The sequence below is a fragment of the Tenrec ecaudatus genome, chromosome 8 (assembly GCF_050624435.1).
Source record: "Tenrec ecaudatus isolate mTenEca1 chromosome 8, mTenEca1.hap1, whole genome shotgun sequence".
In the NCBI taxonomy this organism is placed as follows: Eukaryota; Metazoa; Chordata; class Mammalia; order Afrosoricida; family Tenrecidae; genus Tenrec; species Tenrec ecaudatus.
Genome location: NC_134537.1, coordinates 21,481,037 through 21,625,215, shown reverse-complemented (window position 1 = coordinate 21,625,215; position 144,179 = coordinate 21,481,037). Strand labels below are relative to the sequence as shown.

At 40.3% G+C, this 144,179-nt stretch overlaps 1 pseudogene; it reads right to left on the bottom strand.

Moving 5' to 3' along the window:
- Nucleotides 1-46,343: 46,343 nt before the first annotated feature.
- On the bottom strand, nucleotides 46,344-124,516 carry LOC142454661 (bifunctional phosphoribosylaminoimidazole carboxylase/phosphoribosylaminoimidazole succinocarboxamide synthetase pseudogene; annotated as a pseudogene).
- Nucleotides 124,517-144,179: the final 19,663 nt, after the last annotated feature.

Sequence of the window (144,179 nt, the reverse complement as noted above, 5' to 3'; positions counted from 1 at the left end):
GTGCAGTGGTTTCTGAAAGAACATGAGTGGGAGTTTATCCAAGTATAAAGGAGGGCATTAAATTAGAATTTTAAAAACCTGATTGGACCGAGTGAGTAGAAAGAGGGAGACACTGTATTATGGTTTCTACAGAGTCAGCTTTTCATTTACTGTGTACTGGTAACAATATTTGTTTTAAAGCCAGTACCTTAAGACTTCAGCTTTTACCTCAGAGCCTCCTGGGTTGCCAGCCAAAGAATGCAGGAAATGAAGTATTGTATTGTCTGACCAAAGCTTGGCACAGGGAGACTTTGACGACTGAACTTGCTTCCCCACACCATGAGATCAAAAATCTTCCATGCGTGAGAGAGATGTGGAGTATTCATGGGGATGGTGGCCCAGCAAATCCAGTGTCCTGGAGGCCTGGGGAAGGAAGGGGAGGGGAGGGCACACCACATTCACTCTTCCCCTCGCTTGCAGCTGATCTACCTGCGCTGGTCAGGGATTAGCCCCCAGAAGACATACAGCACGTGCCATTACATTCTGCCCTTCTACAGTGTGCGAACAAACCCTTTAAATAAGTATGCAAGTCTCCTAAGCAATATCATCCAAAGTTTGTCCATTCTATCCTCAAATCCTGGAACCGGGATCACTCAACAACACTCGGAGGTACCATTTTCAATGAGGTGCCTTTCTTTCTTCCTTTCTTATTTTAAAGATCTATTTATTGGGGGTGGAGGCTCTTATAACAACTCAAACATCAATTGTATCAAGAATATTGTACATATGTTTCCATACATATTTTCTAAACATTTACTTTCTATTTGAGCTCTTGGTATCAGCTCTTCTTTTTTCCCTCCCACCCTCATGAACCCTTTGATAAGTTATAAATTATTATTTATATCTCCATTCATATGAATCGCAGCCTGTCAAGCTCAGTGACTTTCTACAAGTACTGCTTAGAAATCACCCGTGAAGGCACCGTTGAGGTTTATGTTTCCCTGACATACGCTATCATGCCAGTTACGCAATATTCACTTTGTCGACTCGATCTCAAAATCTCTAGTGATATGAAAAAAACTTAATTCTAAATAGGATGAAATTTATTGGCATAATCTTTCATGGTTTATTTCAAGCATTGCTTGGTGGTTTGAGTGAATGTTTACAGAGCACATTATTTCCCAGTCGATAATCTCTACACACGTTGCTTGGCGACGTGAGATGCAGGCCCTTCCACATGACGGCACTCATCTGTTCCTGTCTCCTCTCTGGGTGCCTCATTTCTATCCCTCCTTCTCTTCTGCCCACTTTCTGCCTTCTGAACTTTGTTTGAGAGCAAATGCCGCCGTTAGGCTCTGTTAGGGTTGATTTTTCAGAGGAGTTTCTATCAGACCAGCAGGTCTGGTGATTTTGGATTTTGTCCTGCTGTGTCCTCCTATTTTGCGCAGGACCTTCTAATGTCATCCCAGTGAAACCATTGGTCGTGGTCACCAGGCGCCCTCAGATTCTTCTGACGTCAGACTGGAAAGGCTTTGGCTTGTGTGGCCCATTAGTCTTTACTGTGCATAGACTTTAGGCATGCCTTTTGTTTCCACTTTAGCTGTATATTTTATGACTATATTAAAATGATGCAAGGCTGCTCCTTTAAAAGCATTCATTCAATATTCATGTAACAAACAGAGTGTTTATTGTTTTCTGGGATGTACCATGTGCTGGGACACAATGGCGAGCAAAAAAAGCTTACTAAACGCTCCATCCTTGTGTCTAATTTACATAACTTCAGAAGTCCTGATAATCTCAGTTAGGAAGGAACACATTATTTCAGAAAATTTAAATGCTGCTATCATGTGAGACATAGGAATAAATAACTAGATTCCTTAATTTCCAGCAAGTGCTCAGTCTACTTAGAAACCACTGACCATCAGGACACTGAAACTAATAATGTTCAAGGGCATCCCACGATCGTAATGGAATCTGGGGTGTGGACGGAGAAGCCAAGTACCTGCAGCCTCTATTCCGATTCTGAAAGGGACCAAGAAACACACCTTCTTAGTAAGAAAAACAAAATATTCCCAAATTCCATTTTTTTCTTTAAATAAGTCTCACTGCCATTGAGTCAATGCTGACTTGGTAGCCCCTTGTGGTTTTCTAAGACTGTCACAAGAGTGAAAACCCAGCCTTTCTCCTGAGGAGCTGCTGGTGGTATTGAACTGCCAACCATACAGATTGCAGCACGACTTATAACCACTGCACATCCAGGGCTCCTATTTCAGCGTATGTTTTTCATCAGAAGAGAGATTTGATCCTGATTCAGGAAAGACAACTCGATGCTATTACATATTTTTCTGTCTTTGATCTGCATTGTAAATGATGCTTAAAATAAGAAAAATTAGATCAGAGCCCCACTATATACTCATACATGTTAACCTCACATTATATCTCCAGAGTAAAAAGGGGAACACCTCAGGTAAGGGGTACCCCACATATTCGCCATCCGGTGGCTCAGAATTTGTCTTATTGTCACTTTCCCTTTTGTCCAAAAACTATTTTTGTGACAAGAACATGCTGTGTCTTCCCTAGTCAAAGGCCGTGTTGCACCTCGCACCATAAAAACACTGCGCAGTAGCTGCCCGCTGGTCACAAGAAGCACAGTCTAAATCACTTTCATCCTCTCCTCCAATTTCACAGTGTTCCCTTTTGAAAGGTGGCATGGTGATGAGAATAGAGTCAGAGCATGTTTGTAGAAAGACATCATTTGGCACATCATGCCAGGACAATAATCAGACGGTAGTATAACCAGGAAGGCCCATCACACATCTCTAGTCACAGAGCTATTGCGGAGAAAGTGAAGGGGTTATTATCCAAGTTTCGCTAAGGCCAAGGGGCAGACTTCTCAACATGTGAGGTGGTTATTGTACCAACCTGGCTGATAAACACATGTGGGATTAATTGAAGGGCAGAGAGATAAATGGCTCAGTGAGCCTCACCTTTCTAGTTCTCAGGTCTCTTGTTTTCTGATGGTCGGACCAAGGTGCAGCTGCCTTAGCCAGTTCCCTGCTTCAGCTGTCAAGACTCACTTCCTGTAAGACATCCCTGAGGAGAAGCCACATGGGCCTACCCCAATGCAGCCCTGGATGCTGGAGCAGCTGTGTGGAGACCCCTGACAGCACTGGGATGCTTACACGCTCACTGATTTGGCAGTGAGCAATCAGCATCATTGTGTGTGTTTTGTGAGATGGAGGAGGACTCTGTGGATTGGTGTCAGACATATGGGTTAATGTTGGACTTGTGGACTTGGGCAGCACTGGGTTGGGATGTTTCTTTGATGCTCACATAACCCTTATATAAAACTCTCTTATACATGAGTTTCTGTGGATTTATTTCTCTAAAGTACCCAGACTAGCACACACCTGGTAATGAACATCCACCTGACACCTGTTACAGCTATAATGGACTCCTGACCCAGGACTTAATGTGAATCTTGCTGTGCTCTTTTTTTTTTCAGTTATGCAAGTGAGACTCCCTTCCTCCCCCAACCCCTTTGGGACATTTCTGACTTCTATAGCGATGAACAGCTCTGGCAAAGTTCACCCTCTTCTTTGTATCCTGTGTCTGGCTTGCCAGTGCCTACACTTTGGTTCTTGGTTCTTGGCTGGCAACGCATGACCCCTGACCTAGTTGACTAGTTTCTGCAGTCTTCTGAGTCATGAGCTCAATTTGATGCAAATGAGGGGAATCGTGTAGGCAAACCTCAGATCTGGGACTATTAGCTTTCACAACGACTCGTTTCCTGGAAGGTGTGTGAGTTGTTTTGTGACATTAACCCTAGGATGTGATGGGGAATTCTGGGGAATGGGAGAACATCTTGGAAAAGTCAGACGTCTGGCACATCTTTATCCACCAACTAACTGGATACATCATTACTAGCCTTGTAATGATATTTTTTAATAGGCTTCTTTTGGCAGACCTTCAATAAGGCCTCTCCAGCAGTCAGGATGAATCTGAGTGTGGTGACAATGGTAACTCAGGAACCTAGTTTGCAGAAGTCTATGAGCAACAGAAGCCCAAAATCCATTTGTAAGGTCCACACACTCCTTAAGCCTCCAGTAAATCCCCCTGACCATAGTCAAGGGATGTGAAGAGTCTCGTTACAGGACAGGGAGCATTGTAAAGTTGATTGTGGTCGATATAGTTAGGTTAAAATGTAATAGCTTATTTGATTTCCCTTTTGAATTATTTAAACATTGTTTCCATTTTCAAAAATGTGAAGGGGTAATACAGTGGACTAAGCCTCGTGTGAATCCCCTCTGACCACCGACCAGCGGTGAGAATAGCGTTGCTCTCATGTAGTGGGTTATTTATGGCTGAGGCAGTCAGGATAAAATTGAACCCCTTAGGGATTCAGTCAGAGACAGCCTTGATGGTTTTCCCTTTGAGGAATATGCCGAATAAAACATTGTTTTCTCCTTAACCAAGGAGAAAAAAATAACACCTTATCATTTGATGTCCCTTTTGACTCATTTTAAATCTATTCTAGTTTTTAACATTTTTTACTTTCTTTTTAATTGACACTTCCCTCTGTTTTACTTTGTTACTAATAATTTTGCTTGTGAGCATGTGTGTGCTTGTATTAAGTAGATTAATTGGATTAATTGTAGTAAGTGGCTTCAGGTTTTCTGGGAGAACAGCAGGGGAGGATGGTGGGAAATGGGAAGTTAACAACAATAAGTAAGTCAGAAGGAAATGTTATAAAAGTGATTAGGGTAATGATCATACAAATCTTCTTGATACAATTAAACTATTGAATAGATGATACATAGATTATGTGCCAATAAAACGGTTAAAAGACCAACAAGGAAGGGTAGCTGTGATCCATATATAACGTAGGAGAAAAAAGTAAGTGCTATTGTAGTGTTGAGAACTGGGTCATTTCATGGCTGCAAAACTGAGTTTAAATTTAGGGAATAAAATAATGAGTTTTGCACCATTTTCCCTTTTGTACTCTGTGGTAGCTACATAATCTGGTGTCAGTTTGAGAGGATTAAGAGTGAATGAGTGGAGTCTAGTCTGTCAATTGGATCATAGGCAATGAATCCTCTGTGTGGGCATGGGTTTCTCCTTAGAATTCCGGGGAATCAGTATTCCTTCTTGGAGGCAGGAGACACGATCTCTCTCACTCCCTGAGACTATTCTTTACTGACGAGACACATGATACTATGCCTGGGAGCTGGAGAAACCACATGGACCTACCCGGATGCAACCAGACTTCGGGGAATTGGAGGAGCCTTGTGGAGACCCCTGCCAGCGCTGAGATGCTTACACCACTGGATCCAAAGACTTTCTATCCACTGGCCTGTGATCGTCCTGCATTCAGCATCATGGCATGTATTTTGTGAGTCTGAACAGCACTTTATAGATTGGTATCAGACATATGGGCTAATATCGGATTTATGGGCTTGAACTGGACTGGGTTGGGATGCTTTCTTAATGTACAATTATCCTTTATATCAAGCTCTCTCTTATACACATATGAGTGTCTATGAATTTGTTTCTCTAGTCTACCTGGACTAACGCATACTCCGTCTCCTGATTTTTATTCGTTCTAATTCTGTCCATTCTCTTGACGCTTCTCTTCCTTAGGTTATATGTACTGACCTCTGAGATCCTTCTTTCCTTTTTAAGATAGTTATTACTAGCTTTAGACTTTACCCTTCCAAATGCTTACTTGAAAGGGTTTCAAAAAGTTTGTGATGAAGTAGATTTAGAAGATAATACAGTTTTCCATGATTTTTGAAGATGCCCCCATATTTGTTCCTTATCATTTCTTCTTTTTTCCAAAACCACTTTATTGTGAGTTAATATAGTTATAATATCATTCCCTAGTTCAATCACATCAACAAGCTTTGCACAATTGCTGCCACAATCAGTTTCAAAACATTCTTTTCCTTCTTGAACTCCTTGACATCAGCTCCTTTGATGTCGCGCGTACACACACACACACACACACACACACACACACACACACACACACACACACACACTGTACCTGCCAGAAACTCTTATTCTACTCATTGACCCTATAGGTTAACCAATCCTGGGTTTCATATATTGAAAAACCTATAAAAAATTCAAGAGGTGACATAACACATCTGAGATAAACCGTAATAGGAACAAAGTTCAGAAAATGTTGAAAATCCAATCAGGCCTAACTTGTATCAGCAAGGGGCAGGGGAAATCCACCGACAAGGTTTCAACTGTTCAAGCCAGATCCCTCTATTGTGGATAGAGGGCAATCACTGGAGGCTTATTTCCTATGTTCCTATCACTTACATGTTTGTGGTATTCCCAGCCAGAGGCACCTGTGAGTAATTGGGGAGCAGATAAAATTCCTCTGCTGCTCGTCTACTTCCTCTGTGCTTCCTCCACATTGGTGTCCAGCTAAAAGCAGGTTACTGCTAATATTCAGAAACCTGTTTGATGGAAAAAGACACGTCTCCAAGGGAAGTTAGAGCTGCTTCTAAAGACTTAAGGAGCTTCTTTTAAGCATTTAAGTTTCATATGTTTCTTCTCCTCTTTTAACATCAGTTACTGCCCTGAATCCACTTCACGGTTGCCAGCTGGAAATGCCAGGCCCAAAGTAAGCCTGGCACAATTCTGCAATTCATGTTAGCTCCTCCAAACTGCATGTGCACCAGGACTCACGTAGGCATCCAAAATGACTTAAAACATTGATTTCTGTGGTGGATATATAATCGTTTTTTCAATTTGAGGATTAAGAGTGTAGGGGTGGAGTCTAGCTTGTCAATCAGATCATAGCCAATGAGGTTTCTGTGTGGGCACGGCCTTCTCCTGAGAATTATGGGAAATCTGGTACTTCCTCCTTGGAGGTGGGAGACTTTCTGCTCCCACCCTGGGAGACATAGCAGCTGACAAGACACACGGACCCATCCTGATGCAGAGACCCCTGCCAGCGCTGAGATGTTTCCAACGCCACTGGATCCAAAGACTATCTACCCACTGGCCTGTGATCTTTCTGCATTTGGCATCATTGCATGTGTTTTGTGAGCCTGAAGAGGACTTTTTAGATTGGTATTGGACATATGGGCTAATATCGGACTTACGGACTTGGTCTGGACTGGGCTGGGATGTTTTCTCAGTCTTCAATTGCTCTTGTATATGAATCTCTTTCTTATACGCATATGTGTGTCCATGGATTTGTTTCTCTACTGGATCCGGACTAGCACAATTTCATAATTCTGATGTATCTGCATCTGATAAATGAAGCACAGGGCGAGTGAACAGGATGGACTTTTGAAGGTGCATCCATTTTGTCTTACATGCGTGTGACTTTTATAGAACAGTCAGAATCCTAGATGTGTCAAGGCATCCCAAATTCGAAGTACCCAAGCACCCTTCTTTTAAGGAAGCAAACAATCAGCACAAAATCAGAAGCATCTCAGAGGGGTAGCGTTGTTAGACAATGACAAACGAGCCAGCAACCAGAAAGCAGGCACAGTTCCTATCAGCTTGAGATTAATTTCCTTCTAATAGAGCATGACCATGGCCCACTGCCGTGTGGTCATCACACACAATTTTTTTGGCCCTGGCCAAAAAAAAAAAATAAATAAGGGAGTTAGGGGGAGGGGTAGATTTTATATTCTTTCTCAATGTCAGTCTTAAAATCTTATTGCCATGAACGCCCTGTAAGGAGCTCATCCATTACTCTCATCTGAAGACACAGATGCCCAGGCAGCTGCTCTGGGCATCTGGAAGCACAGTCTGAGGAGAAAGCCAGGCTGCAAGACAGTTGGTTGTTCAGAGTAGCCTGTCTCGATCCACGAGAGGTCCTGTTGGCCCCGCTGTCCTGGTGGTTGAGGGGACTCTGTCGTGCAAAATGGGGTTTGATGGCGTCTTGGGAGGTTGGGGGTGGCATTATAGAAGTCAAGGGAAGTGAAAGAGAAAGGAAAGTTTTACAGAAAAAGACCTGTGCAGGCATCTTTTTTTTTTCTAGCACAAAACTTAGCTTTACAGTCCAGAAAGAAGAAGAATTGTCCAAGTTACTTTGCCACAATTGTACCATGAGACACATTTTGGATAAACCTCTTATAGTTAGGTTTCTACTGCGTCTGAAAAGCAGATTTGGCAATTTTCACACATTGTTTAAGAATCCACGCACATCGCTTGCAACTGTTTCTTCCTAGCCCAAGAGAATGAGGGCAAAGAAGGGGTTCAGGTAATGTATGGGACAATCTACCTGAAAAGTATTCAGTTGTCTGACCAATTTTGTTTAATCCATATATTGATATTTACTTTTTTTTCCTGGGTTCACCATGTCAACCCATCAAATTTAACTATCAAATGTCCGCTTTTCCTATTCCTTGCTTACATTTTAAAAATTATTATTTTGCTTCCCATTTTGTTTTAAATACTACTTTGGAAGTTTGTTTATAAGAGCAAGAGCCAGTTTGCTGAAGATGTCATTTTTATAAATCCACAATATTATTATTATCTTCACATTTCAATCGCATCAAACAATATTGTACACTTACTCCCACAATCAATGTTAAAACAATTTTCCTTCCTGAACTCCTTGACATCAGCTCCCTTTTGCTGCCACGGCCCAACCCCCCCCCAGCCCCAGACACCACTGCCCGCCCCCCAATCACTCAGAAACTTTTATTCTATTTGCTGCCCTTGTAGGTTCATCAGTCCTGAGTTTCATATACTGGAAAACAGAAAATTATATAACACAAATTCAACAGGGTGACCACCAATGACATGACCCATCTGAGATAAACCTCAATAGGAACAAACCGAAAACCACAGACAATGTTGAAAACCAGATCAGGTCTAACAAGCGTCAGATGTGGTGATCAACTACAAGGTTTTAAACGTTCAAATCAGATTTATCCTTTTGATCTACAGTCATCTCTCCAATGCACTCTGTTTAGTAACCACTTTCCTCCCGTTCCCCTATTTCCTCTCCAGATCCCACAAAGGTATCTTGGGCTTCCACTGTGATCCAGAGCCTTCTGTGAGCCAGATTCTCACAACTTAGGCTCTGATACTATCAAACGGGTGATAGAATTCACAATCCTTTGGTGACTGATGTCACTGAGCTTCTTCCATGTGGACTGAATTGACCTCTCACTCACATGGCTGAGCACCACGTACGCGATCACCTTGAAGGCAAAGCAGGAAAGTCACGAATTAAATATTCTGATCACTACCTAGAATTGCTAGGAAGAATAAATCAATTGAAACAATTAAAAATGTGTCAAGCAAAAGCAAAAGAACAATTGCCCATCAAACAGATGGTTATCATCTTGACAGTGTGAGTTGGAGGTTAAGCCCAGAAAATAAAGCATGTGAATTTATGCGAGAAAGGACTATGTTCTTAAAATATTAAAAGGAAGATCTCAACACGTTGGGGATATTTTGTTTCATACCTTGTTAGGACTTGATATAAGGCACACAAGGGTCTAAAGCAAGAACAGTAAATTGTTAGTATGGTGTGTAATATGAACATGCCATATGTAGAAAAACATTTTTAACTGAAATACCCAAATAATATAGTAGCCCTGTGGGTTACTCTTGGGCTGCTAACCAGTAGGTGAGAGGTTCAAACCCATCAGCTACTCTGTGGGTGAAAGACGAAGCTGTCTGCACCCGCGAAGATTTACAGTCTATCTAGCATCACTATGAGTGAAAATTAACCTGCTGACAATGATGTTAGCTTTTGATTCATGTCCAAATATTAGAATATTGTTTACAACTTGGTGAGTGGATAGAATCCTAAGCACCAAGGTGAGTTGTTTGGAATAAAATTCCCTGACCTGGTTTTTGGTCCAAAATATGTGAATAAACAAAATGTATATACATCCCAAACCAAACTAAACCCACTGCCATCAAGTCTGACTCACAGCAAGAGTAGAACTGCCCCTTTGGCAGTGAGCTACAGCTATTTGAATTCAAGTTTCGTAATACTACTACCAGTCACTGTGTGGACAATTCTAGGCTTTTACATACTATTGGTGTCTTTATTCTTTTTTTTTTAATCACACTGGTGTTTTTGTTTCTTTGCCCTTAATTTGCGTAGCAGGGTCAGAGTTTCCTTATCTCCTACCCACCTTATTTTATCTTGCCTGCTGGTCTCTAAGCATTCAACACAAGATAAATTAGTCCAGTGATATCGTCCTATCTGGGAACATGTCACATCCAGGAACTATTCTTATATGATTTCATTAACACTCAGTCTTTTTAACAAAGGAAGTGAGTATTTGTACCCAAAAACCTCTGGTTTTTGAAAATTGATATTATCTTTTTTAAAGTTTAAGATAGAGTCATCGATTGTGTTTAATATCAGCTTCAGTATGACTTCCACTTCCCATACAATTTTATACTTGTGAATTGTTAACTGAGATGGTGACTTTAGTTTCATAGGGATCATTCATGGTGAATTTCTGGTTCTGATATTAATATCACCAAATAAGAAACCCCATATTAGCAAAATATTAAATGTAATGGAGTTTTTTTAAAAAAACATATTGTAGTGAAAAGAATTGAATTTCCTCTTTGAAAGACAAATGGTTTTGAAGAAGAAAACTCCTCTGGTGATAAAGGGCAGGACTAAGGAGTATGAAGACATTTCAAAAAGAATTGTTGAAAAATCAAATTAATACAGGCTTTTCTTTTTTGTCATTGGTTTTTTGTTGCTGTTTTTTTTTCTTTTGTTGCTTTGTTTTGTTCTGTCTTGTTTTGTGCATATTATTATCTCTGCATGTTTATCTAAATAAGATAGGCAAGATAAAAGGTTGGGGGGGGGCATGGGAGAGGAGGAAGCAGGAGAAAGGAATTGGTGTTAATAAACCCAGGGACAAGGAAACAACATGTGATCAAAAATTGGTGGTGAGGAGGGTGTAGGAAGGCTGGTAGGGCTTGATCAAGGGCAATGTAACCAAGAGGAATTATTGAGACCAAAATGAAGGTTGAGTATGATAGTGGGATAAGAGGAAAGTAAAAGAAAATAGAGAAAAAAAAACCTATGAGATAAAGGGCATTTTTAGAGGTCTAAATATATTTATATATGACGGTAGAGAAATAGATCTATGTACATATAATTATAGGTTTTGTATTAAGGTAGCAGATGGATATTGGGCCTCCAGTGAAGTACTCCCTCAATGCAAGAACACTTTGTTCTCTTAAACGGACATCCCATGATGCTCACATTCCCGACACAATCGCTGAAGACAAAGCGGATGCATAAGCAAATGTGGTGAAGAAAGTTGGTGGTGCCCAGTTATCAAAAGATATAGCATCTGGGGTCTTAAAAGCTTGAAGAAAAATAAGCAGCCATCTAGCTGAGAAGAAACAATGGCCACTTGGAAGAATCACACCAGCCTGTGTGATCACAAAGTGTTGATGGGGTCAGGTAACAGGTATCAAAGAACAAAAAATCCTATCTTTGTGAATGAGGAGGGGTACAGAGCTGGGACCCAAAGCCCATCTGTAGGCAACTGGACATCCCCATTCAGGAGGGTTGCAGGGAGGATACAAACCAGTCAGAGTTCGGTGTAGAAATGAGGAAACATACAACTTTCCTCTAGTTCTTTAATGCTCCCCCGCCCCACTCAATTCTACCTTAGAAATCTGGATAGACCAGCAGATGTACACTGGTAGAGGTAAGAAATGGAAACACACAGAATCCAGAGAAGATAACCCCCTCAGGACCAATAATGAGAGTAGTGATACCAGAAAGGTAAGGGTAAGGTGAGGGGAGAGAGGGGGAACTGATCACAATAATCTACATGTAACCCCCTCCCTGGGGGATGGACAGCAGAAAAGTGGATTAAAGGAGACATTGGACAATATAAGACATGAAAAAAATAATTTATAAATTATCAAAGGTTTGTGAGGGTTGTGAGGAAGGGTGGGTGAGGGAGGGAGGGGAAATATGAGGAGCTGATACCAAGGGCTCAAATAGAAAGAAAATGTTTTGAGAATGATGATGGCAACAAATGTACAAATGTGCTTGACACAATGAATCTATGTGTGGATTGTGATAAGAGTTGTAGGAGCCCCCATTAAAATTATTAAACAACACCACCAACAAAAGCTCAATGAGCATCGGGCAAGCAAGAAATAAGGAGGTTGACAGTCCAGTCTAGTAAGGTTTTCTTCCCCCTAGGAACTTCTAAATAAAAACCTTTGCTATACTCTAAAAAAAAAAAAAAAAAGGCAGGAGGGTGGGGAAGGAATCAAATGGAGATTAGAATTTTTCCATAAATTTTTGATGCTCCCTCATATCATCTGGATGGAGACATAAAAATGTACTAGCCAACCTTTCAACACAGAAAGCTATCACAAAATCAAGAATCTCAGTGAAGATGAGAGAAATTATACAGGAGTTGATCAGATCGGAGAAGTGGTCAAATTAAAGGACAGAAGCCTGGGGAATGAAGAGAGAAATCTGACGATTACTTTCTGATGGAAGAAGTTCTAAGAAAACGAGTGATCTAATATTACATTTTAAGAAATTTTCTATGCGGCTTAGTTCTTTCACTTCATTGCCTTAAACATTCAAAGAAATCATCTACACAAATTATTGGAATTGGTTGGGCACATAGGGATATGAGTAAACACAAAGACAAAAGTAAAACAGGAAGTGGAAAGTAAGAACTCCCGGAACCCATGAAATGACTTCAGTGGCAGTCCCTGGGGAACATAGAGGTGGTGGTAAGGGTGAAAGGGAATGAGTGTTATGTTTTGAATGTCCTGAAAGAATAGAGGTACTGAGTCAACTTCATGTTAACCTTAAAAAGCATTGTCAGTTTGACTGATATTTGGGATGTGCCTATACATTTTAAATGTTGTTGTTTGGTGCCAACAGGTCTTCATCAAACCAGAACTACCCTGTGCTCAACAGAACAAAACACTGCCCGGTCCTTCTCCAGCCTCCAGCCTCCAGCCTTCAAATCATTCCTATGCTGCACCCTTTGTTTCAATCCTGGTGGCAAGCCATCTCGTTGAGGGCCTTCCTCTTTTTCATTGCTCCTCTACCTTACTGGAGAGTGGTTTCTCCTGACATGTCCAAAGTATGTGAGACAAAGCTCCCCGCCCCCATACTTGCCTCTAAGAAGCACTCTGGCCTTACTTCTTACGACACAAATCAGTTTGTCCTTTATTATTAGCAGTTCATGGTACTTTCAATATTCTTCTCCAGCACCCCAATTCACATGTATCATCTCTTCTTCAGTCTTCCTTATGCAATGTCCAACTTTTACATGCTTGTGATACAATACCATAGCTTGGGTCAGGCGTGCCTCAGTCCTTTCTCTTCAATACTCTAAAGAGGTCTTGTACAGCAGATTTGCCTAATACATTGTTTGCTCTCTTAACGGCTGCTTCTATGAGCACTGATTGTGGATTCAAGCAAGACAAAATCCTTGACAACCTCAACATTTTCTCCATTTATCATCAGGTTATCTATTGGTACAGTTATGAGGATATACTGAAGGCTATAACTTTGATCTTCAGCAAATGCTTCAAATCCACCGCACTTCACTTTGTGTTTCTGCAGATTGCAGGTTGTTAATAAGCTTTCGTCCAATCCCAATGACACATTCGTTTTCATATATCACAGCTTATCTGATGATTTTCTCAGCATAGAGATTTAAAATATGGTGATAGGATACAGCCCTGACACACACCTTTCCTGAGGTACAAGTGTCACAGGAGCAAAATGAAGTAGTCTGGAATTCCCATTTTTATGGAATATATCCATCGTCTGTTATGAGCCACACAGTTGAATGTCTTGGAATGGTTACTAAATCACAAATGAACAAAAAAAATAATATCACTCTGGTATTCTCTGCTTTCAAGAAATATATATTTAACATAAGCAATGACATCTCTTATTCCATGTCCTCTTCTGGCCTGAACCACTGGCAGCTCCCTCCTGCATCATTGCTGGATGATCTTCAGCAACATTTTACTTCCATGTAGTATTCATGATATTGTTCTGTAATTTGAGCATTCTGTTGGAATCGGTACAGATATGGATGTCTTCCAGCTAGTTGTCAATTTTCTGGGCTTTGGCAAGTGAGTGTTTCCAGTACTTCATCAGCTGAAACATTTTCATTTATATTCCATCAATTCCTGGGGCCTTGATTTTGGTTAGTGCATCCAATGCCGTGTGAACGTCTTCCTTCGGTACTATTGGGCTCTGGCTCATATGCTACCTTAGTTCTTCTGTGTGCTATGGCTGTGTATTAGTCCCATCTTTTGATGTTTCCTGCATCACCGAACATTTTCCCCATAGAATCTTTCAATATTGTACGTTAAGGGTTGATAAGGGTTGATTTTTTTTTTTTTTCTTGAGCTCATTCAGTTCCGGACATGCTGAGAGTGTTCTTCGTATTAGGTTTTCTAAATTAGGTCTTTGTATATTTCATTATATTTGACTGTGTCATCTTGAACTGCCCTTGGAAATGTTCTGTTAATCACTTTGACATCCCGAGGGCTGACTGACCTCAGATCTCTGTTCATCGTTTCTTCCATTTGCCTTATCTACTACAAAGGGCAAGTTTCAGAGTGTCTTCTGACATCCACTTTGATGACAAGGATTGTGGCGAAAATAACTGATGCCTAGTTCTTTACTCACTAGTTGTGCAACACTGAGCACTCATCTTAGTAGTGGCATGCCTCAGTTATTTTATCTGCTAAAAAGCAAATGTAAGCACTTGGCTGTTTTTGAAATAGAATGATAAACAATGCAAAGCTTTAAACACAACGCATGGAACCAAGGAAGTACCCCGTGAGTGCTAGCATTCTTAATGTATTTGATTGCTTTAATATTTTTGGAGAATAAAGATTAATATTGGTAAAACAATTCACACTCCTTTCCATTTCTACCATTTCAGAAAGTTTTATCTTTAAACATTTGGGAAGGATTTCTAGAATAAAATGTAAACTCTCCTGGGTTTTCAGTCCATGTCAATTTAAACTTAATGAACATTACAAATGCATACTAATTGTTTAAGGTGTAACAAGGCTCAGATCCTTCACAGCCTCCTTCCAATAGCTTATCATCCTGGGACTGAGTCGGCTTGGGGTCAGGCATAATCTCCTTTAACAGATGCCACACACACTGAGAAATCAATCAAAGAACCCATAACAGGGCAGGCACAGAAACTGTTTGTCACCTGATAGTGCTGCCACCTCACCATCTCCCAGAAAAGTTCTGATATTTGTTTGATCATCAAGAATTAATGGCAGATCATAGGAATCCTTCTGTCTTCCTGAGGATACCTTATAAATCATAGAACACAGATGATGAAAGGGCCCTTTCATCACAGTCTGAAACAGCCCCGTTTTACAATCGAGAAAATTGACTGCTCAGGACATTAGTGATTTTCTCAGGCTCCACAGCAAGTTGCAGGCCTCTTAGTGAGCCTCCCAATGAAGGAGAAGTGGGGTCACCAGGGAATGGGATCACCAATGGCATAATTGATTTTGGGCAATATTATATAGAGAGAATTGAGGTACAGTAAACTGCATATGCACAGAGAACATAATTTGTTGAATGCTTACCTATAGGTTATTGTTCTGAGGTGCCATTGAGTCAGGTCCAACTCATACCTACTCTGTGGACAACAGAATAAATCACTACCTAGTCCTAACCCCTTGTTGCAGCCACTGTGCCATTCCATCTTGTTGAGGTTCTTCCTCTTTTAGACCGTCCTCTGTTTTACCAAACATGATGTCCTGCTCCAGGGACCGGCATCTCCTGATAACAGGTCTGAAGTACACGAGGCGAAGTCTTGTCATCCTTGACTCTAAGGTGTATTCGGGCTGCGTTTCTTCTCAGAAAGATTTGTTGGTTCTTTGAAAATCTACGGTACTTTCAGTATTCTTCACCAGCATCATCACTTAAATGCACCAATTCTCTTTCATTCTTTCTTATTCAGTGTCCACTTTCAGACACATAGGAGGTGACTGAAAATACCATGGCTTGGATCAGGCCCATCTTAGTCCTCAAAGAAAGATACTTGCACTTAACCCTTTAAAGAGGTTTGTGTAGCAGATTTATGCAATGCAATCCTTTTGATTTGATCTCTTGACTGTGTTTCCATGAGCATTGATAATGGATCAAGACAAGTCCTTAACAACTTCAATCTTTTCTCCATTTATCATGGTGGACCCAATTGCTCCAGTTGTGGGAATTTTTATTTTGTTTGCATTGTATAGCCCATACTGAAGACTGCAATCCTTGATCTTCATCAGCAAATGCTTCAAATCCTCCTCCCTTCAGCAAGTTGTGTTGGGTCACATGCATCTTGCAGCTTGTTAACAAGCCTTCTTCCAATCCTGTCAATGTATTGACAGGGAGCTGCCAGAGGTTCAGGCCAGATTCAGAAGAGGACATGGAACAAGGGATATCATTAGTGAAGAAGGGATCTTAGCTGAAAGCAAGGAATATCAGAGATATGTTTACTTCTCTTTTAGTGACTGCATAAAACCCTCTCACTTGGTGGATCATAACAATTATGGATGACACTGCGAAGCATGGAATTCCAGAACATTTATTTGTGTTAATTCAGAATATATTCACAGACAAATATAACACTGACATATGAGGGGGGTACCCCCCAAAACGGAAAACAGCTATGATGGACAGGGCTTTCGTAGTATGCATTTTCTCCACTAGGGGAGCATCAAGCAACTTGCTGTGAGTTAGTGCACCCACTGGTAACTCCTTGTAAGGTTCTGTCTGGTCACAGTGAATTTTTTCATAAAAGCAGTATCATTCGAACCTTGTTTTTTTATGATAGCTGATTTAAGAGAATAACATGTGGTTATGATATTTTGTTTCCTGCTCAGGAAAAATTTCACAGAATCTATTGTGATGTTGAACACAGCTGACAAGGACAGCGCTATGGAAAAAACTCAAGTGCAAAAGTGGTTTTCTTGTTTCAAAAAAGGTGCAATGTCTATGTATGACACACCTCGTTGGGGACATCCGTCGACTTCCCGAATAGACAAAAATATCGATACATAGTGCCTCTAAGTTCATTCCACCAGGTCAGACTTTCTATTTGGAAGTTCTGAAAATATTGCAAATGAGTGTGTGACCAGAAAGGCCTGATTTGTGGCAGACAGGGCATTGGTTTTGCCACCACGACAATGCACCAGCTCTCTGCAGCCATCTCAGTGCGTGTTTTTGGCACACACAAAAAACCCCAGCATGCCTCTCTTGCCCCATGCACCTTACTACCTGACCTCACTCTCTGTGATTTCTTTTTGTTTCCACGAATGAAGAGGGACATGAAAGGTCAGCAATTTGATGACATAGAAGAACTGAAGATAAAAATTAGGGAAGTGCTGCTGTCAGCCATCCAAACAGATGAGTCTGAAAAAAAAATGTTCCAAGAATGGATTCACAGATTTGACCAATATATTAATTGTAATAGAGTATACTATGAAGGTCATGTTTTTTTTTGTAAAAAAAATTTACATACATAGTTTTGAAGAAATTCCTGTTTTTTTGGTACCATCTCACATAATAAGGAGATAATGAATGATTTAAAATCAGGAAAGGTATACAGCAGAGTTGTATCCCCCACAATACTTATCCAAAGCTATATGCATACTGACAAAACAATCTGAGAAGTTGTACAATATGAAGAAGAATGTGGAATCAAGATTGGAGGCAGGCTCATCAACATACATAGATGGTACAACCTTTCTTGCTGAAAATGAAGAGGAGTTGAGGCAATTTCTAACAAAGATGAATGATAGCCTTCAAAATTGTTTCAACTTAATGTAAAAAACACGCAAATCCTCCAAACTGTACCAATATACAACATTATTCTACATAGAAAACACTCACAGTTTCAAGGATCCAATTTCACTTGGATCCACAATTAATGCTCATGGGAGCATCAGTCAAGAAATCAAGCAACTTCTTGTATTGAGAACGTTCATTCAATAGATCCCTTTAAAGTGTTAAAAAAGTAAAGATAACACTTCGAATATTAAAATTGTACCTGACCCATGCGTGTTGTTTTTAATCGTCTCATGTGTATGTAAAATCTGGGTATTAGATAAGAAAGATTACAGAGAAAATGAAGGGCATGGATTGTGTTGTGGTCAAAGAATATTGAAACTATCATTATCCACCAGAAGAACGAGTAAAATCTGTCTTAGAAGAAGTACAGCCCTAATACTCCTTAGAATTAAGGATGACTGAATTTTGTCTAACATACATTGGCATTGTTAACAGGAGAGGCCCTTCCCTGGGAAAGGTATCATGTTTGGTCAAGAAAAGTGTCCCCTAAAGAGGAACATAGTCCATGTGAAGGACTGGCATAATTGTTACAATAATGAACTCAAGTATAACAACAATTCTGAGAATGGTGCAGGAATGGGCAGGGTTTTATTTATTGTGCGTGGGGGGTAATATGAGTCAGAGCTAACTATCTATCTAATTAGATAACCTACCTAACTAGATAGCTAGTAGATAACTAGGTAGCAAACCAGCTAGTCCCTACCAACACAGATTAATTACAATGGTTAATGGGATTCCTGAGAGGTACAGATTATTAAAGGTGTGGGCTTTGAACCAAAGACTGGAGATTCAAATTCACCCAGAGTTGTCCCGGATGAAAGATTTGGCATCATTTACTAAGATGTACTTGCACCCTGGGTGGTACAAGTGATTAAGCTCTCAACTACTAGTCAAAAGGTTGGAAATAGGAGCTCACCGGAATCTGGTTCTATAGTTCTACTCTGCATACATAGAATCAACATAAATGAGAATCAACTATCTATCTATCCATGCATGTCTATATCTATCTATAGCAATCAATCTGTCATCCATCTACCTGGCTTTCTGTCTATCTAGCTAGCTATATCATTTCAGTGTTTTTTTACTTACGCAATTCATGTTCACCATGTTGTACAGCGCTCCCCACTATTTGTTTCTAAGTTTTCTCATCACCTTTAAAAGAAGTCAGTGCCTCTAAAAAATCACTTTCACTTTCACAGGTGAAGCCTTCACCCGAAATATAAGAAGTTCAAGCCCACTAGTCACTCCATAGAAGGATGTGATGCTCTGCCTGGAGAACCCCATGGGGTACTCTTCCCTGCCCTACAGGATTGTTGGGAGTTGGAAGCAAATCAGCAGAATGGGTTTAAGTATTTCATGTAAGTGAGCCCTTATAATATTGTCCCTTTGCAATTGATTTATCTCACTTAAAATATTTCAAGTTTATGCATGTTATACCATGTGATGACCCTTTATTTCTCTTTATGACTGAGTAATTGTAAGTATATTCCACATTTTATTTATTCATTCATCTGTCAACAGACATTTAGGTTATTTCTACCTGTTCTTCCTGTTGCCGTGAGGTGCTGTTATGTGAGCTCCAACTCGTAGCAACATTATGTAAACTAGAGCATAACTTTGCCTGGTCCCACGTTGTCCTCAAAGTGTTGCTGTATTTGAGTCCACTGTTTCAGCCACAAAAGCCCTGGTGGCGTAGTGGTTACAAGTTTAGCTGTTAACTTCGAGGTCAGCAATTTGAAACCACTAGCTGTTCTTTGAGAGAAAACTAAGGTTTTCTACTTTTGTAAACACAGTCTCAAAACCCCACAGGGACAGCTACCTTGTCCTTTGGGGTCACTGTGAGTCAGAATCAACTAGATGACCGAGAATTGCAGTACTATTTTTTTTATTAACCCTCAACTTTACCAAGCATGACCTCATTCTCCATGGACTGATCTCTCCAGGTAGCCTGTCCATAGCACATAAGATGAGATCTCCCATCCTAATTTCTAATGAGTGTCCGGGCTATACTTCTCCTAAGACAGATTTGCTTGTTCTTCTGGCAGTCCAAGATACTTCAATATTCTTCACCAACATTAATTCTTTAGTCTTCCTTATTCTATATATATGTTCACATGAACACGAGGCAGCCACATCTCAGTCCTCAAATTGTCATTTGTCAGGTGAAAACATGAAAGACATACTAATGAGAAGCACCAAACAAAAGCACCATAAAACCGTCCTTGTACTTACTCATGCAATTATTTTTAATGGAAAACTTTCGTTCTTTAAGTGACTTCAAGTTCATTTCTAGGTCCCTTTCTTTTCTCATTGATTTAGCATTACTTTTAGGAGCAATATTTAGTTTTTCCAGGACAGAATTCCCTGGGTGCCCCAAAAGAGAATTCAACTGTGACAGGTAGCCTTCCCCAGAGGCATAGTAAAGTAAAGGGGCAGCGAAAAAAAGAGGACGACCCTTAGGACGTGTTGGCACAATGGCGGCAACAATGAGCTCAAAGATAACAATTGCAAGCGTGGCATAGGACAGGGTGGTGTTTTGTCCTTTGGGAAAAAGGCTCTCTCGGTATGGGAATTGACTCAAAGGCACCTAAACATAGCGCAAACATAGACTCCTGTGTACAAAAGCAGAAGTTAGAGACATGTATTAGAGGCAAGTTCTACTGGCATCCTGGAAGCAAGTTTTTATTTTGAAAAAGAATGACAATTATTACTATGTGAACCTTTATTCTCCTTTCTATGATTATGGAAGGAATTAATGGTTGATCACAATATTCTTTTCCAGTAAACCCAAACACAGACTTAGACACGTGATGAAGACAGCAGTCTACAGAGCCACCAGACCTAGCATGTGTGATGAATGTTTTAGATGACTTGGTGTTATGGCTGGGTATCAACTTGGCTAGGCCACGTTTCTCTGATTTGGCAGTTAGGTAATGATACAATCATACCTTATGACATGATCTGCTGTCATCGTAACAAATAAGATGTAAAGGGATTCAGTTGGGATGCAACAAATTTAACCCAATCACTATGCTAATTCTATATAAAGGGAGTCTTCTCTGGGGTATGGCTTGCATTAAATATATATGGGCATCCTGGAAAAGTTATTTATTCACTTTTGATCCTGCAACTAGCTCTCCTCATCTAGCCCCTAATCCTTGAGTCGTGAGCCAGTGGCTTGCCATGTTGCCTGCCAATCTTGGAATTTGCTTGCTTCTTCAGCAACCTACCATCTCACCTGCTAGTTTGGGATTTGTCTTGCTCCACAGCCCATTAACCACTCAGCCAGTGTCTGATTTGCTGATGAGTTGGGCGTCAATTAGGAGAAGCCTCCAGCCTGACATCTGACCCAGAGACATTGAAGCTGCCAACCTCTACAACCATGTTAGCCACTTCCTTGAGATAAATCTATATATATACAAGTATGTTTGGTGAGACTTCAAAATTATTGGAAAAAATAGAATTAAACTACAATGGTGTTTTTTCATGAGCCTTTTTAAGCCTTCTAATATTAAGCTTCTCTGATTTTGTTTCTTTAGATAAACCAGCCTAGGACACTGGGTATCTGGATGCAGCATGCAAACCAACATAAGAGAATTCGGCTACCATTTTAGGAACCTTTCCATAACTATCCTTTCAAACAATTGTGCGAAGACGGCAGAGATTTATAGCCATTAGATCATGTACCTCCCTGTCGGAGGGTCGGATGCCCCAGAATGAGGATTCCTCAGAGATCATCTAATTCGGAAGGAGTCAGGCTTTACTTTGTTAGCTAATTTTTTTTCAAAAATCGTGTAAAAAGTTCCAATGTATAACTTGGCTAAAAATAGAGCACATGTGATCCTCCCCACACCCATCTCTTCATCGCTTGGATGCCTCTGAGATCTCTTGACAAAATGCTAGGCTTCAGTTGAGCAGCTTCAAAGCCCTTGGTGTTATCTGGCTTTCACTTTACAAATGCTGAAGGGGAACAAGTGATTTTAAGTGCCTGAATGGGGAACTGTACTTTACAGAATTTTTGACGGTTGAATTTTGGAAAATAGATCACCAGCCCTCTGTTCAGAGGGACCACCCCCCAACCCCCTGAGGACTCAAACTTCTGCTATTTGGCTTAGCAACACCAAGGCACTCTTAGTATGGCTCATAAAAATATCCACCCGTGAACGCCCTGCTCAAGCAGTGTCCCCTACATGAAAATGCCCCTAACTTCTACAGATATCATCAGGGCTCATGCCTTTGGCTCCCTTTTACCATGTAGATTATTCTATTGTTGCATTTTTAGTAATCACTGACTCCTGGGAGTGTCTCCCTTACTGTTTGTTTGTTTAATTGATTCATTTTTTCTCCCTCACTGTTGACAGAGCTGTAGATCATCCACCATTTTACATAATAGTGATGGAGTTTATCTACCACCACTTCGCATTTTACCACCTTTGACAAATTGCAAGCTTTCCTGATTTCAGAGGACCATTGTTTAACTCCTAATACAAAAGATCCATGAAAATCAATCATGGGAAATTTCTGGCATCTTGTCTGTAACAGAATTGCAAAGCTAGGCAGTAAGAGCTAATAAAAGTCAGAAATCCAGAGATCATTCCCGTGACTCAAGTCACTGTTAGTCGAGCAGTCAAGCGCTTCATATTTAATGTGTATTTGTTGTGTGCTTGGCATCATACATCCCAGGATAATGGCAACAGGGACGCTCTACCTGAAGTTACTAACCCGCTAGTTTGCCACCTTATGCCACCATGTGAAGGACGTGAGGTATAGTAGAAGTATTAAAACATCCAATCAAAATCAAACCCACAGACATCAAGTCAATTGACTTACAATGCCCCTGCAGGATAGAGTAAAACTATCCCATAGTTTCTACAGCTATACATCTTAGTGGAAGCAGAATGCTTTCTCCCTTGGACTGATGATTTTAAACTGCCAATTTTTGGACTGCCAGACCTATGCTTAACCACTGTGCCACCAGGACTCTGTGTTTGCAACTTAACGATGAGTAAATTAAGACTAAAGGAAAGAAACCATGAGACAAACAGTTGATATGGAGCTGATACTGACGTATGACAAACTCATGTCTGTCACAGTAGAATAGTGGTCCAATGGATTTCCAAAGACTGCTTCACTGGGAGTAAATCACCAGGATTTTTTCCCAGGGGGGCTTGGACCTCCCCCTTTCACTTAACAACTAAGAGTTTTAACGACTTGCACCTACCAGGAGTTAAAAGAAAGAAGAGTTGGCATTTACCCTCACCAAATCTTAAAGAATACCAAAACCAAACACACTGTCATCAAGTCAGTGCTGACTCATAGTGACCCACTGTGGGTTTCTGAGACTGGAGCGGTTTATGGTGTAGAAAGCGGAGTCTTTTTCCCAAGGTGCTGCTGGTGGTTTCAAACTGCCAACCATATGGGCTCAGAGCCCAACATGTAACCATTACACCACCAGCGTTCCTATCATGTGACATGCTTATAGGGTCTTCACCAACCTACTGACTGATGTCTACAGTTTCACTGTCAGAGCTTCAGCTTACTCAGACAAAATTTTGATCCTTGTAAAAGTGCAGATAAGCTCGAGAAGCAAGATCTTAAGCTGCTATTGAATTAATTATGCCTTAAAGCCCAAATAGCCATACTTCAAGTGCTCAAAGCCACGTGTGGCTAGCAGCTACTGGGTTGGGCACTGCAGATGTAGGACACTTCCTTCAACACAGAATGTTCTATTATGCAGCCCTGTTTTGAGAGTATGGCTTTGCTTGCTGAGGGTGTGCATTTTGGATATAAGTTAAATATATACCTGAGTTTATATTCTTAATTTTCTATTTTTAATATTCTTAATTTTCAAACAGCAGCAGATTACTCAATCGGTCAGCCTGAAGTCCACATAAAATAAGTATACATTAACAGATGCAGGTACACCACTACAGTTGTAGATATGGATGAGTATTTATTCTACACAGGTGCCCACCTCTTCACACTCATTCCCCGGGAGGTAAGGGATCACTCAGTCAATATTAGCTAACTCAGCTGTCTGAACTTTACATCTCAGTAGGTGGTAGTTTTCAGTAAATTTTCCCCTGTGATTGAAATTTTCTTGGCAGCTAGATTCCAATGGTGATTTCGTTGGAAATTGTAAAATCTATAATTACCGCGTTAGCTCATGGAAGAATTAGACAGAGTCTGTGCTTTGTAAATGTCATTGGATGCTCTCATGTGGCATTTAAATTCTTCCTACTGTTAATGCACCACCACGGAGATCTTTGTATTGTTTTTGAGTTGTTTCTTCTGTTCCTTGTCATGCTGCTGGCACCAACCATGTTAGGAGTCCGGGGGAATCCGAAACTTCTTATGCTTTACCATGCCAGTGGCACTCAGTAAGCTTAATAAGGAAATGAGTGCCTAAGAGCTATGTGAGAACATTTTAATACCGGATCTAATGCTTCCTTGAATTATTTCTGAGAAGAGGGGAATACTCACTGCCATTGAGCAGATTCTGACTCAGAGTGATCCTTTATGGACAGAGTAGAAATCGTCCTTAAGGCCTCTGAAATGGTACGTCTTTACAGGAGCGGACAGTCTCCCCTGACCCCCGTGAAGAGGCTGCTGGGTCTATACTGTCAATCGTTATGGTTGGTTATCAGCTCCATTCTTAGCCCACAGCACTACTCGACAACTGGCAAAAGGAGAACAGGGTCTGAAAAATTGACCCACAGGCTTCAAGGAGAGAGAAGAATTAAAACACAAACTAATAGACATAGATAATCAGATTACACACCTACGCAGTCATCCTTGGATTTGTGGTTCAGCTTTTTGCTTTCTGTTGTTGTCCTTGTGTGTTGCTGAGTCCATTTCCACCTACAGTGACCTTAAAGGATGATCAGAAATGGTTAAAAAGGTTTGACTGGCTGTCCTATTTACAGGAAGAGAGGAGCAAGCCCCCCGGCAGAGTTTCTGGTAGGTTCCAATTGCTGACATCCTCAGTTAACACCCTAGGGTTTCACCATTGGGCCTCGAGGGTTCCTTATCATTTTTGTTAGTGGTGTACAAATAGCTTATATGCTCCACCATGATGCTAAAGGGTGGGGGGAGGCTTGGGTCCATTCAGAGGTGCCTTGGAAAAAATGCCTGGCAATCTACTTCTGAGAAACCAGCCATTGCAAACCTTATGGAGCACCGTTCTATTATGACACATGTGGAATCAGCATGGGTCAAAACTGATTCAATTATGGTTGGGGTTTGTTGTCGTCATTCTTAATTAGCGGTGTGACTAGGATGGCTAATTTTCATAGTCTGAGAAGTGAAAACATGCAGGGCACGTGTACCTTCATTCATAGGTGAGATAGATCTTCCCAGGATCTGTATACTATACACTTTGGCTCTTGTAATAATTTCTTGCTAGTCCCTTATGATGGTCCACAGAGTCAAATGTCTTTGCATAGTTAATAAGCCACAGATAAACAGAACAAAGGGATGCCAAATGACTTAAAATTAGGAAATATGTGGATCAGGATTATACTTTCACCATAGTATTCTATTTGTATGCTGAATATAAATCAAAAAGCTGGATTCTCTGAAGAAGAGCTTGGCATCAGGATTGGAGGAAGATTTATTTAAAACTCATGACATGCATTGTGGTAGCAATTGTACAATTCTGCTTAACTTGCTTGAACTATGGGATGTTATGATATATGTATTAATTCCCAATTAATAATATTTTTTAAAACATGTGATATGCAGATAACATAAACCTGCTTGCTGATTGTAAATAGGATTGGATGTCAGCCTTCAATACAGATTATACCTCAACATAAAGAAGTAAAAAAGTCTTCACAACTGGACCAATAAAAAACATCATGAAAAACAGACTGGAATCCACAATCGATGCCCAGTCAAGCATCAATGGAAGCATCAGTCAAGAAATCAAACAATTCATTGTCCTGAGTAAATTGGTTGCAAAAAGAGCTTTTTGATGTGTGAAAATTTGAAGATGTAACTTTGAGGACTAAAGCGAGCTGGACAAAACCATGGCATGTTTAATTACCTCATGTTCACAGGACAGCTGGACAATAAATGTGGAAGACTGAAGAATAATTTCTGCCGTTGAATTATGGTATCGTCAAAGAATATTGAATAAACCTTGGATTTCCAGAAAAGAAACAAATCTATCTTGGAAGAAGTATAGCTATAATATTCTTGGGGAGCAAAAATTGTGAGACTTTAGCTCACATTCTTTGGGTATATAATCCAAAAGGACCAGTCACTGTCGAAGCGCATCTTGCTTATTAGATAACCAGTAAAGAAAGTTAAGACTAAGAAGTACATACAATGGATCGACACGGTGACTTCACAATAAGCTCAACTATAATAATGATTGTGAAGATAAAGCAAGCCTAATAACAGCAACAACAATCACCCGTATTCCACTTGTGTCAAACTTTAGAATAAATTTTGGCTAGGTGTGCATCCCTTTTAATATTAATATATTGAAAACTAGACATTTAAAACATATGACCTAGCAAGAACTTGTTGAGTATTTGTGACGAGCCCATGGTCTAAAGGCAAGGCGACCAATGGTACCCTGGGGTGACCAATGGGCATCCTAGGGAGGCTAAGTGAGGCAGCTCACATTGAGTTGACCAGAACCCGACCAGATGAAGAGAAGTTATTTGGGCCTGTGAACTAGTGTATACATCTGCAGACTTTATAGATGGCCTGTCTGACTTTGACTTTGCTCATGTATGTGGACTCACTAGGTTTCAACTACAATGAAGATTCTTCACGTCAAAGAATATGATTGTCTTCTCAGAGCACTGGGTTTTTTTAAGTGGGCAGTATAGAAATTGAATACCCAAAATTGGGGAGATAAAGGCAGGACGTGGTTGGCTTACAAACTTTCATTGGTGAGGGACTATATTCATAGTATTATAGGATTAAGGTGTAAGTGTTACTTAACTGCAATTGTTAGGCATAGGGTATCTTTGTTTTGTTCACTTATAAAATGTTATGTCTAAATGAGGGTGACACATTTTTAATTGTATGCATTTTAGTTTTTTCCTATTAGGTACAAATATGATTTTATTATTGCTTGTTTGAAAATTATATAAATATGACTAAAGACTGTGTACAGGTGCCAAGTTGACAACAACAATTAACTATGTTCTACTTATGTCCAACTTTAGACTAAATTTTGGCTAGGTATGCATCCCTTTTAATATTAACATATTGAAAACCAGACATTTAAAACACATAGACTATCCTGATAATAATATCTTCAAATATTTAATTTAATTTTTATTTTCCACTTCCACCCAAAAAGACATTATGAAAAAAAACTACCATTGTGTGTAAATTCTCAGGACCCATTACCTGTCATCTTCTATATGATCTCTGTAAGATTCAAGTACCAACTTTCCTTTACAATTTATGGATTGAAAAAATTAAGTTTATCTCTGTTAAATGTCATGCTCAATTTTTGAGGAAAATGATATATTTATGATGAAACCTGTGTAATGGTTGGTCTTAGAAAGTGTTTTGAGAATAATTATGGCAACAAATGTACAAATGTGCTTGACACAATGGATGGATGGATATACTGTGATAAGAGTTGTATGAGCCCCCAATAAAATGATTAAAAAACAAAACAAAAATTAATAAGGGTTCCTGGGGTTTTGGTAGGGGATGAAAATGACAAAGGGAGTTGATATCAAGGAGTTCAAGAAGAAAATGTTTTCAAACTGATTGTGGTAGTAATTGTACAATACTGCTTGATGTGCTTGAACTGTGGAATATTATATCTCCCAAAAATGCTCCCAAAAATGATTAAAATATACTGGAAGCTCTGAGGATGAAAATAAAATGTTACTCCTAATTGTTAGGAGATAATTTGATTTTTCTGCATGTCTTGCAGGATATTTCTGCATGTCTTGTAAACAAGGCATTTTTGTTGTTATTGCTCCAGATGGTTTTAGAGAAATAGTCTTGGGAAATGGAGACAGTGCCTCTTTCCAGAGCAAATTAAAAGCATTAAAAAATTAGAATCCAAATATTTCTTATCATCTCAGAATTAAGAGAAAGACAGAACAATGTGTGGCTGCAATGGTCTGCAGATTGTAAAGGATACCGCAACACGGAGGTAAGCCAGGAGACTGGAGGATGACGGAGGGGTGAGGCTAGAGTGAAAGTCAATGAAATCAGAGGCATCATATGAAAGCCTTATCACATTGTTGCTAACCTAGAGTCAGGATTGGGTCCAGGGAACATTTTCAATCTGATGAATCAGAAGACGGACCCTGGTCATAAGAGCCATCCACCCAGATTGGAAACCAGACGTTCAGGATGGGGTTAGTCATGGTAGCAAAACCCAAAGCAGGGAAGAATAGAATTCATTCACATCCTAAGCAAATTGTGAAAGTGTGGTAGTGCTCTGGAATTATAAGGCTGAGTATCAAAGCTAATTCCCAAAAGCCTCTAGTGTCCGCTCACCTCATCTAACCCATAGTGGACTTAAATAAGATATTCGGGCATATTCATTTATGCAAAAATCATAGTGTGGAATTTAGTGAGATACAACTTGAAAGTGTTATAATTACTTGCAGGACAATAGAGATTAAAAAATAATGTAATTACTCTTCTTTTTATTTATTTTGCAATGATGTTAACTCCCGATATGATACATAAATTCATTTCCCCTGTAAAAAACAAAACATTTTAGGAAATGTCTCAGGTATCTACACCAATATCCATACCCCTTTCTGCCTTGAAAATAAAGCCTTCAACTCTAACTGGAGACACAGCTGTATAAAATAGATATTTCCAAGCCTTGTTTGCACCGAGAATTTACCACATGAGTAAATTCAAGCAAATAAGATGTAGATGAAAATGTTTATGCATTTGTTTCTTCTCAAGCTAGATGGCCGTTTGTTTAACTTCAAGACTTTAAAACCCCAGACGCTGTACCTTTTTATACCTGGCACCATCAACTTTCCTCACCACATTTGCTTATGCACCTATTTTGTCTTCAGCGATCATGCCTGGAAGGTGAGCATCACAGAATGCCAGGTTGTTAGAACAAAATGTTCTTGCATTGAGGCAGGGCTTGAGCTGAGGTCCAAAGTTGATCCACTACCTCAGTGTATTGCCATATAAAAAATATACATATGCCAATACCTCTGTTTATACCTCTATCCATAGCTTTGATTCCTTTCCTCCTGCCCCACCATCACCCTCACCCTTCTTCTGCCGCTTAGTAGTTTCTCTCAGTCAGATGGCTGTTGCTCCAACACCTTCAGGATCTCTACATCCTTCTCGTTGATTTTAATCTGTGGCGATGTTTGATCACTGCTCCTTTCCCCCCCACATCCTCCTCCCCTCAATTCCCTGCTGAACTATCCATGCTGTTGCTTTCCCCTCCTTGAGCTTGCTTCCCATGCCTACCTTATAGAGATAGGCAAACCAACAATAGCCGAGACAAAACAAAAGATTGAGAAAAAAGATAATAATTACTAGCAGAAAATGAAACAAAAAAGCATACACAATTCCAGGTCTGTCTGCTAACTTTTATGACTATCTCCCCAATGGTCCTGGGGGAATTCCGGGAACTTCGCCTGTAGCCTGCAGTCTATTTTATGGGTTCTTCAGGGGGTTGTGGCTTTGCTTCCATTGCTGATCTGTTATGTACCCTTCTTAGTTTGCCCCACTGTGTGGGGTTGAGACAGGACTAACTCCCCAGGGGGGTTCAGACTGGGCTAACTCCCAGCCATGTGTCCCCAGTATTGTTCTCTGTTGCATTGTGCTCCGGTGAGGGGACATCTGATCTCCGGCTGTTGTCAGCCCCAGAGTCCTCTCTGAGCCTCAGCAGCTCTGTGCAGGATGTTCTCCCCTGGGCTGGGTGTGCCCATATGGGGTCTAGAGAAGCCCACATGGAAGAAGCACACCAGTCTGTGCGATCATGAGTTGTCGATGGGATCGGGTAACAGGCATCAGAAGACCCCAAACAGACCACAACAAACACCATATTATTAAGAATGAGGGCGGTTGGGCCAGAGACCCACATAACCATCTTTAGGCAATAGGACTGCCCCTCACACAAGGGTCACAAACAGGGGAAGTGTCAACAAGAGTGCAGTCTAGCACCAATGAAATACCCTGTTTCTCTGGTTCCTTGAGACTTCCTCACCCACCACTATCATGATCCCAGGCCTGCCTTTCACTGCAGGCTAGACCTGAGCATGTATATAAGCCCAGATAAGAGATAAGACCTTGCAACACATCGAATCTGAGAAGAGGAATGGGAGTAGCAATACCAGGAGGGTGGGGGTAAATTGGAGCGAGGAGGGAAGGGGAACCAATTGCAGTGATCTCAACATACAATTACCCCCCAAAGACCCCCCAAGAGGATGAACAATAGAAACCGTGGATGAAGGGACACAGCGGTTGGTATAGATATGAAAATAATAATAATTTATAATTTATCAGTGGGTCATGAGGGTGAGAGGGGGAGGGGGAGGAAAAAAGAGGAGCTGCTACCAAGGGCTTAAATAGAAAGTAAATGTTTAGAAAATATTGATGGCAGCATATGTACAAATGTGCTTGATGCAATTGATGAATGGATTGTTATAAGAGCTGTAAGAGCTCCCAATGAAATGATCTTTTAATAAAATAAATAAAAATAAAATGTTTATGGAATAGGCCCGGAAACCAGGTCTCACCTCCTCTGCCTTCACATCTGCTCAGCTCCCCATACACTCCTGGATAATTCCTATGAGGCAGAAGTAGACATGACTCCACTATCCAGCCTTCTTTATCTTACTCTCACACCAACCAGCTCCATGAGAGGGACTCTACTTCTCTGCTGGGTTTAAACATTTGTTTTGAGGATCTCACAGAATGCACAGATAATTCTTACAATTATGGCATTTATTCGGGTAGTTAATAGTTTACAAATCAAGATCAGAAACCTTAAGGATACCTTTCTTTTGTCTGTTGCACCTGTTCTGAGCCATACTTGCTGGCAAGCCTCTCTGGCCTGTGGCTTCTCATCCAAGCGGCCCCTTGGCCCCTGCCTTGCTCAGACAGTGTTGCAAAGACTCTAAATGCGGGGCATGCTATTCTTCAAGCCAGCCTCTTCCCCAAAGCACTAAGTTTCATTCATTCCAAGGGTTAAAGAACCTGTACTCGATCTCATGGTCTGTGGCCACGTTTCTCCAGGGATCTCAGAAGCACTCTACTTTTTCTCTTCTTTCAATGGTTGTGAGACTCTCTCTTTCTGATTCGGAGCTTATCTGTGCCTTTTCATTCCTTCCTCCAACTGCCTGGAGCACAGACGTGCTGGCTTGAGCTCTGGCAATGATATTGGGACAAGAGAATGAAGGCTACCCTAAGAATGCCAGAGGAGTGTTAGAAGTAGCCTGTCTTCATATCTCCATGAAAGCTTCATACTTATACTGACTACCAGTGGACTTTTCTCGTAGAAAGACTTAGTCACTATGAATTTGAATGTTCAGTCACATACCACTGAAACTAACACCAACTGCCAGACTGTCATCACTCTTCAGACCCCTTCTTTGAGCTTTCTCACTCTTTCCTCAAGATAAAGTTGTCATCAGTTTGGTGTGTAACCTTCCATACTTTTTCTATGGATTGATATGTCTATCTGTACACCCTCAGAAAATTGCCTTTTGAGGTTTAGTGATTTTCTTTTCCTCTTTTCAAAAATCTCAACCTAGCTTTTATGTCATCAATACTGCTCGACTATTCCCAATTTACACGATTTCTGTTTTAGTACACCCCAAAGCAGAAGCATCCTGATATGCCTCCTCAAACTCAGAATGTTCCTTCAGGGGTAGCTCGCTTACACACTTTACACGGGACATGTGGCAGCTAATATTAACAGTAATCTTCTAAGTAAATTTCTGAGGAACCACGACTCAGCTGCTAAAACGAACTTTACAAGAGTGGCCCTGTCACTTCTCTATCCTATATTTGCTGAAAGGTGTGATTGATGTTTGCCTTCCAAAGAACGTGAGGTGGGAAGTATGATTTTCCTTAACTAGTTTGAAAGATGCTAGTTTGAAAGAAGAGAGTCTGATTCCACCTATATAAATGGAAATCAGACTGGCACTGAGGAAAATCTCCATAGGGACAAGTGCTCTACTTTCAAGCTTTTAGTCGGAGACCTCTGCTCCTTCAATGTAAGTGTTCAAATATTAAAAGCTTAGCCTGGTGCTAAGTGCTTCATAAGAGACCTGAACAACAAATATTGTATGAGTCCTGAGAGCAGGCGTGTCCTCCTAGTGGTGTGAAAATGAGGACATTTCATTCAACAAAGTCATGCATTCCAATTGACTTGTAAGTTTCCTGACCATGACTCTCAAATAGTTCAAGAAACCTGTGTTTCTTGTTTTCTACAATGCTTCTCATTGGACTTTCTGTAGAATTCCATAATAATAGAACTTAGTACTAGGATACTATAGTGCCTAGCATGATTAAGGTATTCCATCAGAGCATGTGCAATGAATTAAAAATAAATGAATTATTAAATAATGCGGCAAATATTTCACTAAAGCAAATTAACTTAGTCCAGTAAAACAAAAGCAAGTTATATTCCTCTGTCTTGTTTTGAAATGGAAACTGTATGACTCTAAAGCAGGATGAAAACACTTTCCTCACAAGGCATAGATCAAGCTCATTGACTTCAGCTTTCTCCTCTTGGAGATTTCGTTCATGTTCAAAGAATATCAGCAATTCCAATTCTGAGAATTACTCAGGCGCGTTGTTAGTAGAAAATGACTTTTCATGTTAATAGAGCCTTACTGACACCATGTGTTCTGTGTTGTAAGAAAGCATGGGCCTTCTTTAATTAATGAAATTATTTAACATTTATTTGCATTACAATCAGAAGTCGATGCAAGTGGGTTACGCAATGTACCTCTGACAAGCACAACCCTACTTTTTTCATCAAGGTTTGGGACATTTTTCTTAACTGGCTCCAACTACACCGGTTTCTCCTCTATTGTCCCTGGGCAGAGCCAAGGGACTGTAGAATATAATGTGTATCCCTGTGATGCATTAAGAAGCCCTTTAAATGAATTTAGCACTTAATTGCTTAACAGGTACACTCCTAACTTCATCTTCCTACTTATAACTAATATAAGGTGACCAGAATTTTAACATTGATAAAGCGGGACGCCATTGATAAAGCGGGATGCCACCAAAGGGGGTTTGGTGGTGGTGGTGGTGGTTTCTTGATTAAAAATTTGGTTTATATAGAGCAACAAAAATTTCCATAGAATGCAAAAATAGTATTGTAATATATTTTTTTAATTTCAACATAAATACAATTTACAAATATAATACATTAAAATTTTATAGCATTATTTTACTCTTTGGCATATTTCTCATTTGAGTGAACTTTTTTTAGTAGATTGCTGTCGTTGTTTAAAAGGTTATGAAAACTTTCACAAGAATTTGTTAAATTATATTTCACACATAAAATGGCTTTCAAAGTCTCAACACGTAATTGTGATTTTTCTGATGTCCACACTTTATTTACTGTAGAAAAAACACGTTCAGTCACAGTATTAGTTCCTGGGAAGGACAGCGCATATTCCACAATTTTTGGTGCATTATTGTATGGAAAATGATTTGTTTCAAAATGATTAAATATTTCTAACCATTTGTTCTCTATTGTGATTTTTGCTGATGCCCAAGATTTAACCTTTTCTTTATCAATATATTTTTAATAATGATACCTCATTAAAAAGATCATTTTTGGAAATATTACTATATGGAAAATCTTGAGTAATATGATCGAATTATTTTTGCACATCATTCCTATTAAGTTCTTGTTTTAATGTAACCCAATGTTCAATATCATTGTAATGTACCGTCCACTCTTCTAAATACTCTATGCCGTTACTATAGAACTTTTAAACGTGATTCATGATATCTACACCTTGTTTTTCTAGCTGGCTTATACTATTAAGGATAGTTAACGGAAGAAAATTATTTTCTAACCACTCTTGACACTGAAATTTTAAATTATTAACTTCATTTGCTACTTAGATTACCGAAATTTGTCACCTTCAATAAGTTTTATAGCATTTTGAAAAAGAGCAGCTTGATTGTGTACAAATTCTAGCCAATTTTTTGAAGATTCTTCTTCAAAAACTCTTCTAAAATTCTAGGACATTTATCCTGTGATAGAAAGTAGGATTTAAAAGGATCATATATTTTCAAAATTCTTTCGACAGCTGGCAAAAGAGCTAACCAGAGCGTTTTACTGTATCCAAGGATTTTCTGATATTCGACTTCTGCATTCTCACAAAATTTTTTAAGCATTTCAACGCGCACAGTGTATATATAGAAATAAGAATATATCTTAATAACAATATTTTCCACATCCACGGGCAACAAATCAGCAGCTGTTTGAATGGCGTTATGTGTTACGTACATTCCCTTCCTGTTCTCCCTCCATTCCCTAGCTGTCGTGCATTCTTTCCAAAAATTGGGACTTTTTAAAAACGCCGCGGGATGCAGGAAAAATTGTTAAAAATTGGGCCTTTCCCACCAAAAGCGGACATCTGGTCACCTTATTACAGAGTCATTCAGTGACAGAACCCAAACTCAAATGCATGCCTACCTATAACCAGAAGCTAGAGCAATCTAGTGCCAGATTGTACTCCTTTGAGCTACAGTGACATGCCATCATTGCCTGGCCTGGCCCAGGTCTTTGCTGCTTCCTAACCGAATACAATGAGCTATCAACAGCCAAGAGGTCACCCAACCTTTGTTCAGAGTTCTTGGAAACCAGTTGGATAGGAGCATGTTCATTTTTGCTCTGTGAACGGAGAGATTTTGTAGAGGGTCTTCTGATACTTGGTTTCTAGAGGACTACAGAAGATGGTGAGTCAATAAATGGACTTACCAATTACAATACCTCAAACCTATACCAACCCCCTTTCTCTCTCCACTAAGAAGAAATCTTTCTGCCTCTGGCCCCTCCTGTCCTGGTATGTTGGAAAACTCAGACGGTGCTATCGCTTCCAGAAATACGGCACCGAGAAGAATGATGTGGAATTCTCTCTAAGCCCTGAGATTCTGGAAATCCCTCCATACGTTCTGTGTCAGACTAAAATTTAAGCAGGCTTTTTCCTGACTCTAGGTCCTTGCCCTCTCCTTCTTGTCTCTCCAGCCTCAGTCAAGTCTATCTCCCCTTAGTAGCAAATTTGGGAGATAATTCTAGGTAATCCAAACAGTCCATTGCCCGACCGCTTCCTGTCTTCCCATTGTTATGATCTCACTCTCACTGAAATGCTCCTTCTTTGGCCTCCCTTCCATCCTTCCTTTCTCTTCTCTTGTTTAAAGAAAGTCATCCTTACCCTGTCCAAATTGTCTAGTGAAACACTTACTGACAGCGAAGAGGATTTGAAGCACTTGCTGATGAAGATCAAGGAGAGCATCCTTTAATATGGATTACAACTCAATGTAAAGAAGACCAATATCCTCACAACTGGACTGATAAGTAGTGTCATAAAAAGTGAAGAAAAGATTGAAGTTGTCAAACATTTTGCCTTCCTTGAATCTACAATCAAAGCAATTAAGAGATGAACTGACATACTGCATATACCTTTCCTCTAGTTCCTAAAAGCTTCCTCCCGCCAACTACCATGATCCCAATTCTGCCTTAAAAATTCTGGCTGAACCAGAGGATGTACACCAGTACAGATAGGAACTGGAAACATAGGGAATCCAGAACAGATGAACCCTTCAGGACCAACGGTGAGAGTGGCAATACCGAGAGGGTGGAGGGAGGGTAGGGTGGGAAGGGGGAACCAATTACAAGGATCTACATATAACCTCCTCCCTGGGGGATGGACAACAGAAAACTGAGTGAAGGGAGACATCGGACAGTATAAGATATGACAAAATAATAATTTATAAATTATCAAGGGCTCATGAGGGAGGGGAGAACGGGAAGGGAGGTGGGAAAATGAGGAGCTGATGCCAAGGACTTAAATGGAGAGCAAATGTTTTGAGAATGATGAGGGCAACGAATGTACAAATGTGCTTTGCACAATTGATGTATGTATGGATTCTGATAAGAGTTGTATGAGCCCCCAATAAAATGATTTTTTTTAAAAAAGACTTCTTTAGAATGTTGTCAAGCAAGGATGTTACTTTGAGGAGTAAAGTGTGCCTGCCCCAAGCCATGTAGTTTCAATTGCCTCCTGTGCATGTGAACTTTGGGTATAGAGTAGGGAAGACTGAAGAGGAATCGATGATACTGAATTGTGATGCTGGTGAAGGTCCTTGAACTGTGATGCTGGTGAAGATTATTGAAAGCACCACAGGCTGCCAGAAGGACAAAGAAATCCATCTTGGAAGAAGTACAGCCAAAGTGCTCCTTAGAGGCAAGGATGATGAGACTTCCTTTCACTTACCTTGAACATGTTGTCAAGAGAGACCAGCCCTGGAGAAGAACATTATTCTTGGGAACATAGAGGGGCAGCGACAAAGAGGAAGGCCCTCCATGAGATGGGATTGGCACAGCGGCTGGAACAATGGGCTCACAAGGATGGTGCAGGACCAAGAAGTGCTCCCTTCTGCTGTGCATAGGGTGCTAATGGGTCAGAACTGACTCAATGGCACCTAACAACAACAATTGAAGTGAAATCATTTTCTTTGATAGGAGAATTAGCTCTCTCTCTAGCATCTAACTGGTACCTCCCAAGTTGATTTATCTATCATGTGTCTAACATTTACATTACTCAAACTCACATCTGGCCCCAGTATCCGCAGTCTTATCTACTCCACTTGACTGTTTCTATGAGGACAACGGAGCAAAAGGGACAGCAGGTTTTTAATCACAAATCAGTTACACAGCACTTGAATTTATGGCCACCATCTGATGCCTGAGGGGGCCAAGACAAACATTTGGAGGACCTTCCCATTCAGAAGGCTCAACTCAGTGGAAGCTGTATTTCTTTTATATTCTGCTTTCTTGGAGTTGCTTTTGGGTACTGATGAAAAACTAGAAAACTTCTATCATGATGGTTTGGGAAATGTTGTTCTAACTTGAAAATCTTTGCTTTCTCTGTTTCTTTCTTCATGAATGTCCTCAAAGCTAGGCAGATTCTTCGGGGGTGGCTTTAGATTTTGAAACTTCTCCCCAAATTCGGGGAACTCTTCTTAACGCTAACAGGAAATTAAGCCTAGGAACATTTAAGTGTATAAGCATAGTAAAAACTGGGGTTCGGCTTATACACGGGTCAGTGGTACCCCAGCAAGGTGTAACATCTCGCGGGTGATTGCCGTTCCTCTGCTGTTCATTCAAAGACCCGCTGACACTGCAGGGCTTTGAATGTTTGTTTACTCACATCTAACCAACCAGAACCGTCCTATGACGTGGACGGCTCCAATTCACAGAACACCTGAAGTGATTCACTTATGCCGGCAGACGAACTGGTAAGGATGTGTCTGTGGCTGTGCTCTGTCTCTCCCCTCTGCTCTCTGTGTTAATTTACATCCTGCATTTCCCACCCTAGGCTTATACTTGAATCAATCAGTTTTTCTGATTTCCCAGGTAATTAGGTACCTCAGCTTATACTCAGGTCGTCTTATATTCGAGTATATACGGTAGGTTCCCAGGGCCACACAGTATAAAAGAGCCCACATTAGAACCCAGGTCAGTTTTTCTCAAAACATTTTTTTTTCATTATTCTGCTACTAATTGTCACCAGATTTTCATTCCCTGTCCGTACCTTACTTGAACATTTCCCACCGCTACTGATATTTCTGAAGAATCTGAATCCTCTTGGTTCACGAACCTGTCTAGGAGTAAAGTAGGTACCCTTTCTCTTCGTGCGACTTGGTGTAGGATGATCAGCCTCTCCTTGCTCACGGCTCCTCTTCCTGAGAGCTACTCTCCTCTGAAAGCTCTTCCTCCTTCAAACCAGATTTCTGTGCGACTGCGTTTTTCCTGAGAATTATGCCGGGCCCTGTTCGGAGCACAAACTGATGTAGGAGAGTCAGACTCACCCAGGCCTTTGTATCTTAAGCACAGAGAACAGCCTCATGGCCAGGGATCTGCAAAGAGAAGTCCGCTCAAGATGATCCACTGAGTTTTGGTAAGAAATTATGAGAATGTGTAGCAATTTGAAGTTGTTATTGCAGTTTTATGTTTTAAGCCTCATAAAACCGAGAAGGCTACAGTAGTGCATATGCAAGGGGACATCCACTTTTACGGAGAAATAAAATAAAAAGCTCATGGAATTTTCCCCACAAAATTCTCAAAGGTCCTTAGTGTCGTTTATAATTATTTATACACACATGCAAGAGTGTTACTATTTCTTTTTCTTAGTGGAGAGGGATGAATAATTTTTAATGGTTTGGAAATGACTGTTCTATACTCATGCTTCATAAATATTAATGTATAGCCAACCACTGAGGTTCTTGTTAAAGTGCAAGTTCGGCATCAGTGGTTCTGGTGGGTCTGTCTTTTCTGACAAGTCCTCAAGTGATGTCACCCTTTGGACTGTGGACCATACTTTGAGTAGCAATAGTCTCTACATCACATGGCTGTCCTGGTTCAGTACTAATGGACTACTGTAAGCGTCTGATATATAGACACTGAAACAGTGAGAACAAACAGAAAAGGCATATATATGCTAAGCAACTGTTTTCAAATGCTTCTCTTCTCTGAATAAAACTAGTTGATGCACTTTTTAAATGACTGGGGTGAAATCAGGTTAGGTATTGTGTATATGAATCCATCTGTGAGACAAATGATGTTTGGCGTTCCCCTCATTTCTAAATAAAATTATAGATGGAAGAAAACATCAGTAAAATGACCCAATGATAGGTTTGATTTCTCAGCTCTCCAAATAACCACTTCTCCCCCTCCCTTCATCTCTAGGAACTCTCAGGCGCCCCTTTCTCATGGCATCGCCCCAGTGCTCAGTCCAAAGTCAGCCTCTCCCCTCTTGGCCTGAACCCCAACAGTGGAAACAGTCATGCTTATTGATTGGTAGCACCTCTCCTCCAGCTCATTCTTGAGAGTAAACAGGCTACAGGAATTAAACTTTATTAACACCTCGTCTGCAGATAGCAGCTTGTCCATAGGGCATGCCAATTACCACCCAGTCACTGCCCTAGACTGGCAGCTGCAGAGAGACCAGGGCTCTGCACAGGGAGGCAGGCTGGGATTGTTTATGCTCAGGCTCTTGGGGGCGCAAAGCCAGTGTACAATGTAAAAGAAGAGGGGTGGGGCGTGGAAATTGCATGTGGCCGCTTGCAAAGGATTTCTCATTTGGCTCTTTTTAATTATTTTTGAAAGCTTCATCGTGCTTTATTTTGTAAGGAAGCAATGTGTTGTTTATGCATGACTATCTCATTTGGGGGCAGAAAAGGAATTTATTTCCGTGGCTCAGAATAACATATTTGTGAAAGGTCCTCTTAGTAGCTAAAGGTATTTTAGGAATCCGGAAATGGGTGGCTTAGGGAACAACAATGATAATAATTTTTTAAAGATGTTGTTACTCAGAAGGCCCAGTTTGCATGTGTTTTCTACTGATTATGTGGGGAAATTAAAAACAAGAAAATATCTTAGGTAGTGGCAAATTCATGGCAGATAGGTGAGAATAGCTATTTTCACCCTGTTTTAAACTTTCTTTTCCCATTTCTTATTTTAGGTTTATGTGTTAATAGTCTGTTTAGTTACAGACTATTAAAGAATTCAACCAGTGGACATTTCCAACATCTCTGAAGACATTTGTTGACGTTTTCTTATGCTCTGATAAAGTTCATTACTTTTATTTCCCAAGCTTGTAGTTCTTATATTATTAGCTGGCCAAATACATTTTATAATGTATTTCATTAGAAGGATTTTCATTTTGGTCTGACTCCTAATATTAAGCATCTATCTTTGATCTCAACTAATTAATTTCTTATAGCTACATTCTTGCAGAGTTTGGGCAAGTCGTTTTAGATTTCTTTAGTATGTATCAAATTCTTACGAGGTGCAAAGAGGATGACATCAGTAGTTCAGTGGGAAAATTCTTGCCTTCTATATGGGAGACTTGGTTAGATTCTGGATCAATGCAATTCATGTAAGCTAACACCCAATTTCCATGTAGACTTGAGTGTTGCTAGGATGTTGATATGATTTCAGTAAAGCTTCCAAATTAAAGACTATGAAGAAAGGTCTGGGGATGAATGCTGAAAGCAGTGAGTGATAATCCTGGTGTTTCAGTGTTCTAAACCCCAATGGATCACTTGAACCTGGCAGCATTTTGTTATGCATGAGATCACCATGAGTTCAGTCTAACAACAACAACATGAACAAATAAACTACCTCCTAGATTGAGAGATTAGCGAAGTGAACAGGCGACCTCGCAAATTCACTTCCATTGTGCCAAGTCCACCTCACAGTCACCCTCTAGGACACGGTGGCACTGCCCCTACGGGTTTCTGAGGCTCTTTACCGGTGGAGAACCTTGTCCTTCTCCCTGGGAGCAGCTTGAGGTTTCCAGTGGCTGACCTTGAAGTGAGCCCAACATGTAATCACTGAGCAACCCGGGCTCTCGATTTGCCCCTTCTTTTTAAGAATTCAAATATACATCAAATTTTGATATATATTTAAAAATATATTTTAAAATATATCAAATTTTGATATATTTTGATATTTAAAAGTAATTCCCCTTAATTATGGCTTTTCCTCTTCCTAGGCTTTGTTTTATTCACTGTGAGAGTTATTTAATTTTTGTAATCTGCTCTTTGATGAAAAACACAGTAAGGTTGTACACAGACTCATCATTACAGCTATTTCTTATAATGGCTCCAAAGTTAAGCATTGCTCAAGTAGCGTTGGTACTGGACTCATAGACTGGACTTCTCAGAGCTTAAGACTTTATGTTAGGGGTTGGGAACACATTTCTAATAAAGGCCAAACCCTGAGTCCAATCCCCTTGGAAGACAAATACATCCATTTGACTTGTGAAACCCTTTTGACTCGATCTGCTCTGCTTGTGAATGGATGCTTTTGGTGCAACGGCAGCAAGAGAAACAAATGGAAGCCTTGGCCCAAATCCATCACTACTAATGGAGAAGCAAGCCAAGTTCAAGTTCTACTATCAGTGAGAGCGGTTGAGGGGTGGGGGATATTGTTATTTAACGATGAGACATTTCTGCCCATGTTTTATGTTGCAATCACTGTTTTCTGGCTGAATTAAATCTGTTGGCCTAGAACCTGAACCCAAGGGCGATCAGAGGGAGAGAGGCCACCAGCGGTAGAAAGGGCACAGACGCTTGGCCCCAGCATGTAGGTTGGGGAGCAAAGGGAGTTGCTGGGATTGGAAAACTTGACCTTCCACAGAGCACCGCTCAGGGAAGTTGCAAAACATGGCTCCAGAAAGCCTTTACCCGCCCCCAGATTCTTTATCTCGTTGGTCAGGATCTGTCATTTCTTTGTCATTCACTGTCTCTCTGGAAGTTGAAGAACTGGACTACTTGAAGGGGCCATTCTGCAGGGGGCCCTTCCCTGATCTGTGTTCTCATACAGCCTGGGCTTCCCTCCTTCTTCACACGTCCCATACTGCATTGTGAGGGTTGGTTTGTCTGTCTGTTTCACCTTCGGACTTCTGAGCTCCTGGAAAGCAACATCTTCACAACTCCAGGGTCTGGCCTAGCGCTTAAGAGGCTCTCAGTCAACGTTTGTGGCTGAGCGAATGCTGGGACTCTGGGAAGTGCGATCACAGCTTGCGAGACAGAAAGAACTGTGAGGCAGTGATGACAGCTGGAGAGAGTCTCACAGAAGTCCTAAGGAAAAGTGAGATCGCCTTTGGGGGTCTAGCGGGGAGCCAGTGGCAGCAGCAATGTACTGGAAAGCTCTGGCCCAGTGCACAGCAAGATGCAAGGCTCCTGAAGTGGCTTGGTTGCTGAACTTGGAATTGAGTGGCCTAAGTACTGCAGGAAGCCACAGTGATGCGAACTCTGGGAATACATCCAGGATGGTTATCCAGGCTGGAGATCACTAAGAGCCCATGGAATTTTCCTCACAGGAATGGAGGGAACTCAACTTGTTCAAACAGTATGTATGAGAATTGATGTATCAGGGATTTTCATTTCCCTTAATTTCCCCAAAAAGCAATCCAATGTGACAGTGTTATGAGGATGGCAACCATCATCTGTGGGAACACAAGGAAGCCCCAGAACTTCCCAAGCACATGACTAGTACACGGCGGTGATGGGGATTTATTTAAATCCAGATCATTTAATTCCCAGCTCCTGGCTGCTTTCACTACACCCCTGCCTGAGCTGCCCCATTTAGAACGAAGGTAGATGTCTTCATCTTGGGGAACAGACACCCTGTTTCTTTGCTTTGGAGAACCCCAAGTGATGTCTTCTGTGTAACAGAGACTATGTTCTCTGCGGTGACCAGAGCCCAGTGGGATTTAGGACAGGATTACATGCAAATGAAAAAGATAATGGTGTGTTACATATCTGTTGTTTTAGACAATGGGGCTTCAAAAAGTTCTCAGAAATAATTTAATTAAGATTTAATGGCGTTTTCCACTCCCTTCTATTTGGTCTCTTATGCTAATATCATCTGCTACTAGCCTTTTCACACATGTTAGGTTTCTCCTTTACAGGGAACAAAGGAGACAATGCTTTTTTTTTTAATTGCTCATTTGCTTATTTTCAAATTTCTTAAATATGCCCTTTACAAAGTTTGGTTGCTTAGAGATATAAATAAGATATTAGTCTCATTCTTCAAATAAACTATATGTAAACAGCTTAATTAGAATTAAATATTTGCTAAGAAGAACTACAAGTATTATGGCCATAGGACCCCAGGGAAACGATTTACCCTAGCAGCATTCTCATAGGGTGAAATAATGATTCTCACTGTAGTGGAGCCTTGAACCCTGAAAGATTTCAAGAGGTAGATAGACTGGAAGAATGAGTGTCATTTCCTAGCTGTCTGGACTCTTGGCACTCTTAGCTTAGTAGCTGGAGGGTGCAAACTGCATCCAAATTCTGCCTCCATCACTTATCCTAAAGAAGTCATTCATTTCACTTGCTTCCGCTTTTTCGCCTGCAAAATGGGAATAGTAATGACACCTACTGTTTTCATGTTAGATAGGTGTCTTCCAGTTGTCTCTGATCTATCATAATCTTATATTCAACAGAAATAAAGAGTTGCCTGCACCTCTGTCATTCACACTATCACTGATGTATTTTAATCTATCCTCTGGGCTGTTGTGCCAATCCATCTCACACAAGGGTCTTCCTTGCTCTACATGGTCCTCCTCTAGTGGTTGGTAGGATACACAACTGAGATAGTTGATGTTTATTGTGCCAACCTGGCTGAAAAACACATGTGGGTTAATTGAAGAGCAGAGAGATAAATGGCTTGGTTAGCTTCGCCTTTCTAGGCCTCGGGTTTCTTGCTTGCTGATGGTCAGAGCAGGGTGCAGCTGCCTTAGCCAGTTCCCTGCTTCAGCCAGCAAGGTTCACTTCCTGCAAGACATCCCCAAGGAGAAGCACATGCACCTACCCTGCTGCTGGAGCACCCGTGTGAAGACCCCTGGCAGCGCTGAGATGCTTACACATTCACTGACTCAACTTTCCTTCTGCAGTCAGCATCATTGCATGTGTTTTGTGAGATGGAGGAGGACTTTGTGTATTGACGTCAGACATATGGGCTAATGTTGGACTTGTGGGCTTGGGCAGCACTGGGTTGGGATGTTTTCTTGATGTGCACTCCATCTTTATATAATACTCTCTCTTATACGTATGAGTTTCTTTGGATTTGTTTATCTAATGTACCCATACTAACACAACAACCAAAGCAAGTGAGTTAGACAATGTTATGTTGTGACCCATATGATTATCATGGGCTAAGTTTTAGAAGTAAATCACCAGGCATTTCTTCCATATCTTAGTCTGGAAGTTCCTCTAAAAGTTGTCTGCTTTGGGTGACCCTTTGGATATTTGAAATAAGGGTGGCATCATTTCCAGCATATGAGTCACCACAGTATCACAAACTGACATAGAGGTGGTAGTTAAGGTTGCTGAAGGGATCAAATGTGTCAATCCATATAAAAAGTATCCCAAGTAGTATCTGACACATAGTAAATAATATCTATACAAATCCATACAAAAAGTATTCCAAGCAGTATCTGACACATAGTAAACTTTATGTGTGCTTTAGCTGTTATTTTTCTTTATGTCTCAGTTTCTTTACATTGAAAATAGAGTTAATAATACTGACCTCATTTACTTATTGTCAAGATAAATGAGGTAATTTAACTATCTGGCACAAAATAAACACTAAACATCAATTTTCATCCTATTTCTTAAGAGAAAATTCCTGTTTCTCAGTATAAAGTAGACAATCATATTCATGCGAAAATGCCAACTTACAGGCTGACTTTTCAGAAATTGCCAGGGTGAGCTTTAAAATTTTGTGAGCATGCCAGTAAAAGTTTTGGCTCCACTTTTGCAGGCAATAACTTATTTACACCCCCAGTTCCTAAGGTTATCAAGTTCCCAAAAGTGACGTGGAAATTTCCATGATACACTCAGCAAGTCCTTTGAAGAGGCTTATTTGTGTCATCCTTTCAGAATCAAGCAATCTTATCGAAGTCTATAAAGCTTCGCAACACTCATTTCTTCCACCCACACTCACGGCTTTAAAGTCTGCAAGCTTGTCAAGAGACTGTTGTTTTTCATTTCGCTTTGGAACTCTCCGAGCTAATGAATGAGAAGGCCCGCATTAAAGGGCATTTATAATAACAGTAATAAAACACTCATACATTTGGAGATAAACCAGCTTTAAAAAATGAGTCTTGGCTGTATTCTTTCACATTAGCATCTAATTTGAACAGCCCCCCTCACAATAGCATGCAAATGTTTGCGCGTGGGCAGTAGGATTTAAAATTCCAAGTCGATTCCATCTATTTTATCTCACCACATATTTCAGGGTTTTTAAAGATCGGCATTTTTACCCTTTGAAACTAGGGCAAATGTCCTTTCTTGGGGAGCACTTACTGGGTCAGCTCCTTCCCAGCTATTGAACACCATCTCTACATACACTACAATCATCGCACATCCATTTGTGTGCTTTTCAGTCTCTCTGTCAATTTTTTTCTTAGGAAAGAAGATGCTAACATGGTTAAGTAGCACAGAACCATAAACCACTAGAGCTTGAACCACTTTAAAGGATGCTTGTTGAAATCACACTTCAAATACTCAATATTCTTCGATAATATCCGTGGTCAAAACTCAACCATGTCAAGAGTTGGCATATGATCAAGAACCTATGATTTTGAAGGAAGAAGTCCAAACTACATTGAGGGTATTCTTGAAAACCAAGGCATCAGGAGTTAACAATATACCAATTGAAATATTTCCCTAATCTGATGGAGCACTGGACGCACTCACTTCTCTCTGCCAACAGATTTGGAAGACAGCGGACTGGAAGAGCTCCATACCTGTGTCCACTGCAAAGAACTAACCCACAGTACAAAGAAATGAGTATTATTAATAGCACATGCAAGTAAGAGCTTGCTGAAGCTAAGTCAACAGCAGTCACGGCATTACATTGACGGGAGCTGCCAGAATTCAAGCTGGATTCAGAAGAGGATGCGGTACCAGAGCTGACCTTGCTGACATCAGCTGGCTCTTGGTAAAAAGCAGAGAAATCCAGAAAGATGTTTACTTGTGTGTTAATAACTACACAGAAGCATTCAACTGTGGCGACTATTAAAAAATATGGAGCACTTTGAGAAGAATGGAAATTTCAGAACTCGTACATGGATTAGAAGGTAGTCATGTAAACAGAACAAGAAAACCGTACATGGTTTAAAACCAGGAAAGGTATGGGTCAGGGTTGTATCCTTTTACCATATTGACTCAGTTTGTATGACAAGTGAATCATCCAGGCAGCTGCACTATAGGAAGAAAGAGAAGCATCAGTATTGGAGGGAAACTAATTAACCTCAAACCTGCAGACAAACCAACCTGACTTGCAGAAACAAGGGGGACATGAAGCACTTTCTGATGAAAATCAAAGAGTGGAGCCTTCAGCATGGATTAAAAGCAAAGAAAACCAAACTCCTCACAGCTGGACCAACAGACACCATTCTAAGAGAGGGAATATCTAAGTTGTTAAGGATTTCGTTTTGTTGGATCCACAATCAACACTCAAGGACAGAGCTGTCCAGAAAACATCGATGTACTTCTTTAGACAAATCTGCTGCACAAAAATCAAACTCCAAACTCATTTCCAGTGAGTCCAGGCCAACTCATACCCCATAAGACAGGATAGACCCGCCCCTGTGAGTTTCCAACACTGTAACTCTATTTTTTTCTTTCATTTTTTTGAGAATCAAGTATTCAATATATTTTATTTTTCTCTAACATAGAATTTTTCATCTTACATTATTTTTTCCTGCAGCTAAATTAGGAATTTGTAGAATTTTTTCTCATAATAAACACTATGAAGTTTTCATAAAATGCATTCTCCTTTCTTGTTAGCCTGCTCCAAGGAAATCCATGTATTTAAGATGCTTCCTCAAAGTTTGGCCCATCCAAATGATTGTTTGAGTCAAAGATCTGAGTGGCAAACTGGCTGATCCTACTGGAGAAAGTATAGTTGACCAGCCGAGACCACATATCCTGATCCCCTCATTCTGGTCTGAGGGAAGGACAACTGATCATTGGATATGCAATGTTACCAGGAATCACTGGTCCCAAACCATTGCTCATGCAGCAAAGAGAGTAAAATGGCCATCCGTGCATACACTGCTGTAATCCTCCGTTTCTTCTGAGCCTTGATGGGCAGATGCTACTTGAAGTTCACATGGGATGCCAACATTTCCACAAGCCTCCTTGATTCTCTTACAAAGATGGAGATCCGAGGTTGAGCCCATCCATACTACAATCCTGTACTGACTTTGTGGTTTCAGAAGCAGATCTCCTCTTTCTGCAACCCACTCAAAATGTTTCCTGACCATCTGCAGTTCTTTAGGTCATGCTATGACTGTCTGTCCTTCTGTTGGCCTCGATTCCCTGATGGCCAGAGTCTCCAAGGCATCATAATCAATAACATCAGCAAGGACAATTTCTACGACGGCTCCATCAACACCAAATCCAGCCTCCATGTTAACCAATGTATAGTCCTAGGGCAACCAAGATTTTTCCAGTATTTACCAAATGACTTGTGTGGCATGATTCATGATATCCATTTCGGTCTGGCAGCAATAAGCTGTTCCCAGACCACTGTGCAACGTTACTGTCACGATCCTTGAAAAACATCTCCACTTAGGGTGGGTAAAACCTGTAGCCTTCCTTGATGCCAGGGTTCCTTTTGGGAAAAGAACCAGTTGCTATTCTTCTACATGTCCACTCAATGGGAGTCATTTCATATGGTGGGGGAATGAAAGCTGTCTCCCCCCGCCAATGTTTTGGTAAAAGCAGTTTTGATACATGCTTCCTATAACAACTGAAAAATACAACTGGCAATTTTATTTGATATCACAGGTTTGCCTACAGCATTCCCTACTGTAATCTGGCCCTCGGGCTGCAGGAGAACCTTCCTTGGATTATTTTCCAACCCACAGGATTCTTTTGTGTCCCCCTCATAGAGTCTTGGACCAATGAGCAGCACCTCAGAGGTCACTATCACCTTGAGCAGGCTGGCTGGGAGCCCTCACCGTGAGAAGTAAAGAAGGTAGCATCTCAAGATTTTAGCTCTTTACAGGAGTAGAAAGCCCTGTCTTTCTCCAGCACAGCAGCTGGTAGTTTGGAACTAATAACCTTGTGGTGAGCAGCCCAGCATGTAACCACGATGTCACCACAGCTTCTCAAACCATTCATACATTTCATTGGGCCAATCTACAGCACAGGACCTCCTTAAAATGTGCAAGACCAAGGATGCCACTTGAAAGACTCAAGCATGCCTGAGCCAAGCCATGGTATTGTTAATCAGCTCATATGCCTGTGAAAATGGTTGCACAATTAACAGGGCAGACCATATTGATGCACTTGATTTACAAGGCTGAAGAAGAATAACAAAAGCATCACAGACTGTCAGAAGGAAACACAAACCTGCCTTGGAAGAAGCACAGCCAGAATTCTCGTTAGAAGTGAGGATGGTAAGACTTTGGCTCAGGTACTTGGTCATGCTATCAGGACATGTGCCAGTCCCTGAAAAAGAACAGTATTCCAGGTGGACAGTCATTGAAAAAGATGACCACTGAATTAAAGTTTATTGTGCCAACCTGGCTGATAAGGAGTTAATTGAAGGGCAGAAGGAGAACAAAATGGTCCAGATGCTCTAATGGTCGGACCAGGGTACAGCTGCCTTAGCCAGTTCCATGCTTCAGCTGGCAAAGCTCACTTCCTGCCAGACATACCCAAGGAGAAGCTACATAGACCTACCCTGATGCAACCCTGGGTGCTGGAGCAGCCATGTGGAGACCCCTGCCAGCGCTGAGATGATTACATGCTCACTGATTTGGCTTTCCTCCTGCAGACGGCATCATTGTGTGTGTTGTGTGAGATGGAGGAGGACTTTGTGTATTGGTGTCAGGCATATGGGTTAATGTTGGACTGTGGGCTTGGGCAGTACTGGGTTGGGATGTTTTCTTGAGGTGCATTTACCCTTTATGTAAAACTCTCTCTTATACATGAGTTTCTGTGGATTTGCTTCTCTAAAGTACCCAGACTAACACAACCACTGAGGAGATGGACTGGCATAGTGGCTGCAACAATGGGCTCAAAAATTATTCATCGGGTTACCATAGTTGGAAATTACTCAACAGCATCTAACAACAAAAACAACAGCAATAAAAACCACATCCTTGACAGGTTGTCAGCAGTTATATTTGCATGTTAATGGTGAAGAATTCACTACTACCTGTAACCAGAGTGTTTAACATAAGAACTCATGGTACATAATAAAAGTAGAACTTCATTTCTTTACTTCCTATTGTCACTTTAAAATGTTTTCAGGGGAGGAAGCTTTCTCTGGCCTCTGAATAGAAACTGCCAGAAAGTATGATGTTTCTGGTCACTCATAGGTAATGTACAGTGCTACAGTCCTTGAAGTTACAAGAGCACATTGTCAGTTCTGTAATTAAATATCCAATTCAGTATTTTCTTTCACACTTTGGTGTTCAAACAAAGGCAAGAATCTCTTCCTATGCAATCATTACTACAGTAAAGTCCTTAAGTGGGGTGAGGGGCTGGTTTGAGGGAAGGGAGGAGGAGGAGCTTTCTTTACCATTGCCCCTTTCTTCCTGGCATCTAGCTAATCTTTGATTCAGGCCCTCAGTCAGTGGTTTGCAGGGAAGGAAAGGGAAATGAGAACCAATAACTCTTAATTCATTGACTTATTCTGAAGCTATTGAATTTGCACTTGCTGGGTGCTGTCCAGTTGGCTCTGATGCATAGCAACCCCATGTCAACAGGACGAAACTCAAACATATTGACCATTATGCCATCTCCACAATATGTATTATGCTTGATCCACTGTGCCAATTCATCTCCTGGAAGGCCTGCCTCTTTTTCTCGGATCCTCCTAATCAGAGTTTGTATTGCCCTTGAAAATCCATAGACAAATGTAGCCATATAGGATCAAACCCATAGTGGTTCTGTAGGATAAAAAAATCTGGTTTCCGCTATCATAAGGAATTGTGAATTTTGGAAACTTACGACAGCGGTTCTACTTTTTCCTATGGGGTCACTAGGAGTTGAAATTGACTCAGTGACACTGAGTTTGGTTGATTTTAGTGTTTTCTTTTTAAATTCTAAAGTGGTTGCTTAAATAGGAGTTGTCCATAAGTCTGATCTTAGTAACCTGGAGGCGGCCTGTGCATGGAGAAAATAGAATTTAAAAATTCCCTATAAAAATGGTTTCTTAATCCTAGCAAGTATTGTTTTAAAATCAAGCCAAAAACCATGAGTCAATTCTAACTTATAGCAACACCCCATGGGTTTCTGACACTGTAACCATTTACAGGAGTAGAAAGCCCAGTCTTTCTCCCTCAGAGCTGCTGGTGGTTTTGAACTGCCAACCATGCAGATCGCAGCCCAACAAATAACCACTACAGCACTAAAGCACCTCAAGTATTGTTTTGGGGTCACCTCAAAGCTGTTCTGATGCACAGCAATGGTACGTACAACAGAATGAAACAGCCTACAGCAGTGTGATCTTCACAATTGTCCATCTGTTTGAACCCATTTTTGCAGCCACTGTGTCAACCCATGTTGTCAAGGGCCTTCCTTTTTTACACTGTCCTTCCACAGTAGGAAGCATGATATCCTAGTCTCTCCTGGTAACACATCCAAAGATTGTGAGACAAGGTCTCGCCATCATTGCCTCTAAGGAGCATTCTGGCTGTACTTCTTCCAAGACAGATGTGCTTGTTCTTTCAGCAGTCCAGAGTACATTTAATATTTTTGACCAACACCAGAATTCAAATGCATCCATTTTTCTTGGATCTTCCTTATCCAATGCCCAACTTCACATGTGTATGAAGTCATTGAAAACACCATCACACACTATGAGACATGACACTCCTGACTGACCCATACCTTTACAGGGGACAACACCGGAGACACAGTGTGGGAATTGCACCCTATCTGATCCCTCCACACCGAGGCAGAACACTAAGGGGGTGCAACAGAACAGCAAGGGAATGGAGCAGCAAAGTCCCCAAGGAATGCTGAAGGTGAACTTCGGGGCCAGAGCGTGGTGCCGCAACAGACTGGACTGGAAAACACTCCTAAAGGCCAACAAACAATCCTTAAACTAACTACAAGCTTTTCTTCCTTCTTTGCTTGTGAGTTTTTTGTCATTGGTTTGTTGTTGTTGCTTTGTTGTATATTGGTGCTTGTTTTTCTCTGTCTTGTTTTTGTGCACATTATTATCTCCGCAGGTCTGTCTAAATAAGATAGGCTGGATGAACAATCTGGAGGAGAAAACAATGGGCCAACAGTTCTGGGGGGACATGGGAGAGGGGGATGGAAGGGGAAAGGAAGAGGTGTTAACAAATCCAGGGACAAGGGAACAACAAATGGTCCAAATTGGTGGTGAGGAGGGTGTGGGAGGCCTGGTAGGGCATGATCAAGGGTAATGTAATTAAGAAGTATTGCTGAAACCCTGGTGGGGACTGAACATGATAGTCGGACAGGAGGAAAGTCAAGGGAAATAGAGGAAAGAGCTGGGAGGCAAAGGGCTTTTATAGAGGTCTAGATAAAGACATATATATATGCAAATATATTTTTATATGAGGATGGGGAAATAGATCTATGTGCATATATTTATAGGTCTAGTACTAAGGTAGCAGAAGGACATTGGGCCTCCACTCAAGCACTCCCTCAATGCAAAAATACCTTCTATTAAATTGGCATGACAAAGGGGGTGAATAAGCAAATGTGGTGAAGAAAGCTCATGGTGCCCAGCAATCAAAAGAAAAAATCTTACCATAGTGAATGAAGGGGGAAGTGCAGAGTGGAGACCCAAAGCTCATTTGTAGGCCACTGGAGAGGGGTCTAGGGGAGGAGATGAGTCAGTCAGGGTGCGATGTAGCAATGATGAAGAATACCGCTTTCCCCCAGATCCTGGATGCTTCCTCCCCACCAATTACCATGATCCAAATTCTGCCTTGCAAGTCTGGATAGAACAGAGGTTGTACACTGGTGCATATAGGAGCTGGAGTCACAGGGAATCCAGGGTGGATGATACCTTCAGGACCAGAGGTGTGAGTGGCGATACTGGGAGAGTAGAGGGTGAGTGGGTTGGAAAGGGGGAACCAATTACAAGGATCTACATGTGACCTCCTCCCTGGGGGATGGATAACAGAGAAGGGGGTGAAGGGAGACACCGGATAGGGCAAGATATGACAAAATAATAATCTATAAATTATCAAGGGCTCATGAGGGAGGGGGAGCGGGGAGGGAGGGGGAAAAGGGGACCTGATGCAAAGAGCTTAAGTGGAGAGCAAATGCTTCGAAAATGATTAGGGCAAAGAATATACAGATGTGCTTTATACAATTGATGCATGTATATGTATGGATTGTGATAAGAGTTGTATGAGCCCCTAATAAAATGTTAAAAAAAAAAAAGATATAGCATCTGGGGTCTTGATGGCTTAAAGATAAACAAGCGGCCAACTAGTTCAGAAGCAACAAAGCCCACATGGAAGAAGCACACCAGCCTGTGTGATCACGAGGTGCCAAAGGGATCAGTTATCAGGCATCCTCAGAACAAAAAATCTTACCATAGTAAATGAAGGGGGGAGTGCAGAGTGGAGACCCAAAGCCCATTTGTAGGCCACTGGAGATCCCTTGCAGAGGGGTCTCGGGGAGGAGATGAGCCAGACAGGGTGTGGTGTAGCAATGATAAAAAATACAACTTTCCACTAGTTCCTAAATGCTTTCTACCCCCCAACGCCCCCGCCCACTATCATGATCCCAATTCTACCTTGCAAGTCTGGCTAGTCCAGAGGATGGACACTGGTACAGATAAGAACCAGAAACACAGGGAATCCAGGGTGGATGATCCCTTCAGGACTAATGGTGTGAGTAGCAATACTGGGAACGTAGAGGGAGGGTGGATTGGAAAGGGGGATCTGATTACAAGGATCTATATGTGACCTCCTCCCTGGAGGACAGACAACAGAAAAGTGGGTAAAGGGAGACGTCAAACAGGGAAAAATATGACAAAATAATAATTTATAAATTATCACGAGTTCATGAGGGAGATGGGAGCAGGGAAGGAAGGGGAAAAAATGAGAACCTGATGCCAGGGGCTTAAGTGGAGAGCAAATGTTTTGAGAATGATGAGGGAAATGAATGTACAAATGTGCTTGACACAATTGATGTATGTATGGATTGTGATAAGAGTTGTATAAGCCCCTAATAAAATGATTTGAAAAAAAGAAGAACACGCCATCACATGGGCCAGGCATACCTCAGTCCTCAAAGTAACATCGTTTGCTTTTCAGCATTTTAAATAGGTCTGTGAACCAGATGTGCCCAACACAGTGCATCATTTGATGCCTTGACTGCTACTTTCACGCAAGATAAAATCCCATTGGTCTTCTTGTGAGGATTTTTGTTTTATTTCGAGTTGTGCTTCATAATGAAGACTGAAATCCTTCATCTTCATCAGCAAACGCTTCAAGTCCACTGCACTTCCAGCAAACAGGGTTATCTTTTCTTCTTTTTAAAATCATTCTATTGGAGGCTCATACAACTCATCACAATCCAAACATGTATTGTGTCAAGCACATTTGAACATTTGTTGTCATCATCATTCTCAATACACTTCAAACAGGTTTTCTCATCTGCGTATCTAAGAGTGTTAATAAAAAAGACTTCTTCCCATCATGATGCCACATTCCTCTTCATATCATCCCGTTTCTCTGATTATTTGCTCAACACACAGATTTACTCAGTATGGTGAGGGGATACAACCCTGACACATGCCTTTCGTGATTTTAAATCATATGTTAGTCTCTTGCTGTGTTTGTATAACTGACTCAATCCACGTACACTTTCCTCGGGAACACAATGAAGTGCTCAGGAATTTCTGTTCTTCTCAAACCTATCCATGTTTGTTATGATCTACACATTCAAATGCCTTGGCATAGTTAATTAAACAAAAGTAAACATCTTCATGATGTTATCCGCTTTCAGCCATGATCTGTGTATGTTAGCCACGATCACCGTTTTTTCCACATCCTCTTCTGGATCACGCCTGGACCTTTGGCAGTTCTGCTCTCTGCTGCAACCATTGTTAAATGACCTTCAGCAAAATTTTACTTGCATGTGATATTAATGACATTGTTAGATCATTTTAGCATTCTGTTGGATCACCTTTCTTTGGAACGGGTACAAATATGAATCTCTTGTAGTCATTTGGCCAAGTAGTTGTCTTTCAAATTTATTGGATTAGATGAGTGACTACTTCTTGTATTTCGTCAGCTTTTTTGAAATATTTCAATTAGTATTCTAACAATTCCTTAAACTTTGTTTATGACAAATGCTTTCTGTGCAGCTTGGACTTCTCCCTTCAATACCACTGGTTCTTGTGCAAATGCTCCCCCTGATATGATTGAATGCCAACTAGTTCTCTGGCACAGTGACTCTGTCTTCCTTCCATATTTTTTTTGGTGCTTTCTGCCTCATTCAATGTGTTTCCCATAGAATCTTTCAATATTGCAACTTAAGCCTGAAAATTTTTCATTAGTCTAATGTATGTTATGTGTTTCCTGCATATTTCATTATAGTATTTTATTTTGTCTTATCTCGCTGCCCTTTGAATGTTTCTATTCTGTTCTTTTACTTCATTTCTCCCGTTCCCTTTAACTATTGTGCACTTAAATGCATGTTTCAGAGCCTCTTCTGACATCCACTTTGATCTTTTCTTTTCTATGTTTTAATGTTTTGCTTTCCCCATGTATGATGTTCTTTTTCAATCGTTTTTATTGGGGGCACATACAACTCTTATCACAATCCATACATTCATCAATTGTGTCAAGCGCATTTGTACATATGTTGTCATCATCATTCTCAAAACACGTGCTTTCTACTTGAGCCTTTGGTATCAGTTCCTCATATTTTCCCCTCCCTCCCCACTCCTCCCTACCCCATGAGCCCTTGGTAACTTATAAATTATTATTACTTTGTCATGTTCTTGATGGTATCCAACAGCTCATCAAATCTGTTCTTGAGATTCAGGCAGAACATCCTCCTGATCATATTTTGGTACCAATGGACTTGTTTTCCTTTTTTTCAACTTCAGCTTTAACTTACATATGAGCAATTGGTAATCTGTTTCAGAGTTGGCTACTGAACTGGTTTCAGCTGCTGATGTTAAGCCTCTCTATCATCTCTTCTCACAGATGGAGTCAGTTACATCTCTTTGTATTCCATCTGGTGAAGTCCATACATATAATCACTTTCTGTGCTGTTGGAAAGAAGTAGTTGTGATGAAGAAGTGGGTAGTCTTGTCAAATTCTATCATCCAATCTCCAACTTCATTCCTATCTCCAAGACTATATATTCCAAGTACTGCACCTTCCCTTTGTTTCCAACCTTTGCATTCCAATTGACAATAATTATGAATGCATCTTGATTCATGTTTGATCAGTTTCAGACTGAATACATTCGTAAAAATTCTTCAATTTCCTGCTCACTGGTGTTAATGATTGGTGTATGAATTGGAATGATGATTGTATTGAGTGAATTTCTTAGTATGGGAATAGACATTATCCTATCAGAGACAGCATTGTCCTTCAAGATAGATCTGGAAATATCCTTTTCTTAAGAATGCAATGCCATTCTTTTGATTGAGTCATTCTTGGCCTGGTAAATCGGGAGATTTTCTGACTCCAAATGGCCAATATCTGTCCATTTCAGCTCACGAACACTGAGAATATTAATTTTTAAGTTTTCCATTTCATTTTTGATGACTTTCAATTTTCCTAGATCTATCCTTTGAACATTCCAAGTTCCAGGTATTTGATGTTTGCAGCTGTTCTTCTCCTTCGGAGTCTTGTCCCACCAGCCATGACGGGGGTCTTGGACACTGGTCCTCTAGCAGGCTCTCCTCCATGCGCATCATTACGTAGACCCTGCAAAGAGAGGGCAGACCTTCCTCGGCCATATTTTGCGTGCTTTGCAACCCAAGGGACTCATCTTCGGGCACTGTCTCTGAGAACTTTCTGCTTTCGGTCATTAGGTTTTCAGTAATTGACAGGGTGTCTGCTATCCACAGGCATTTCAGTGGCCAATTCCTCTGAAGTGGACAACCTTCTCCTTCTGCAGACTCTGTTCTTAGTCTGGAAGCACTGATGAATCCTGTTCACCTTGGGTGAGCCTGCTGGTATTTGAAATACCAATCACACACGCACACGCACACGCACACAAGGAAATACCAGTGACACAGCTTTCAGCGTCACAAACCTAAGCCACCACACTACGGTAAACTGAAAGACAAGCGGTAGAGCCTACCATGTACTTTTTTAAGTAAGTCAAATGTCTGCTCTGTCTATTCTTTGGGCCTGGTTTGGCTTGAGAAGAACGTTGTAATTGAGGTCATGTGGTTTGAATGAGGTAAATATTGGGGCTGCCAGTACATAACTATTGTAGACAGCTCCAAATTGCTTAACTGAAACGTATTTCTTTACTTTTAGGAAGTTTGGCGGGCCACGTTACCGCCTTCTGCTGAAGAGCTTTAAATATTCCCTGCCCAACACTCTTTTTAGTATCCAGGACAATAGATTATAGAAAAAGGAAAAAAAATCAGGGCAGTACTCTAAAAATAGGCTGTGTCATTTTGATATAAATTATTTCATACTTGGTCCCAGGGAATCTTGCAGGGACAAAAACATTCCCTGGGGAAGCAAAACTGAGGAACTTGATGGCATTTTAGGGCAGGAAGTTTCGGTTGATTCGAGTTTGTTCATTCTTTTGTTCCATCAGTCGCCTGTTTCAATTTGCATAACTGTACATCTTACCAAGTTCTCTAACAACTAGGTGCTCTGGCAATTTTATTTTTACACTCTTAATATAACCCTCATTTTCTTAGCAAAACCCAGGATGCTTAAAAAAAAACTTAAGTACTAGCCTCTGTTTTTGCTTTGCTACAGTTATTGCATTATTTATGTTTTATAGATTGTATATATTATATATATTTTTATAGCACCATTTCAAACCCAGTGAGATAGTTAAGGTTTATTGTGCCAACCAGGCCGATAAACATATGTGGGATTAATTGAAGGGCTGAGAGATAAATGATTCTGTGCGCCTCGCCTTTGTAGTTTTCAGGTCTCTTGCTCTCTGATGGTCGGACCAGGGTGCAGCTGCCTTAGCCAGTTCCCTGCTTCAGCTGGCAAGGCTCACTTCCTGTAAGACATCCCTGAGGAGATACCACATGGACCTTCCCTGATGCAGCCCTGGGTGCTGAAGAAGCCATGTGGAGACCACTGTCAGCCCTGAAATGCTTACATGTTCACTGATTCAGCTTTCCTCCTGCATTCGGCATCATTGTGTGCGTTCCATGAGATTGAGGAGGACTTTGTAGATCAGTGTCAGACATATGGGATAATGTGGAACTTATAGACTTGGGAAACACAGTGGGTTGGGATGCTTTCTTAATGTATGCTTATCCTTTATATAAAACTCTCTCATATACCTATGAGTTTCTGGGGATTTGTTTCCCTAGTTTATCCAGACTGACACACCAAGTAATGATCCAATAACTGCAGCAACCACTGTTAGGCTAAATACTTTTTTGTTGTTTTGTTTTTTCAAGACAAAATTTCATTTATTTGTCATTAGAAATAAATATTTCAAATATATAATGACATATTGTTTTGTGATGAATCACTATGCTTTCATTATGTTCAATTTGTAACAATAAAAATATATTCTGCATATCAGATATATATTTGTAGCTGTTTTATTAGGGATTCATGCAAGTCTTATCATAATCCATACGTACATCAATTGTGTAAAGCACAATTGTACATTCATTGCCCTCATCATTCTTAAAAGATCTGCTCTCCACCCAAGCCCCTTGCATCACCTCCCTCCTTGCTCTCCCTTCCCTCATGAACCCTTGATAATTGACAAATTATTATTTTCTCATACCTTGCACTGTCTGATGTCTCCCTTCACCCACTTTTCTGTTATCCTTCCCCCAGGGAGGAGGCTATATGTAGATCCTTGTAATTGGTTCCCCTTTCAACCCACTCGCTACTCACACCACTGATCCTGTCCTGAAGGGATCATCTGCCCTGGATTCCCTGTGTTTCCAGTTCCTATCTGTACCAGTGTACATCCTCTGGTCTAGTCAGATTTGTAAGGTAGAATTGGGATCATTATACTGGGGGGAGGAAGCATTTAGGAACTAGAGGAAAGTTGTATGTTTCATCGTTGCTACATCGCACCCTGACTGGTTCGTCTCCTCCCCAAGACCCTTCTGTAAGGGGACTGGGAAAACATCTTTGGCAAGGACACATCAGACAAAGACCTTATTACTAGAATCTACAATACTCTGCTAGCTTCCAAAAAAAAAGCTAATTGCCCACTGAGGAGGTGGGCAAAGGACCTGAACAGAAATTTCACAGGGGCAGAAATCCAAATGGCCAACAAACATATGAGAAAATGTTCCCAATATTTAGCCTTAAGAGAAATGCAAATTAAAATAACAATGAGGTACCACCTAACACCCTCAAAGGTAGCCCAATTCAAAAAATCAGAAAGCAACAAGTGTTGGAGGGGCTGTGGGGAGACAGGAATTCTCATCCACTGCTGGTGGACCTGTAAGTATGTACAGCCACTATGGGAATCAATCTGGCGATACCTAAAACAGATGGAAATAGAGTTACCATATGACCCAGCAATCCCCCTACTGGGCATATACCCAGAAGAGGCAAGGAACAAACCAAGACCAGACATCTGTGCTCCATTGTTCATTGCGGCACAGTTCACAATTGCAAGGAGTTGAAAACAACCCAAATTCCCATCAACTGATGAGTGGATTAAAAGGCTGTGGTACATACATATGATGAAGTACTATGCATCGCGAAAAAGCAGTGATGAACTTATGAAGCACATCGCCACATGGGAAGAACTGGAGGAAATCTTGCTAATAAAAGTAAGCCAACACAAATGGACAAGTTCAATATGAGTCCACTGAGGTAAACTTGAGAAAAAAATGTAAAAGGGGCATAGGGAAAAAGCTACTCTTTACAAACATTCCTGGGGTTAGCACCAGGCAATATGGCAAGAACCAGATCAAATACAGGGATACACATGGTAGACAACTAAAAAGGAGGTGGGAAAAGGGAAAAATAATAATAATAAAAAAGAAATGGGTAGCAGGGGCACAGGGCACTTACCCACCCAAGGGGAGCGCATTGTTTATAGCTTCACAGGGAAAGAGGGACCAGATTAATACTTTTATTGGTGTCTCAAATTATTCTATATATACATAAGTTTCATTTCTTTCACTATTTACCTTTTCTCAGAAGAGCAAGTTCAATCGAATTCAGGCCAGACTATGTGTGTGGAGCGCCCACAATATCAGATAACAAGCTGGACCCTGGTTGTTTTATGCACATGCTCTTCCGAAGGAGCTCACAGTCAGAAAAGTAACACAGACTTGCAAAAAGGAAGCTAAAAAGCATCCTAAAAAGGGGAGAATAATGCACGTACAAATTGGAAGAGGACGTGGGTCAGGGAGCAATTTTGTTCCGTTTGAACAGGATCAAGAAAAGCTACAGAGACGTGATCTTAGAGCCAGGCTTTGGGATTTGGTTTTGGAGATTGGTATTGTTTTGTTCTGTGTGTTTTTCTTTGCAGGCCAAGGATACAAGAAGGAAGGATAGTACAGAAGAAACCAACAGAAGGAACAATAGCAGCACACAGTGCAAAGACCTGGGGTATTTGTGGAGACCGATGAATCAACAGAGAGACAGGCACTGTGTTCACTTTAAGGCACTTGGGAAGAAGTAAGCTAGGGCAAGAGTGGGAGGGGCCCTCTACGCTTCTTTCAACCACTTCATTGACTCAAGTATACTGGTATCTATGTATACAAGTGAGCGGGCAGAAAGATCAGACTTTCATCTCCCAGCCAATTCATCTTCAGGCTGGTTCCCTGCTACCTTGTGAGGGAAATAAGGGAGGAGACACCGTAGGAGAAACACTGCAGAAAAGCTAGAAGAAAGAAAAGCAAGCCAGAAATCCAAAGACCTAAACTCAAATCGGAGTCAACTGTCCACTAGCTTTAGCTTGCCCATTTTCCCTGCCTCGAAGTTCCATAGCAAGGTCTGTAATTGTAAGTCCTGCCTACCACAGCAGGTAGGTGATGATGAAGATCAATTACAACCATAATGACGAGCAGTTTTGAAATCCCACTAAAAATCAGTTTCTTTACATTACATCTAATTCATGAAACAATCCTGTGATGTAGGAACTCTCCATCTCAATTTTCAAATGCTAAAATAGAAATAACAGATGAGCTCGATCTCAAGGCCCAGATCTAGAGAAGGCTAAGTTTGGATCAGGATTTACTTTGACTGATTCACCTTTCATCAAGTCCCCTCCATCCACCTATTTGTGAGTGAGCTTCGGCGCTTTCCGGTTTCATGTGAAAGGAAGCAGACATCAAAGCAAACTTTTGTGATCACTCTTGTCTCCTTAATTACCAGGTTTGTCCAGAGATGCTGCATGCATATTTAGAGGTTCTTAACATTGTCACAGAAGAATATCTATAGAAAATAAAAATCGGATGTAGCTATAATTATTTTGTCATCATATATACTGGACCCTTTCTATGATGAACACTGGAGTAGAACCGGGCCCTGACTTTTCACTGATACATGGACTGTTCTGCCATTTGTTAAGAGTGATTAAACACAAGGAAATGGAGCTAGATGGTCCAGTGGGAATTCAGACTCCTGCTGAGACCCCAGGTGAGTCTAATAGTGTTGGGGAATGACAATAACTAACAATGGATAACTGAATCGGGGAGTCCTTTCATTTTCTGCTTATTTTCCATGGGGTAGGGAATCTTGCTGCTATTTTTCTTTAATGTCTCTTTAAAATTTGATAGTCTCTCTTTTTTTCAGACAAGGGACAGATTCAGGATCCAATCTTGCACTAAGAAATATTATCCAGCTAAGATATTTTTATAAGATAGCTCTGTTTTTATTTAATTTCACAGTTCTCTTCTATTTCTGGCAACTGGTTCTGGTCTACTCATGTTAGAGATATGTTGTTTCCTTCTAGAACAAATATATTCCAGCAAAACAAAAATGACTCAAGTTAAAGAAAATATTAACTATAAGGATTGTACTCATAAATGATAAAAATCATCAAAATGATTTACAGAGGACTTAAACTGAGAAACTGTGATTTATTTCAGCCTCCTTAATTTACATGTACAAGAGCACAAAATAAAGTGCTATATATGGGCAAAAATATTGAACTAAATCCCAAGTGTGTCTTGTGTTTGTTCTTTCCCCTATACCAAATTTCCTGTCCAAGTACTAAAATTCCCTTTTTTATTCTTCTCTCTCAAAGATGTTTTTGTCTATTTTTTGTCTTTTACTAAAATCTTGGTGACACTTGTTCCTATTGTATGCAAGTGTGTTAGTCTGGGTAGACTAGAGAAACAAATCCATGGAAACACTCATGTGTCTATAAGAGAGAGGTTTATATACAAGAGCAGCAGTTCAATATTGAGGAAACATCCCAGCCAAGTTCAAATCCTGTCCATATGTCCGATATTAGCCCATATGTCTGATCCCAATCTATAAAGTCCTCTTCTGACTCACAAAACACATGCAATGATGCCAAATGCAGGATGATCGCAGGCCAGTGGGTGCAAAGTCTTTTGGATCCAGTGGCAGTAGAAGCATCTTGGTGCTGGAAGGGGGTCTCCATGTGGCTTCTCCAGTTCCCAGGGAACAGGGTCTATCAGCATAGTGCCATGTGTTTGTCAGTAGAGTGTCTCATAGGGAGTGAGACTTGTCAGTAGTTAATCTCCAAAGTGAGCAGAGTAAATGTGTCTTCCCTGCCAAGGAGGAAATCTCAGTTTCCCCAGAATCTTCAGAGGAAGACCATGTCCACACAGAGGCCTCATTGGTTATATCTTGATTGGCAAGCCAGACTCCACCCTTTCACTCATAATCCTCTCAAATTGATACCAGATTATGTAACTACCACACCAAGTCACAGGAATGGCAGGTACATCTTCAATGAATTGTCCAGAAGCTTGTCCATCATGTCACAGAACAAAAATCACTGGTAAAGGGAAAACCTACATATTCACAATCCAATATTCTTATAGTAATGAATGATGAAAATTTTCTAACTTTTAATACTTGTAGAAATATTTATAAGTTCTAAACAGCATTTGTCCTTGAGTTTAATGAACTCAACCAAGTTAGAGAGATTAATTATCAAACATCAGTAGTGACTGTGTCCTGAGATTAATGTTGAAGACATAAATACTGTTTAATTCAATTAATATTTATTAAATGTCAACTCTTTGCCCATCTCTGTGTTTAGCAATAAAGATTTAAGATAAATTTAACATCCTAATAGCTCTAGTGTATTGGTAACTGTTATAGTTAATATTATATGTCAACTTGACTGGGTTATGATTCTCAGTAGACTGAGCAACATTGGACTGGTTGCTCTTTTTTAACATAATATAATGTAATCATAATCCATTTTGTGATCTGAAGGAAGCAGTCAATCAGTTGCAAGTCAACTCGTTGAAAGCCAATCACTTGGAAGCCAATTGATTTCCCAGTTTCTTTTGGGTTTTTTTGAAGCTATGCATCCAATATAAGTGGCTGTTCTGGCAAGCATTCACTCTGTCCCCCTTTCCTTCCCATCTTCTTCCTTTCCTCCCTCTCTCCTTCTGATCTGACTTGTCATTCTATGACTTCCAGTAAGTGAAACTTGAGCCTTCAATCTGTTCTCTGAGCTGCAGATTGGGGATTTGTTAACTTCTAGAATGCTAAGGAGACACCTGCTTGATGCCTGACCCATAGATTAGGACTTGCCAGCTTCCACAACTGTGGAAGCTGCCTTAGTAGTACCTAACTAACCACAACAAGGTTTAACAAAAGAAAAGTGAAAAGATGATTTTGAAATGCGTTGAAGACGGAGAAACAGAAGTGTTCAAAGGAATGAAAAATGGGAAGAGAGAGACCTGGGAGTGGTGAATATCTGTTACAATTTGGGAAGCGAGAACCACTGCTAAACAGAAGGATATGAATAGAATGGTTGACAAGGGTCAGATCATGAAGAGTTTGAATGCCAGGACTTAAACTTCATTTGAAAGGCTAGAGATCTATTGAGGTTTTGGAGCCGAGGAAATGCTTGAAGAAGTGTTTTAAGAAGATCCATCTAAAAGCGTATGTGGGCTCGATTAGGAGGAAAGAGAAAAGAGACTTGCCTGGAACTGCAGTCGCTTTGTGATGATGAAGGCTTAGCCTGAGTGGCAGCCTTGGACCCAAAAAGAAAGGACACCTCCAGCTGCTTGACAGCCACAGGTTTGGTGTCTCCCTCTCTCCTCTGCAGTAAAAGGCCTTAACAAGGTGACTGGGGAGGGGAGGAAGGGAATTGGACTTCACTAAGGTAGGGAAACCCAGAAGAAAGCAACTGTCCACCTCATATGATGAAACGTTGCAGGGCTAGGACAAAAATGCAGGTGACACTAAAGGCGCACTCAAGGAACGATCGGGAAGCGCTGGTGAAAACCTTGGGAACAGAAAGATCCATGTACTTATGAACTACATATCGAAAGAGGAATGCTTACATGAGGTAATTCATGAATTGTTCCTTAACTTTTTGAAAGCCTTTTGGAAACCAAGGTTCAGAGGGAGGGGATTCATTTCAGCCCTTTGGAAGTCTACTTCAAGAAGGTATTGTATCAGGAGTGTTTGCCATCGCTCGACTGACACGAAAGCATTGTGTGGTTTGAAAATGGCTGCCTGTTCTGACATGCAACTGCCGTGTAGTAATTCGCAGTCATGTATATTTTGTGTTCGCCTTATTATTTGTCTGTCCATTTATGAAGCATAATTAGGACCTAGTAAGCTATAAATACGGTAGAGTTATACTTTCTGGCAAATTCTCTAATGTGACTGATTACCTTGGCACAAAGCTACAGTTGCTGGAGCTTCTTAAATAAAAACTGCATAATGATCTTTCCATCTGTCAAAGTTGCATAATTAAAGCCCTCAGCCGCGCATAGAATTAGCACTTCAGGTTTTGTTCACAGGTTTGGACAGCATCCATCATCGTTTGACAGATGGAATTGTTTTTTCTTCATCTCTTCATTTTGGAGCTCCATAAGTCCCTGCGGAGGCCCCCTTGAAGCCTGGGAGAATCGACTGCAGACAAGGATGACCTGTTAGCCCACTTCATTATTCATTACCAGACATAAGTTGAGAGTCTAAAGATGTGCCCTTGGGGAGAGGATCAACCCACCCATTATCTCCTGGACGCTGAAGAAAGCTATAATAAAATATATTTGGACACCCAGCATTCTTAAGATAGAAAAGATAACTTCTTTTCTTCTACGTGGCATTTCCTGAGCACCTGAGATGTGCTCAGCAGTTGAAAATGTTACAAGATAAGTCTTCATGTTCATCTGTATAGTCTAGCTCCAGTTCTCATGTTGCTGTTGTTGTTGGGTGCCTGAGAGTGAGTCTCCACTCATAGCAACACTCTGCACAGGAAACTGCGCAGACTTGTGTCATCCTCACAATTGTTACTGTGTTTGAGCCCATTGTGACAGGCACCCTGTCGATCCATCTTGGCAAGGGCCTTCCTCTTTTGTGAAATTCACTTTACCAAGTGCAATGTTTTCCAGGGACTGATATCTCCTGACAACATATCCAAAGTACATGAGACAAAGTCCCTACATGTTTGCCTCTGACTGTATTTCTTCCAAGACAGATCTGCTTGTGTTTTGGCAGTCCATTGTACTGTAAATATTCTTCAAAAACACCATAGTTCAAAAGCATTGCTTTTTCTTCAGTCTTCCTTATTCAATGTCCAAGTTTCACTTGCATATGAAACTATTGAAAATACAATGGGTTGAGTCAGGAGCACCTTAGTCCTTGAAGTAACTTTTTGTTCTCTACAACCCCTTAAAGAGGACTTGTGAACAGATTTACCCAATGCAATGTGTCATTGGAGCTCTTGATTGTTGCTTCCATGAACACTGTTTGTGGGTGCAACCAAGATGAAATGCCTGGACAACTTCAAATATGTACCTAAGTAGTGGGCAGGGTAGTTGATTTAGAAGTGCATGCATAAAGAAAGGAGAGCCGAAAATTAATTAATCCATTCTTCATTTTAAGATAGAAATATAAACAACTTTCTAATCATTACAGGTTGTGTTGTAAAGATCTATTTGTAAGTGAACTATTTGGCACATATTCATAAAACAATAAGAGGTCTGGAATTTGTTTAAAAAGAATGGAGAATGAAGATGAAATAACATTGATCATGACACGATAATTGCTGAAGCAGAATGATGAGTAAGTAGCATTTTATAATTTTCCATAATAAAAACCAAAAGAAAAATGTGATTAAAACCTAATAGCCTCATGACAGAGAAACTTACAGATGCCTCTATGGAACTTAATATATGGGAAAGTCTCTCTCTCTCTTTCTCTCTCTCTCTCTCTCTCTCTCTCTCTCTCTCTCTGTGTGTGTGTGTGTGTGTGTGTGTGTGTGTGTGTGTGCGCGCGCGCGCATTGGCAAGCACCCATTTTTACAATGGCAAACACCCATTGTCTTACAGTGAATCTACTTTTAATAACTCATTAAGATCACCAGTCATATTGTAAAGATTAGGTTAAGAGATAAAATTGCCTCTCAGATTTCTAGTCATCTCTACGAGTCCATGAATCCGACATCTATTATTTCCTAACAAATGGTATGCCCACAGGTGAAAAATGCAGGAAGGACCAGGAAAATCAATTACCTACAAACTTCCAAATCCTTTGAATAACCCAAGATCATAAGGAAATACATAAACCAAAATGACGCAGAGACACTGAGTGAAACCAATTGAAAATGTATCTACTGATCTCACAGCTACATCAGAGAAATCCCCATGCCAAGGAATTAATTTTCTTTGCAGACTCAACTACCTCCATTTCCTTCTTGCCTTACCTCTCTTCTTCATTGTATCCATGTTTCCTATCTTCCAGAAATACTTATTGACTAAGAACTATGGACTCGACTTAATTCTAGGTAATCGGGATTCAGCAAGAAACCACAGACATGATCCCAATGACAATTCCTTTATAATTTCTGTATAAAAGATGCTTAAAAATAAAAAGTAGTTAAAATGGGGACAGGAAACGTGCCATGAATATTGTTTTACATAATGCTCGATACAGCACTTATAAACTGCCCGTTGTCGCTATCAAATAAACATGGGGAAAATACTAGCGGGAACTAAACCCCACCCCATGCCTAAGTGCTGCCACTGGCCCTGCCTCCCATGTCAAATCTTAAAAATGTCGTGGAGAAGACAGACATTAAACAAATGAATCTATCATTGTCAATTGTGATAAGTGTTATGAAGACCAAATACAGCATATTCTAAATATAATAATGATGCATAGTCAAATGAGAGTAGGAGAGTATCCCAGAAAAATGAGATAGGAGTAGGGTGGGGAAGTCGACTGTAGACTTGTGACAGGATATGAAGACGCTCCTAGCTGATTAATTTCTATTTTTTTCTAACATGTCTGATGCCATCGATGCCTCCAGCAGAAACAGGCGATGGTGAAGCAGGACCAGAGAATGGCTTAAATTAGTGGAGACTTTGGATGGAAGGAGTCCTGGTGCACACTGGCTAAGCAATGGGCTATGAATCAAAAGATCAGTGGTTCAAACCTACCAGTGGCTTTGTGGGGGAGAGATGAGACAGGCTGCCTCTGTAAAGATTGCTGCCTAGGAATCCTTTGGGGACAGTTCTACCCTGTCCTATGGGGTGGAGTTGTGCTGAGAGTCACAACAACCCCACTGCCTTGGGAGTCACTGTGTCCAAAGGCAGAAAAACAGTCCCATTATTTCTTCAAATAGTGTCTGCATAGGAAAACTCAAATCATATGATTGTTTTAGTGAGTATACGGGTAACCCCTATGTTCAATTGTCCACTCTACCTGAGTCTACTTCTTTTCTGTAAAAACAACATCCAAAATAGGTCAGAACGACTGCCTTCTGTTATCATAGATTTGGAAGAGAGGAATATTGGTGCTGAGAAAGCTTGCTTGTGCTATGTAGGACTGCAGATCTAAATGTCAACTGCTAGCAGCAATGCATCAAAGGATCTTCATAGCAAATGATGGAATTCATTATTTTCAAAAATTCAGATATTTATTACTTAACATTTATGGCTTTTTTCTTCATCGTGCATATGTGCAAAATTGAGTTTGCACAAATATATCCAGTACTTTATGACCAATCAGACTTGATTTAATAATTATAGGGATGAGTGCAGTCCCAATTCCATTAATTGTTGAAATATTTATGATCCACAGTATCATAATGTACATGCAAATATAAGGGATATCTCAATTGAGAGTACCTTAAAAAATTAAGCTCTAGACTCCATTTTTTTTTCCTTTCCTATTTGATCCAGAGGACAGCTGGCCCAAAACTCCAGAGAAAGGGCATGAAAGAAAAAGCTGGGAGAAAACCTTCAAGGCTGTGTGCCAAACATCATCATTGCCTGGCATCTCACCTTCCCACAGAACATCTCAATTGTTGACTTTCCTATCCAGGCTCATTGACATTCACCATTCTATTACTCTTAAGAGTACAGCTGCACATTGAACATTTCCTGATTGGAAAACTGAAATTCCCTAAGGATAAATGACAAGCCCAAAGTCATTCACCTGCTAAGTGTCAAAGCCAAGGTTTCAAACTAAGATGTGTCTGGCTTTAAACTGTCCTCTCACTAGCAGCTTCCCCTAACCTATGCATCCTCAAGAACAACTCTTTTCTTCCATTCAGCCTTACTCTTCTGTTTGACCAACGATGATGTATATCCCCTTCAAGGATCCCCGATCTATTCCATGTTACTTTGTTACTTTATTTCCATCTAGAAGAAAGCATTAGAAAGAGAAAGATACAGCCCCTATTCAAAATGTATTGTTCACTTCATCCCCATTGTCTTCCTTGAGAATATGGCTCTTTGGAGCGAAATACTCAATCCATTTACTCTTTTAATGATGCCTCCATCTGTTTAATTGTTAGAAAGAGAAAACAGGGAACTGAAAGATTAGTCAATAACCCTGAATATTAATCTTTTAGTAGCATTTGTTTCATTGTAACAACCAAAAAATGGGATGCTTTAAAACCTTCATTAAAAAGTACTTAAGAAGAAGTAAGATGATTGACCTTAAAATTATGGCTACTCAAAATGTGGCAGTCTCAGCTTCATTCAATGTAGGCTCTCAAGTTGCACCTGTGACCTCCCAAATCAGAATCTGCAGTTTAACATTATCCCTAGTTGATTTGTACGTACGTTAAAATTTGAGAAACCATTCTTAGGGATTCATTTCCGTGCCAGGTGATTATGCTTGCTGCAGCAGGAGATTTTTGTGTGTGTCAGGTAGACTTGCTTCAACATTTGCTATATCCATTCTTACTTGATCAATATGATCACCTATAGAATGGAGTTATTGTAAAAAATTAAAGGAAGCATGTGGTGTGCAAACAGAACAAGGGAACACTGCATGGTTTAAAATCAGGAAAGGGTGCGACAAAGTTGTACCCTCTCACCATCCTTATTCAATCGGCATGGTGAGCAAGTCATCAGAGAGCTGGATTCTATGAAGAAGACTGTGGCCTCAGGATTGGAGGAAGGCTAATTAACAACCTGTGACTTGCAGGTAATACAATCTTGCTTGCTGAAAGTGAAGAAGACCTGAATCTCTTGCTGATGAAGGTCAAGGATTGCAGCCTTCTGCTTGGATTACAACTCAAAGCAAAGAAGACCAAAATCCTCACCACTGCAGCAACAATAAATGGAGAAAAGGTTGAAGTCAAGATTTTCTCTTGCTTGGATCCAAAATCAATGATCTTGGAAGCAGCAGTCAGAGATCAAAAGATACATTGCATTAGGTAAACCTGATTGTAAATTTAGACCTCATTAGAGTATTGAAGAACACAGACGTCACTCAGAGGACTAAGGTTCCCTGACCCAGTTCGTGGTATTTTCCATTGCACCAAACGCATGTGAAGTTGGTCAGAAAATAAGGAAGACCCAAGTAGAAACGAGGCATTTGAATTGTGCTCCTGGAGAAGAACATTGAAAACACCACGGACTGCGAAAAGGATAAACCAATATTGGAAAAAGTACCACCAGAGTGATCCCTAGAGGCAAAGATGGCAGGTTTTTTCTTACATATTTTGAACGTGTTGTCCAGAGAGATCAGACCCTAGAGAAGGACACCGTGCTTAGTGTACTGAAGGGGCAGTGGGGAAAAAACTCAACAGGATGGATTGACCCAGTGTCTGGAATGATGGGCTCAGGCATAAGCACAATTGTTTTGCTGGCCACGGAGTCTCTCTGGGCCAGAGTCACCTCAATGACACCTAACAACAGCAATATGTAAATGCTCACAGTATGCTACAAAATGTCTTAGTAACAATGCTATTATAATAAGAAATACCATAAGTGAGTGACTTTTAAGAATAGGAAGTCATTTTCTCACCATTTTCGAGGCTAAGAGTTCAAATTCAGCAAATGGTTCTTCTTTGTTAGTAGTCTCGGGCATTCTTGGGTGTGGTTTGTAGATCCTTGCCATTCGTTGTTGTTCTGGGAATCTGCCTTCCTTCTGTGTGCTTATATACTTCTCTGCTCTTTTTATAATTCAGAGAGAGTAGAACACAAACCTACTCTATAGTCTTAATAATTTCATTAACGTAACAAAATATGGCCCTATTGCTAATCACAGTACAGGGTTTAATCTCAACAATTCTTTTGGGGGACCGGGTTATAACAAAGTGAACCTTAGCAGTAGGGTCAGACTCATGCTTGGCTTGCTAATTCCCGATATAAAGAAAGTTGAGTGAGAGAAAAGATCAAGGTGGGGCAGAGAGAACATCAAGACAGAAACACAAAATGAGCGGAACTGGATCTTGACCTAGGGTCTGACAGAATGAGCTGGTGGTATGAGACTTTGTGGATGAGGTTCTCCACATGATGTCAACATTTTCCTTGTAGAACTCACCTGTAGCAGATTGGAACCAACACGCTCCCTTGGACTGAGGGCTGAAAAGCCCAGTGTAAGAAGCAGATGGCTGCTATGCCAAGGTATGGAGTCGGTGGTCCATAACATTGGTTTGATGCCTTGCTTTGAGGGTGGCAGGAGAATGGCAACATGGGACTGCTATTTTAATGCTCTCCTTGCTTTCTTATAACACATAATGTTTTTAGTCATGAATCTGCCTTTGTGGATGAGTATTATCGAAAGGTTGGTCCTGTAACCAACCCCTATTGCTTGTGTGACCGTGTCCAGTCACTTGAGTTGAGTCTGGCGAAGTCAACAATTTACATGTTGCAGCCTACACTTGACCCATGCTTATACAAGTTCCTGACCTCAACACTGACTTAAACTCTATACCATTGGCTAAATTAAAGACACTGACAATATCATTATCATTGCCCCAGGGGACGACTATAATTAAATGATAATAATGTCTCTAAAATGAACCCGAGACATATATAAGCCAGGCGTATATGAATAATTTTGGGGATCACATATGAGTGCTTTAGCAAAATGTGGTGTCTGGAAAGTGCCTATCAGACAGAATCACAGCGAGGGTATAAAAATTTGTCTTACAAGAAGCAGCTATGTGACACATCATCTAAGTTCCCGTGGAAGATGCACACCAACCTTTGTGATTCAAAGATTGTAAATAATAGAAGCCCAATCAGAAGGACAGAATGGTACCATAGCCTATGTTGTGAAATCTAGTGAGGCGAAGGCAATGGATGACTGTGGAGACCCAAACTCCACACTGAGGCTCTCCATAGACATGAAGTCTCCGGTGAATCCCCTCAGACCACAGTCAAAGAACATCAATAGCCCTGCTTTTAGACAGAGAGCATCGTGGAATTGATTATCATAGATATAAATATTTTACCCATTTTAAAGTTGTCTCCGTTTTTAATTAAAAACAGAAATATTTATACTTATAGCATTTGATCAATATAGAGGTATATGAGATAAATCAAAGTGACTGGTGGCATAGTAGGTTATGCCTTTAATGGCTAAGTGTAAGACCATCAGTTTGTACCCACCAATCCTTCCATTACTCCCATATTAATCAATTTCAAGTGCCACTCTTCCTTTACCTGGCATTGTCTTCCTCACCACCTCCTTTCTTATTGGCATACTTGGTACTAATTCACTACTCAGAGGCCAGGCATAGGTAAACAGAAGACTTCACCATAACATGGGAAAGAAAATCTTAACACTCTATGAAGGTTTGGAGCCAAGAATGCAGTAGTTTGTTACATTTCCAGTGATTAGGTTTCTGGGGTCTGTCTGGAGATTGGCACAAAGAATGGTCTGGCCAAATAAGTCCAATAAAATGAAATGCTACAAAGACAACAATGCTGCACAAAATCATAAAAGATGTCATTATGCAATATTTGCACCTACATACCTAAAGACAAATGACAAAACAACTTTGTGTGACTGAAGGCAGTTTGAGATTTAAAAAGGCTTTATTCTAACTTTAGAAAATCATCACACTTTGGTAAAAGCTAGAACAGAAAAAGGATTCAAATTAAAAGGGTACATAAAAAAATAAACAAGTCATGGCAAGATTTATAGCACATATTTCAAAGAAAGTAAGAAGGCTATTAAACAAAAACAAAAAACTTTGTCTTCAAGTTGATGTTGCCTCAGAGTGACCTTGTGGGACAGACTAAAACTGCCCAAAGGGCTTGTAAGACGATACATATTTACAGAAGGAAACGATCTCATTCTTCTCTAAGGGAGCAGTTTAAGAGTTCAAATCAACCTACCGATTGCTCAGTAGCCCAGCACGGAAGCACTATGCCTCCATGTCTCCTAGGGAGATGATACACATCTAAAATCATGCACAATTCAGGTCAAATCATGGCATAGTCTAATAACTTTGAATATGAATTATGTAGACAGAGAGATGGTTCTATAAATTCGTCTCTATAATGACGCTTTATTGAACAAACTACAGTTGTTTTAGAGTTACCTAGTCATCCAGAAATGCCTTTGTAGAGAGTAAGCAAGCAGTTAGGAACTCAATTCTCCCTTACAAAATGGATTAGACCAGAGTATGCATACTGCTACCGATAAGAGCCGGCAACACAGGGAACCCAGGACAGATAAACCCCTCAGGGCCAACACAGAGAGTAGAGATACAAGGAGGATTAAGGGAGGGTGGGGGGAGAAAGGAGGAATCAATCACAAAGATCAACCTAGAACCCCCTTCCAGGGGGCAAATAACAGAAAAGTGGGTGAGGGGCGATGGAGGATGATGTAATAATCTATAACTTATCAAGTGTTCATAAGGGAGGGTGCGTAGGGGAGGGAGGAGGAAGAAATGGGGCATTGATATCAGGGACTCAAGTGGGAAAAGAATGCTTTGAAAATGATGATGGTGGCATATGCTCACATGTGTTTGACACACTGGATGAATTGGATGGACATACGGATGGTGATAAAAGATGTAAGAGCCCCCAATAAAAGCATTTTTTTTAAAAGATGCACATTCCTATTAAAGACTGAATTGAAAAGCTGGGAGTACTCAGAAGCATAACTTTCTAATCTTTTTTATTCTTGAGTAGATCTTTTATTCTTGCGTAAAGATGAAAAGGTGGTGTCTCAATGCTGGTGGAAAATTGATATGGGGCTTACCGCTGTCATAACACTCATGCTATCATCATGATGCAGTGATGTGCTAGCATGGGTGCCTTAGTCACATTGCCCTAAAAGCCTGTGGACCCAAAGGGATGCTAACCTAGAGGATCACTTGCCCTGCAAATCTCTGTGCTCAGTAAGTGTTTGGAAATTCAGTTGCACCCTATTCCATTTGCATATCAAAGTTTAATCTTTTCAGGCAAACAGTATTAACTATCCAACTTATGCAGATGACAGACTGTAGTTGAAAAATTGCATATGGTAAATAAGAATATTTATTTTTAGAAAGACCAGACATATGAAAAATGTGACTTGTGCATAGGCTATAAATCTTTGGGGAATTATGTAAGTTGTAGGCCTATTAACATCTAGCAGCATATCTTGAGAACTAATTTAAACGAAAGTGATTGTTGTTCAGATTGAAGGTGTACATAGTGCCGGGAAGACAATGAAACCATGGATCTGTCTGCATTCTACTCCATGGTTTGTTGCTATTGTTTTTAATCTTCTAGAATTGTTTCTTGTACTTCTTCTTATGAGAAAGGCTTCTGCAGACATATGTTTATTAGCCCCTACCAAATAATCGTGGCCAGTGACAAAACCAACATCATAAATAAGAAATAAAGATCATTCAAAACTGAAACCAATTAGGTGGAAAAAGGGGATCTGGGGTAGTTAGTTTATCGTGCCAACCTGGCTGATAAACACATGGAGGGATGAATGGCTCTGTGAGCCTCGCCTTTTTAGTTCCCAGGTCTCTTGCTTTCTGATAGTCAGACCAGGGTGCTGCTACCTTAGCCAGTTCCCTGCTTTAGCTGGCAAGGCTCACTTCCTGCAAGACAGCCCAAAGGAGAAGCCATGTGGACCTACTCTGATGCAGCCCTGGGTGCTGGAGCACCCGTGTGGAGACCCCTGCCAGTGCTGAGATGTTTATATCTTCACTGATTCAGCTTTCCTCCTGCATTTGGCATCATTGCGTCTGTTTGTGAGATGTAGGAGGACTTTGTGGATTGGTGTCAGACATATGGGCTAATGTTGGACTTGTGGGCTTGGGCAGCACTGGGTTGGGATGTTTTCTTGATGAGCAGTCAATCTTTATATAAAACTCTCTCTTATACATGAGTTTCTGTGGATCTGTTTCTCTAATGTACCCAGACTAATACAGGATCCAAAAATCAGTCATATGAGGCAACTGAGAAATGAGAACAAGCCAATGCCTTATATAAAAAATGTCACACTCAAAGTCCAAAAGACAAACAAATCAGTTCTGACTCATGGTGACTATGTGTGTACTTAAGTTGCTTCTAGGTACATTTGAATGGCCAATCTTTCATCAGTAGTAGGGTGAGCAACCATCTACACCTCTGATGTATGCCAATAATAATCAATAATAGCCTTGATCTTGCCAATGAGATTATGTACACAGGATGGTCTTCACCTCTCAGAGTCTTTTTTCTTACTGGGAAGTTCATCATTCACCCTCTGACATTAGAAGTGTTATCAATAATGACCAGGACAGGAACATGGAAGATGCAACTCTTGGAAGGTAAGCTAGTGCTGCTGGGTAAGCACGGCATATTCTAATAGTCCACTGACAGTGATGGTTCCAGTCCTCTGCACACACAGTAAGAGCATGTCTTCTTATTCTTTCAAGACCAAAAGGTCTTCTTGCTTTGGAAGTATGAAACAGTTCCTTACAATATGTTTTTTCTCTCTCATTTTTCTAAAAACATCCAAAGCAGCATTTTCCTATAATAACTCATTTTCTAGTGCAGTCTCTCAGGTTTTTTTGGTGTGTTTTTTTTTTGTCACACATACAAGGTGCCTGCCATTCCCCACACTGCAGCTTTGTGTCATTTGCTACACTCTCATTTTTCACTCTTGCTAAATGCTTTTTTAAAAGTTCATGGCTCTTTTAGCTGACATCTATTGTGTTAGACTGGGTCGTTTAGAGAGGCAAAACCAGTGACACATGAATGTGTTTGTATCTAGAAAGGGATATAAATTATGTCAAGGATTTATGTCAAGGAATAGTTTACACAGTTGTAGAAACAGTTAAGTCATATCTGGTTCAAGTCAGGCTTCTGCTGACTGATGGAAGCTGATGAAAAGGAAGCAGGATGACAATGCAGAGCCAGTGGAGGGCACAGGCTGGTGGATTCAGAGGTTTAAAGTCAGTTAAATGAATCCACCATCTGTAGTTCAATGATAGCACCTGGAATCAGCAGGCAACAAATCAGGAGAAGAAGGAACGAGACACCAGATCGAGTTCTGGCAGAAAAGGAAAGGTCAGAGAGAGACAGGAGGTGTCCTTAGTATCTCTCTTATAAAAAGGCCACACCTTCCAGGAGGTATCATCAGACTGTGACTGGATGGACAGACTAGACCTCTCTCCACAAATACAAGTGACATAAACTCGAAACATCAGATTTATGAATACCTTTGCATAACTATTGTGTTGCTTTTTTTCTTTCCTGCCCAAAACATGTTCCTGTCTTTCTGGTAGCTGTCTTGAGCATACCCTTGAACTCCGTAACCCATACCCGTTCTCAGGAGGAGACTATCGAAGACAATCAGCTCCCTAAGAATTACCACCACCCACTGTGGTTGAGCTGATTCTGACTCATAGTGGTCCTATATCTGATGACCCAAGCTTTGTAAATCTTTACAGGAGCAGACGCCCTCATCTTAATCCCATGTAGCAGCTGATGGTGGATTTGAACTTTCTTCCTTGTGGTTTGCAGTCCAACAATTACCAGACATCACTGCCAGGGTTCTTGCCCTTGGAATTAATCATGGATCAACCCCTCAATCCTTGGTAGTGATTGATTTTTCAGGAGTGAGTTCATGACTGAAGTCAAGCCAAAATGAATTGACTCTTGCCAGAACTTTGGGGAAAATGTTCCTTTTTAGTGGGGTTTATAACTTAGTAGACTATTAGCTTGTGTCTGTTTGTCAGTTTTCATACTTAAAAATTAATCCTAGGTAGAGAAAGAAGACTAAGAGATGGAAAGACACATACAAGTATTTCCTTTTTCCCCTCTTGAAAACATTTATTATTATTATAAATCATGTTATTGGGGGGCTCTTATAGCTCTTATAGCAATCAATACATTAATTGTAGTAAGCATCTTTGTATATATGTTGCCTTCATTTTTTTCAAAATATTTTCTTTCTGTTTGAGCCCTTGATATCAGGTCCTCTTTTTGTTCCCCTTCCTCCCCTACCCTCCCACCATCATGGATCCCTGATAAATTATATATTGATTTCATATCTTACACCAGCCTCTGTCTCCCTTCATCCACATCATTGTTATTTATCCCCCTGGGGAGGGGTGGAGATTGTGCATCATTGTAGTCAGTTCCCAATTTCCCCCATTCTCCCCACACCTCCCCCCACCCTCATGGTATCACTATTCCCATTGCTGTTCCTAAGGGGATTGTTTGTGCTGCATTCCAGGTGTTGAGAGCCCTTATCTATACCAGTGTACCTGCTCCAGTCCAGCCGGATTTGTAAGGTAAAATTGGGGTCATGAAAGTGGGGAGGAGGAAGCATTAAAGAACTAGAGGAATGTTGTGTGTTCCCTCAGTTCTGTGTCTGTCTCCTTTCCTTGTGATCCTTCTGTGAGGGAATGTCCAATCATCAAAGGATGGGCTTTGGGTCTCCACTCTGACCCCATCATTTACATCTATATATTTGTTTGGGGTCTTTGATGCCTGTTACCTGATCCCATCAACACCTGTGATCACCCAGACTGGTGTGCTTCTTCCATGTGGGCTTAGGTGCTTCCCTGCTAGATGGCCATTTGCTTAACTTCAAGCCTTTAAGACGCCAGATGCTATATTTTTTAATAGCTTGGCACCATGATCTTACTTCACCACATTTGCTTATGCACCCATTGTGTCATCAGTGATCATGTTGGGAAGGTGAGCATCCCAGAATGGCAGGTTGTTAGAAGAAAGTGTTCTTACATTGAGAGAGTACTTAGGTAGAGACCCAATGCTCATCTGCTACCTTAATGCTTAACATTTAAATATATGTACATAGACCCATCATTATATATTAATGTATTAGATATGTGCATACCTAAATTTATGTCACTATAAATATCTTATGCCTCCTAGTTCTTTCCTCCCATCCCAACTCTCAGTGCTTTCTCTCGGCTACATTGCACTTGATCAAACCCCATCAGGCATTCTACACACACGAGTATTTCTGATGTCAGCATTTAAGCATCTGGATTCAGTTGTGTCTGAAAAAAAAGTCTCCCTTAGGCTTCTAAAATAATTTTTAATCCCCTTTATGATACAGTATCATCTTCTAGCTGAAAGGTAAGCAGTTTGACCTTCAGAGGCACCTTGAAAGAAATTCCTGGGGATGTGTTTATGAGGGAAAGTCCTATGGAGCAGCTTCACTCTGACACATGCGTCACCAGGCGTTGGCATCAATGCCATAACTGGTGCCTGGTGGTGGTAGCTCATGGTTAAACCAGATTAAGCCGTATTATCTTGCTCTTGTTCTTCCTCCCCTTTCTCTTCCTCCTCCTCTTCCTCCTCTTCCTCCTCCTCCCCAACCTCTTCCTCTTGCTACCCTTCTTCCTCCACCTTCTCTCCTTTTATTATAATCCTTCCTCTTAAAAAGAAAACTCAACCAAAGGATTGATGAGCGCTCTAGTCTTCAAGAGGCAGCACCATGAGCTGCAAGCTGCAAAGCCATTATCTTAAACCTGCGTGCTGTGAGTCAACATTTCCCTTTCATCAGCCTTCAGAGCTACCTTGCTTGACTTACCAGAACCCCATTGAGATAGAAGAGCTTGTTAATGGAAGATAACTTATTATAAAAGCATTCCGGGTTTACTGTAAAAAAAATAGGGATCAAAATAATAGTGTATCAAGCAAAAAGTACAAGGCATTTACTCTTTTACCCTCCTCGTTCCATTCCATCCCTCTCACGACTTACCTTGTAGGTTCTGGGAGATATATAAAGGTTACATGTATATTTCAGTGCACTGGGCAGGAGTTGCACATTTTTCAAGTACAAACACAGCTATTAAACAGAGATGGTATATTCAGTTCTTGTTGTTAAGTGTCATAAAGTTGATTTTCAACTCATAGTGACTCAATGTGACAGAGCAGAACTGTGCATAGAGTTTATTTTTTTTGTTTGATGCTATGGAGTAAGTTTCACTATGTTGTTGTTGTTGTTGTTGTTGTTAAGTGCCATGGACGTAGCTCCAACCCATAGCAACCCTGTGCACAGCAGAGCAACACAGCATGGCCGGTGCCATCGTCACAGTCGCTCCTATGCCTGAGCTCTTTGATGCAGCCACTGCGTCAATCTCTCTCACTGAGGGCCCTCCTCTGTGGTGCTGCCCCTCCACTTTATCAAATAGGATGCCCTTCCCCAGGGACTGATAGCTTCTGACACGATGTCTGAACTATGGAAGGCAGAGGCTTGCCATCCTTGCTTCTAACGAGCACTCTTGCCTGCTTTCTTCCAACGCTGATCAGTTTGTCCTTTGAGTCATAGACCGGTTTGTCTATGGTATTTTCAATGTTTTTCTCCAGCACCAAAATTTAAATGCATCCATTCTTCTTCACTCTTCCCTATTCTATGCCCAACTTCCACACACTTGATGCAATAGAGAAGACTATGGCTTGGGTGAGGGGCACCTCAGTCCTCAAAGGAACATCTTTGCTCTTCAGCACGCTGAAGAGGTCTTAGGCAGCACATTTACCTAACGTAATACATCTTTGGATCTCTTTAATGTTGCTTCCATGAGGATTGATTCTGGATTCAAGCAAGACAAAGTGCTTGACAACTTCAACCTCCATTTATCATGATGTTAAGTATTGGTCCAGTTCTGAGGGTTTTGTAATCCATACCAAAGGCTACAACTCTTGACTTTCATCAGCAAAAGCTTCAAGTCCTCACTTTCAGTAAACAAGGTTGTGTCATCTGCATATCACAGGCTGTTAATAAGCCATCTTCTGTTCCTGATGATGCCACAGTCTTCTTCATAAAAACTCAGCTTCACTGATAATTTGCTCAGCATATAGATTAAACAAGTATGGTATTAGGATACAACCCTGTCGCACACATTTATTGATTTTAAACAATGCAGTATGCTTTTATTTTGTTCTCACAGCTGCCTCTTAATCCATATACAAGTTTTGAATAAGCACAAAAGAGTGTTCTGGAATTCTCTTTCTTCCCAAGGTTATTCACAGTTAATTATAGTCCACAGAGTCAAATGCCTTTTCACAGTTAATGAAACACAAGTAAACATCTTCCTGGTAGTCTCTGCTTGGAGCCAAGATTCATCTGACACCAGCAATGCTATCCCTCATTGCATATCTTCCCTCCGAATCCAGCCTGAACTTCTGGCAGTTCCCTCTCAGTGTACTGCTGCATCCATTGTTGGATGTTCTTAAGCAACATTTATTTACATGTGATATCAGTGATCTTGTTGAATAGTCTGAGCATTTTTTTAGATCACTTTTCTTTAGAGTAGACACAACTATAGCTCTCTTCCAGTCAGTTGACAAACAATTGTCTTCCAAATTTCCTAGCATAGATGAGTGAGTTCTCCTAGTGCTTATTCAGCTTGCAGAAAAATTTCAACTGGAATCCCATTAATTCCCAGAGCCTTTTTTTGGCGACTGCATTCAGTGCAGTGTGAACTTCTTCCTTCAGCACTATTGGCGTCATGGTGCGGTGGGTTACAAGGTAGCATGCTAACTAAAAAGTCAGCAGCCTGAATCTACCAGGTTCTCTGGAGAAAGATGAGGCTTTCTGGTCCTATAAAGATTTACTGTCTCTGAAACTCAAAAGGGCAGTTCTACTCTGTCCTATGGGCTATACCATGGATCAGAATGGCAGTGAGTTTGGTTTTTGTTTTGCTTTATTTTATGCTTTGTTCAGCATGACATCCTTCTCCAGAGACTGGACCCTCCTAATAACATTTCCAAAGAACAAGGGAAGACATCTAGCTCTTTGGAGCATTCGAGCTGCTCCACTTTCAAGATAGATTTGATCTCTCTTCTGGAAGTCTACAGTATATTCAAAATTCTTCACCAGCCCCAGAATTTAAATGCATTGATTCCTCTTCTGTGTTCCTTATTCATTATCCAGCTTTTGCACATTTATGAGGTGATTGCAAATACCATGGGTTGAGTCAGATGTACCTAAGTTTTACATAATTTTTAAGGAGCATGATGTTACAGTCAAGTGCTTGACTGCTTACTCTAATACTGGCCATGCAAATCCAACTTCTAGCTAAGTGGGGAGAAAAGATCTAGTGATCTGCTCCACAGTATTAATGTCAACAAAATAGTATTAAAATTTTAAATAGAAGTAATTTAATATATAAGTAACATACTCCTGCTTTAAGCAATCAACATAAAGCATTCTCTTTTATGCACCTTTCTCTGAACTTAGTGAGAAGTTGAAATATTATTTTCTCTTCTCCCACTAGTCTTTACTTGCCAGCTTATTTAAATTTGCTTTACGTCATAGAAATCTGCTACACATATTTGACACTTCTTCTGGGCCATAAACACTTCGAGGATAAGGTAGAGTTTGATTTATCTTTGTATTTCCAGAATTTAGTTCAGTGTCACTTTTTGGTTAATGAAGTAGCCAGTGAATGGATGAGTGACAAGATGAGTAATAAGAGCTCATATTAATGCTCATCCTCTTTTTCTAGGCTGAAATAAAATGCAGCCATCCTGACACACACGACTCTATTTAAAGCTTATTCTCTTGAAATTCCTCTTGTAGAACATCGGCTAATGACAAGGATAGCTTCAGTTTCAGTACTTTGGGGAAGACGGCATGCATTAATCTGCACTAATGCATGTAGGACACATGCATTCTGCCTTTAATCCTTACAGAATGATGACAGAAGAAAAACAGATATTTTTAAAATTAAGATGCTCTTATAACATCCCTGGAATACCCAACACAGACTTCAATTATTGAACTAAATCCTTTAATCTGCACTCTTGTTTTCCCCCCTTTTCTTTCTTTCTTTTTTTAAGTCATTTTATTGGGGGCTCGTATAACTCTTATCACAAGCCATACATACATCCATTGTCTTAAGTACCTTTGCCTGTATGTTGCCATCGTTGTTTTCAAAGCATTTTCTTTCTACTTGAGCCATTGATAGCTCTTCATTTTTTCCCTTCCTTCCTCTCCCTCCCTTATGAACCCTTGATAATTTACAAATCATTATTTTTTCATGTCTTTCATTGAACGATGTCTCCTCCCACCTTCTTGTCTGTTGTTCATCCCCCTGGGAGAGGGGTATGTTGGCCATTTTGATCGGTTTCCCTTTCTCCCCTTTCCCTCCCAGTGTGGTTACTCTCAATATTGATCTTAAGGAGTTTATCTGTCCTATTTTCCCTGTGTTTCCAGCTCTTATCTGTACATGCTCTGGTCTAGCCAAATTTGTAGGGTAGAATTAGGGTCATGATAGTGGGGAGGGGAAGTATTAAAGAACCAGAGGAAAGATACAGGCATGTACATATGTAAATGTATTTATATATGACTATAGGGAAATAGATCAATGTTATATATTTATAGGTTAAGTATTAAGAAAGCAGATGGACATTGGGCCTCTGTTCAAGTACTCCCTCAACAAAAGAACACTTTGTTCTAATAATCTGGCACTCTGAGATGCTCACCTTCCCGACATGATCGCTGAAGACAAAGCAGATGCATAAGCAAATGTGGTGAAGAAAGCTGATGGTGCCTGGCTATCAAAAGATATAGCATCTGGGGTCTTAAAGGCTTGAAGATAAACAAGTGGCCTTCTAGCTGAGAAACAACAAAGCCCACATGGAAGAAGCACACTAGCCTGTGTGATCATGAGGTGTCTATGAGATCAGATATCTGGCATCAAAGACCCAGAGCAAAAAATCATAATGTGAATGGGAGGGGGTGGGGAGTATGGAGTGGAGGCCCAAAGCCAATCTGTAAGCAACTGGACATCCCCTTCCAGAATGATTTTGGGGAGAAGGCAGGCCACTAGGGGTACACTGTAGCACCAATGAAACATACAGCTAACATGTACTCTTATTTTCCAATCTTGTTCCTCTATCCAACTCTACCAAGAGTGGGATTAAGAGAAAACAATGGAAGATGGTAAGATACCAGATTGTGGTTTGGGTACAGGAGAACAAGACAGTGCCTTGTCCTCTGTTTTGTTCTCCTGCACCCAAATCACAATTGGTAATTTACCTTCTTCCATTGTTTTCTCTTAATCCCACCTAATTCCTCCAAGATTTGGAATTAGAATTTGAGTTTCAGATTGATAGCAGGAACATTTTATAGTCCATGTACTTTTACCTATGTGCCCAAACATTCAATTATTGCTGGCTCCTAAATCCCTATCACTTTAGTTTGATCAATTCTTGTTTATCTTCTCAATACTTCTGTCATGTTGCACTGCCAGCTACTCCTGTCTGCCACCCATCTTCTAGAGGAACAACATAGCATAATAGTTCAAATGTCAATCCTAAGAATAAGGCATGCATCCCAATCCCAGTTATGTCACCTAACACCTGTGTCATCTTATAAATTACCTAACCCCTCTGCACCCCTGTTTCCTATATGATGGGATTTGTGCTAGGGGAAAATGACCCAGATTCAAACATATTCTCTAGTGATCTTTTCATGAATCTGCAGACAGGGCAAAGGGATGAGGGAAACCATTAGCATTCACAAAGAGACCAAATAGTGTCCACAGACGCACAGCCATGGAACTTATTATACGTGATAGGAAGCAAAAGAAATCATCACAAGATAATAATTGGTGGCAGGTCAGTTCATCACGGTCACAAGTGGGACTACATAAATGCAGACTTAAAATGGTTATGGAGTGGTTCTGAGGTTCATGTATGGTGATCAGGGTATGACATATGACCAAGCAACCCTACATCACAGTAACTAGGGCACTTTTAACTTAAAACTAGATAACATTTGGTTTTAAAAAAATAAATTATTAATGACACAGGAACCCCAGTGGTGTTAAGGGCTACAAATTGGGTTGCTAACTGCAAAGTAAGAAGTTCAAATTCACCAGTCACTCCTTGGGAAAAAGATGAAGCACGTTAGCAGCCCTGGTTGCATAGTGGTTAGGAATGGCCTGTGGTCGGCAAGGTCCAGAACTCGAAACCACAAGCCACTCTGAGCGAGAAAGAAGGGCTCTCTACTGCCATGAAAAGTTACCATCTCACAAACTCGCTGGGCCAATTCTACCCTGTCCTATAGTGTCTTTATGAGTCAGTATCCGCTCAGTGGTGATGAATTTCTTAGGGTTTTTTTGGTTGGGGGGGTTGAGTTATCATCCCCATAAAAATTTACATTCTCAAAAATCCAAGGTTGAGGTTCCACTTTACCCTACACTGTTACTGAGTTGGAATAAACACAACGGTTGTGGTTTTTATCTGAGGACAAACTACCACTCCCCGGGCTCTCCTGGAAATTGTAGTCTAGGTTAGACGATACCCTTCCTAACGGCCAACTGACCCTCCTCAGGTTTGCCCTCGACTTGTCTAAGCATAGCCGCAGTGCTGGTTTAATGGTTTAATGGTCAGAAAGAGCTCAAATCTCAATGTGTCCCAGGACTCAAGATGGAATCAGGGTTCCCACTGTAGACTGAAGCCTTCGTCGTATCCGGTGTTTTAGAATTTAATTTATCAAACCCATATATAATAATAGAGAACTTGCTATTAGCAATCAATTTTTATTTATAGCGATCCAATAGGACAGAGAAGAGCTTTCCCACAGGGCATTCGAGGCTATACACTTTGAAGGAGCAGATCCCCAGGGTTTGAGCCACCAAGCTATCAACTAGTGGATGAATGCTTAACCACTTTTGCTGTGTTAGCAAATTCACTGTGCAACCTGGAGTCCTACTTGCACTCTTTAGCTTCCACGATTAAAGTGTCATCATTTCCTCCTTTCTGCTTTTGATTTTGTACCATTCATTTACCTTTTGGTCCTTAGCACCATTTTTTTCAAATCATAGAGGGACAAGATGTTGACAAATATAATTTTCAAATGTGTTTTCCAACTTGCTTCTAGCTGTCTTGTGCAAGAGGAGCTTGGGGCGGCTCGGTGAAGAGCTTGGAAGACAGCAGGAAGAGCAAGGAATTGTTTTCTTCATTTCTGGTGGTGCAGTCAGCAGCAATAGCTGCCGACTGGGAGCTACAGGGGATTCAGTGGCAGGTCCAAGAGTCTTCAACAGGACAGCAAGCTCGACAGAAGTTCTTGGGTCCTGGTATCAGCAGCCTCGCCAGGCCTCCTGCAGAACTGTTATAATTTGGAAAAGGCACAAACATGACCCCTAGGTAATTGGAGACTAAAGCGTGCCAAAGGGTTTATTGACCACACTAAGCAATGAGAGCCAACAACAGGATAAGACTGGTTCAAAAGAGAATTTGAACGATAGAGATTAATTGAGATGCCCAAAGAATTGCTGATATGAATTTGTTAAATCAGCGAAAGTGGCTTGTCCCATACAAGGGGAAAAAACTACCACGCTGAGGTTATCTTTTATCCAGCACATAAACTGTTTGTATTCCTACCAGACAAGAATCATCTATAACTTTATGTGTCGCTTCGATAAGTCTGGACTTAGTGAGTGCAACCAAGTGCATGCTTGTATATATCCTTGGGTAAATCCGTTAAATAATTCCCTCAGAAGACAGAAAAAACAACAACAAAAATCATGCTGCTTTGGCTTTATTTCTGGCCTTCACGTGATGTTTTTAAAATAAGGGTGAGTGCAGAGTGGAGACCCAAAGCTCATCTGTAGATAACTGTACACCCCCTTACAGAAGGGTAGTGGGGAGGAGATGAGTCAGTCAGGGTGAAGGGTATCAATCATGAAACATACAACTTTCCTCTAATTATTAAATGCTTCCACCACCACCCCCCTATCACGATCCCAATTCTACCTTACTAATCTGGCTATACCAGAAGATGTACTCTGGCACAGATAGGAACTGGAAACACAGGGAATCCAGGACAGATGATCCCTTCAGGACCAGTGGTGAGAGTGGCGATATCTGGAGGGTGGAGGGAAAGTGGGGTAGAAAGGGAGAATCAATTACAAGTATCTACTCCTCCCTGGGAGATGGACAACAGAAAAGTGGGTGAGAGAAGACGTCGGAGAGTGTAAAATATGACAAAATAATAATTTATAAATTATTAAGGGTTCATGAGGGAGGGGGTGCAGAAAGGAAGGGGGAAAATGAGGAGCTTATATCAAGGGCCCATGTAGAAAGTAAATGTTTTGAGAATGATGATGGCAACAAATGAACAAACATGCTTGACACAGAGAATGTATTTATGGATTGTGATAAGAATTGTATGAACCCCCAATAAAATGGTTTAAAAACAATAAAAAGATATCCTTGTTTTGAAAACATAGCTTCAAGACAAACCACAACTAATCCATCTGTAACCATGTTTTGGCCTACCTATAAAATCTTCCAAATAGTGAGTGTGGAGCCGCCACTGCTATGAGACAGTGTGAATAAAGTGGCCAGGACGCATTTAGTGTGAGCAATAGAGGTAGTAAATTATTTGTTCTGTTATAATGAGTTGCCGATTCGAATCGGGAGAAAACAGAGCTGTGTCTTCATTTTCTGCTTTCACTGTGAACTTTAGTTTGGAAGCCAGAAGCCTCCTAGGCATTTGTACTTCATTCTCTGCAGTTATGACGGGCTCTGGAATATTACACAGATGAATGACGAAGTAACTGATAACTTTATGGAAGTCATTTAAGTGACATAAAAGTCATTTTCTCATTCATTTTATGATTTTGTGAATCTTTACGAAATGCACTGTAAATCAGTGTAACATTTGTAGTTTCCTGGGAAGTTTGTTTTCTCAGCTGACCAGCAAATGCCATCATATTGCGGCCTTCGTACCACATTGGAATGCCATTGGATCCTGCTCTGTATTTCCTAGAAAAGTATGCCAGCAGATACCTGGACATATCCTTGTGTGCTTAATAAGAAGGAGAGATTGCCTCTAGGTTGAAAGAGTCAAGCAATCTCTTAATCTATTGCTCTATATTTAATTGTGTGAAGTGAGAAGAAACCACTCAATTATTTTCATTAAATCAAAGTATGCATCCATTCTCTTCCAACAAGTTATTTCAGGGCATCTTTTTGACCTGATTTTAAATTTTCATTAGCTCCTTTACCTTGTATTAGCCCTATCCTGATTGTAAGTTCATGTAATCACCATCTGAAGAGGCATGCTTGCTCTTGAAGTTCGCTATTCCTGTTGATAATCAAAGTAGCTCTAGTGGAGTGCGAGGTTATACATTGGGCTGCTAACTACAAGGTCAGAAGTTCAAACTCACCAACCATTCCACTGGAGAAGAGATGAATCTTTCTGCTCCGGTAAAGATTTAAAACCTTTAGGGACAATTCTACTCTGTCCTACAGTGTCTCTGTGAGTTAGAATTGACTCAATGGCAGTGAGTTTCATTTTGAGCTTTGGGCTGAAAATCAGGCATTTGAGAAACCCAACATTTACAGGCAAGGAGCTTAGCACCAGGTTTACCTCCATGCTGAATTCACTTTTATATACAATTTCCAGTGCACACAAAAATGCCAACAACTCACCCCAGCCTTTATTGCATGCACTTGTTTCCAACTTCCACAAGAATCAGAGAACCCTGCCACGGTTCTCTGAACTGAATATTTTCATTGAAGCCAGTCCTACTGTTGGGTGCCCTCTTTGTATGAATGGACTTCAAGAAAAGTAGCTGCTTTCTTGGATCTTTGTATAATGTCTTCTACTAGAGAACTGTAGTAATTTATCATGTGTTTTTTCTGGAAAAACACAGGCCTATATATCTTCCCAACTTGCTTCCTAGACCCATTGTTACTTGAGACTTTCCGCTTAGTGTCCTTTGCCCACACACATGGATTTTCTCCATGCTTGCTGTTTTGGCCAGTTTGGAAGCATCTCTGTGGTAATTCATTGATTCTGGCTCCTCTTTGTTCTCCCACATGAGCTCCACTTAGACATGGATGATTTGCTCAGGGAGACAAAAGAGTAATAGTGGTTGTGTATGATGCCTAGTTCTTAGGGACCTTAAGCATAGGTTGCCTAGATAACATAAACGAATTATTCAAACCAGAGAGAGAGTCTGGGACCAGAGTGTTTTCAAACTCTTAGGATCACGACTACCTTCGAATAGGCCGATAGCATGTCCTGAAGTTGTGCAGCATGATGGTGCTAATGGGAACTCACATATCTTATACGCTGATGTCCTACTCTTATTCTCCAGAAGTTGACCATTTAGACTTATTTAATCTTCTAACGTAAAAAGCTGTTCACCATTTATTGAAGATATTTACAATAATTTTCTAGCTAATAAGGATATGCCACTAAGTAGAATTTGTCCTAAGGTCACCAGTATGTAAATCAGTCACAGAATGGCCTGTAGAGCCAAAGACCGTGGAATGGGAGGCAAATGGTGAGGCTCAAATGTACCCCTTTTCCCAGGTGATGTGGAGCCCTGGTAGCACAGGGGTTACAAGTTGTGTTACTAACCACAAAGTCAGCGGTTCAAAAGCACCACTCCACAGGAGAACGATGGGCTTTCTACTCCCATAGAGCTACAGTCTCACAAACCCAGAGGGGCTGCTCTGCTCTGTCTTATGGGGTCGCTATGAGTAGGAATCCACTCAGTGGCAGCAATTTTTTTTCCCAGCAAGTCATGTTACATAACTGATATTATCACTAGCATGAAGCTTTTCTATCTTTCTGTGTTCTCACACTCATTAACATACTTTTTCTGAGTATAATCGTATTCTTTATTCATAACTCCTCATAAGTAATGACCTTTTAAAATTGATCAGATTTATAATGCATCATATCCCTACAGTTTAGCTTGCATTTTCACAAGATCTCTTTGTATGGACGTGTACTGGGATAAGACCATTACTGAGTCTGCATTGGTAGCATTTGCAAGGGGGTGGATTCTGTGTGAAGTCTGAGAGTAAGGCCGCAAGCATGATCTTTGTTGTGACATAATAAAGAACATGTTTCTTAGTACACGTGATTAAGCATGAAAATCTAAAATGCTGGACCTGATATTTTCAAAGATCGACTATACGCTCCACAGTTTTGCAATGTGTTTACGCAGTTGGTTTTAAAGTAGTGCTCCATTTTCCTTGCAAAGTGCAACACCGGCCCTATATTTGAGGGCGGTAATAGCTGTTTACCTCAAGCTAAAGGAACTTATTTCCATTTTGTGCTTTTAAAAGTTAAAAATTTTGCATTGCAATTGATAAAATACCTATATGAAATAAGGCCAACATGGGGAAAATGCATTAACTTAGATTTGACAATAACAGAATGCACATACGGGGTCTTTTCCAGTAAAACAATGTTCTCAGTCCACAGCCCATGGAGCATAAGGTAGGGAGCCAACCATTGAAGAAGGTGAAACTTTGTCCCCTTTCTAGGGCCAAGGATAAACTGAGAACAAAATTCAAAGTTGTCCTGTATGAACACATTTCTCCAAGGACTCAGTTGTGACAGATATTTAATAAAGTTTGTCTATCATGATAATACCCCTCAATAGACAAAACTCTGTAGAGAGAGTAGACCAATTTGCATACAGAATTCAAAAGTTTCCCGAAGAAAATGTATCAAGCTTTCTGTATTTGAAGCTTAGTCTTATTAAATAAATAAATAGCCCCCCCGCCCCCATCTATATAGCCCTAACAAACGTGTGCTGGTTGGCTAGCCTACCAAAGAGCCAATACCTGGCCAGACATTTATGTGGAAAAATTGTTGGCTTCATGCCAGATTTGACTGCAGCTTAAAAACTTGTCTAAATCACTCTATCCAGCATGGAGTCATTTTTGAAGATGTGTTGTGAGGCAAGAATCCCACGCCAACATGTTGTGGCAGTAATCACAAGAATGAGGCTAGTCAACTAATTGGATTTTCTATTTTTCTTTGCTGAGTGTTTAGAGAGGAGGCTAATCTCTCTGGACAGAACAGGCACTGGGGTTCTTAATGATTCAAAGAAGGATGAAAAACCAGAACAATGGATTGGATTGGAAGGTGTTTTTTGTTTGTTTGTTTCTCTATTTGTACAGCAAGGCTGTGAAGCAGGTCATACCAATTACCTGGAGAGAGCTCTGAATGGGAGCAAGTTAGGTCGCATTCACTAGAGAAGCAAAATCTCTTGGGCTTGTATGAGCTGTGCACACATAGAAAGATGTTTATATCAAGAAATGGCCTATACGGTTATAGAAATTGGCAAGTCTAGCCTGGTTCCACGTAGTCCAGGTCAGGCTTCGCCTGACTCTTGGAGACTGATGAACAGGAAGCTGTATGAGGAAGCGAAGAACAGCAGGTTAACAGACTGACTGTCAAATGCCAAGGTTCCAAGTTGGCTGAATGAATCTGTCATCAGTCGTCCGCTGACGACTCCTGAGATCAGTAGGCAATGCAACAGGAGAACGAGGAACCAGAATCAAGACCTGGCTCCTGCAAAGGAGGAAGGACCAAAGAAGGTTTAATTCTACTCTCTTGCTCTCTCTCTCTCTCTCTCTCTCTCTCTCTCTCTCTCTCTCTCTCTCTCTCTCTCTCTCTCTCTCTCGTTCTCTCTCAAAAAGCACCCCACGGAGATGGCATCAGGCCAATTGACTGTCTGGCCTCTGCCCCTGTTCTTACTCAGGAGTGTCTAGTTGACATAATCTCTAATGAATACATGGAGTTAAACTCCAGTGGCCTTAGGGACAGTCCAGACACAAGTGATGGCCTACCTGGGTGGGAAAATAAGCTTTCTTTTAAACAAAGTTAAAGGAGATGCGTTGTATAGAAGGGAATCCTTCTTGTCTCCAGAGTCCTGAGGAGGAGGGGGTATCAGCAAACAGAGCACGCCCGGGGTACTGGGCTGTCGAAGTAGAAGATTCATGCACACAGACAGATGGACAAAGCATGATTTAAGCCACGGGGAAGTTGGACGGCAGCAGCAGAGAAGAAGTGACCAGGTTCTTGACCAGCTCGCCTTCAGGATCATAACTGATTGTCCTCCATCCTGAAAGGAATCTAGCTGAGATCCACATCAAAAACCGAGAGATCAAAGCGGACAGGTCTTACTCTCTGGGCTCACGTGTACCCCCTTGAGTTCCTTGAACATAGAGGAGGAGCCACTAGAAATGCCTAGACTTTCCGATAAAAAGAAGAGATAAAGGGGGCAGCATGGTTCAAACTCTGAGGTTTTGGTGTGGGCAGACATCATTTGTATTCTAAGCTGATGTGCCTTGGCACTTCAGCAAAATATAGTTGTCTACTCTAAAATAGTTTCATCCAAAGAGTTAAGTGGAATTAGAATTCCAGGAGGATGCAGCCTGTGTTGTTTTGTCAGGGACCCTCCAGACTCTTCTTGAGAAACCCCGACCGGGAACAAGCTAACAGCTCATCCCTTCTCTGCTCCCTAGTAGCTGCAGGTAATCTCAAGACAGCATACTTTATACTTTGTCTTTAAACTCGAAAGAAAGTTATTGTCTTTATAAAAATGCAATACAATTAGATGTATTAAAACTATATGTTGATGGATGTGTGTGTGTGTGTGTGTGTGTGTGTACATAATACTGCTTGGATATGTCTCCCAAGGCTTCACATTTCTGATCCAACAAGTCGTGTGCGGCTGCACCTGTTGGTAAAAGTAACTCATAGCTATTGGCAGTTTTTAATTATCTGTTATCTTACTCGCTTGACCAATATTGTGCTCCAAACTTTATAGATACAATTAAAATTGTCAATAGCTATGGGTTAACAACAGGTGCAGCACATGGCTTTTTTGGATCAGAAAGGTGTAACATCGGGAGAAAAAGTCTCCAATGAAGCAGATTTTCCAGGGATCTTTTCGGCAAAATCAATTTATGATAACACATATTTGTTCCTTCTGAAAGCAGTTTGTGTGAGAAACGATTGGTAAAACTCGTTGACTGCTGCTTACAGCAATCTCGGATGCTATGGGAGACATTTCTGTAAACACCTTTTAAATAAGTGAGGAGACGGCACTGAGAGAGGACTTCGCAAACAGATAAGAAAAATAGAGGTGGTCCCATGTGGGGGGGAAGCATTAAGAATGGCAATGTGGTCAGCATTGGAGCATGAAGTAGGATCAGACTTACTTTGACTGCGAGTCCAATTGTGTGAGAGGCAACCCTGCTGCGGAGAGCCTTTTTTCTCCTTACTCTTTCTTCTCAGGTTAGACAATGTTCACCTGTCTTTGACTTTCCCTCCCTCACTACCACCTCTGAACTGTCAGCAAGACTTCTTTCCTTTCTCTTTCTCCCTTATCTTCAAAACGTCTCTCAGACTCTCTATTGTCACCACTTTCCTACCTGGCTTCCTGCCCTCCACTTTAGACTCCCCAGTTCATCTTCTTTATCCTCACTGTGATTCGTGAGTTCTGCCCTCAGACCAGGTGATTATTAAGTAAACATGCTGAGAAGCTTAATATTTCATCCTTCGGTGAGCCTGCCCTGGCCACAAGGCCTTGAAGAACTGGGAGAACAAGGAGTCAATTGAGGAAAGACCAGGGTGTCAAGAATGTATACTAGGTCAGATGTTCCTCCCTCAAGCTTTGTGTGCCTGGAGTCCAACCTCAAAGTCTGGTCTCCGTGGTTGGGTCCCTGTCATCTGATTCTAGTCTTATAAAATTGAAATACACAAATAAAAGCCATGATAAGAGGGGAAAACCCCCCAAAAAATACTGGGATGGAATGGAGCTTTTATACAATGAATTTTTCCCATTAGCAAGCATTGAGCAACTCACTCTGAGGCAGTGCACCTAGTGGCATCCTCTGGGAAGGTTTGCTCTGGTCACAGTGAATTTTTTTTTATAAAAGTAGTTTTGCTCAGACTTCATTTTTTATGGTGGCCAATTTAAGAGAACAGTGTGCAGCTGTGAAATTTTGTTTCCTGCTCAGGAAAAATTCTGCCAAAGCTGTTGTGATGTTGAACACACAAGGACAGCATTATGGGGAAAACTAAAGTGTACAAGTGGGGTTCTCATTTCAAAAGGGGTGAAATGTCGCTTGATGACAACCTTGTTCTGGATGTCTGTCAACTTCCCAAATGGAAGAAAATGTCATCTAGTAGTGCATTTGGAGTTTGATCCACCAGATCAGACTGTTAGTCAAGCTTTCTATTTAGAGGTGCTGAATAGATTGTAAAGCAGTGTGCGACAAACACGCCTGGTTTGTGATAGAGAGGGGACTGGTTTTGCCACCACGACAATGTACCTGCTCACGCAGTCATCTCAGTGCACCAGCATGCCTCTCTTGCCCCGGGAGACTTCTTTCTGTTTCTACAAAGGAAGAGGGACATGAAGGGACAGTGATTTTGATGACACGTAGAAGAGGTGTAGAGAATAAAAATGAGGGAGGTGCTGTCAGCTATCTAAACAGATGAATTTGTTTTCCAAGAATGGAATAGCAGATTTGGCAAATGTATTAAGTGTAGTGGAGAGTACTTTGAAGGTGATAAGTTGTGTTGTAAACAATTTAAATACATAACTTTTTGGGGGGTGCCCCCTCATATATTAAGCAGTGTACTCCACATTACATGCTATATGAAGCACATTATATACGTTATCTCATCTAAGTTCCACAATAAGGATAATGAACCACGTGAAGAACTCTCCCCATTTTAGATTGTATTTTTTGGCATTTTAGATTCAATATTTTTTTTGAGACTTAAAATACTTCCCAAAGTCCTTAAATGAAAATAATCCAACTCTAGGAAATTAATCTTCCTTGCTTATTTCCATTTTGCAGTTGGTTTGCTCCCCAACTTGTGTTAGGGTTCCAAAACTGTCTGGGAAATCTGATCTTTGATTCGGTCCCTCCCCGATCCAATATGTGCAATCGTCCCCCAGAAGTCTCCATAGTCACCCTGTGATACACCAATTTAACTGATATGACTCCTCTAGGCAAAGTCTTCAGAACTCTCACCAAACAACTTATTCCTGGTTTGGAGTAAGAGAAGATGGAAAAGATGGTGACACGACCATATGATTCAATTTTGAGTGATTGCTAACAGTGTGAAATATGATGATAAAAACTTGGAACTCTAAAATAAGGATTGATAAATTGTGCTGTCCTTCTGGGTATAATGAACACTCTCAGCAGCAGAAAGGGGGAGAACTTCACCACCAGCAAGCAAGAAGTGCCAGGAATAGAGAGTGTCCTTTGGATCCTCATATTCAGGGACAGAAAGCTGTTACACCAGAGAATTGGCAGAGGAGCCGTAGGACCAAGAACCCTATTTTGGGTTTCTATACACCACAGTAAGTAAAGTGGGGGCAAGTGAGGGGGAGAGTGTCTTGGGTAAGAGGCTTGTTGAGAGAGGGAGGTGCCTCCAGACACTGAGCTGGGAGAGCTGGGTTTGCTGACTCATGGAGCTAGGGCTGAGCACCATCATGTTGAGGCTTCTGGGAAAGTGATGTGTCCTTTGAGCATTGATCAGCAAAGTGATGTGTCCTTTGAGCATTGATCAGCAAAGTGATGTGTCCTTTGAGCATTTACTGAGCATTTTAGCACCCCTAAAAGATTTGTAATGCCACAATGGGGCAGAGGTCAAGGACCAGAAAGAGGCCTGGCTATGGACATGGCTGTTAATAGGCTGTTCCAAGGGAAGGATTATGGCTTGAGTATTTCTGATTGTCAACTGTTCGCGTCCCTAATAAAGCCCATGATTGTGAGTGTGGTCTGTGAATTCTGTGTGGTCACTGTAATGAATCCTCTAACCTCACTGAGGAGTGGAGAATGCTGTGGGAGGTACAGTGGGTAGCAGATTTGGTAAGGAAGGTCAGAGGGTGGAGCTATGGCTGCCCTAAACCTCACAGGAATCGACCTTAGACTGCTCCTCAGTTAGTTACTCTTCTCCTTCCCTTTGAACTCAGAGGAGCCAAACACTGTCCCACGCCATTTTGGACACACATTCTCTGTCCTCCTGTCCAACAAAGATCACTAAAGAAAGGACTGCAATCAATACAGAGCATTACAATTATATTGTCCTGAGTATCTAGGCAGGGTCCTCTCTCCTTTCTGTTCTCCTCCATGTCACCCTGTATTCAGGAGCCCCATCAGAGCTGTCAGCACTCTCAAGCATGTTTTATATGGCATGAAAACGCACAAATGACCATTTTCTAAGCCAATAAATCATTTCCCCTATAAACTATATCTTTTATGATAAGATTCTTAATTTTTGTCACTCTGAATCTTTCAGCAGTTTCATGTGCAATTAATTTATGTGATTTTTCCAGCTGTAAGCATGGGTAAGTGAAGCGAATTTTTTAAAAAGATGAGATGCATAATGTGGATTCACCATAGCAGAATTGCTCTTTCAAGCTCATGAAAAAACATGTAGCCGCAAACAGTGAGCAGAGCTCTTGGCTTTCCATGACTGATTCAGGGTATAGACTTATTTTTAGTAAATAGTCCCCAAGAGATTTGTGAGGGAATAGATTTAACTAAAGAATAGCTCAACAGATACATAGGACTCTATTTTCATTTTTTAAATTATTTTTCAGTATAATCACATGAATTTCTTTTTTAATTATGAAAGAGGAAAAATCACTATAATTCTTTCCCACAATACAATCAATATTGATATTTTCTTGTGTTTCTTTTCAGTGTTTCTTGATTGAAATAGTACTTTTCATAAAAGATACAAATATGCATACAATTTATAGAAAAAGAAATATTAATGGCCATTAAACATACTTAGAGAAAATTTAAATTAAAATAATGAGGTGATTTTTTGGCAAAAATGCTAAAGGCTGAGGATGTTCATTGTTTCATTGTAGGCACTGATATTTTAATTTGTTGGACTATCTAATGGACAAAGGTTGGGGGTATATTTGGAAGAAGTTAACAATATTCTATTTTTAACAACTATCCTACAGAATATACAAACACAAAAAGATATATTTGTAATAATACTCATTGAGTTAAAAAGTAGGAATCATTGTCATATGCATTAGTAGAAGAATGATTAAGCAAATGATAATATATTCATGCTGGAGAATTAAATAGATGTTTTAAAATTTTATGCAATGTTAATAATAGCAATGTCATTTATGAAAAAGATTCTCAACACATAACATTAAGTAATAAAGGCATGTTGTAGAACAATAGATTCAATATAATCTCATTACAGAAAATGACAAGTGGAAATGTACAGAAGGTGAGAAGAAAATACACCATAGTATTAACAATGATTGCTACTGGAAACAGAAGCCTTATTAAAGAGGCATTATCATGCAGAGAGATTATTACCATCTTGAGTTTGTTTATAGTAAGAATATGTGCATATGTTTACATTTTTAATAGAAAAATCATTGAACTTGCCAAGGATGCCACTCACCTTAATCTACAATCACTGCCTATGGAAACAGCAGCCAAGAAATCAAATGGCATACCACTGCAAAAGACCTCTTTCAAGTGTTAAAAAGTTAAGATGTCACTTTGAAGACTAAGGTGTCCCTGAACCAAGACATTGTCTTTTCAGTTACTTCACATGTATGTGAATGACTGAAGAAAAATTAATACTTTTGAGTGGTGGTGTTATCAAAGAATATTAAAATATTAATATCATGGATTGCCAGAAGGAGAAGCAAAACTGTCTTGGGAGAAATACAACCAGAATGTTCTTTGGAAGGGAGGATGGTGAGACTTCATCTCACTTACGTTGGAAGATTTATCAGGGTGGACGTCTAGAGAGAGGAAGAGGTCACGTTTGGTAAAGTTGAGATGCAGTGAGAAAGGGATGTCCCGCAAACAAATGGACTGAGAGCATGGCTTTCACCATGAGCTCAGACTTGGGCACAGGACCAGCCAGGATTTAGCTCTGTTGTACTTAGAGTCTGTATGTCAGAGTCAACTCAATAGCACCTAATAGCACTAGCCAAATTTGAATGTGTTGTAATGTAATTATTAAACCACCTATTTGTGGTTTAATTTCAAATTTTTGAAACAAAGAATTTACTACATGAAAACAGATGATGTGGGTGGAAGGGAGAATAAGGAAGAAGATCCTAGCACCTTTCCTGATTTTAATAACCAATATCTAGACACTGGATTATTTTCATCTTTCTATGGCAGTGTAATACTGTCCTATATAATTGCTTTAGATAGTACATATACAAGAATCTGTGGTGGCACTGTTCATTAAAGTATTGGATTGTTAATCACGAGGTCATCCACTCAAACCCACAAGCTTCTCTGTAGGAGAAAAATTGAGGCTGTGATACTATCTGCTCCCATAGAAACTTCAACCCAAGATCAACGCACTGCCATTGAGGTGCTTCTGACTCATAGCAACTCTCTAGGACAGAGTAGAACTTCCCCTGTGGGTTTCCAAGGCTGTAGACATTTACAAAGGCCAAAGCTTCATCTTACTCTCACTGTGACACTAGCAGGTTCAGACAATTAGCTCCGAGGAGCAGTCTGATGAGTAACACACTCCCCCACCAGGGCTCCTTTCCTACAGGTTTATAGCCTTGGGAGTCCTGTATAGAATTGCGATGGACTGGAATCAAATACATGACAGTGGGTTGGATGCTATTCTTCTATTGCTGGGTTTCTAAATTTATTATCAATTTTTCATTATCAACAATATTTCAATGTATGTCTTTGCTGTACTGTTATTGACTGCTGCTGTGTTGAGCCAACTCATGACACAATGGGATTGGACAATTATGATCAACAGTATTGACTGATTTTTGGAAGTAGATCACCGTGTTTTTATTCCTAGTCCATCTTGGTCTGAAAGCTCACGTGAAAACTGTTCAACATCATAGCCAGACACAAGGTTCCACTGACACATGGTAGTTGCACATGAAGTCCATTGGGCAAGAATAGAACCCTGATCTTCATATGAGAGGCAAGAATTCTGCAACAAACCACCAATGCCCCATCTTTACTAGAGAGAGGGCCTTTAAGTTTCTGCATTTCAAAAGTGTTCTACAGTACAGACCCTTGGGGTGGGTTACTCAATGGAAGATTTAGATGATCATTGTGTCTCTTGATCCATACTGAAAAGGGCTAAGATGGGCCTAGTTGGCTCCACAGATCTCAGGGGCTTTGCTTTATCTTTTTGTTTTCTCCCCCTTGTTCCTTTTAATTGAGTTTGATGTTAAATTATGAGCAATTAGTTTGTCCACCATCTAGAATTTAATGGCTGAGTCCAACCCCGCCATACTCAAATGAAGCAAGGTGGCAGGAAAATGGCTCGTTTTTATCATAATGCACCAGCATGGAGACTCAGCTTGCTTATCCAGAAAGCAGTCCCAGTTTGTGAGAACAATTATGTAGAACAACTTTTCCCAGAAGGCAATAAAGTTGCTCAGCAAGAACTACCTTTTATATAAGAAAAACCTGGTAAAGACTGAGGAGCCCCAGGGAAGTTGTGCTTTGTTTTTGGAACAAGGTGTATTATGAATTAAATGAACTTAATGTAGGTTAAAATTAACTGCATTGATGCAGCACAAGACAAGTATATTCACCATTTAAAAAAAATTGATATAGGCATTCATCTGGATACCTGGTACTTTAAAGTAACATAGGAATTTTTCTCATTTGTTCATTGTTTTCAAGGCTTAGAAGTAGGAGATAATTGAGGTTGGATAGCACATTAGGAGTTCTAGAGTGAAGCATTTCTATGATATAATAATATAAATTGCCAACCAATGACTCATCATAATGTTACTGTAGCAAAGATGACTGGTGATAGGGTTAAATGGTTAGTTCTCTGGCTGGCTACCTCGTCTGGATCAGGGCATGTCTAAACGCATAGACTGATGTTTCATGTCCCCCAAATCCAGCTTAGAAACCAGTTGTTGATCCTAACCAGACTGGTAAACTCTCTAAAGGTCTTTTTCTCTGGCTCCCTCTGCCTACTCGTCAGGTTTGGGGAGTGAAGGTCCCCTTAGTTTTGCCTCCATGGCAACCCAGTTGTCACCTGTTCTCTTTTTCTGTGCTATAACTCACTCCCCAGAAACAATACCACCATTTGTCCATGAGCCCACTGTAAAATCCCCATAGAAGTCTAGAATAAATAATTAGCAAAATAAAGCTAAGATTATTGTCTTGACATAGGTTCTCAAAAAAAAAAGCAAAATCGGTGACCATGATATACTATAGCTATTGGGTCAATGTCTATTCATGGCCACACAATAGGACAGACTAAACTATGCCTGTGTGTTAGTCTGGGTACTTTAGAGAAACTAATCCATAGAAAATCATGTATAAGAGATAGTTTTATATGAAGGTTAAGTGCACATCAAGAAAACATCCCAACCAAGTGCTGCCCAAACCCACAAGTCCGACATTAACCCATTAACCCATATGTCTAAGAGCAATCCACAAACTACTCCTCCATCTCACAAAACACACACTATGATGCCGACTGCAGGAAAAAAGCCAAATCAGTGAGTGTGTCAGCATCTCAGCGCTGGCGGGGGTCTCCACACGGCTGCTCCAGCACCCAGAGCTGCATCGGGGTATATCCATGGCTTCTCCTTGGGGATGTCTTGCAGGAAGTGAGCCTTGCCAGCTGAAGCAGGGAACTGGCTAAGGCAGCTGCACGCTGGTCCGACTATCACAAAACAAGAGACCCGAGAACTCGAAAGGCGAGGCTCACTGAGCCATTTATCCCTCTGCCCTTCAATTAAGCCCACATGTGTTTATCGGCCAGGTTGGCACAGTAAACTGTAATTAACTCAGCCTGTGAGTTTCTAAGACAATTCTTTATGGGAGTAGAAAGCCTCCTCTTCCAGAGAGCAAGGACAATTTTATGCAACTCTATATTTATTTACATAAACTCATGCAACCATCTTTAAAAGGTTCATTTAATTGTCCCAACATGGCTACAGTGTTTCATCTATAGTCCCAAACCCAAACTCACTACCATTGAGCAGATTCCAACTCATTGTGACCCTTTGGCCAAGTGCTGCTAAATATCCTACAAGGATGAGAATCCCCGACAACGAAGACTATCTAAACCAAAACAGCAATAGAGGTGAGGTTAAGAAATTCTGTTTCAGATGATTCTACCCCCAGTCTTTGAGTCATACTGCTACCCTCAATAAAAGTTTGTGCCCTCGAGTACCACGGCCAATTCAAAACTCAAAGAACTCATTGCTGCCATCGAGTCAATTATGCCTCACATTGGCCCTATAGAACTGGGTCAAACTGGTCCTGTGGGTTTCCAAAGCCATAACTCTTTATGGGAGTAGGAAGCCTTGTCTTTTTCCTGAGGGTCAATTCACTCACATCAAACTAAAAAGAAAAAGAAGTTTACTAAATGGTGACCCCAGTGGAAAATCCAACAGCAAGTAAAGCAGTCTCTTTTGATGGAGTCCCATCTAAAATCAATGCATGCATAGCCTATACTTTTTACATTAGAATGCATACCCTCAGAGGAGTTGAGGTAGTTAGTTTACTGTGCCAACCTGGCTTATAAACACATGTGGGGTTAATTGAAGGGCGGAGAGATAAATGGCTCAGTGAGCCTCGCCTTTCTAGTTCTCAGGTCACTTGCTCTCTGATGGTCAGAGCAGGGTGCAGCTGCCTTAGCAGTTCCCTGCTTCAGTTGGCAAGGCTCACTTCCTGCAAGACATCCCTTGCAGGGCCTACCTGGCCACATGGACCTACCCCAATGCAACCCTGGGTGCTGGAGCAGCCGTGTGGAGACCCCTGCCAGCACTGAGATGCTTACATATTCACTGACTCTGCTTTCTTCCTGCTATCGGCATCATTGTCTGTTTTGTGAGATGGAGGAGGACTTTGTAGATGGGTGTCAGACAAATGGGGTAATGTTGGACTTCTCGGCTTGGGCAGCACTGGGCTGGGCTGATACCTTGATGTGCACTTACCCTTCATATGAATCTCTCTCTTAAGCATATCAGTTCCTGTGCATTTTTTTTTCTCTAATGTACCCAGACTAACACAGGAGTCATGTACAGATGTTTCACATTAACTTGGGTTTCAGGATAGTCATAGAATGCAGTTGTTGACTATTTACAAGCAGTCGGAACAATATAGTTTCTCAAATCTTGGGCATCTCAGGTTATCAGAAGAGTCTAGCCCCTGGAGATGAACATCATTCTTGGTAAAATCGAGGATCAGCTGCATAGAGGAAAACCCTCAATGGGATGGATTGACTCAGTGGCTACAACAACAGACGCCAGCATAGCAACAGTTAAGGAAATGGTGGAAGAATGCACAGGGTTTTGCCTTGTTGGCTGTGGAGTCACTATTAGGAGGAACAGATTCAAGGGCACCTTACAGCTACTATGTTGTAGGCATTAATCATACAAAAGTGAATGAAATCCCTGTCTTCCAAGAGCTGACACCATAGTCGGGTTAAATATTCAGAGTTAATATTAATATGAAATTTAAATGTTAATAAAGTAATTGTTTAGTGTTAGACTATGTAATGTGATTATTTATCCTTTCTGGTACTTTTCAACTTAAAAGTGATATGTATTATAAGGGAATTCAAATATATTTTATAGTTATCTTTTTAGTAAGCCTTAAGCAGGACCAAGATAAGACAAACCCAATTCATTCAGACGGGGATTATTTACACGAGGCATTTTGGTGTCTTTCATGGCCATAGGGAATCATGGCCATATGGAATCATAAAATTATGATTGACCACTGATCAATTCACTTTTTGTTATAGAAAGGACTATAGAAGTGAGGACAGGACTATGATTGATATACTTACACAATTATATATTAGGAAAATTTACTGGATTTGTTCTGGAGGCTTTAAATAACTTTATTATTGATAGTCTGGCTATGATTCATGACGGTAAAGTTCTAGCACCCAAATTCCCTTTAGCTGCACACCGAGAGAAGTCACCTGAGAGGCAAGACAGTCCCTCGGGAGCCTGGCTAACCAACTACTTAATCCATTTAGACTTATAGTGACTCAGAAGGCATGTGCACCCCCTCTACTGGTTTTGAGACTAAGTTTTTACAAAAGTAAACCACCTAATATTTTTCCTCATGGAGCAGCTGGTGGTTTGGAACCACCAACCTTGTACTTAGTAGCTCAATACTTAATCCACTATACCACAAAGGATACTTCTAAGTTGACTATGGAAGTAATGATTTACTTTCAAACACATTGTTTCAGGACAAACCAGCTGCCATGTTGCTAGTTATTGGTTAGAAAGAACTCAAATGGAAGCATAATTTATGTCAAGACTAAAGATGGAGTTGAAACGCCTACTGTAAATCATAGTCTTTAGCAAATTCAGTGCTTTAAAATTTAAGCTCTAATACAGTATTATTTATTTGTTTGTTTGTTTTAAAAACACTATCACTAACTCCTCGTTAATGCTTCTCTGCCTCCATTTTCCACATCATCTAGCACAGTGAATAATAAATGTAACTAGCACACTTCCTTCATCTTCTTAATCTGTACTCCACATTTCTCTCCTACATCCGTTCTGTAAATTATTGAGCTCTTTGTGAGTCAGTTTCCAATTTTTCCAAATGAAAATGTATAACATGATTTAACTCACTGAGTGGTTTGGGTGAATACATATATTGCTGCCAGAGCAACGCTTGGCCAAGTACCCATCACATGCCTCTGCGCCGTGATCCTTCGACCTCTTCCTTTGTTTTCATCCCTGTTGATACATTCCAGAAAAGGAGCCCCTTAGGCTACCATGTTGGATCCTTACATGTCCAAAGCTATAGTTATTCCCCTCTTGATAATTTGGATATTATAGGGTTTGGGGTTCAAAATTCCCCTAAAAATTTTTTTCCAGAAAACATTATCATTGGATTTTGTACTCATTATTAAGATGTCCATTATAAGCAGTCATCCCTCTGTGTATGTCCGTTCCTGTCTCCCATTCCCTGGAAGGTTTTCTTCTTATGGTTCTGTATGTGCTGAAGTTTCATAATCGGTGTGGGTCTTTTTTAAACACTCTAACGGTACTCCATGGACCTTTTAATCTGGAAATTTAGTACATAAGCACTGGAAAAATTTCTTACCTATATTCTCTGAAAATTAACTTTTCTACACTATCTGTTCTCTTTTTCTGGAGCTCCTTAGTTCAAAGACTTTATTCCCTGGAAGGATCCTCAAGATTTCCATGTGTGGGAATCCCACACCAAGGTCCTGAAGAGGGTGTGAGAAAAACGTGGAAGCCAAAATCATGAAGGAGACCAGGCTTACTGGTCTGAAGTCATACATCAACCTTCAGGTCTGGAACTGAACCCAGCCTTGTGGTTTACAAAAAAAAAATAAATAAATGAATAGAGAGTCTCAGAGGGAGAGATCAAAAGAGCAGCATTTACCCAATAACACAGTTCAGAGGGTTAGGAAAGAAAGGGGGACAGAAAAAAGAAACACAGGGGAAATGTGGAGTGGGTGATGGTATATTGAGGGGCTGGCCAATGAATGAGTTGAAACAAAATGTTGATGAATTTTAAAACTGATTATTTGTTCCATAGACCTTCACCTAATTCAAAAGTAAAAAAATTTTTTAAATGTTCCTTTTTCTCCCTAGGCTTCTATTCAGCTCTATTTTTTGTGTTCTACCTTGTGTGACACTTTCTCAACTTTATTTTCCAGTCCTTTTATTGACGAATCTTACTGTTTTGGTTGACTTTCTGGTTTTCATGTTGCTGTTGTTTCTATTTCTAAGAATTTTTCGCTGGCCTGGTTATTATTTCGCATGCCTTTAAGTTACTATTCACGGATTAGCCATCTTTCTTCTCCCTCTGAGGAGAAACACAAGAAGAGATTTTGACTCTTCTCTTCGGCGACCGTTGCCTTGTTCCCTATGAAAATCCCATTTGTTTGTGTTCTGTTGATTTTGGCTTCTGTATTTTCTCTGTGTGGTTTCCCTCGATGTTCCTGTGGTCCTGGCTGTTTGCAAGAGAGGTTCTGAGAACTCTGCTGCACCTTTTCTGAGGACGGGGCTTCGAGAGACCAGCTCCTAACTGGTTAGACTGCAGAGTGATCAGGCAAGAGGTGCTTGTTTGTCTTTAATACAAGGAAGCTCCAAATGTTGCTAACATATGAATCCCCTTCCCGTTTTCTAAGAGAATAACAGTGTTGCCTTCAGCATAGATACATGGTTGAGATAAATGGCTGGTTGTTGTCGTGGAAAGAGTGCTGAAGACACAGCGTGTTTCCGCCACATGTCTGCTTCCTTCAGCGCCTGGTCTTTATTTCAGTGCCATCCTCTACAAGAACCTACCGGTAGGTTACAGCTTCCTCCACTTGCTGACTTGCTCTTCTGCTCTGTCTTTTAGAAATCGATCATTTTTTGCATGTTATGCATCTTCTCCCCTCATTCAGTTGGGCTTCCTGCCCTGTACATTTTTAAAAATTCCTTTAGTATGTTAGCAGAGTTTCCATGGGAAGAAGAGATAAATCCATCTATTCAATAACAGGCTGTCTCTTTCGTCTTAGTTTAAAATGCTACTTTCATCAAACACTAAAACTGGTATGTAATTGGAAATGTTTTGAATATTCCAAGCCATTCAACTGTGCTATCTAATTATGTGCCAGTACCAGATTTCTAATTCTCATGCCTTTAAAATATATTTTCATATCTGGCAGTACAAATCCTAATCATAATTCTCTCTTTTTTGGATTTCAAATTTTTCTTGGCTGTTCTCACACTTTCTATATTAACTTTAACATCTTTTTGCATGAAATTTATAAATTAATTTGAGAGAACTCAAATTAGATTTAAATATTAGAATACTTTCTTTTTCAAACTTTTAAGTGTGAATTAAGTGGGGAGTTACATATCAGATTAATTTTAAAAGCTTAAAACATTTGTCACTCCTCCCAGTGACTTGCCCTGTGTCCCTTACCCCATTTTCTCCTCAATCTCCCTTTTGTGATATCTTACCTTCCTTTCACACAAATCCTACTTGATTACCTTAGCCTATCCTTGCCTATAAAAAGAACTCTTGCGGTTCTTTTTTCAAGACAGATCATTTTGTACTTTTAGCATCCCATGGTACATTCAGTATTTTTCTCGGATGCCACAATTCAAATGTATTGATTTTCTTGTCTTCCCTATTCATCGTCCAACTTTCACATGCATATGAGGCAATGGAAAATACCATGACTTGGGTCAGGCACAAGGATGGGAAGACTTCATCTTACATACTTTGGACATGTTGTCAGGAGAGACTCATCCCTGGAGAAGGACACCATACTTGGTAAAGTGAAAGGGCAGCAGAAAAAAATATATATATATACATATATAAGGAAGGCTTTCAATGAGAAGGATTGACAGTGGCTGCAAGAATGGGCTCAGGAATGTGAGCAATTATGAGGATGGCACAGGGCTGTGCAGTGTTTCCTTCTGTGCTCATGGGGTCACTGTGGATCAGAACCACAACCCCAGCCCATTGCTTCGCTTTCCCTCCCTTTCTCTTCTACACTTTTTAGTAACCATCAAAGTCTTTCTTTTTATGTAAATGTCTTTTCTTGAGATATAATTTAATATAGAATTTTACTTTTGCATAAGGTGTTTCATGGAATCGTTTTTCTTTAATAATGCATAATCAATTTTTCATATGCACCAAAGTTTATTTATCCATTCTTCCACTGATGGGCATTTTGGTTGCTTCTATATTCTTACTTTTATGAATAGGGCTACAATGAACATGAATGCACATATGTTTGTTCATGTTATGTTCTTCATTACTTTAGGGTCTATACCAAATAGTGTGATTTCTGGATCATGTGGTATTTCTGTCCTTAATTATTTGAGGAAGCATAATATTGCTTTCTATGGTGGTTGTACTGTTTTACAGACCCACCAGCAGTGTATGTGGGTTCCAATCTCTGTACACCTCCCCAACATTCCTTGTTTTCTGATTTTTTTAACTTTACTTTCAATTTTGGAGTGAAGTAGTATCTCACCACTGTTTTAATCTGCATCTCTCTCAGAAGACTAGTGAGGTAGTTAGTTTATTGTGCCAACCTGGCCGATAAACACATGTGGGGTTAATTGAAGGGCGGAGAGGTAAATGGCTCAGTGATACTCACCTTTCTAGTTCTCGGGTCTCTCACTTTCTGATGGTCAGACCAGGGTGCACCTGCCTTAGCCAGTTCCCTGCTTCAGCTGGCAAGGCTCACTTCCTGCAAGACATCCCCAAGGAGAAGCCACATGGACCTACCCCGATGCAGCCCTGGGTGCTTGGGCAACCGTGTGGAGATCCCTGCCAGTGCTGAGATGCTTACACACTCACCAATTCAACTTTCCTCCTGCAGTCAGCATCATAGTGTGCGTTTTGTGAGATGGAGGAGGGCTTTGTGGATTGGTGTCGGACATATGGGTTAATGTTGGACTGTGGGCTTGGGCAGCACTAGGTTGGGATGTTTTCTTGATATGCACTTAATATAAAGCTCTCTCTCTTATACATGAGTTTCTGTGGATGTGTTTCTCTAAAGTACCCAGATTATCACAACTAGTGATCCTGAACATTTCTTCATGGGTTTTTTGCCACCTGAATATCTTCTCTGATGAACTATCTATTCATGTCTTCATCCTGTAGTCTATTTGGGTTATTTGTATTCTTTTTTGTAATTGTTTAGATGAATTTATCTTTAAAAAATCTTAGAGATTAATGCCTTGTCTGATAAATTGTTGCCAACTTTCCCCCAGTTTATGAGTTCTCTTTTAATTATTTGTAGAAAGTCCCAGTGATCTATTCTGTCTTCTATTGTTTGTGTTTTTCATGATGTCTGAGAATATGTTTATGCCATGTATTGGACCCTTGTTTTGAACTGTTTTGATTACCATGGCTGAGTTTTGAAGTTGGGAAGTGTGAAGCCTTTTGCTTATTCCTCTTTAGCAGTGCTTTGCTTCTCTGGAGTCATTTTCCTTTACATATACAATTGGTGATATATATATATAAAAAGAATAATTCTGGGATCTACATTATAAATATATTGTATTTGTGGATCACTTAGGGTAGTCACATTTTCTCAATGTTAAATATTCCTATCTATGAACATGGAATATTCTTTTTTTTTTAATTTTTTTATGTGGACCATAGGTTCCCAGACTTGAAGAGAACAGCATGAAACTTTGTTTCCTGTTCCAGAAATTGTCGTGATGTTCAACACAGCTTACAAGGAGAGCACTATGGGTAAAACTCAAGTGTACAAATGATTTTCTTGTTTCAAAAAAGCTGACATGTCCATTGATGAAAAAGCTTGTCTGGTCACCCGTCAACTTTCCTAACGGTTGAAAATGTCAACAAAATTCATGCACTTGTGCTTGAAGACTGATGACAGACTGTTGAAGAGATAGGAGAGTTATCTGGGCTATCTTGGAGCTCAGTTCAGTGAATTTTGATGGAAGATTTGGGAATGAGAAGGGTAGTTGTGAAATTTGTGCTTCAGGTCCTGACTGACCAAGAAAAAAGAGCATGGTGTGGAAACATTCCATGCTTTGAAATAACAGCTTCAAAGTGACCCAGAGGTTTCTCCCCAAGGTCATTAAAGATGACAGGACATGGTGCTATTCTTAAGACCCCAAAAGCAAACATCAGTCAAGGCAGTGGAAGAAGCCCTTGTCACCTCACCCAACAAAAGCTGGTCAAGTGAAATAAAGCTCAAGCTGATGCTCACTTGTTTTCCTGATGGGAGGGGAACAGTGCATTTGGAGGTTGTTCCACCAGGTCTTCAGACTATTAATCAAGTGTTTCTATTTCTAGGTTCCGAAAAGATTGTGTAACAGTGTGCAACAAAAAGACCTGATATGCGGTAGATGGGGGACTGGTTTCAGCAATACAATGAACCTGCTCATGCAGCCATCTCAGTGTGCCAGTTTGTGGGGGGAAAACATCATGTCTATCTTGCCCTACGCACCTGACTCACCTGAGCTCACTCTGTGTGACTTCTTTTTGTTTCTGCAAATTCAGAGGGACATGAAAGGACAGCAATTTGACAACATGGGAGAGGTGAAGAAAAAAAACGAGGGAGGCGCTGTCAGCCATCCAAACAGATGAGTTTGAAAAAAGTTTCCAAGAATGGAATTGCAGATTTGACAAATGTATTATATCAGGTGTCATAGAGAGTACTTTGAAGGTGATAAGGTTGTTTAAATCTGTTTTTTATTTAAATACATAGTTTTGAAAAAAAATTCCATTAGGGGCATACCCTGCCACAAAGCTGTCATTTCACGGTGGCTTTTTTGTGGTGTTTTTGTTTTCTTTGTTCCTTATAATTTTCTTATCTGCTTGAATGGTGTCTGGTATCCCTTTCCCCTGTGTTCTGTCAAAGGAGAACATTTGCTCATCTGCCATCTCCTTGCAGGTACCTGTTTCTTCTTACCTCTATGATATAATAGGCTAAAGTTGTGATTTTTTAATTTATCTGACTTTTTCTTTTGATGTTTTAATATGTTCTTGGTGTTTATATTCTCTTATTTCTTCAACAGTGATATTGATTTTCTTTACTTTTTAAAAGGTTTTGTGTTTTCATAGGCATGAATCCTGATTTCTTTTTCTCAATAGTGTACATATTCATACAATGCAAGTGATCCAGGTAGCCTGCCTTGAGCATGTCAATTCACAAAGCAGTGGCAATAGGAAGAGCAATGTCATTTATTGAATACCAGTATCCAAGGAGGATGCTGGTGTCTTAATGGTTTATGCATTGGGTTGCTAACAGGAAGATCTGTAGTTCAAGGCCTCGAATATTTCAATTCAAGGCTTGATTTTTCCTTCTTCATTTCTTGCAGCTTGAGATGTACTGGTGTGTTCTTTCCTTTGGGTTTTATGACTCCACCTCTTATCTTATTTAAGTATAGTGCTTTTTCATCTCAAGCTTTCATTTGAAAACTTTATTCGGCCCTCTGCTTCATCACTCATTCCGTTTATTTACATATGCTACATTCAAGATCTAGTCTTAGACTCTCCTGGGAGCTTCTTTGCTCTTTCCTTTATTTCCTATTGAGTGACGTTTTGCTTTTTTTATGTAAAACACTCTTGAAGTTATATTAAAATTCACCTGGTCTTTCATGATCAGCACATCAAATCTGTCTTTAAAGGGTTCTAAATTCAGATGGGATATATTCAAGGTTGTATTTTGGCTCTTGTGGACTTTTTATTTTCTTCAACTTAACCTGCACTTGCATATGAGAAATGATGGTCTATTCACAACTATTTCCTGGCTTTGTTTTGGTTCCTGATATTGAACCTCTTTATTCTCTTTCCACAAATATAGTCAGTTTGGGTCTTGTATATTCAGTCTGCTGAAGTTTATATGTAGAGTTGCTGTTTATGTTGTTTTAAAAGGCATTTGCAGTAAGTCGTGGATCTTGAAAATTTTCTATAATGCAATCTCTAGTTTCATGTGTACATAAAACTACAGATACATAACTCTTTTATTGTGCCTTCTAGTGTTGTCATTACATGAGCTTCCATAGGTTGAAATAATTATTTATTTTGAAAGCCACTACATTTGTGGGATTTTTGTTACACAAAAACACTTAACAAACCTATACACACCACTTAATTCCCTCAAGTGGAAAAAATGCATTTCCTAGGGAAAATTGGAAAGACTATCTCTTACATACTTCGGACATGTTTTCAGGAAAGACCAGTCCATGGAGAAGGATGTCATGGTGGTAAATCAAAGGGAAAGCAAAACAGAGGAAGGCCCTCGACAAGATGGATGGACACAGTGGTTGCAACAGTGGGCTCAGGCCTAAGAACAGTTGTGAGGATGTGCAGGGCCAGGCAGGGATCCGGTCTGGTGTGCGCAGGGTCGCTGTGGGTTGGAACTGACTGGCACCCAATAACAGAGCCATGTTGTGAGTCAACCTGCCTGTCTCCATAAAGCCAATCCTATCTATATTCTGTTGTTTCTAGAATACAGATAGTGTCACCCTTTATTTTTAAAATTGATGCAAATGTCCCTCTGAGTTTTATTTTGTTTGTGTCTTTTAAACTACTGACTCTGTTATTTGACTAGGAATCTTAAAAATAGAGATGGTTCTATGCCGTCTTTCCCAACTTATATTAAATGCCTTCATATGCAATGATACCAGCTATGTAGCATAACTGTTATTCAATCCCAGACTCATCTGAGTAAAAACCTAAGAAAAGATGAAAGCAGATTCCATAAACCTAGAATAATTTTTATGTCATATGAAGACAGGGAAAATAAAGAGATAGAAACAAATCAGGGTGGACTGCCCTGAAAAGTCAGAATGGACCCTGAAGAGGCCGCACCAGTTTATTCGTCACAAATTCATTTTTAAAATGTAGCTTGTTACTCAAAATAAAGTCCCATTCAAAGAGGCTGAAAAATTTCACAGTCTCAGGAACCAGATGGGTTTTTTATTCATAAAATTCCATCACTTCAAGATAACAGTTTTAAACAAGCAAAGGTGATAAAATTCTTTATCCTGAAAAATGATATTTTTGAAGTGTTGATGTATAAACTATGGGATCACTAACAAGAGTCGATGAATGTGGACGTTATTTGTCTTCACTCTGCTAGAAGGCCCCTGATTGGTTGTAGAGTTTGAGCATTTCCTTTTCTCTGTTATTGTTAAAGCAAGGACAGATTACTGAAGCAAACTGACAACACTGGATTAAGAAATAAAAAAAGTGACGGATAGATTTACTACCTTCAGGGATTTAACATTTTCTAGACATTTTCATTTGACTTTGACATGGTAATACTTATAGTTCTCAGAGCTATAGGATAGCTCTCTATAATTTCATTTTTGCAATGAAAGTACCATTTAAAAGGGAATGAAGTATTTAAACATCTTTTTTTTAAAAAAAGGAAAACTATGATTAAGAAAGTAAGAAGGACAGGAAGAAAGTTAGTAAGAAAAAGACAGAAGGAGAGCAAAAGTTGAGGGAAAGGGAGAGATGAATAGGCAAGACAAAACAAGACAATAAGGAAGAAAGATAGATGTTTGCCAGCCAACTCAATCTAATCTGATGACAACTACATTTGCCAATTACAAGAGGTTACTCCAGAAATAAGTGTCTGCAAATGTTATTTTATTAAATCTGCTGCTGCTTTTATAAATAGAAGTAGTATAAAGTGGAAGTCTGAAATCTTTAATATAGTGATGCTTAAATAGGAGCAGTGAAAATTGGAATGTAAGATAGTGTAGCTGACTATTATAACTTGTAATCATCATATGATTAAAACAACAACAACAAACTTGATTCCAATCACATTGAAGCTCTTGGAGCCCTGATGACATAGTGTGCTATAAGTTGGGCTTCTTACCACAAAAGTCAGTAGTTCAAAACCACCAGCTGCTGCTTAGGAGAAAGATAAGAATTTCTACTCTCATACAGATTTACCATCTCAGAATCTCATCTACCCTGTCCTATAGATTCACTATGATTTGGGTTCCATAGAGTAATATACAAAATTTTAATACCAATGGACAGTTGGTCAATTGTGTCTTTGTAATATTAGTCATCTATTATCTCAAGGAATTATAGAGTATTTATTTTCTTTTTTTAGATCCAAAAATATAAAAGCAGACTATGGAGGCTTCTGTATAAAGGTTCTTCTATGGTGGGAATAACAGCAAATGAAGGATAAAATTAAATTCTTTCTCTTAGGCCATTTTCTTTGTCTAATGTCTGGCTCTCTATTATTGGTCTCTCGTTCCCTTTTAGAGTTTCCAGTTCTAGGAGATAAGAATTATTGCTGAATGCAATCTTTGATGAAAAGGTGGGAACAAGGAAAAACATCGTGCTCCAGGGCAGGCTCCTGGGTCGCCTTAAGGTTTCACTGTGCTTTCTTTTGTTCTCCTATTCACACTCCTGATTTTCACCTTAGTGCCTGATCCAGAAAATTCTGGGTTTTAGCTTTCCTCTATATTTATACACAAGCAGATTTCATTCTGTAAATATCATGTCACCCCCACCTTTAATCACCCCCATTGCCATCAGGATAAAATAACTCCTTGGAGCCAGCTGCCTCTGATAGTTTTAGTACACAAGCCCCAACCTACCTTCCCAGTCTCGTTTCGCCAGTCTCTTCCCCTTCGCATTGATGCAGTGGCTGCACCAAGGGACTCACACAAAACAAGTGTGAGGATGGGAAAGGCCAGGTAATACGCCATTCTCTTGCACAGAGGGTTGTTATGAATCAAAGTTAACTTGACAGCATCAAACAATACAGCAATGTGTTCAAAGTGAGTAAATTGGACCATGCTTTATGGCTGATGTTGGAAAGTAGGTCGCCAGGTCTTTCTGAGTCTGTCTTATTCTAAAAGCTCCACAGAAACCCGTCTACTAGGAGTAACCCAGTTGGTATTTGAAATACAGGTGGCATCGTCTCTTGCATCACAACAATAGGAAGAATGCCACAGTCCTACAAGATAACAGATAGAAGTGCAAATGTAGTCATGTGCGTCATTGAACTACACGCACCTGGGTGGCTTCATATTCAACCAAACAATAGACAGGCACGTAAGGTGATCCGTAACTCCAGAGTTATGGATTTCTAAGGGCAACCAGCCAAGCTAGATCCCGAGGGAGCATTTAACGAAGAAGGAGGCTCAGAAGGTAGGAAGGGATAGAAAGAAAGGGTGAACGGGAATGGTAAACACAGGAAGAAATAGGAAGAGTCCCATTAAATTGTGAGGATTGCAAGCACTATCGGTAATTAAAATGTGCATGAACTGCTGAATATAAAACCAATTTTTACATTTTAAAAAAAGAATTTTAACAATTTGACAGCCCCGCACAGAAGGGACACAAGGAAGAGAAGAGCCGGCTAGTGTGCAGTATCACACCAACGAAGCACACAAGATCCTCGAGTTCGTGAATGCTTCCTTCCCCCCCAATATCATTACTCTAGTTCTACCTTACAAATCTGGCTAGACCAGCACATGTGCACTGGCACAGGTAAGAACTCTTGACACTCAGAATCCAGGACATCTAACCCCCTCAGGAACAATAATGGCAGTAGCGAGACCATGAGGGTAGGGTAATGTGGGGGTGGGGAACCAATAGCAAAGACTGACGTGTAACCCACCCACTCCTGTCAGCCACCAGGGTGACAACAGAAATAGGGATGAAGGGAGATAGTAGATGGTGTAAGATATGACATTTATCATTTATCAAGGGTTCATGAGGGTGAGAGGGTGGAGGAGGGAGGGGGGAAGAGGAGCTGATACCAAGGGATCTAGAAGAAAAAAATTGTTTTGAAAAGGATGATGGCAATATATGCACAAATGTACTTGATACAGTGGATGTTTAGATTGTCATAAAAGCTGTTAGGGCCCCTGATAAAATTTTTTATTAAAAATTTTTAAGAGAATTGTGAAGTGCATAGATAAGAGAGTGTCAAAATGCTAATGGAAAATTCCATTATCTTTTAATTCTCTTTTTCTATAAATGTTGGAATCCCCACTTTAAGAAATAAAAGCATATTTATTCTAAGGAGAAAAAAATTTACTTTGTAAATGTTCACCCAAATCACAAGTCTTTTTTAATCCATCCTAGGTTAAAGATTAGACAAGGGTTTATTAGATAATATTTATAGTTGCTAGATATGACTGTAACAAAATTTTCAGCTCCTAGTTCTTGGGATAGTGCATGAATGACTTTCTTCCTTTAGCTTACCATCCACAGGTTATTTGGCTTATTATGACAATCCTGATTTTGCTTAATTACCTCTCTCGAAAGTTTCGTCAAGGTAGGAATTGTGTCGGAAACAAATCTATCTGAGCATTTGGAACAGTAGCTAGTGCATTATGTTAAATAAATGCGTATGGCTTTAGTGCCACATCCTGTCATCCAATGTCTTAGTCATCCACTACATACTGTGACGGTGTTTGAATAAAATCTTGGGGTGAAGGTTTGCAGGGTGAGTTATGGGGTTGAGGAAAAGTAGTGCTTTGTAGCAGTTGATCCTCCAGCTACTCTCAGCCCCCCACCTAGGCTATCCATCCACTGCTAACAGTATAAAAAACGTTTGCATTACCCGGATATCAGCAAAGCTGCCAATTGCTACTGAATCAGTTCCCACTCGTGGTGACTCCTTGTCTGTCACAGTAGGAAGGTGATCCATAAGCTTTCACAGGCCAACTTATTGGACATAGTTTGCCAAGCCTTTTTTTCCAGTATACCTCTGGATAGACTCAAACCTCCAACCTTTCAGGTAGCAACCTAGTGTGCTAACTCTTGACAACAACCAAGAACTCCAAATTTGAGTAAATAACTAACCAATCTGCCATTTTAGATCATGAAAGTGAGAAGGACTGCAAGTGTTTGGGCATTCTAATACCTCAAGTGGATCTGATTCTAGCAAATAAACCGAGATCAAATTCTTTCTACTCGGTGAGATTATCTTTTGGAAATTACTTCTTGGGGGTGTGCTGTGGCCCTCCCTCTGGCTGCCTTTCATCGTCCTGTCTTTAATTGGCAGAGTCACATTCCTGTGCATCGTGTCCTTAAGCTGCCACATGGTTTCTAGCACTAATGTGATCTGCAATTAAACTTCTGAGATCTTTATAAGTTGAGATAATAAATTTAACTCCTATTAAGGGTAATTATGGAACAGCTTTGATGTGGAATTATAAAATACGGACACATTTCCTGAGTTAATAATGTGGATAGTTCACATCTAAAAATACTGTAGAGGCATAATTCAATATAAATATCTAGTTAATTGAATCAAGATCATCTTTTCAGTGATAGTAAATAGGATACTGCTTATAGAGAGTCTGTGGACACAAAAATGAATCACTTTTCGTCTACCATTACCACAAAATCGTTCTTTAATAATTTTAACTCAGATTTTACACTTGTACAAGACCACCCAACCCTACACTGGTGGTCTTGCAGTCTCCCAACTTCCTCTCCAACTCTCCCTCCATACTTGACTTCCTATCAACATGGGCTGCTTCACATTCTTCAAAAACATTTCATTCCTATGAACTTTAATTCAAGTCGTTCTTGGGAGTGATTGCCGATTCTTCCTCTGCTCGTCAACCCATTTCTGTGCCTGCTGAATTCTTACAATGTGTAAACCTGTCATAGCATAGCTCGAATATAAACTGCAGGCATTTGTCGCTGTCCTCTCAGGTTGAGTTCCCACGGGACCAGATGGGATTCAGTTTTCCAGAACAATCTCATTGTGTTATACCTGCTAGCATTTGTGTTGGATCCCTATCTCATCCCACATACCAAATTGTCTTGTTAGATTATAAGCGAAGTGCCAGATCGTACAAATGATGAATGCACAGAGTTGCTAACAAAAAAAAGGGGGGGGATTAAAATCCACTGAGAGGCACCTCTAAGGAAAAGTCTGACTCTCTACTTCCAAAGAATCAGCTACTGAAAAACTCATGAAGCACAGTTCTACTTTGAAACACATGAAGTCTCTATGAATCAGAATCAACTTGATAAACTGATGAGCTACTCAGGCATGGGTCCAGACTTACCATCTCCTCATTCCTGGACAGTCTATTAACATAGCTCTGTCAATATTTAAAGGATAGGAATGCATTTGATAGAGGCCAGTCCTTGCAATGACTTTTCTTAATTTAATAAGAAGAGTTATAAAAAACATTGATAAAATGGGGGTGGTTCCGGACTGTTCCATTGGATATGAGTTCACCATGAGTCTCCACGAGTCCTAACAAGACTGGCCAGTCCCTAACAATATCAGGAAAGCACACTCCTTCACATTCACCTCAGGCTAGATGCATGAAAAAAGCTAAGCAAAGGAAGGCTCCGACCAGAGAGAGCCCTGTGCCTAGGGAGCACTCTTAACATCTGCTGCTCAGACATCTTCTGATTGCACCTCTAACCACATAAAACAGGAATTTAATGAGAAGAGGAAGCTGGAATAAATGAAAGAAGCCTCCACATTTTAATGACTTAATACTTTTATTTCAGAATCCATAAACAACTCCTACCATCTGGCCTCATTTCATTTTTTATCACACCGGAGGGAATCTCAACCTACTACAAGATGAAAAATTAAAGAAAAAAAAAGAAATCAAACTCCTCCCTTGTCCCCAACCCCTGCTTCCAGCTGGGAGCCCAATTTTACAAAGCAAATCTTCTCCATTATTCTCACAGAGAGAGAACTCTGGCATGATGAAAAAGAATCCAAAGTGAGACAGTCACAAAAGGTGTTTTGTTTCCTTCAACTCAGTGTAATTTATACAGCTGTGTAGAAGAGCAAAGCTCTTCTTTGGAAGCCAATCTGAGCCCCCTTCAGGGATTTGTGGGCCTTGGCACCAGTCCTCTCAGAGCTCTCTCAAAAGACTTCACCTCACTCCACCTGTACAGGATCCATTCAACAGCCAGAAGAAGAATGGGGGGCCGGAGGGGTGGGCGCTGAATCAAGAGAAGCAGATTAGCTAGAAAACAAGGAAGTTCATGCTATATGCTTTGCAGAACCCAGCTCAATTTACAAATAGCTTTTTAAATACATGAACAATATACAAATCACAAGTTTAATGGAAAAACTTGTCTCGGGTTTTATAAAGTCCAGCCCTTTATTCTTGGCTCCGACACAGATAAGAATTTCCACACAGTGCTGACTCTTACCCAGGGGTTAATTGAACGCATGTTTTCATGTTTAAAAAGACAAAAAGAAGAGTCCCGTCCATGGAGTGAGTGAATGACTAGACCAAAAATGTGTTCCCATCATTATTGCTTGTCTTCAACTGAATGCATTTGACGTCAAAGTGTAAATTTTGGAGTCCAAGACTGTTGTTCCTGTAGCTCCTTTTTCTGTCTGTCTTTAATTTATCACTGTCTTTCTCTACCACCACCCCCAAATCAATTCATTTACGGATTAAAGAGGTACCCTTATAGATTTCCCAGCCATCTGCCTGCACACTACCCTCCATAGAGAGGACTGCTTGGTAGGGAAATATCAAAAACAGCTAACCCGCCTGACTGGAAGAGATCCCTGTTTGTACCCATTCCAATAAGAGGTGATCCAACAGACTGCTTAAATTATGGAATGATATCGTTCATATCACATGCAAATAAAATTGCTGAAGTTAATTGAACAAGAGTTGCCAATATATTGCCAGAGGTTCAGGTCAGATTCAGAAGAGGATGTGGAACAAGGAATATTATTGTTGCTGTTAGGTGGATCTTGGCTGAAAGCAGAGAATATTAGAAAGATGTTTACTTTTGTTTTAATTAACTATGCCATGGCATTCAACTGTGTGAATCATCACAAACTATGGGTAACCTTGAGAAGAATGGGAATTCCAGACCACTTTGTTGTGCTTAAGAGGAATGTGTACACGGATCAAGGGAGCTGTGCAGATGGAACAAGGGACTGCTGCATGATTTAAAATCAGGAAAGGTGTACTACAGGGTTGTATCCTCTCACCATACTTCCTCAAACTGCTGAGCAAATAATCACCGAATCTGGATTATATGAAGAAGAATATGGTCTCAGGATTAAAAGGAGGTTTGTTAACAATCTGTGATATGAAGATGATACAACCTTGTTTGCTGCAAGTGAGGAGGAATTGAAGCACTTGCTGAGAAGGATCAAGAATCGCAGCCTTTGATATAGATTATAACTCAATGTAAAGAAGACCAAAATCCTCACAACTGGACCCATAGGTAACATCATGGTAAATGGAGATACGGTGGAGGTGGTCAAGGATTTTGACTTGCTTGGATCCACAGTCAATTCTCATGAAGGCAGCAGTCAAAGGATCCAAAGATGAGTTGCATTAGATATGTCTGCTGCGCAAGACTTATTTAAAGTGTGGAAAGGTGTTACTTTGAATACTAAGGTGTGCCTGGCCCAAGCCAGGATATTTTCAATTGTTTCATATGCATATGGGTCTATTGTCAGGAGAGACCAGGCCCCGGAGAAGGACATCATGTTTGGTTGAGAGGAGAGGCAGTGAAAAAGAACAAGGCCCTCAAGGAGGTGGATGGACACAGTGGCTGCAACATTGGACTCAAGCATAGGGACAATTGTGAAGATGACACAGGACTGGGCAGTGCTTCCTTCTATTGTGTCCTAAGGTCACTGTGAGTTGCAACCAACAATAGCAACAACAACATGCATGAATACTAGAGGCCAGGTGGAAAATTAAGCCCTCTCTCTATATTAACTCATTTAACCCTCAAAGTTGCCCTGTTACATGTATATTATTGTTATTATCTATAGTTATACAGGAGGAACCTGAGCTTCACAAGTATTACATTGACATGATAGCCAGTAAGTGCGATGCCCAGCTTTGGAACCAACTGATGTTCTTTTAGATATGGTACCTTTAACTCTCATACATTGTGTTAGAAAGGGCACAAGCTTTAGAGACATCAAGGCCGACCTAGTCCTTCCAGAGCTCTATGACATCAAGAAAATTGCTTCATTTCTCTGAGAAGTAGGGTTCTCAACGGTAAATATATATAACAATAAGACTGTCTCACTGTAGTGTTATTTGAAACTTTAGAAATCATTAAGCACAGACTGAACTCTAAAGGGAATCTCGTTGCAGTTAGGCTTTTGTTTTCGCTATTATTAGCAATATAAATCATCGGTAATAGTAAAGGGCCAACACCATTCCAGTAACTTGCTGACAGTGTGAAATATATGATAAGAAGGCTTTTCTCACGGGCCTGCCCCTGAAAAGCTAGTGAATTTTGATAATATATAGGTCAAATTACCCTTTTCTTTGTTCCAAGTACATTCCCATCTTCTTCTCTAAAGGCTAAAATAAAAGCTGCAATATCAGCAGAGACTGCTTTCTTCTGGAATGTTTTACTTGAGCTTTGTGGGATGTACTATTCTCTGAGAATTCCGTTTCCTTTCCCTTTCGAAGGTGTGAAGGTGATAGGATAGTTTCAGTCATTGCAAGGACTGAAGTTTTTTGTTTTTTTTTGCTTGCGTCCTGTACATGAAAATTAAATTTAATTATTTCTCCAATACGTCAAAGGCACTCGTTAAGTTAGGCTGGTTTATGTTGAGCAGAAAGTGCGAACAAAAGTTAAGTTAGCAATACTTTGTTTCCGCAAATCTTCTTGAACTCTGAGGAAGAAATACTATGTGTGGCAATACATATGGGAAACCCACTGTGCTGATGAAGAATTTCCATGGGAAGTGGGACATTTGTGAAATGCACTGCACTTACTAGTGCCTCCTCATAGTAAGCCCTTCTCAAAAAGGTTATGGAATATGAAGCTTTGAACCTAGGAGGCAGCCCCCAGGAAGTTCTGACAGCATTATAGAACGCACAGGGATTTACAAAATGTATCAAGTTTATCGAATTTGATAGGATGCTTTTAGAATGAAAAAAAATGCTAACAGGTAAAAACATGGTCATTATGTGCATCTGAGCTTCTCAGAAATATTGCCTACCATGCCAGAAATCATATGTTCACACTATAAGTTGCTTAAACCTAAGACATTTAGGCAAAACATGTAACTGAGGAGTGACAAAAAGAGGATATGGGAGCAGAATATTTGCCTAGTTGCTGAATCCACATAGACTTCGTCGTTAACTGGCTCTGAATTCAATCCTTGGTTCTACTGTTTACAGTGGACGCTAGTACGGCTCTTGTTAGATGCTGTTGAATTTAGTCTGAGTTGTGGTATAATGTTATGTGTAACAGAATAAAACATCCCCCATCGCCACCCATATTCATGATTATTGCTAAGTGTGTGTCCATTATGCGGTGCCATTGTGTCAATTCAGTCCTTTGAGGGTTCCCCACACTTTTCCACTTTACCAAACATGATGTCCTTCCGTCTCCAGGGGCCAGTCCCTTCTGCTGATGTGTCAAAGCAAGTGAGTCTAAGATTCGTGCAATGTTCCAATAGCCCTGGCTAATTGTAGATGTTGATACCAGTCTTTTCTTCTGAATTTCTCTTACCTCTGTGACCCTCCATCTATGATTTTTTTAAATAAAAGGGTAATTTATATGTGTGTGTGTGTATATATATATATAATTTGCCTTTGGACATCTATTACACTTACCCATTCCTTGATGTCATTTTAACAAGAAAGAACTTCCAATAAACAGCATGTCCAAGTCTTGATATCAAGAGTAATTACATGCCTTGTCAATCACTATCTCTCACGTCTTGCCACTACTGCTCCTACTTCAAGTGCACAACTTTGCAGAGACCAAAAATAGACTAAGCCATGTCACTAGAGTTTGAAGATAAAATTACAAAGTGCCAAAAGGAGGTGACAGGTTATAAACGAGTTTCATTTTATTCACATCTCAGGACAAAAGGGAATTCTGATTACAACTCAAGGAGTTCTGTTCACATCCTCTCAAAACCAAATATTTGGTGGAATTCAGACTTAAGCACACATGTGTAATAACACACAACTTTAATTTGTTCATATTTCTGCCACATAGCCTCTTTCAAGAACAAAAGTGACATTTTATAAACACGATATACAGAAGGATTGTCATATCATTACTATTGCTCATGTTAGAAAAACAACTTTTAGGTCAAAGTTGTGTCATATGTTTAGATATGATACTAAACATGCATGCATAAAATTTTGATTCCCTGTACTTTCCACAACACTTGAATGTAAACATTTTAAGAGCCTCAGTCAAAAGAAAAATCAAAAACACAATTTCATACTCTTACTCCATTGCTGTACTATCACACACAACTCAGCCAAAGACCCCTGCCATCAAGTTGATGCTGACTCACAGTAACCCAAGGGAAGGCTTCTGAGCCACAAATCCTTACAAGGGGAAAGAATTACCCCTTTCTCTGAGGAGAAGCTGGCGGGTTTTCATTAGGTGATCTGTGGAACATCTACCTGCCATCACCACCAGGGCTCCTGCACACACATCAGCAGGTGCCAAAGATTCTCAGTATTCTTACTGACCCATCTGCGTGTCTGTGTGGCTTTTTAAATGTTTATTTATTTTATGCACATTTATTACAGAGCCTAGAATTATAAGACTGAGCGTCAAGTAACGATAACCCCCCGGGATTGAACCTTGGCCTGCACCCCTCATTCTCCAGCTGCAAGGACATAGTGTTAAGGAGTCAAGTGATTTTCTCAAGGTCACAAAGCTGGCCAATCAGATTTGGCACCAGCGCTTAGAGTTCAATACTACAGTTTGTCCACTTTATTGACACAAAGTACCACAAAATTGATATTCACGTTTTCAATGTATTAAATTAGCAACAACTGCCATTGAACATAATTCTTGCACCTATTTAAGAAATTTGAGAGAGGTGGAAGATTCTGACTGGGAAATAATGACTTTTTCTGGACACCTCTGCGACCAACCACTCACTATGTTATGTGATACGTGGAAGCTCAATTTGACGCATATTTATAACAGATAAGCTATTTAGTCTTTCATTTTGCGGAGGTTTGCTTTACGTCTGCTGGGCTACTTCTCTAGCTAAACCATCAGTTGAGCCTTTTAATTAAAAATGACACAGAAATCCCGATGCCACGGAAACCTTATTGCCGTTGCATCCAACCCATGACAACACCACGCGTTACAGAAAGATTTACTCCCTAGATTTCTTTAAGCTAATCTCTGCAGAAGAAGCTCTTCTGGGACAGTGGCTGCTAATCGACAGGCCAAATTCACCAGTTGCTCTGTGGAAGGAAGATGAGGCGGGCTGCTACTGTTACAATAATAGCCCACAGAAACCCAGTGGGACAGTTCTAGTCTGTGTGTCAGGTCACCGTGAGTCATAAATGACTCAATGGCAGTGGGTTAGACTTGCAGACATATATGGGCAGGCTGTTCTTCATAGCACCACTAGATCAATTCAAACTCTCAACCTTTTTACTGACATTCAGTTTGCACAGCCCAGGGATATTGAAGATAGAAGAGGTAAGACTCTCAAAGAGATACGCAAAGGATTTCCCTTTTGTTACTCTGCATTAAATATCATGCAAACAGTACTGAGATATTTTCCATAGCGGTTACAATCCCCCGCCTCGCCTTGCACACACACACAAAATTCCCTTGCTAGTCTAAACAGTCCTGGATCTCCAATTTATAATAGTTTTTGTGTAGTGAGCACAAAAGTATTTGGCCTGAAATATCCAGACAAGCTCAGCACCTCCATATAAAATTGCAAGACAATTCTAAGAAAGGAGTGGGGTACTTGGTCCTTTTAATACTCTGAGTTCTTGTGGCATCTAATAACTATTGGCACCTTATTTGAGAGATAAAGACTGATGGTTAATTTTATAGATCAACCTGGTTACTACGTTATGGTGACCAGTGGTTTGCTCAAACTCTAGCCTAGATATTACCAAGAAGTATTTACATGTGATTAAATCAAGTGGCCTTAATTAAAATAGATCACCTTCCATCATGTGGGGCGGTGATACTAGCAGTCAAGAAGGCCCATCCGTTTGAAGGCCTGAAGAGCAAAGGGAAAGTTTTTCCATAGGTTGTACTCTGTCTCCAGACTATGAATGGACACACTCGGCCACTCTTCCCATGTCCTGTTGCCTGAACACTGATTTTGATACAAAAGACTATATAAGTTTGTGGAATTATAAAGAGACCTTTCCCCAGCTTTGTCTCCCCCAAAGACATGCCAAACATTAGAGACTTCTTGCCAGTGTGTGGTGGGAAGTCAGGTGTTTAGAGATATCCTTCCTGAAGGCAGTCAGTTGCCAGACTACTGTCTGGTCCCACCATAGGTAGGCTGTGCTCCCTGCTGTTAAGGACAATGGGCTACTTCTGCCTAAAGGCTTGCAGTCATCCATTTGGTTCCTGTAGGTGGAGTTCACACCCTACTGGTAATGGCCTCTGTAGTGAGCCAGAGAGCAGGTCAAACCAGCTCAGTGACATCCAAAATTAAGCTGCCATCCTGAATCTGAGGTCCGCCCATCTTGTTACATGTATACCCCCAATCCCTACTCTTCCTATTGCGTGTATACCCCTAGATCATCGCCCCCATCCCATTACTATATTACATATAGCACAACCCTTTCCTGTGACGTATGTCCTCACCTATAATTATGGGCTTGCATGTCCCAGAGAATATAAAAGCCTTGGTTATCAATAAAGATAGCTCTCTCTCCATGTGGAGCACCAAGTGAGGCTGGGGTGAGCATGCTACCATGAAATGTGTCTGACTCCATTATTTCAATCTCTCTTCTATCTCGCATGTTCTCTATGACTTTCCTATAATCTTTACTTATAATTGCTGTACAACTGCACCTACCGGACCCATGATGATGTGTCAGAGCGGGTACCCTGACATAAGTTTCCAGCTTGTCTCCTCACATTTGAATTTTGAATTTGTCAGCCCCTTCTGCTAATCCCATGAGACATATTGTTTAAAACATAAATTAACCTTCCTTCTTTCTCTGAATATATTGTTGCTGTTAGGTGCTGCCAAGTCAGTTTGGACTCATAACAATCCTATGTACAGCAGAATGAAGTAGTGCCTAGTCATACACCGTCATCACAATCTTAAATAGGTTTGAGCCCATTATTGAAGCCACTCTATCACCCCTTTCCAGATGAGGCTCTTGGAAAACTACTTCTGTTGAGATAGCTGCCTCAGAAATACAATTCGGCAGTTCTAGTCGGTTCTGTGCATCAGTTCCTCCTGAGAAGATGGTCAAAGTATAGGATACAAAGTCTAACCACCCTTGCTCCTAAAGAGTCTTCTGGCTATACTTTGTCCAAGTCAGATTTGTTCCTGCTTTTGGCAGTCTGTGATATTCTTCAGCAGTCATTAATCTTTTCTAACACCATGACTTGCCGTCATTAATTCTCCTTTGGTCTTCTGTATTCGTTGTCTAGCTTTCACGTGAGGCAAATTAAAATACCATGGGTTGAGGCAAGAGTACCTTAATACTCCACACCTTAGACAGGTCTCTTACAGTAGATTTACCCAAAGCAATACATCATTTGATTTCTGTAAGTATTGATTGTGGATCCAGGTTAAACAAAATCTTTGCCAATGTCAATGTTTTCTCCATTTATCATAATGTTGCTTATTGGTCAAGTTGTCAGGGTTTTTGTTTCTGTTGGGGTGTTATCCATACTGAAGGCTATATTCTTTGATCTTCATCAGAGAATATATGAGCAATACTTGCAAGAGCCAGAGTGTAGTTGGTTTTGAGCTGGTTATGAGTGCAGTTGGCTATCAGTTGCACGGCCTACCATAAAGTCAGCAGCTCAAACTCACCTGGTGCAGGCTCCTGCTTTAGAAAGACGGGGCTTTCTGCTCTAAGAAACCTTGAAAACCCACAGGGGCAGTTCCACTCTGCTCTGGGTGGGCTCTGAGTTGGAATCATCTAGGTGGCAATGATATAAGGTTTAGGGTTTACTGGCAATATTCAGAACCTATATACTGTTGTCTCAAAGAATTCTGGTTTTCATAATTTTTCAGGAAAAAATATATACAGGAGCCATGGTGGATTATTTGTTGGGCTGCTAACCACAAGGTCAGGATTTGAAACCCTTCCGGTGCTACTCAGGAAAAATATAAGGCTTTCTGCTCCCATAAATGTCTACAGTCTGAGAAATCCACAGGAACAACTCTGTTTTGTCTCATGAGGTGCCGATGGTTCAGGATCAACTCAAGGTCAGTGAAATTGTTTGGGTTGGACTTTATATCTATTGTAATATATTTGATTATATAAGTATATTTTTACTGGTTCTGTTTCTCTAGAGAACCTCAAGAGATACGTTTCTCTGATGTATTTGCACACACATACATGTACTTATGTGTCTCACTCAAGTAAGTAAGCAGGATTTCTAAATGAGGCTTTGAGCAGAGGTCTCTGGCTGTTTTATAGCTTCTTCCCTCATTGCATATGTGCTGTCATTCTTTTGGTAAAAGCACCTACTTGATACTACTTTGCTTCAGAAAAGTAAATTATGACTTCAATCTGGTTATTCCATCTTCTTCCAATGAAAAGAAAAAATCATGATATAGGAGTTCCTCATCCCCGTGGAGAGAATATTTCCAATGGTCTTCTGTAACAGAAAAATGATAATACATACCCAGCTAGTGTTTATGCAAATTTAATGTGTATTTTTCTTTTGATTTTGCATTATTTTAGTCTTATTTATCATACTTTTTCTCAAGCTTTGACTTGTTCATTATTTACTCATTTATAGCTTAATATGTTCCAGGCATCTTTTAGGCATTTTAGGCATATTAAGATGAAGACATATGGCTCCTGTCTTCAAGTAGTTCATTGTCTTGTAAAGAAGGTGGCAGGTTGATAAACAAATATTTGTCTTCGTATCCCTAGTGTAAAGAACCAGAACTCCAGAAGGCCTACAGCATCAGCCCTTCTCACATCATTAATTCTCTGTGTTATATTTCTCTTCTGGTCCATTGAGGAGCTCATCTTGTTGGATAGCAGTTTTTCTCTTTTAAATGTTCTCTTTAGGAATTATCTATCATGATGTTTGGAAGGTGTAGAACGTCTCACTTTGAACTTGAAATCCAAACTAACTGAGATATTTTCTCTGGTTTTAAATATTTTATATATTGTGTAAATCAGGAGTTAATTCAAAATTTGAGAAAAAAATAATATAATTGGTTCTCAAAGCAGTTGGTAAAGAAAATAATGTTAAACTGTTTACTACAGAAATTCTTACAAAAACTCAACTAGTATAATGTGTCCTTCCATCCCCATCACAGAACTGTGGCAATTGTTACTAGTCTGATCTTCTGCCTTTATCTAAGTCCACTTCAACACTGTATTATTTTCCAATGGAGAGGATTTACTGGAGTATTTTAAAGCAAATCCCAGCCATCATATCCTTTTCTCCATAAGTATTTCATACCTTTAAGAGAAATAGGGATCTTGAAAGCACCCAAGCATGTACAGACATAATAACATTACCCTGCCCACCGCAATTCATAATAATTCCTTTATATCACATTAATATCTTGGCTATAATTAGTTTTTTGAATTGTTTACAACACCTGACTTTTCGCACATTGCCACACATTGCAGTAGGTTCGTCTTTCTTCTCCAGCCCATGTAATGCATGTCAATGCGCTCTCCTTTCCTTCGGCATTCTTTATTCAGAGCAGTAGGTTCAATCACCCACCTGTAGCATTTGGCTTCTTGTATTTCTGTAGTATCATTTTCATACTCTTCTGTCTCCTTTTTATCCCTTTTAAACTTGTATTTAGACATGCAGGCTAATTACATCGAGTTCCTTTCTGGGATGTTCTATATGTCGTGCTGTATAATTCCGATTGCCTTATATTTGTGGCACATAATATATATATTTGTTCTACTTTAGGTGACATTAGATTAATTAGAGGAATCCGGTGGCATCTGTGCAGATACAGTCATTATAATTTTCCATTAGCCATTCACCTGATAGTTTAAGCCATCGCTGTTGATTGTCACCTGGATCTGTTATTTCATTGGGTGTTGCAATATGATAACTTTCTAATTCTCTCATTTGTCCTACATTTATTAGCTGTGATTCTTCAATTAAAGAAGAATTTTCCTTTGGCAACTCTCTGATTATCCTGAAATATAATTCAGAGAGAATTATCAATCATCCATTATCAATGTATCAATTGTCAGAATGAGTTCATGCCTAACCTTGTTTTTCTGCTAAGTCCACTTACTCCCTAGTTTATGCTTGTAAGTTGCTATGAAATATTTTTCATCCCCATGTAGCACTTTTCTTTGGGTATCTTTTTCTATGGTTCTTGATGAGAGTTCATAAAAGAACATTTTTTATACCTTAAAAAAATTTATTGTCTACAAATCCTGAGCCTCCTAAAAAACTATTCTGCTTTGTCTCGGGCAGTAAGCTTTGGAAACAGTGGACATTTAATTCAGGGAAATGGTTGCAAAGAGGATAATGAAAAAACAAAAAAATAAAACAACCTCTCTACCATCGAGTCGATTCTGATTTGTAGCCACCTTATAGGCACAATGTACCTGTGCTTGCAGGTGTCTGATGCTGTAAATCTTATCGGGAGCAGAAAACCTCACCTTTCTCCGACAGCACAGCTGGCAGGCTCCAGTTGCTGACCTTTGCTTAGCAGTTTCAAAGAGATACAAATTAAAATGAAAACCTTACTGCCATCAGTCTATGCCACCTCACGCCAGCTGTATAGGGTAGAAGAACAATGTCCAGGACAGTAATGCTACAGGAATACCAAGTGTTGCCTGCCTTTCTCCTGCAGAGTCGCAGCTGGATTTGCACTACTGACCTTCTGGAGGGGCTAAAGAAGCCAGAGAGGAGCGGGATTAGTAGGCAAGAAGCTGGGATGTACATATTCACTTCATTCATTGACTATATCATTATCCAACATTTTGCATTTTGTTATCTGATGTGGTCATCTTCTATCATGAGTTTTAAATAATGACCCTGTCTTTGGAGCTTAACCATGTGATAGGTGTGTGGTGTGGGGGTAGGGGGTGGGGGTGGTAATTGGATTGGGTAAATCTGCTGCAAAGGGCCTCTTTATAGTATTAAAAACAAAGATGCCATTTTGATGACTATAATGTGTCCAAACCAAGTCACGGTTTTTCCAGCCACCTCATGGATGTATAAACTGGACAGTGAAAATGAAAGACAAGAGAATTGATGTGTATTAAATATCCTGTGCACTGCCAGAAGAATGGCCAAGTTAGTCTTAGAAGAAATATCATCAGGGTGCCCTTAACAAGCAAGGATGGCAAGACCTTCGTTCGCTGACTTTGGACACATCATCAGGAAAAACAAATTACTTTAAAAATACGCTGCATTTTGGAAAGTGGGAATTATTCTCCCAAAACTCCCAAACCCACTGCCATTGAATCACTGTCGAAGCACAGCACGCCTGTAGGACAGGAAGAATTGCCCCTGTGGATTCTGAAGACTGTAACTCTTTATAGAAAGACCCCCGATAAAGAGGAAGTAGAAGGTTATTCTACTTGGTATATATGAGGTGGTAACCCCCAGAAAAGGGTAAAAAGCTCCGCTGGGCAGAACTTTTGTAGTACACATTTTCCCACTTGGAAAGCATCCAGCAACTCACTCTGGCTTAGTGCACCCAATGGCATCACCTGGGAAGGTTCTCTTTGGTCACAGTGAATTTTTTCTTAAAAGCAGTTTTACTTCAACCTCATCTTTTTGTCATGACTGATTTAAGAGAACAATGTGCAGCCATAATTTTTTTTTCCTGCTCAGGAAAAATGCTGCAGAAACTGCTGTGATATTGAACATAACTTACAAGGACAGTGCTGTGGGAAAAACACAGGCATAGTAGTTTTCTCATTTCAAAAAAGGGGAAATGTCAATTGATGAAAAACCTTGTTCTGGACATCTGCCAACTTTCTAAATGGATGAAAATGTCAATTCATAATGCACTTGGAGTTTGTTCCACCAGGTCAGATTGTTAATCAAGATTTATATTTAGATGTTCTGCAAATATAGCATAACGGTGTGAAACAAAAAAGGCCTGATTTGTGGCAGATGGGGGAACTGATTTTGCCACCACGACAATGCACCTGCTCATGCAGTCATCTCAGTGCACCAGTTTAGGGCAAAAAACAGCATGCCTCTCTTGCACTATGCACCTGACTCACCTGACCTCACTCTGTGCAACTTCTGTTTCCACAAATGGGACATGAAAGGACAGTGATGTGATGACTTACAAGAGGTGAAGAAAAGAATGAGGGAGATGCTGTCAGCCATCCAAACAGGTGAGTTTTTAAAAAGCTTCCAAGAATGGAATAGCAGATTTGACAAATGTATTAAGTTTAATGGAGAGTACTTTGAAGGTAATACATTTGTTTTGTAAAAAAAATTAAATACGCAGTTTTGGGGGAAAATTCCACTTTGGGGGTACCCCCCTCATATTCTAGAGAAATAAGAGCCATCCTGTGAATATATGTTCCAATCACACTGCAATATACAGTAAAGCATGAAAAGGCAAGATGAAGCTGACAGGATGTATACAATTGACCACATATGCTTTGCTTAGTAAACCTATTATTTCAAATGGACTCAACACCTAAAAGTTCATTAATACATGGTATATTAAACTGCAGAATTTTTTTACGAGTCCTGTGATTTTCTTGTCTACAAATCCACAATAGCTGCAAGGACAACTCACGCATACCAACAGTTATGAGGATGGCACAGGAACAGTCAATATTTCATTCTGTTAACTTGACAGAAACTAATAACAACAACGAATGCATAAAGTGAAGGCTTCCTGTCTGTCCATTGTGATCTTATCATTAATTAAGAAAGGTAGTTCAGTAATTACAGCAATGTGTTAAGAATATTGACAGTACCATGGATTTCCAAAAGAACAACAAATCTGTCTTAGAAAGAAGTGCAGCCAGAATGCTCCTTAGAGGCAAGGATGGTGAGACGTCATCTCACTCACTATGGGCATTTTATCAAAGCGATCGTTACCTGGAGAAGGTCATTATGCTTGGAAAACTAGAAGGACTGCGGAAAATAGGGAGGCCCTCAACAAGATGTATTGACACAGTGGCTGTAACTACGAGCTCAAACATAAGAACAATCGTTCTTACTGGGCAGTGTTTTGTTCAACCTGAAAGTGGACAACAACAATCCCAATTTCCAAATCTTCTTCCATATGAAAATTTACTCTCCAACCAACACGGATGACAGTGCTTCCTTCCCCACATACTCACTATTGCAGCATTTCAATAAATATAATTTTTAAATGTCTCTGATGAACAGAAAGATCGACATCTCATTAGAGTTAGAATTGCTTTCATTTTATGATAAATGATTTTTAAAAACCTGATTTTAGGTTTAAGTATTGCTTTTATCTCCCTTTCTGCAAACTACAAAGTCATATTCTTTGTCCTTTGTCTTTCTAATGAGGCTTTGTCCTTTTCTTCATGGATTTGGAAAACTACCCTTTTATTTGTCAGATAAGTTGTGGCCATCCTCGGGCTTATCTCTTCACTATATAATTTTTCTTTTGTAATTGTATACAGCTAACTTTATAGTTAAAGAGAATATAACGTTGAATTTGTCAGTTTTCTCTTGAGTTCTTGAGTTTTACCTCATACTTAGAAAGGCCTTCCATTGTACTGCTGTTGTGTTTTAATTCTTCCATTTTAAAAAAGATTAGGAAGTACCCTTTTCAGATGGGATCCAGTTTGTATTTATGCTGCAGTGTAGTTCGAGGGATGGTTTCTATTCTGTTTCATCTTATTCTCCACGGTGGTCGCTGGGGACGGTCAAATCTGCTGCAACCATGGTGCTCCTATGAAGAACACATGCTGTGGTCCCGAGCTGCCCTCACAATCGCAAATGTGTGAGCTCCTTGTTGCAGCCACTGTGTCCGTCCATCTCGTTGAGGACCGCCTTGGGCCATGAAAGTGCGAGACAAAGTCACGATGAAGCGGGAATGGGGATACTCACCATTCCATTCACTTTAACAACTGGGCAACTGTACCATGCAGAATTATTTTTTGCTTCTACTTTGCAAAAATCTAAACTTCAAGTCTTCCCTAATTTCCATAGCTAGGTGGTGGCTAAAAGGATGAGATTCAAACCCTGCTTTGAGCACATTACAATGAGTTCAACTACATTCCTAGCTCTATATCCTAAAATTGTACCGCGTTTTTAATCAAATACTGACCCAGGAAGAGATCTAGGCTGTTCCTGTATGCCTTCTACTAATTACTTTTCCAAGCAGGAATGACTTGACTCTACGGGTGCGAATTCTGTTGTCACCTTTCAAAATGACCTCTATTTCCTTTCCTCAATACCATACTATATCTCTTCAATGCTTCTCTGAACTAGGGAAACTATGCTACAACTAGAATTAAATCCTAGGATATGCAGTTAATTTGGAGGCAAAGCTCTCTGGCTTTTCACCAAGATCTTCATTACATTGTCACTTTATTCACATAGCTTAATAAAAGCATAAAAGCAAAATCCCTCCCAGGATTTTAAAATGAAATAAACTGTGTTAGTTTGGGTACTTTAGAGAAACAAATCCACAGAAACTCATATGTATAAGAGAGAGAGTTTTATATAAAGGTTAAGTGCACATCAAGAAAACATCCCAACCCAGTGCTGCCCAAGCCCACAAGTCCAACATTAACCCATATGCCCGACACCAATCCACAAAGTCCTCCTCCATCTCACAAAACACACGCAATGATGCCGACTGCAGAAGGAAAGCCGAGTCAGTGAATGTATAAGCATCTCAGCTCTGGCAGAGGTCTCCAGCACCCAGGACTGCATTGGGGTAGATACATGTGGCTTCTCCTCGGGGATATCTTGCAGGAAGTGAGCCTTGACAGCTAAGGCAGCTGCTCCCTGGTCAGTCCATCACAAAGCAAGAGACCAGAGAACTAGAAAGACGAGGCTCATCAAGCCATTTATCTCTCCACCCTTCAATTAACCCCACATGTATTTATCAGCCAGGTTGGCACAATAAACTAACTACCTCACTGTTTCAGTCAACCTTCCATTCTAGACTTAAATAAATATGTCCTCCATTATATGTGAGGAAACTTGGCATCAACATAGGCCGTAGTCAAGAACCATTGTGTAAAGTGGAGTTGCTAGAAGCCCTGGGAAATTTTAGCTCTCTGCTTTCTATCCAATAGAATACATGACTTGGCTCACTGACCAAGAAAATGATAGGCCACATGGAATGAGCCCCAGCCAACGGTATTTCATATCAGTATTCAGAGGCAATGAATACTGAACGCTCTGATAAAAAGAGCATAGCAGATCCTTAGAGAATGTGAGATACAGGAACATGTGGGTTAACAAATTTTGGTGCCCTTATTTCAACTAATTTTACAAATATTCTTGCATGCATGCATGCATTCATTCATGTGCTTTTTGACAAACACTGTACTACGAGGTGAAAAATGGCTAAGGATTATTACCCCTCACTAATTCCAGTGAGTATCACAGGGCTCACCAGAATCTATTCAGAAAACTTCACTGAACATTGGTGGTGACAGAACAGAAGGAATCAATGATACAAACTCAATCCAAACTGGTCAAATATTTAGGAAATTACTGGTTCCATAAATACCAATGGATGACATAGTTGAAACTGATTGAATTCAGAATTTCTCTCTGCCACTCTTGCTTTTCTTTCCTCTATGGGGGCTTCGTTATCAGCCATGCTTCTCTCATGTGGTGCTGATATGTCCATCAAGGGGTTCAGGCTTAGCTCTACTAGTTTACAAGTTTCTTAATTTTAAAAAAAGACTCTTTTACAGGGAGTCTGCAAAGGTCACAAGTCTCTCTATCTCATTGGCCAACTTTGTTCCTATTCCTATTTTGAATAAATGGAAAGAAATATCATTTGGCCAGTGTTGGGTTTAGGAGTGGTCACCTTTCCATCTCCACCCAACCCCATGCCCAAAATTACATGAACTGAAAGTGAGGAAGAGAAGGTTCCGGAATGACCATGAAAGTGACATTGTTGCAAAAATGCATGCTTCTGATACACGGTCCAATGGGTTCTGATACACACTCCATTGTTTCTATGTTTCTTTCATTCATTCAAGCATTAGGCAAACAGACTATGCCTTCCAGGAAACCTTGGGAGATCAACTTATCAACACATTACTGTGATATATTGTTTTTACTATTGCTAGATCCTATGGAATATTTTGGACTCGTAGCAGCCCTATGTACAATAGAACAAAATGCTGCCTGGTCCTATACTACCCTTACAACTGTTACTATGTTTGAGGCCATTGAGTCCATTCATCTGGTAAGGGGTCTTCTTGTTTGGCTGACCCTCTACTTTATTAAGCATGAACCAAGAACTGGTCTCTTGGGATGGCGTGCTTCTAAGAAGCATTCGAACTCTGCTTCTTTCAACGTAAGTTTGTGCATTCTTCTGGCACTCTGTAATAGATTTAATTTCTCGACAACTTCATAACTCAAAGGCATCCATTCTTCTTTCACCCTCCTCCTTCACTGTCTAACTTTCACGGGTAAAAGAGGCAACTGAAAATATGCACCTTAGTCTTCAAAGAGATGTTTGCTTTTTAGCCCTTTAAGGAGATGATCTGCAGCAGGCTTGCCCAATGTAATGTCATTTCATTTCCTGACTGTTGCTTCCATGGACACTGATTGTGAATCCAAGTGAGATAAGATCCTTCATAACATGAATCTTTTTTGCTGTTATCGTGATGTTGCTTACTGATCCGGCTGTGAAGATTTTTGTTTTCTTTAGGTTGAGGGGTCAGCCATATTGAAGCCTGTTGCTCTCGATCTTCACCAGTAAGTGCTTAAAATACCTTCTAGTCACTTTTCCTGGGAATGGACCCAAATATGGCAGGATGGGTAAGCCTTGGACTGTCATTGGCAAGGTGAGTGATTCAAACCCACCAACTGCTCCATGGAAAAGGAACTACTACCTGCTTCCATAAATATTTAAGACCTAACAAACCCGATGTAGGGCCAATGAGTCATAATCGACTCGATGGCAGTGGGTGGAGTTGTATTAGGTTCAATGACAAACCACTTGCCATCAAGTGCTTCAGAGCAGAATTATTCCATGAGGTTTTCTCAGCTACAATCTTGTAGAAGGGGCTCTCTGAGTCATCCTTTACTCCGAGGTGGATTCGAACCACCGTCCTTTTGGTTAATAGTGAGAAGCAAACACAGGGACCTACTAGCAGTACACATAAAAAAAATCTTGGCAATGCGGACTATATTCACAGAGCCCTCATCTCCGATGTTATTGTTTCCCTTGAATGCCCACCAGTGGCATGGTGGTATCTACACATGTAGAGCAAACCAAAGCAGAGCACTCACCCACAACTCTTTCTAAGGCCACGAGCCTTAACTTGGGTGCTTCTACATTGTGATATGGCACCAAAAACTGAAGTAATGGGGCTTTTTTTTAATGATCTGTCACTGCTTGATGCTTCTAAAAATAGAGTAAGCTGGCAATAACCACACCTAGAATTTGTTAACTTTGTACACTACAATTTACTTTTTGATGCACAATACCACAGCTACTATTTAATTTCATACCATGACAGGTGGTTATTTATAAGATAGGAAACTGCTCTCTCTCTTTAAAAACACAAATGTATTTCACTCTTCAGCCTCTTGGAAAGCACTGCAGTTTAATCGAAAATTGGTCTACTCAGTCTTCTGTGGGCTCCCGAGAAATAATTTGTGTGAAAACTACCATCAAGAGCTTCCCCAAGGAAAAGGTTTCATTAGAGCTGAGAACGTTTCTGATGATTCTAATAATCACCTTCCTTTGAGTTATTGGCTCACCAGTGTGGTTGTCATAAAGCGCTGATTTTCTTTCATGGCTCCTTCCTGTATAGTTCACGTTCCCATGACAGAAGGAGAAAATTGTTTGGTCAGGACACACGTGTTTATTAAGTAGTGCTTCACATAAAGTGTTTATTGAAATGTTTATAAAACAAACACTAAAACTTATTCCCCTTGAAATTAAAGGGATATGACCCCAGTACCTCCTTCTGAATCCTTAATGCATTCTATACGGAATAGTTATTATTGTTATTATTATTATTATTACATTAAACTACTTGAAATGACTAATCACTATCTGGTGGGTGCTGGTTGCGTGTTGGGCTGGAGTTTGCATGGCCAGCAGTTCAAAACCACCAGCCACTCCTCAGGAGAAAGACTGGACTGTCGATCCTGTAAATATGGACAGTCTCAGAAATCCATAGGAAGTCGCTATGATCAGCACTGACTTGATGGCAACGGGTTGGCAGGTTTCTATTTTTTACATAAATCCTTAGAATTTCTTAGAATAAGTTCAAATCTTTTATTGCCATTTGTATTTGTGCTGCTTGACTGCTTTTTTCCCCCTGAGATTTTAATAGATATAGTTCCACTAGAGAAAAAATTCCAATGATTGGACATACAAAAACTGTAGTCATAGGGGATTACGTAAAGAAGCTACAAAAAATATAGAACTAAATTACAAAACTACAAGTAAATTTCTACCTTTTAAACTAATCTTGAATGAACTTTAAACACTTGTGGAGAGTGTTTTAAGCAAAATTCTGAATGCAGAGTGAACAGCCACCAGTGCCCCCACAAAAATTGCCTAACTACTGCCAGTGAGTCCCTTCCAGCTCACAGCAGTCTTGTTTCAATTTTCTGATTCTATAAAACTTTAAAGGAGCAGACAACCCCAGCTGTCTCCCAAGGAGCCACTGATGTGTTTGAAACTATGACTTTGTGATTAGCAACCCAACACTTACCTGACATCACCACCAGTGCTCCCCAATGGAGGGTGGTTAGATTAAAAGTCATTAGGTGAAGACATGTGTTCGTATCTGGCATTAAACACATTATATTTTCATCATCATAAGTGGAAGTTTTTTTTTCATTAGTGTGCAAGTTGAGCAAACTGGGGATTATTAAGTAACTACAATGGTATTCAGAAAAATATTTGATCAGCATGGCGCCTGAAAAATGTAGAACAGACATCTGAGTCACTTAATTCAATCACATCTCAAAATGAGTGATGGCAATAGTGAAAGATGGCTGATCAGCTCTGGGGAGGAGAATTCAATCTGAATTCAATCTGAGTGTGTGTGTGTGTGTGTGTGTGTGTGTGTGTGCGCGTGTGTGAGTCTGAGTAGACTAGAAAGAGGTTTATATGCAAGAGCAATTGAATATTGAGAAACCAGCCCAGTCCAGATCAAGTCCATAAGTCCAATATTAGCCCATATGTCTGATACCAATCTATAAATTCCTCTTCAGACTCATGAAACACATGTAATGATGCGAAATGCAGAAAGATCACCACCCAGTGGGTGGAAGGTCTTATGGATCCAATAGTGATGCAAGCATTTCAGAACTGGCAGGGGTCTCCACGTGGCTCCTCCAGCTCCAGGGCTCTAGGGTAGCTCCATATGTCTTGTCAACAACCATATCTCACAGGGAGTGAGCATGTGTCCCACCTTCAGGGAGCTACTTATCTCCTTAGCACATCCAAATGAGGTCATCAAGTTGTGACCAGATTGACAGACTAAACACCACCCCTTCGCTCATAAGTCTCAAATTGGCAACAGATGATGTAGCTACCACGGGGTGGAAATCCATTCTACTTTTTAAAAGGAAGATTGCTGCAAATTCATATAGAATATTTTTTAATTTATGATAGGTGAAGATCCTGATGCATATTTTCACTCCACCTACCAGCAATTTGACTGACAGCATCTGGTTCATGTTTCAGACTTCTGTCACTGATCCTTGGATCCTGACGCTCATGAGGATGCTCTACTCCTAGAATGGAAGCTGCTTTTGTGAAATCCAACTTAAAATTCACTCTCTTAGTTGTTCAAAACTATGACCTATATCTTCTCTCTGCAGATTGTGGGAGTCCTAGTTTACCTTGTATGGAATCCCTGGACATGGTGCAAATGTGTTCAAGCACTAGCTGAAAAGTTTGCAATTCAAACACACCCAAAGGCACCTTGGAAACAGACTTGGAAAGCTGCTTCCAAAAAGGTGATAGATTTCAAAATTCTGTAGAATGGTTCCACTCTGACATGCATGGGTCATTATGAATTAGAATCAACTTGATGGCAACTAACAAGAAGCAGAGTCTTAATCAATGATATTTGTGAATCAATGAGCCTTGGCTTCTAGGTTTATGAAACAATAGGGTTGGATTGAGTTAGACATCACATCCAATCAGTAGATGTATTCATGGTTCTATGAATAGACATAATGGGGAACAGGAATGCCCCAATACTATGTTAAAATTGCTGATATTGCTTTCATAAGATTTTCAAAATTCCAAAAGTGTTCAGAGAAGTTGAGTAAATGATAAATAAAGGCATTTCCACTTAAATGTTATGTCAGTAAATGTATATTAATTGTCTTCGTTCTTGTTTCTAATTGACATGATAAAATCTCTAATAAAATCTTCATGTAATTATATTTAATGCATTAATTAAATATTAATAACATATTTATTTTAATGACATCTTTCTGATTTTTAATCTTGCCCTTCATGAATATGTTTCTCACCAAATAAAACTGCCAAACAAATCAAATGCTTTATTGCATAGGGTATATCTGCTGCTCAAGGCCATTTTGAAGTGGTAAAGAGCAAAGATGTGACTTTGAGAACTCAGGCACACGTGATCAAAATCGTGGTATTTTCAATCACCTCATGAATATGTAAAAGCTGGACAGTGATAAGGAAGAACAGAGAAATTGAAGTACTTGACTATTGGTCCTGGTGAAGAATATTGAAAGTACCATGGACTGCCATAAGAATAAACAAATCTGTCTTGGAAAGACGTACCGTCTGATTAGAACGAATGGTGCAATTTTGTCTTAAGTACTTTGGACACATTGTCAGTGGAGATCAGCTTGTGGAAAAGCACATCCTGCTTGGTGAAGTAGTCAGTGACCAAAAGGAGGATCTCAGTGAGATGGATTGACGTGGCAGCTGCAACAGGTTCAAATATAATCATTGTGAGGATGGAACAGGACCGGAGAAGGATTTGTTCCGTTGTACATAGAATTACTATGAGTTGGATCCAAACGGACGGTACCAGTCACAACAAAATCTTATCGTTATGCCATAAAATATTTTGTACATATTTTATTATATGTATTCGTATACCTTTGGTAGTTATTTGCTTTTAAATAATCTTTTATAAATTATATTATTATTATAATGGAACTTCAAAAGTCTGTGGAAAATGGAATTCAAAGATAATGGAACTTACCACAAAATTTTTGAAGATCCCTTATGTGCATGTTGTGTATTATAACTTTAAACTCATCCTTAAAGAAAATACACGCACTCTATGATTTTAGTTCCCATCTACATTTTAGGATAAATTGAAGGTTTTACATGAGGAGTGTTCAACTTATCTAGACAAATCAAGTAGAAGAAAAAGTATTAAGTCAACTATATTTCACCAAAGAGTCTTTCCCAAAATTTAATTTGTGGGGTTTTTCTCACACTACTATTTTTTGGCATTTCACTTCAGTGGTTTTGAAGATTTCCTGTACATTAGTCACCTGAATTTGCACAAGCACTGATACAATATGGATTCCGAACCACTTGAACTCAAAAACAAAAAAGTTCTATTTTCCCTAATCTATATCTTAGCATCATATAGTTTGTAGGTAACCGTAAACAAAGGCGGTAGAGGGGGTAAAGGAAAAACCTGGATTAACTAATTTAAATCATTGCATTTTAGAAAAGGTAAGAATAAAATCTGGGTTGGTTTTCTTTGTTTTGCCCACCTGCCGAAAAGAGCTAGGCCCTCTTTCGACCTGTTTATTATTTAAAAGGAAGAGGCAGGTAGTATAACACAGGGTAATCACTTAAAGGGTCACCATGGACCAGATGACAACTCTGTCTTTTCAGAGGACATGAACTGAGAAAAAGGTGGACAGAGGAGGTGGCTCTAATGTAGAGATATGGAACTGAAACTCACCTCCCTCTTACCCTGGACATTGAAATTTGCTTTGATTGATAGGCTGTCAATCATCACTCAAACATAATTTCCCCGTGAGCATGGCTTCAGCTGGATAAAGGCTCTGTTGTGCTAACAGTCTTGCTGTGTGTAACCTTTCCTTCAGCCCACTGTAACATTGCCACAGGCACTGCTCAGCACACCTAGACATTGGACTTATACTTCATAACCTATTTATGTACTTATATACTATATAGAAGAAAATTCTATGTCATGAGTGAATGGTCAAAAGCATTTTAAAATAAATAAATAAATAAATCTTTGCTGGGTTAAAACAATTCGCTTAAGAGAATAAAATTTCATTATGTATTTCTATGCCAAGTTAAATCCTCCTCCTTCCCTGTTGCCCCCAGGCTACACCAGGTAAAATAGATAAGACAAAGGGCAAGTACACTTTAGAGATCATTAAGGAAAACTGCGTCTATTATTTGGACCCTTGGATGCCAGGAACTATAATGAGCTATTACTTGAAGTTTCTTCACAATTCCAATAGCTTCACAACAATAGCTAGGATGTTGTTTTCTTTGTTTTAGAGAAGCGCTAAACCACAGGAAGATAATGGACTTGCCCAAGGTCAGGGAACTGGTGGGAATCAAGTGCTAACTCCCACTTAGCACACAGCTAGTCTTCGTTTCCCCAGGGCCTCCTTTAACTTAGAAATGAGGGCCTGATCCACAGAGAAAGCCTAGGCTTATCCACGGAAATAACCCAGAAGGGTGTGTTCTTACTTCCTGTCTGCATGGAAGCTTTCCTTTGAGGTCCAGCTGAGCCATGGAAGTAGCAAGCAGAGAGTTGCTGACTTACGTGTTTTGTGCTAAAGAGCCCTGCCAAGCAGTTAGGGGTTTGTTCTAACTGGGAGGAAAGCACTTAGATTTTGAGCCCACAAGTGCACTTCATTTTCACGTGACATTCTTAATGAAGATTGATTTGGTAGCACTTTCCAAAGATTGCAGTAAAGTAGGGGGTGGCTTCTGAAAGCATCTTATTAGCCTTCTAGAACAGACTTCTACCCAATCATGTGACCCCAGTGGGAAGGCTGGGACAGAGAAATGGTCAGTAAGGAACCTGTCCCCAGGAATATATGTATGTGTGTGTTTGTATTTATTTTTTTTCCCTGATAAAATCGAGATCAAAGGCCTAGACCAATACTGCTCAGCAGGAACACTTGTTTAAAATGTGCAAGCCATTTTTCTCCCTTTCTCCCACCCCCTCTCTCCCTGCCCCCTTCTTTGTGTTGGAATAACATGTACCTCCTTGGGTTTGGTCTGACCACCACCCAACTGCCTGTACCTCTACCCATATAGAGCGAGATAAGTGGCTTTCCTTCTATACCTATTGTGCTGATTATACTTACCTCCGGAGACGCATGTTGTATTTGTCCTTTTGTGATTGGCTAGCATTGCTTAGAATAATTTCTTCCAACTCTTTCCATGAGACAGCGTGCTTCATGTGATCATCAGTACTTTTGAGGGATGCGTAGGACTCCATTGTGTGTATGTGCCAGAGTTTACTAATCCACTCATTTATAGATGGAAATGTAGGTTGTTTCAAATTCTCTGTGATAGTGAATTGTGTCACAGTAAACCTTGGAGCACAGATGACTGGTCAAGGTTAATTTCTTATCTCTTCTGGGTATCTTCCCAATGGAAGGATAAAATAGCTCAATTTCCATTTGCTTTAAATCTCGCCAGATTGCTTTCCACAGAGCCTGTACATATGTGCACATCCACCAGCAGTGGAGATGAGCATGGATTGGTATAAGAGCTGTAAGAGCTCCCAATAAAATGATCTTTTAATAATAATAATAATAATAATGTACATACCAGGCAGCAAACCGTACAGATTCCCAACTAATCTTGGCTGGGAATGAGAAAAATTTGCAACCTGAACAAACTCTAAAGTTGATTCTGATGTAGGTGCTTGAACTGTGCTCATCAAAAACAGGCCAAGTCTAAAAAGAAGGGAAGCCAACTTTTTTTCTAAATAACAGCATATTTGTAAATAACATGGAATTACATTCAACAGAGAAAATACAGGTGTAGCCATACTAACATCTTTCAAGCATCAAGAATCACAGGATTGTAGTGATCAACTAAAAGTAGGATAGTTTTTAACCAGGAAAATGTTGACCATATTTCTACCACAGCTCTGAAGTAAATACAGCTGCAGTGCCTGCTACATGCTGTTAGCTAGATCTCTGCCCAGTCTTCCCTCAAGCTTAGGAAAAGAGGCCCAGCTATAAAAATAACTTCAGTCTAAGGTTACTGAAAACCAATATCATTATAGGCTAAAGAAAATGTCCGAAAATTCCAATGGTTAGAATAAGTGTCTGCAGTCTTCTGTGACAGCACAGAGATGTGCTACTTGAAAAACAAAGCAAAAATTGGCATTTCCCCAGTGACCATGTGTTCATTAACTATAAAGAAAAGTAGAATGGACTGGATTGTTCATCGCAAAGTACTTTGGCTAACTGGTTTCACTTTTTTTATTTGCAGTTACATATTATGAGACAATTAACCTGTGCAATCAATACACATTCCCTACATATGCCATCAAAGTGGTCTCTGAGGACCATCTAGGGCTCTATTTGGGACAATTTATAACTGTCCCCAAGATAGGAAGGAAGAAGACAAAAAGAAACAGAGAGAAAGGATTTAATGCACAGAATAAGAATGGCTAAATCCCCAACCCTTAGTAATTCCATGAAGTGTAAATTAACTATATAACTTTCAGCCACGATGGAGTGAGAATAAACCAGGTTTACTTTACACTATGCTATTTTCCACCTGAAAGAGGGAGAAATCCAGAGAAAATATATGAAACAACTGTTAAAAACATTGGACACAAACCTACACAAGAACTTCATGAGAGAGAGAGAGAGAGAGAGAGAGAGAGAGAGAGAGAGAGAGAGAGAGAGAGAGAGAGAGAGACTGAGAGAAGCGCTATCACATAGGTATCTGATGATGGGCATTTTTGTATGTTCCAGAGGGAGGGAGATCCAAACAGAGCCTGCATGCATTTCATATTGCCGCTATCAGAGATTCGCACAAACTTGTGGGCTATTGTGACTTTCCTGCATCACTTTCAGTAGGCTGTTGCCATGCTTTGCCCCCTGTTGCAGCCACTGTCCATAGATCTCACTGTGGCTCCTTTTTTTTTTTTTTTTTTTTGAGATGACCCTCGAGTTAACCAAGCATGGTGTCCTTCTCCAGAAACTGATCCCACCTATAACACAGCTAAGGGCATGAAGCAAAATATTATCATCCTTGTTTCTAATACATTTTTAAAATTTTCTTACAGTTCTGAAAATGAGTTTTACAGGACAAAAGTTCAAAATTAGTTTTATAGAACCAAACGCAAGGTGTCAGAGAGTTGCTTTCCTTTGGCTAAGAGCAAATCTGTTTCCTTGTCCTTTCTAACTTCTAAGGAGCCCTGGTAGCTTATTGCTTATGAGCTCAGCTGTGATTCACAGGGTCAGCAGTTCGAAACCACCAGGGGCAGTTTTCCCATGTCCTATAGAGTTACTATGAGTCCACATCCATTCGATGGCAGTGAGTTTGGGTTTATTTGTTTGTTTTTCTCCCCTAGCTTCTAGAATCAACCACATTCCTTGAGCAGGACCCCATCCTCCATTTTTAAAGCAGGCAAATGGCGCCTGCCAGGAGGTTCTTCCATCACCTCACTGTCCTTCTCCGACCCTGCTCCTCTTGTCTCCCTATTATAAGAAACCTGTGGTGACTTTGAAACCTACCTGGATAATCCAGAATAAACTTCCTTTCTCAACATCCTCATTTAATCATGCCTACTGTGTTAGTCTGCATACTTTAGAAAAACAAATCCACAGAACCTCGTGTATAAGAGAGTTTTATATAAAAGTTAAGTGCACATCAAGAAAATATCCCTGCCCCAGCCCCAGCCCCAGCCCATCCTGCCACCAGGGGGCTCAGCACTGGCTCATCTGTGGTCTTTAGGCATCCGCAGACAGCAGGGATGGGAGCAGGCTGAGGCCTGGGGCATCCTCGCACAGCTCCCACCCCTGTCCTATCTCCCCAGCTTCAGGGAGACCACCTGCCCTATGGCTGGCTGCTATGGGACAGGGGCAGCCCACACCACCCTGGCTGCCAGGCTGCCCACTCCACCCCTGCTGCCTGGATTCCTGCCCAATAAACTCTCTTTGAGCTCAAAAAAAAAAAAAAAAGAAGAAGAAAATATCCCAACCCAGTGTTGCCCAAGCCCACAAGTCCAACATTAACCCATATGTACAACACCAATCCACAAAGTCCTCCTCCATCTCACAAAAAAGATGCAATGATGCTGATTGCAGGAGGAAAGCCGAGTCAGTGGATGTATAAGCAGCTCAGCACTGGCAGGGGTCTCCACACGGCTGCTCCAGCACCCAGGGCTGCATCAGAGTAGGTCCATGTGGCTTCTCCTTGGGGATGTCTTATAGGAAGTGAGCCTTGACAGCTGAAGCAGGGAATTGACTAAGGCAACTGTACCCTGGTCCAACCATCCCAGAGCAAGAGACCCAAGAACTAGAAAGGCGAGGCTCATGGAGCCATTTATCCCTCTGCCCTTCAATTAACCCCACATGTGTTTATAGGCCAGGTTGGCAGAATAACAATAACTATCTCACCTACCCTACCCATTGTGCCATTTAACAAGTTCTGAGGATTCGAACATGACTGTCTTGTGGGAAAGAGTGATTTTTTTTTCCAGTATACCATAAAGGCCCATGGCTCTTTCTGCGTTAAAACTGGAAGCTTGGACAGACCAAAGCACAAAAAATAGAGATCTGCAGAGTCTTTGGTTAAGTACCAGTATGTATATATGTGAGATGAAAAGAGTATGTGCTAAAAGAACCGCAGCTAAGGCAATTTGGAAAACATACAAAAAGTCAAAGAAGTCCTGTGTGTGTGTGTGTGTGTGTGTGTGTGTGTGTGTGTGAGTGTGTGTGTGTGTGTGAAATCCTTTGAATATTGGAATCCATGTAAGACAAGAACTTGTCAAACAGGAAAACTGAAAAAATTTCCAGTAAGGAGCAAGCAAGATAAATGGGTGACTAAACCCTGTCCAAGACAAGAAACTTGTGAGATCCAGGAAAGCAAGGCAGTTCCATATCTGGAACAGGAACTCTGATACAGGAATTCTACCTCTGGAAAATGTTGTAAATATCAGATGTCTGCTATTTATAATGCTGAACCATTTCTAGTGGAGAGACATTGGAAGAAATCGTCCATTCTAATATACTGGTAGTAAATGTGTCAACTGTACTCTGTTAAATAGATCATAACCTATAACCCTCAAACTCAAAGAATCCATGAACCTTCTGCAGTAAACAGCACATTTTGAGGGCAGGTGCATTTTCTGAGCTAATCAGTGGTCTCAAGCCTATATACTTTAGAACCATTGGAACACCTTTTAAAATATTTGTGCTAACTAACTAGCAAACTGCATCTGAATTTATAAGCATGAAGCCTGGCCAGTGATATTTTTAAAGCTCTCATGTTATCTTGAAGCACAGTGAGAGTTGAGAATCCCGGGACCAGACGGTCCTTTTTTTCAACCGATTCTCAAAGGAATCTTTAATCTAAAATATAATTACTTCTGTTGATGAAAATGGGATGTTCTCATTGAAAATACTAGTTACAAAGCTTGTGCAAATAACATCGGAAAATACATATGTTGTGATACACAACACAAAACTGCATGCATAAAAGTGCAGAACACAGATCTCAGCTGTATGAAAAACATGTGTGAAGGTAGGAAAAGCCTCAAAGGAAATATGACAAAACATTGTCACAAGTGGTTTGAATAACTCATAATTTTATTTTCTAAATATCCTTGTTTATATAGTGTGTGTGTGTGTGTGTGTGTGTGTGTGTGTGTGTAGCCCGGGTGGCCCAGTGGTTATATGTTCGATTGCTAACCGTAAAGTCAGCAGTTTGACATCACCAGCCGCTAAGGAGAAAGGGCTTTCGCCTCCAGAAAAGAGTTCCGCACGAAGCATTACAGTGTTGGAAACAAAGAGGAGCAGTCATATCAGGTCGCTAAAAGAAGACATCAACTCCATGCAGTGGGTTTGGTGTGTGTGTGTGCACGCACATGCAAGCAAATACATTCTGTCTTTGCAGAACACATGGAGTAATAGGAAAACTTATTGATCCTGATGAATTCAGTCTGCCCTCCTGGGTAGTCATTCAGTAGTTCTTAGCCACCTCACCTCTCCCTTTCAGACTCACTATGCCACTGAGTCATTCCTCAGTCTGCCACAACCGGAGTGCTTTCTTCTGAAAATTAAAATATAGCAAGAGGATCTGCTGGTCTGTCCTTTGGCATGCGTCTTCATATTTTAGAACTCTTAAATCAGAGGCTTGGGAAGAGTATCCAACATTTCTTTGGAATCAATATGACATTACATTTTCTTCCCCAGAGATAACTTAATTAAAAAATGAACATTTGGGATCTTAAAGCCCTTGTTCAGACAACCAGGGTTTCTCCTTATGTGGAAGCTAGGAAAGAGCGGTTAACTCTCGCAAAGCAGAAACCATGCAACTTTGAAGTACTGCAAGGCTAATGGACTGATTGTGACCTCTCCTTCGTGTTCTAAGAACCTCTGAGCATTCTTCCTTTTGAGAATTTAGGTAACAGTCCCTGCTGTTCCATCTTTATATTTCATAAAATAACAAATCCCTGTCGTCCTTAGCAATTTGGCCAAGTAAGCGATTCTAAGAGATTGCTGAATCCATCTGCTTTCCCCACAGATTTAAGGACGAGAAAGAACATGCTCAATTTTCCTTCTTCCAAAAAGTCAATCAAACTCCTACTACTTTGTAAGGTCTTTGAATACCTCCTGCAGGCTCCATCCAGATCTCTGTTTGGAAAGCTCCTAAAATCAGCAATTGTTTTAACTATTGGTTAGGTCTCTTTTGGTTCTGAAAGAACCGTTTAAAAGTTGGTTTAAAAAAATTATAGGAGACAATATTGAAAAGTTCATATAATTTAAATATTCAAATCAAGTTGGTTATATGATGACCTCAAACATCTCTGTCTTCCTCCCAGCCTCTGGGTTAACTGCATTCCAACTGGAAATAAAGATGGCTGTGTCTACTCAGCCCCAAGTTCACATCATCTTTACATGTGATCTCAAAAGGAATGGAATTTTTCTCTGCAAAGGGATTTGACTCTACTTCAACAGCACACCCAAACATGCATTAATTATTACAAAGAGATTTAATGGAAATCCTAGTAACTAGACAACCAGGATATGAAGCCTACCTATTTAAAATGGCATCGAGAGTTTGTGGTCTTTCCATGTGAAAGAAAATTGTGCACAGGCCAAAATGATAGTTATCCATTCACGCTTAAC